Source organism: Cryptomeria japonica, chromosome 2 (assembly GCF_030272615.1).
Source record: "Cryptomeria japonica chromosome 2, Sugi_1.0, whole genome shotgun sequence".
NCBI lineage: Eukaryota > Viridiplantae > Streptophyta > Pinopsida > Cupressales > Cupressaceae > Cryptomeria > Cryptomeria japonica.
In genome coordinates, this window is record NC_081406.1 from 139,712,570 (window position 1) to 139,856,748 (window position 144,179).

Sequence of the window (144,179 nt, forward strand, 5' to 3'; positions counted from 1 at the left end):
TTCATACCAACACTATGTCTCCCCATAAACCCGTTTGATCAAATTTATTTGATTAATTGTAGGGTATAACCCCTACCGGCTAGGAGCCTTCTGTATTTATAGAGCTAAAAGTGTCGAATGTATGACCACATGAGTGGATGCCCTTACTAGCACCTTTTTGTTTTAGAAGCCTAAATCCTTCTAGTTGTTGGGGCAAGAGGTCGGACCTCTGGTAGCAGCCCACACACATACGGTTCTTAGTAGAGATACAAATTTCACCACGAGGAGTTTTCATGGGGACTAATACTTGGCTGCCCCAAGAAGTGAGTGTCGAGGGTGGAGCTAGTGGGGTCAAGCATCTAAGTATCCACTTTGAATAGCATAGCCTCAGGGGAAACTCCATGTGGGATCAACAACTATTGTCTTGGCTAGCCATAAGAATTGTGCTTGACTTATTTTAAACACTAAAACATTCAAGACCAAACATCAAAACAATGTGTCTTTTGTGTCTTCAAGTGTATGCAAAACATTTTTACATCAAACAACACACTTTTCTTTGAGTCATTTTGAGTCTAAACACTTGCAAGCCTTGATTCCTCATCAACACTGTGTCTTCTTGTCATGAAAAATAGTCAAACATTCAGATTTGGTCACAACAAGCAACTTCACAGATTGAAAAAAAATTGCACAAAGTTTCCAGAAATGCATCTATGAAGGGCAGAAACATGTCTGTGTTCTCTTGAGCAACATTGCACTTACAACATCTCAGAAATGCGTCTGTGTCTGACAGAACCACATCTGTGTCATTTAAGTGCATCTGTGTTTGACAGAATAGTGTCTGTGTCATTTAAATGTGTTTGTGAAGTATACAGGCACGTCTGTGTTTAGGATTGAAAATTTTCATAATCCAGCAAACAAGGAACAGTTAGTTTTAGACTTATTGAGCTTCCTAGGTATCTCTCTGGGTTTTTCATCTAGCATTCAACCTGTCTTTGGGTCTCACAAAGTCCATCAATGCTTTACACCTTACATTACATTCACATTTGTCTAAACTTGAGTCAAAAGGTCACTTGCTTGTCCTCATCTTACTTTGTCAACACATTACATACAACAACATTTTGCTAAGTGGTCCCTCATCAAGGTCTATCACCTTTGGGTCTCATTTCATCTTACTTAGAGTCAAGGTCAACTTACCTCATCAAGAGAAACTATCATCTCTTTGGAAGCCACACCTACTCTACTACATACATACTTGATCTTACACTTTGGACATTGCAAGTAAACTATAGATTCATTTACATTCCATCCAACTCTTGGTCTTCCATACTCTTTCCATTTTCATCTAGTCTCACACATCTTGGTCAATACCTAGTTCATGGTTGAAACCTGTTCCCAAAATCTAGAAGAGAAGCTAAAGAGGTTCAAGAGTCCACAAACATGAGTTCCTATGAGTATGAAAATGATATCTTTTTCAATTCTGATCATAACACATTACCTGACATGGATGCCTATAGAAACATTCCAAATGTTGAGAACATGGACACTATAAACAACAATGATACACACAATGACAATATGGACAACTTTTCCATACATTCAGCAAAAGTGGAAGACACCATTATGGATCCCCATTTCAATAGATTGGTTGAGGAAATAATGAAGAGAGATAGACAATATTTCTTACAAGTGATGGCACATAGTGGAGCCAAGATTCCTCATGATTTTGACATGTCTCAAATAATGGAAAATCGACCTTTGCAACAATCTCACTCTAACATGGATCAAAGGAGGCCTAATAGTGGAGGAAATAGAAGACCAATATGGTGCCTGATTCACCATCATCTTTGTTTCAAAAACCTGAGGTCCCATACACACATGGTCAAGCATATGATACTCACCTTCGCAGACCATTATGGAAGTCATATGCAAAAAAATATGCTCAATCAAATACCAATGCTAAGGATCAACCACCAAGGCAACTGGATATTCAAAGGCACGCTCAAAATTTGGACACAAGGAAACCCCACGTCAAATTTAGGGGAAACACACTAGAACAAACTCATGACATGCCTATAGAGTATGGTATACATGGACAAAGTAGATATTCCATTCCTCACCATGACTCTATACCAAGTGGTCCTTATACGCATACGCAACATCATTATAGACCTCCTCCATATGAACATGTGTATGATCAATACCATCCATATATGCAACATTCTCTTCCACCCGGTGGTTCAGGCATGGGATATGATCCAAGAAGTCAATCTCCACCTGAGAACAATTTGGAGAAGAATATTAAGGACTTACAAAATAAAATGGAGGACATAAATACACCGAAGCCAACTTACACAATCAAAGACATATGTCCCTATCCATTCAACAAAAGCATTCCATTGCCTCCATTTCCTACACACTTTGTGATGCCTAAGTTTGATAAATATAGAGGCAAAGGGGATCCTAAGGCACACATAAGATAGTTTTCATAGCTTGCATTGAGGCAGCAGCAGAAGAGACATATTTGATTAGATTATTCCCACAGAGCTTAGGTGATCAAGCTATGGAATGGTTCTCCCAACTTCCACCCACTATTAAGTCATGGGGTGACTTAGCTGAGGCATTTATACAACATTTCTCATACAACATAGAGACAGACATATCAATTACTACCTTGTGCAACACCAAGCAAAAGGATGGAGAATCTTTTTCATCATTTGTACAAAGATGGAGGATTCTAGCCAGCAGATGCTCTTGTAAAATTCCACAGAAACAAATGGTAGAGATGTTCACTCAGAATGTTAACAAAGACATTGGTTATGACCTAAGAAAAGCTTGTTTATCCACCTTCAAAGACGTCATTGAAAAAGGCTTAGCAATAGAGAAACTCCTAATTGAACAAGGAGTCATTAAGATATTCAAGGAAAACAAAGATGACTTTAAAGGAAAAGACAAGCCAATATTTTGGAATAAAAACAAAAACACAGTCAATGATGGTGCTATGGATGCTAATATAGTGTGACCTAAAATCATTTTTTCTATATCAAGCTCTACAAACAATCAGGTGAATACTCAAACAACTTCCAAGTCACGAAGGAAGTACACTCCATTGGGAGAACCACTTGAATCAGTTTTCAAAAAGCTAGTGGCAAACAAAATCATAACAATTCCAGATTTGCCTCCATATGAGCCAAAGGTTAAACCAAATTGGTGGAATGATGATGAGTATTTTGAATTTCATAAGAGCAAAGGACATAAAATAGGAAATTGCCATCGACTGAAGAACATCATACAAGATCTTATTGATAGAGGTGACATTGAGATTGAAGGACACTCATCCAATCAAGAACATGAGATATTTAAGGAACCATTCCCAAAGCATGACAAGGGAAAAGCTATTTCCATAGATGACCATACCAACTATACCAGAGCATCCTATAACTATGATTCAACTATCAATCACATTTCAATGGGCAATTATGTCTCTACCATTATCATCAAGGACAAAATGCCTAAGAATTCTACCCATAGACCTAAGATTGTCCTAAAAGGCATTGGATCTTCTTTTGAACCTACCTTTGAATGTAATGTTACAACTCACCGAGGTAAATTCACCTTGCAAGGTGCTCCAGCTAAAAACACCACTTCTTCATCAACCAAACCTAAGTATGACCTTGTAGAACAGTTAGGGAAGACACTCACGCTTATCTCAATCCTTGAGCTCTTACACATATCCCTCGCACATAAAGCTATTCTTGACAAAATCTTGAGAGGCACTACTATCCCAACTGATCTGCACATGGACCAGTTTCAAGCCATGGTGGGATACCTTTCCATTCCACACTCCCTTACATTCATAGAAGTCGATGACACCTCTGTAAGTCAGCCACATAATGCACCATTACACATTGAATCCTTCATACATAAACATCGAATAAAACGAGTCCTGATAGATGGAGGAGAAGGTCTAAACATTTGCACATTGAGCACTATTAAACAATTGGGATATTTTGATAAAGCTGTGAATTCTACAAACAAAATTACCAACAAGGCATATGATGATGAAGAGCGTTCATCCAAAGGCACATTCACCTTGCCTTTCAGAGTTGGGCCAGTTACAAAGGATGTGGTTTGTCAAGTCCTAGACCTAGATCTCACATACAATATATTACTAGGACTTCATTGGATTCATGAAATGAGGACAGTCCCATCTACATATCACCAATGCATTAAGTTTCCTCACAACAGAGTTGAAATAATAGTTAATGATGATCCTAATCCATACATATACTGCAATAACTTGAGACCGAAAACTGAGATGATCATTCCAAGTAATAGGGAAGCTATCCCTTCTTCTATATACATTGATCCTGAATCATTAAAACCTTCAACATCAAAATAAGGTGAGCTTAAAGGGAAATTTCAAGACAAGGGCATGGCTGAATACACTTTGAATCAAACCATGTGCTTACAACAAGTTATGAGTTCACCAAAAGAATATGGAAGACCACATCCTAATAAGTAGGTATCTATCATTATACTCAAATGGGACCCTACCATCTTTCAAAAATGGGGTGAACTGGAAGAAGAAGACTTATACAACATGCTTTACAAAGACCTTGAAAACGATACACAAGATCACATCAGCATACCATGTGAAAAGTATGGCAAAGGATTCAAGATCCTACAAAAATTTGGGTATGATGGAAAAAGTCCTCTTGGCTTAAGGAAGGAAGGCATCATTGAACCTTTACAACCTGAATTGACATTCAAAAAGGAATGCTTGAAAGGACTTGGTTTCATGACTTCCAAGGTAAACACTCAAAAAATAGGAGAAGCATTACAAATCAAAGCTGCCAAAATTCAACAAGAGAATCGCTATTCCACAGAATCCAATGAATGGGAATGGGATTTAGACAAATCCTCCAGTGACTATGAACTCACCGAGACATTTAGAGAACCAGGTGAACCCATAGAAGAAGAGGAATTTTATAGAAAATTCAAAGTTGGTCAAGAAACAACCCTTGAGGACCCCATACAGTCCTTGCCTTTAGGTTCTAGGTTGAAATCACATAGAATGAGAACACCTGTCCCAGAATGCGCTACTAGTGATGATAATTTGGATTCGTTCATGATCAAGATAGATGAGGAGAGTGCCAATGAGGACCTCGATGACTAACTTGACATACTTGAATATAACTGCATTTTCACTCTTAGCCCCGCTAACTTTGAAGACATCAAAGGCCTTCCCCTTGTTCACCACCAACTCATTGACTAGGATCTACACAGTTTGATACATTCCAAAATGATGAAGCCTTTATTGATTATCTAGGAATACGAGATGATCTTCCCCTTGGGGACCATAAGGCAGGATACACTATAGAACTCAACAGCGTGGCATATTTTGGTGAGGGTGTCGGGCCTTCTAGTCACAAAAACATAAAAATAAAAACAAATCAAGGGTCTTATGGTGAAAACCACGTTGTGGCACTATCTGACCCCAAAAAAGTAAAAAGAAAGGACGTATCTGAGGGCAAAAACCTCTTTGAGGCACTCGAGGATGGAAGGCTCGACATTCTCCCAGCATCCTATGAAAAAAAATCATCTATGTTGGTAGAGGAAACCATCAAAACAAACATTGGTACAGAAGAAAGTCTACATAACATATTCCTGGCACAATCTCTGATGGAGATAGAAAGATCAAAGTTCATAAGTTTCTTCATAGAGCGACAAATCAATTTTTCATGGTCATACGCTGATATGCCTGTATTGGATTTGGATTTGGTAATGCATCATTTGATAGTTAAACTGGGGGCAAAACTTGTGAAACAGAAATTAAGAAAGATGCATCCACAAGTGGCATTATTAGTCAAGGCAAAGCTTGAAAAATTATTGGATGTTGGATTCATATGCCCAATTGATTATCCTAAATGGAACTCCAACTTAGTGCCTATTAGTAAACTAGATCGTAGCATCAGGATATGCACAGACTTCAGAGAAATCAACAAAGCTTGTCCTAAGGATGACTTCCCATTACCAAACATAGATTTGATTGTAGATCTCACAGCAGGTCATGAAATGTTATCTTTGATGGATGGATTCTCTGGTTATAATCAAATAAAAATCACATCTGAGGATCAGCACAAAAACAACATTCACTTGTCCTTGGGGAGCTTTCTATTGGAATGTCATGCCCTTTGGGTTAAAAAATGCAGACGCTACATATCAAATAGCCATTACTACTATCTTTCATGATCTCATGCATGTTACTGTGGAAGATTATGTTGACGACCTCTTGGGAAAATCAGTAGACAGAGATACACATTTAGACATACTTTCAGTCGTCTTTGAACGATTGGAAAAATACAAAGTAAGATTAAACCCCAAGAAATGTGTCTTTGGAGTAACCTCTGGGAAGCTCTTGGGATTCATTGTATCAAAAAGAGGAATCAAAGCCGATCCAGCAAAAGTCAAGGCCATCCTAGAGATGCAACCACCATGAAATATCAGTCAACTTTGATCTTTGCAAGGGAGACTCCAGTCCATACGAAGATTCATAGCACAACTTGTAGATAAGTGTAATCCTTTTCAGCACTTGCTACATAAAAACATCAAATTCAAATGGGATGATAACTGTCAATAGGCTTTCCAAATACTCAAAGATTATCTTCTAAATCCTCTAGTTTTGATGCCACCAGTTCCAGATCAACCTCTATTACTATACATATCAGCTACTTCAACGGCACTGTGGGCACTCTTAGCACAACAGGTTGTTGAGGGCAAAGAAAAGGTAGTCTACTACATCAATTGCACATTGGTGGGATATGAGCTAAATTACACACCAATTGAGCATGCATGTCTCACTGTGGTCTTTGCTTCACAGAAATTATGACATTACATGCTAACTCATAAAACTAAGTTGGTTGCAAGGATCAATCCATTGAAATACCTTCTCAATAAAGAAACACTTACGGGGCGACTAGCCAAATGGGTGATGCTCCTGAGTGAATTTGACATCGAGTATGTGGATAGAAAAGAAATAAAAGGACAAACTATTTTAGATCAATTAGCAGATGCTCCCATGTTAGATGATGTTCCTCTAATTTCAGAATTTCCAGATGAATCCATTTTAACAGTGTCGCATGCAAAGCCTTGGCAACTATACTTTGACGGCTCATACACACAGCATGGGGAAGGAACCGGCATCCTCTTCATAACTCCTCGAGGGGATTCTATACCAAAATCATATCGATTATCATTTCCCTACACTAATAACATAACGGAATATGAGGCATTAACAACTAGATTATGGATTGCAGTTCAGTGGAAGATCCAGGAACTTCATGTTTTTGGGGACTCTCAACTTGTAATTTGTCAAGCAACTAATGACTACCAAAAAAAGGACGAGAAATTAATGCCCTATAAAAGAATGGTGGATGACTTGAAACAACATTTCATGAAGATAGACTTTGAGCAGATACCAAGAGAGCAGAATCGAGCCACGGATGCCATGGCTAAAATTGCTTCACTAATTGATCTACCACCGAATGAGACCTGCTATGAGTTCTTGGTGGATAACCTTTTGGTTCCCTCATATGAAATCACTCCTACCGAGATGATATGTATTGTCGGTCCTAAGTCCTAGTTATATGGTGCCATTTTTGCATACCTTCGTGACAATATCTTACCTCCTGACCTATCCAATAACCAACGTCGCACTTTTATTCGCCAATCTTCTTGATATGTCATTTTAGTCGATATCCTATACCGTTGAGGTCTATATGGCACTCTTCTTAGATGTTTAGAAGGGGATGAAGCATGGATTGCATTACGTGAAGTTCATGAAGGGATATGTGGTCCACATTCTAGTGGTCCTACCTTAGCTAAGAAACTCATTTGGACTGGATATTACTGGCCCAATATGGAAAAAGACTCATATCAGTTTGTCAAGAAATGTAAGCAGTGTCAAATTCATGGAGACCTCATTCATGCACTAGCACAAGAACTTCAACCAATTGCGACTCCTTGGCCCTTTTATCAGTGGGTACTCGATCTCATAGGCAAGATTCACCCTCCTTCTTCCAACGGTCATAAGTTCATCATCACTACCATAGAGTATTTCACAAAATGGATCAAAGTGGTGCCTCTTACACAAGTCACTAGAAAACAAATTGCTACATTCATTCTCAACCATATCATTTGTCGATACGGTATTCCTATTTCCATCATTACCGATAACGGGCATCCCTTCAAAAATTAGGATGTTCATGAACTCTGTGACCGCTTCCATATTACCCATCATTTTTCCACACCTTATTATCCCCAAGGTAATGGTCAAGCTGAGGCGTCTAATAAAACAATCCTTAAAATCCTGAAAAAGACAGTCGATGACGCTGGCCGCAATTGGCATATCCAACTTAATCTCGCACTTTGGGCTTACCGCACAAGCGTTTGAACACCTACAGGAGCTAAACCCTATTCACTTGTCTATGGCACTGAAGCTATCTTGCCTATTGAGGTCGAGTTACCCTCTTTACGAGTCTCTTTGCAAAACATTATCAGTGATGAAGACTACAGGGTCTCTCGCTTACAAGAACTTGAACTATTGGATGAACAAAAACAAATTGCTTTAAACCATCTCAAGGCTTACCAACAACGAATGAGTCATAGGTACAATCATAAAGTCAAGCCTCGTACATTTGAGGTGGGTGACTTAGTTCTCAAAGAAAATCCTAAAAAATCAGCAAGACAGAGAGAAGAAGGGCAAGTTTGAACCAAACTGGCTTGGTTCTTACATCATCACAACAACATATGGATCTGGTGCATATCAGCTCTCAACCATAGAGGGTGAACCTTTGGAGGATCCTATCAACAACATGCACCTTCATAGGTTTTACACATAGCTCTTCAGAGTATCCCAGTTCAAAAATACAAAAAAAAAAAATCATAAAACATAAAAATCGTTACTTGGTGAAAACCTGGCAAACAAGCACCTTGTGACAACAAAAAAAATTGAAAAAATCAAAAAAGAAAGAAAAAAATATTTCGTCCAACGGTCAAAACCACTTCGGTGGCACCCTGGGAAAGTACCATGGTGAAAACTGGGTCACTAGTGCCATGTGTAGAGACATTACTACTCCCTCCTTCAGGATTCCACCTCATCCTTTCACTTTTGCACACACTCACAACCTCTTCATTCATAATAAACTTTACACATTCCCATCATGGCTTGTTATTGATCTACCCAAGATTGTTTAGCCATTCATAATAAACATTCTTTTTCATCCCTTTCCATCCATAATAAATCAGCTCCTATCTGTGGCTAAGGAAAATCCTACGTCTAGTGATGGGTGTGGAACTGAGATCATCACACATTTTAAGGAGTACAGTTTCTTCTAGTTTTCTTCAGCCTATCCACGCACAATCTACAATAAAGCAACATTTGCATCACTAGTCCGCAATAAAGTTTCATCTTCTTTGTAATAAAGTATCAGTTGCATGGATTCAGTCAGTTTCAGATGAGACACATCAGCAACAATGGGCTTCAACAAATCAAATCTTTTAATAGACTCAGACAACATATGGTTCAGTGCTATCTATCCTTTTTGTGAAAGTAAACATTGTGACCACAATCAAATAAGACTTATACAAGTGATAAGAGACACTAAAATTGAGGACTATAGTGGATGTTGGTGTCGAGTCTTGGTTTTCTTTTGATTTTATCTTTTGGTGACATATCTTTTAGCTTTTCCAGGATGTCTCAAACTAGAGATTTTATCTCCAGGATGTCTTTGACTAGAAAGGCGAGGATGGGGTATCGTCACCTATTTTTCTTTTGTTGTTTGTGGATTGTCTCTTAAGTAATGCTATGACTTGTCCAAAGATATGAGGACATTGTGAGTCTAGTGTGAACTGGGGCATTCCTTGTTTGAGACTATCTTATCTCCATGCAAACAGGTACAATGACTTTCTAGGTCGAACATATGTCTTGATTGTCATAACCTATTTTGCCATAATAAAGCTCAATGATGATAATGCATAAAAAGCTCTTTCACTTTCATATATTTTGTCTTCCATCCCCCAATCTTGATGGATTTCCATCATCCTTCCTAAGTCTATGTAGCCTACTATCACATGACTAAGTATAATGACATGCCAAAAATATTTGTATTTCATGTAGTTGCACCTGCATTACCACATATAAGCATTTCATACATACATATAGATATCACAATTGCATCACATCCTGCACACAACACATATTAGCACATTTTATATTCACACTATCATATTCATAAGCATTTCATACATTCACAATTGCATATACATAACATATTAAAAACATAAAATAACAAAAATATTGCATTGCATCATATACATATTTGCATCCATATCATAAGCATCACATAGAAACATACATCATAAAAACATCTCATCACATAGGTACACATGCATATAGCTTCCAAAAACATGAATCATCTCATATATATATAATCAAAAGTGTCATAATACAATGATTTCAAAATCATATGGCTACAAATCACCCGAAGGTGTCTACATCATCATACAAAAATGGTACAAAACTGATACATAGGGAGCCCTCTAAGGATATGATGAACTCCCTCCCTCGGAGCTGCTGGCCTCGATGGAGTCTGAGCCCTGGAAGGACTCACCCCAGGATCATCTCTCCTGTCCCCTCTATCTGGTGGTGGTGGAGGACCCATGACCCCACCACCAGATGCTTGTCTCCTGTGACTCCCCCCAGTGGTCGTCATTGTCCGCAATGGTCTATCGAAGCTCTTCGCCCACTACTCTAATGGCACTACCCCGTAGTATAGGTCTTGCTAATGACCTATCTCCTCCCTTGCCCGTAGAACATAGGCATATCCAGTTCTTGTGTCCTCTATCACCTACCTCTCAGCCCTCAGTGTTGTCTCAGCCTTAGTGTAACGATGGATAGCCTAATCTCGCTCCCGCTCAGTGTCCTTGAGTTGTCTCCTGAGTCAATCCCTCTCCCTCTCCAGCTCCTGGATCTCATCTGCCTATCCTTGGTAGATCTCCCTTAGCTCAAATAGCTCAACCTCCTCCTCCTCGGCCCCCTATACCTGTGCCTGTACCTATGGCACTACCTGTGGCTACCCCTATATTGGTGGTTGTATCTGTTCCTGTACCTATGGCTACTCATGTGGCTACCCCTGCCTCTGCCCCTGTACTTGTCCCTGCACCTATCTGGGACCCTATGCTGCTAGCACCTGTAATGGCAACCCACCGCAACCTCTCACCACCAAAACCTATCTCTCCTCTCCACCCTCTCTCCACGGAGCCACCCTCCTCTCTCCTATTGCACCCCGCCTCCTCTATCGACCTCTACCTCCACCATCTCCATAATCATCCTCATCCCCTTCACCATCTCCATCTATCAGCTCTCTTGGATCTGTCAGGCATGGAAATGGATGCTCTTGTAAGGCCTTCCCCAAACCAAGCTTTGATTAACTTAGTTGACCATGTTTGACCCTATTAATAAATGCTATATAATACAATAGAATGGACTGTGTTAGACAGATGGATTGGTGAGAAAATAAATTGAACCAAGTTATAGAGTTATTTCACCTTGTGGTGTACATTTTGATGTATTATGAATTGAAATCCTAAAAGATCCACTGATTGGATAATCTTGATCTAACGTATGTCGCTATATCTGGATTTAGAACTTATAGAATTCCATGATTTGGCTAACATTGATGTATGATTGATGCTTCATTAATATGCTTTATGATATAGATCTCTATATGATTCTAAAATAGGTTAAATTTGAGATGATGAATGTCATTATTGGAATTGCAGGACTCTACTATGATGATAGAAATAGGATGTATGTTTTATGTATGGATCAAAATTATGAGGATTATGATAATTGATTATGTGGATTTATTTGGATATAAGATATATTGATTTGTTCAAATGTAAATTATATGTAGAGTGTTTGATGTGTATTATTATGCATGTGTTTTACATTATATGAGGGTATTTGAAATTACTAATGTGTAATTGAGATGCGCAGGAAAATTATCCATGTGACCATGGAAATATTATAAAGAACCAAACCTAGACCTATGTGCGTTCTCAAAACTAGGGTTTGTCTATTTGGAGAGACAACACCCCGTTTGTATCGTATTTTATTCATGAAAGTGATTGTTGCATGAATGTTAAATTGAATTTTGTTTATTTGTGCAAATCCAACAAGAGACAAGATTTCATGTATAATTTTGTAAAAGTATTTTCTTTGTGTCACTTGACACATGTTTTGATTTATGTTTGAGTTTTTAAATTTGTCTCTTGGAGGGAGTTGTTTAACTATATCTTTTTCAATTAATTAAATATGATTCCATAAATGCCTTGGGTAAAGAATCTTTGGAATGGTCAACTTAAGTCTGACCCGAAAACTAACTTAAGATGGGTTTAAAAAGGGTTAAATGGACACCTAGGGGTAGTTTAATAGGGTTTCCTAAAGCCCATAAGGTATACCTAAAGGTTAGGAGTAATTTTAGGCATGTACCAACTCTCATGTGACCTTTTTGACACCTTAAAAAGTGACTTTTCTAAGTTGTGCGAAAATTGAAATTAGAAGGATCATCTAAGTTGTAAACTTTCCTTTTGGCTGTGAGATCCCTTTCCCATTTTTCTCCTACCTTTCCTTTCCAGTTTTAGAAACTTGTGAGAACTCTCACTAGGGCCTTCTTAAGAAAGAATGAGAGATTTTGTGGGTAATCACCCACTCTCCATTTTTGGAGACAAAGAATTTTGAAAGGAAAAAGATAGATTTGGAATTAAGAATTTGGCTAAGTGTAGAAAGGAAAGACTTGTGGAATTGGGCTGCTCATCCTCAACAAAACTAGCATACCTTTGGGTAGTTGAAGGTTGGTTCTACCTTTCTTGTAATGTTTTCATAAGGCATGTTGTATTGAAAGAATTGCTTGTGTAAAAGGCTTATTTCCTTGCATATTTCCCTTGGAAAAATATTTGGTATTTTATGTTTTACTTTTGTTTAGCATTTTATGTGCTTGGGAGTAATCAAGGCCTCCTACTCTTGGGAGAGAGGATGGTCTTGTGGGTGGTAGAAGTGACAACCCTCGAATGAGAGGCTCTTGTAATGAGAGTGATCACAAGGGATTTTATGTGACCCATGTTGCATGGCTTGTTTATGCATTGGGGGTCATAAGGAGGGAAATAAGGCATGAATGCCTTGGGGGGCATAAGGAATGTGGGGTTGTTATACTTATGATGTATTTGGTTTTCCATGAGGTGGCTATTAGTCTTACCATACTTGCAATCTCCTCAGGGTACTTGGTCCACTACCACCCTTGAAAAGACATCACAAATGTGTGGTGCAGTGTAGCCAGGTTGGGATTGTGTTTGAGATTGTGTTTTCCCTTGTCTTTTGTGTTTGCATGTGTGTTACCCGTCTAGGGCTTGGTTCTCCGAGCTCGGGGGTGGCTACCAGTTAGCCTAGGCTGGGAGGTGAGCACTCCATGGTCATAGCTTTGATTTAAAATGCAGGTTGTCGGAAGAAAAGAACAGGACAAGTGGAAGGTTGCAGAAGTTATTTGTTGCAGGAAATTATTTGTAAATGTAATTATTATTTGAAAAAAGTTCTCATTTATTAGAAATGAGAGACCCATTGTAAAGTGACAATAGTGTCTTTGAAATACATTTTAAAAAGTTGTACTATTTTATTATGCTATTTATTGCAGTAAAGAAATGAGTGTTCCTAAATTAGTTTTTTTCCAAAGTTTAGAAGAAAATTTTATCTGATGTATTTATGATCAATTGAATAGGCAAGCAATTTCCTTCATTCTTATGTATTTAAAATGAAATAAAATAGGGAAGGAATAAATTAGAAATGCATGCATATGGTAGGCTGAAAATAAATCATTTAATTATATTTTTTTTGTAAATGCAGTATAGTACAATATAGTTTTGGAAATTATCTTTTTCATGTATTGCAGAAATTAAAATCTAAGGTAGATAGCTTATCTAGTCTATATAAAAATATACTTTTACAATTGTATAAAATTATTTTAAATCTGTCATTTACTTTATGCAGAAGATAAATCTAAGGTTTTATTTAATGAACTACATATTTAATTAGTTGCTAAATTAAGTTCACTTGATTCTGTTAATTACACTTTTTGTGGATAGAAAATTCTAAAGTTAAAAGAATAGCCTATTTTTTTTATATTTGCTGGATAAGTTATCTAAATCTGTCATTTAAATAATTGGAGAAAATAAATTTGGTGGACAAGTTATTTAAATATGTCATTTAAATAATTGTAGAAAATAAATAGTCTATCTCTGATTTGATAAATAAAATACAACAAAAAAAAAAACACATTGTTTAAATTCAGATTATAACAGTATATTTTGGCATAGTAGAGAATAAAATTACTTTATCGAGATTTTTGCAAATTGTATATATATATATATATATATATATATATACATATATATATATATATATATATATACATATATATATATATATATGTATACATATATATATATATATATGTATATGTATATATATATATATATATATATATGTATATATATATATATATATATGTATATATATATATATATATATATGTATGTATATGTATATGTATATGTATATATATATATGTATATATATATATATATATATATATGTATATGTATATGTATATGTATATATATATATATATATATATATATATATATGTATATGTATATGTATATGTATATATATATATATGTACATATATACGTATATGTATATATACGTATATGTATATATACGTATATATGTACATATATATATATACATATATATATATATATATATTTAAATTATATACTAAATAAAATAATAATAATAATAATAAATAAAAAGATAATAAAAAACCAGGGTTTCGGGGGGCCGAACCCCACTGTGTGTGCACACAGTGAGCGGCTCGTGGGCCGCCACTGTGTGAACACACAGTGGGTCGACGCCTCGTGCCACCACTGTGTGGGCACATAGTGGGCGGCGCCCGCGCACCACTGTGTGGTCGCACAGTGGCAGCGCCCGACACCCCCACCGCCTCAACAAAAAAAGAAATCGCCACCGCATCTGCCATGTCCGCCCTGCAAAAAAAAAAAAAGATAAAACCCTAGCCCGGGTAGGGCTAGGGTAGAAATAAAAGAAATGAGTTTTTAAAAATAAATATAAAAGGACTCTTTTATAATAAAGAAATTAGGGTTTTCATTTTGTTAAAATATAATGAAGTGTATATATATATATATACACTCACATGTATATTCATAAGAATGTAATACATGTATGTTTTTTATACATAGGGTGTTAAAATTTTGAAGGAAAGATCAAAATGGAGTAAGGATATTTAACTAGGTGGTTATAATGTTTTAATAAATTTTATGAGTATGGAGATACATATATATAGAGATATTTTTTTTAAATTATATATTTATGAAGTTGATATTTAATTTAAATTAAATGGATTGAGAAACTTTACATTAAAAATTTATGAAGTAATATTTAATTTAAATAAAATATTTGAGGTGTTTTAAATTAAGCTAAATATTTGCAAAATTAAATATTTAAGATGTATTAAATTAATCGTTAGGGAATTTAAATTTTGTAGTAAATTATTTGACTATAGGGATTAAATTTTAGCCCACCTAGACGTAGGTGTATGTGATCAAACTTATAGAAGAATATTCATTTGCAAATATAATCGACCCTTTTGTTGATTTAGTGTAATCTTCTATTTAATTATTGTTAAGTAAAATAAAGACACTTATAAAACTAAGTGCTAGGACTAGTTAATTAGAACCTAAGAACAATGAATGGATATTGGAGATTAATCTTTTCTCTATGTTAATTAATTAATTTAATTATTGGTTGAGAGTGATGCGACAATAAAACTATTCAATTTCACATTTAATTTTAAATTATTCTTGTTTACTTGAGTTAGTGGATAGAGTTAACTCTCACATAGTTAAGACAAAATATGTTAGTGCATTTCATATTTTGTGATTTAATGTTTTAAGTTGTGATTTTAAAAAAAAATTTATCCCGTTCGTGCCCAAAAATTTGGGCATGACATTTTGGTGTCAGAGCCCTAGGTTCAAACACTGGTGAACATGGGCTACATTCATAACTTAGTTGAAGACAAACTATGGCTTGAAGTATAACACCTAGGTGGAAAACTTGCAAAAATAACAAAGTGAAACATAAGTGAAAATTCTTGTAAATCAATAGATCAACATATAACAATTCAAGGGGTTCCAAGGGTCACTAGAAGCCCTGAAATTTGAACTTATTAGTCATAAGTTTTATGGCATAATAAAAACCCCAAGGGCTGCGAAACTTTAAATTATTACTTATATGAAGTATTTTTCAGTGTTTAATAACGAAAATTAGATCTTTTGTACTTATGAGGTTACCATTTAATTGGAACTTAAACACAATAATTGCCCTAATCAAATCAAGTACGAGGAGTTAAATACTACAATAAAATACATCTGATGGTAACTAAAAGAATGTCATCCATCGAGATATGTTCATGACAATGGCAAGTCAAGCAAGATAGTTATACCTAAGATAAAGGTAGTAAACAAGATAAATAAGATCGAGACAGTTCAAGTTAAGTTTTTTTTTAAAAAGCTATGTGAAATTATGATGGTTAAAAAGATCAAGGCCACCATTGGAGACATAAAGGAAGAAGAGTTAAAAGGAACTCTTGCAAATCTCAGATAGAAGCATCAACCTATCCTAATGACTAGGTACCTTAAAGAATGTGGTTATGCTAGATTTCTTATTAAGAGCATTTGTTAGACAATGTTTGTAGCAATACAGTGAAGCTAGAGTTGGATAACCCTGAAGGTAAGAACTAAACTAATGAGTGGCAATCCCCTTGGTTAGAAAACCCTAGTGATACTATAGGTGAGTAAAATATGGATAAAGGAGGCATGAACTTCTTGGGTGAAAACACGTAATTGCAATAAACCCTAAGTTCATCCGTGGTTATATAATTGGGGGAAACAAGCAAGTAAAACCTCAACTAATTTCTTTACGGGAAGATAATCTTGGAGAAATTAAATAATGGGAGAGAGAGAGAGTAGAACTGATTTAGGAATCGTACAAAAATCCCCATTGAAGTGCAAGGAGTGTAAGAGAATTAGGATCTTATAATCTAGGGATGAGTAACCAATATTCGTTCAGAAAACTAAGAAGAAAAGTGCAACCCAATCATGGTTAGTCACTAGGTACAAGACAGTCTGTAACACAATTTAACTACTAGGCACAATCAAAGAAGTTTTGCAAATTATGGCACTCAAATGTAAAAGTATGCAAAAAACATTAAGTATGGATGAAGCAACATGCGGATGGAAATAGCTTATGGAAATATAGTATAACAATAATATAATACCAAAGTTTTAATGAGAATTAGTTAGCAGTGTAAAATATTTTATGAGAACATTGATAAGGAGCCGAATTTTGTGGTTAGTCAAGGGAGAACTTGGAAAGTTATGGGAGTCTTAAGACGTTGGTAATTATTGGAACACTTTTAAGTTATACCGTAATTAGGTAACAAGATATTATGATGATAAGGTGGCTTTTTGTGGATTGAAGGAAATTGAAGGTTGTGATATGCCGGAAATGGGCTAGTAAGTAAATATAAATAAGTAATACGGAACGAGATAACTTCCCTTTTACTAAATTTTAATTAAAAGGATGGGTGTTGGTCACTTTTCGAGTGCACACCCCCTTGATTTCATAAGTTGCATAAATGAAGTAGGAGAGAATAAGTCCACTCTCTGAGTTGTTTGAAATAGGTCATGAAATGTGTGGGTAGGAATTGTTGTCAACCATTATCGATCTTACTTGACAATAATTCCACCCCAAATGTGTTAGTATTTTGACAACAAGCTCCTACCTAATGAAGGCAAGTGAATGTTAGAGGTGAAAATATAAGGAGCTATCATAAGGTGCTAAGAAAACAAATGATGTCCCTAGTACAATTATATGATTACATTATACAAATCCTAAGTGGTTCTAAGTAAACAAGCATCAATTTTGTACCAAACTATCAACCGTGTGTGTAAGATCACATGGAAGTGTCGATACTCAAGCTACCACGTAACATTGAATCAAGGTTAAGAATATTAAGATAATTAATAGAAGCCATATTAATTAAGTTAATAAGGAAGGATGTATTAACAGGATGGAGGAAACTGGATATTTATTAAATAATTGATATTGAACCAAGTAACTTTATAAATGTCTATTTGGTAGAAGATGATCTAATTAAGTACTATTAAACGCAACTGTAATGAAAGGGACTTTTGAGTGAAATTATTATTGCCCTTATAAAATTTATCCGATCCGCTTGATAATAGGAGTTATCAAAATTGTTATTTTCTTAATCCTATTGCCTAGGAGTTCTATCGAGACCTAAGGTTTCGTTGGATCAACTTGTTAAGCTTTAACCTCTAATTAAGCATAGATTGCGTATAATTAAGTGTTCAAAAAAAAAATTAGTGCAAGAGGAATGGATGGAGAATGGTAGAGTTAGTGCAAGCACCTGTTAGAATATAATTAAGGATGTTAATAACCCTAAATAGATAGTGGATTATATTATAAAGTGTTGCTTGAAATAGTAAGCACGTGAAGGTTAAAATAGAACATGATTTATAAAAAAATGAATGCAATCTCTTGCGTATAAGAATTTAATTCATAAATCAATAAAGGATTATAAAGAATCTAAGAACCTTAAGAGTCTAACAATCACTTCCTAACACACTCAGGACATGTGATCTGGGGTGAGGTGTTGTGGTTACTCCCTAGGGTATGACCAGTATGGTCATCTTGTTTCGAGTTTTTCTTCGTCAGTATTTTCAACTTTCTTTGAAAAGTATATTGTGACCTAGGGGCTAGTACTTTCTTTTATTTATTTTATTTTTTAGTTTATATGAAGAGAGGACCACTAAATTTATGTTTCTTTTTTATTGGAACTATGGCACTTGCCATGTTTCTAGTTTTAATATCTTTCAATTGCCTACATTTTTCTTCTTTTGAGGGGACTTGGTAAAAGTAATTTTTTATTTATTTTTGACCTTTTAAAGTGTCAAGTGGTCATTTTTATGGTTGATATAGCTAGCCCTAGTGATGTAATTTGTGTAATATCTATCATGTTCGTTGAACCACTGATAGTGTGTCAAGGGAGGTTACCGCAAGGAGTGAAATTAGGCACAAAGAATTAACAAAGGATATATTTTATCAAATCAAGATAAAGGAAGGAAGATCCTCCTAAATAAAATTAATTGAGAATAGCCTGAAAGAGGAAAATTTATAACAATAGTGTGATCTAGACCTAATGAATTGCGAAAGTAATGATTGTCGACTGGTAAATTAGCATGTGTATGGAGATGATTGCATGGATGATATCTAAAATAAGTATTAATAATATCATCACTCCCTTAGAATGAGATTGTTATGTACCTTAATGTTTGGGAATTGTGAATAATGTACACTATGAAACTTGAACCTTGGTGCCTAGAAATATAAAAACATTTTAATCCTTAGTGGTAGAAAACTACCCTATATAGGGGCGGATTTGAAGGACCTAAATTTGATTATGCCTTGTTATCTAAAAAGAAAAGTTGGAAGAAATTATGCACCTAGGACAGGTTAGCAAATATTTTATTAACACCCTAATGAGGTGCCTTGATGTAGAATAAGTAGATTCATTTGGGCTGATGACAATTTTCTTAAGTAACATGCTTGGACAAGAATACAATAGGATAAACATGCTTTTAAACAAATTCTAAACAAAGTAGGACTCCTAGAAATTCAATATGTGTAACCTTGATTGTGGAAGTTCATGTGTGTTATTGATATAGTTTGGATGGTGCATTAATGTAAGTTGTTGGAAGATAGAACCTTGTAAACACCTACCCGAGATTTAAGGGAAATGTAATAAAAATACTAAGAATTTAACATTGTGCAGATAGTAAGTTAATTACAAAAAACAAGTTGATTTTGCTATTTCAACCTTCTAGTAAGCAAGATAAGATTTTGAGTAACTCTTTGAAATTGTGGGAAATGTTATGTCCCTACATCGTAATTCTACTCATGTGACTTTCAGGATTAAGTCGAACTCTAGGGGAGGAGGATGTAACGCCTTCCCCAAACCAAGCTTTGATTAACTTAGTTGACCATGTTTGACCCTACTAGTAAATGCTATATAATACAATAGAATGGACTGTGTTAGACAGATGGATTGGTGAGAAAAGAAATTGAACCAAGTTATAGAGTTATTTCACCTTGTGGTGTACATTTTGATGTATTATGAATTGAAATCCTAAAAGATCCACTGATTGGATAATCTTGATCTAACGTATGTCAGCTATATCTGGATTTAGAACTTATAGGATTCCATGATTTGGATAACATTGATGTATCATTGATGCTTCATTTATATGCTTTATGATATCAAACTCTATATGATTCTAGAATAGCATAAATTTGAGATGATGAATGTCATTATTGGATTTGTAGGACTCTACTATGATGATAGAAATAGGATGTATGTTTTATAAATGGATCAAGATTATGAGGATTATGATAATTGATTATGTGGATTTATTTGGATATAAGATATATTGATTTGTTCAAATGTAAATTGTATGCAGAGTGTTTGATGTGTATTCTTATGCATGTGTTTTACATTATATGAGGGTATTTGAAATTACTAATGTGTAATTGAGATGCGCAGGAAAATTATCCATGTGACCATGGAAATATTATGGAGAACCAAACCTAGACCTGTGTGCGTTCGTAAAACCAGGGTTTGTCTATTTGGAGAGACAACACCCTGTTTGTATTGTATTTTATTCGTGAAAGTGATTTTGAATTTTGTTTATTTGTGCAAATCCAACAAGAGACAAGATTTCATGTATAATTTTGTAAAAGTATTTTCTTTGTGTCACTTGACACATGTTTTGATTTATGTTTGAGTTTTTAAATTTGTCTCTTGGAGGGAGTTGTTTAACTATAGCTTTTTCAATTAATTTAATATGATTCCATAAATGCCTTGGGTAAAGAATCTTTGAGATGGTCAACTTAAGTTTGACCCGAATATTAACTTCAGATGGGTTTAAAAAGGGTTAAATGGACACCAAGGGGTAGTTTAATAGGGTTTCCTAAAGCCCATAAGGTATACCTAAAGGTTAGGAGTAATTTTAGGCATGTACCAACTCTCATGTGACCTTTTTGACACCTTAAAAAGTGAATTTTCTAAGTTGTGCGAAAATTGAAATTAGAAGGATCATCTAAGTTGTAAACTTTCCTTTTGGCTGTGAGATCCCTTTCCCATTTTTCTCCTACCTTTCCTTTTCAGTTTTAGAAACTTGTGAGAACTCTCACTAGGGCCTTCTTAAGCAAGAATGAGAGATTTTGTGGGTAATCACCCACTCTCCATTTTTGGAGACAAAGAATTTTGAAAGGAAAAAGATAGATTTGGAATTAAGAATTTGGCTAAGTGTAGAAAGGAAAGACTTGTGGAATTGGGCTGCTCATCCTCAACAAAACTAGCATACCTTTGGGCAGTTGAAGGTTGGTTCTACCTTTCTTGTAATGATTTCATATTGCATGTTGTATTGAAAGAATTACTTGTGTAAAAGGCTTGTTTCCTTGCATATTTCCCTTGGAAAAATATTTGGTGTTTTATGTTTTACTTTTGTTTGGCATTTTATGTGCTTGGGAGTAATCAAGGCCTCCTACTCTTGGGAGAGAGGATGGTCTTGTGGGTGGTAGAAGTGACAGCCCTCGAGTGAGAGGCTCTCGTAATGAGAGTGATCACAAGGGATTTTATGTCACCCTTGCTGCATGGCTTGTTTATGCATTGGGGGTCATAAGGAGGGAAATAAGGCATGAATACCTTGGGGAGCATAAGGAATGTGGGGTTGTTATACTTATGATGTATTTGGTTTGCCATGAGGTGGCTATTATTCTTACCATACTTGCAGTCTCCTCAGGGTACTTGGTCCACTACCACCCTTGAAAAGACATCACAAATGTGTGGTGAAGTGTAACCGGGTTGGGATTGTATTTGAGATTGTGTTTTCCCTTGTCTTTTGTGTTTGCATGTGTGTTACTCGTCTAGGGCTTGGTTCTTCGAGCTCGGGGGTGGCTACCAGTTAGCCTAGGCTGGGAGGTGAGCACTCCATAGTCATAGCTTTGATTTAAAATGCAGGTTGTCAGAAGAAAAGAATAGGACAAGTGGAAGGTTGTAGGAGTTATTTGTTACAAGAAATTATTTGTAAATGTAATTATTATTTGAAAAAAGTCCTCATTTATTAGAAATGAGAGACCCATTGTAAAGTGACAATAGTGTCTTTGAAATACGTTTTAAAAAGTTGTACTATTTTATTATGCTATTTATTGCAGTAAAGAAATGAGTGTTCCTAAATTAATTTTTTCCAAAGTTCAAAAGAAAATTTTATTTGATGTATTTATGATAAATTGAATAGGCAAGGAATTTACTTCATTCTTATGTATTTAAAATAAAATAAAATAGGGAAGGAATAAATTAGAAATGCATGCATATGGTAGGGTGAAAATAAATCATTTAATTCTATTTTTTTGTAAATGCAGTATAGTACAATATAGTTTTGGAAATTATCTCTTTCATGTATTGCAGAAATTAAAATCTAAGGTAGATAGCTTATCTAGTCTATATAAAAATATACTTTTACAGTTGTATAAAATTATTTTAAATCTGTCATTTACTTTATGTAGAAGATAAATCTAAGGTTTTATTTAATGAACTACATATTTAATTAGTTGTTGAATTAAGTTCACTTGATTCTGTTAATTACACTTTTTGTAGATAGAAAATTCTAAAGTTAAAAGAACAGCCCATTTTTTTTATATTTGCTGGATAAGTTATCTAAATCTGTCATTTAAATAATTGGAGAAAATAAATTTGGTGGACAAGTTATTTAAATATGTCATTTAAATAATTGTAGAAAATAAATAGTCTATCTCTGATTTGATAAATAAAATACAACAAAAAAAAACACATTGTTTAAATTCATATTATAATAGTATATTTTGGCATAGTAGAGAATAAAATTACTTTATCACGATTTTTGCAAGTTGATTATAATTATATATATATAAATTATATACTAAATAAAAAAAAATATTAATATTAAATAAAATAATAATAAAAAAACCAGGGTTTTGGGAGGGCGAACCCCACTGTGTGTGCACACAATGGGTGGCGTCGAAGTGCCACCACTGTGTGGACACACAGTGGGCCGGCACCCCGTGCCACCACTGTGTGGTCGCACAGTGGCGACGCCCGACACCCCCACCGCCTCAAAAAAAAAAGAAATCATCGCCGCATCTGCCAGGTCTGCCCTGCCAAAAAAAAAACCCTAGCCTGGGTAGGGCTAGGGTAGAAATAAAAGAAATGAGTTTTTAAAAATAAATATAAAAGGACTCTTTTATAATAAAGAAATTAGGGTTTTCATTTTGTGAAAATATATTAAAGTGTATATATATATACTCACATGTATATTCATAAAAATATAATATACATATGTTTTTATAAATAGGGTGTTAAAATTTTGAAGGAAAGATCAAAATGGAGTAAGGATATTTAACTAGGTGGTTATAATGTTTTAATAAATTTTATGAGTATGGAGATACATATATATAGAGATGTTTTTTTAAATTATATATTAATGAAGTTGATATTTAATTTAAATTAAATGGATTGAGAAGCTTTAGATTAAAAATTTATGAAGTAATATTTAATTTAAATAAAATATTTGAGGTGTTTTAAATTAAGCTAAATATTTGCAAAATTAAATATTTAAGATGTATTAAATTAATCGTTAGGGAATTTAAATTTTGTAGTAAATTATTTGACTATAGGGATTAAATTTTAGCCCACCTAGACGTAGGTGTATGTGATCAAACTTATAGAAGAATATTCATTTGCGAATATAATCGACCCTTTTGTTGATTTAGTGTAATCTTCTATTTAATTATTGTTAAGTAAAATAAAGACACTTATAAAACTAAGTGCTAGGACTAGTTAATTAAATCCTAAGAACAATGAATGGATATTGGAGATTAATATTTTCTCTACATTAATTAATTAATTTAATTATTGGTTGAGAGCGATGCGACAATAAAACTATTCAATTTCGCATTTAATTTTAAATTATTCTTGTTTACTTGAGTTAGTGGATAGAGTTAATTCTCACATAGTTAAGACAAAATATGTTAGTGCATTTCATATTTTTTGATTTAAGGTTTTAAGTTGTGATTTAAAAAAAAAATTATCCCGTTCGTGCCCAAAAGTTTGGGCATGACAGCTCTGCCCAATATGCAGTATGCTCTGCATCTATCCCTACATCCTCAATCTTAGGCCACATATCCCAAGGCATGGGCACCATCTCTACCATCTGCATCACTACCTAATCATATGATAACAACAGCTCAAAGTGTGCCTGATCCCTGACTGTCCAAGCATACATCCCAGAACCTTGTGGCATCCATTGAATCCTGCCAAACTACCTGCATACCCTGTCAACCAACTGCCTCTCCAGTACATAGGGCATCCGCCCAATCAGATATCTGCTTCTGAAAGTGTATGGCAAATCCACCACGTCATCCTCCCACTGCTCACACTCTTGGTACGACCTCCATATCACAGTGTCAACCTCATCAAGGACTCGACGCCAGTGCTCTAACTTGCCAATCTGTGGTTGTGATGTAATCATATCATACAAGTGCACAAAACTGTGCCCATGACCCCTGCCTCTGAAGTGTATCGGTCGTGTCACTGGCAGATGCTCATATGCCCACATCTGTAGAAATGTAACTCCGCAGCCCAATCCTACGGATCCATGATATACTAACTGATGAAGCTCATAATACAAGTGTGCCAACACACACAGTCCCCAGGCATATCTGTTGTGTTGTGTAACCAGTGTCTCCAAGGTGCTCCCCCAGCCCACAGCCAACCCTCGTGTCACCCTATCTGGACACAAGAACCCACTGATCACTCCTCCTAGCACTATTGGTAGCGTCAGTCCTGTCACTGTCATGGTGTCCCAGGCGACATGTCCTGCCCTCATCTCTAATCTCGGATCCTAAAACACTCATCTCAACGTATCCCTGTCTCCATCTTGATCATAGGGAATCAACTCCCCATCGATCGGTATCCTCAGAATCCTATACCCATCCTCTAAGGTGACTATCATCTCACCCATCGACAAATGGAATGTGCATGTCTCAGAGTGCCATCTCTCAGCTAAAGCAGTTAGCAAACCCATGTTCGCCCAAAACTTAGGTACATACAGAATATATCTCAAACCCATAGCCTCAATAGCGGCTCTGTCCTCAAATGTCAGCTCCAGTCGTAACCTTTGCGTCGACGGGAATCTCTCTCGTGACTCCAGCATAGGCAAATACTCCTACAGTCAAGCAAATCAACTGTGTCAGTCAAAGTGGCATTCACTGCTCATCACAAAATGTTGCTTATTATCCTAAGTTCTTATGATACTATCCTAGTGACATTCACTGTTCATCACAAAGTGTTGCTTCTATCCTAGTGACACTCACTGTTCATCACAAAGTGTTGCTATTTATCCTAGTGGTACTCCCTGTTCATCACAAAGTACTACGTTTTTTGCACTCCCTGTTCATCACAAAGTGTTGTTATTTTAGTACTCTCTATTCATCACAAAGTACTATGTCTTGGTACTCCCTATTCATCACAAAGTGCCTCGATTTATCCTATCCTAGGGCCTCTACTTGAGTGTATCCTCTTGAGTAGTTTCCTAATTGGCAACATATGTTCTATCACAGAATTGTCAATCCTAGCCCTATCTGCTATCATAGTCTTCCCTAGAGGACCTGCCTGAGTGTATCCTCTCAGTAGCTTATCCAATCGATAGCGTATGTTCATCACAGAATTGCCGATTTGCCCTAGAAGACATAAATGCACATTTTTGACACAAATGCACCTTCATGTCATAAACGCGCTTACATACTGCATAAATGCCTTTGCTCTGCACAGATGCACCTGAAATACATAGATGCGCCTGCTTTTCATAGATGTGCCCACATTGCACAAACACGCCTGCACAACGCAGATGCACTCGCATTTTGCATAGATGCCTTTTCTTGCACAGACGCCCCTGGCACAAATATAGACACGCCTCGCCAACCTAGACGTGCCTAGCACCAATGCAGACGTGCCTCAGTGTTTTTGACATTTTTTGACATTACCTAAAAGCGCATTTATTGCGCTACCTAGCATGCATTAATGACAACAATTAATGCAAAAAAGTACAAGGAGGTTTTAGGGTACTTACCGGCTCTCCTGCATCTGCTGGCCTCTGAAATCGGCGAATGCAATCGAATCACTGAACCAATGCCATCGCTGCTGACTATTGCTGCTCTATTCTCTCTCTGCACTCTAATCTCTTCGATGTGTGGATGACAATGAGGATGTATTCCCCTCGTGGTCTATCTTATAGACTACCCTAGCCCAGGCCCTTGCCCTAGCCCTAGCCTTCGTCTCCCAAGTCAGTCCTCTTTATCTCATGACTCTGTCACTTGATCCTATCTAGCTAGTCCATTCTAGCCCTTTCTTTCTTATCGAGAGATTATTTGTGATCTTTTCAGACATTTTCATCCAATCTCTCAAGGGGGCATATCATTTCCATCTTGGGGCAACTTTGTATCAGTTCATATTATCTTCTTTGAAACAACGCGACAAGCTGCATTGTCTCAAAGAGGGGCAAAATGTAGATACCTAAAATTGTCCAGTCTAATTAAATAAATATCTTTATCTATTTAATTATTTTTAGCCTAATTTTTCTATTAATTAAATAAATCTTTATTTATTTAATTAATTCATTTATCCTCTTCTAGCCTTATTTCTCATTTAAATAAATACATTTATTTATTTAAATTATCCTTTTCTTAAATTAAATAAATACTTTTATTTATTTAATTGATCTCACTTCTTCTATTAATTAAATAAATCTTTATTTATTTAATTAATTCATTAACCTTTTCTACCTATGACACATGTCATTCATCTCTTAATTCATACACTACCTACCCTTTCATTATTTTCTTATTTCCTCTACCTACCCTCTAATCATAGCCAACTATTTATCTTTTATAGCTCTCAATCTTATCCATCCATTTCATATAGTGTCTTCTATATAAGGAGATGCTTCCTTCATTATCAACCCCTGCTTACGACTGGACTACTTTATGCTTTTGAACTTTCATATGTGATCCTACTTGTAACCACATTTTCGTTCTTTGTTGAGCTCTTGTGCACACATAAAATCTGAGAGCAAATATATCAAGCAAGATTAAAGGAGATAGGAAAAATGGAGATCCAAACCCTATTGGACATGTGATGGTATAATCTTTGTGATTTCATTTGATTTGCATCATCTTAGGTAATCTTCATATGTTATGGTGGATCTTTGTTGTTGTTAGGCTAGGGTTTTGTGGTTGAATTCATTTAGTCTTTCAATATTATTGTGTATCCATTTTCACCGTAAACACCATCAAATAGAAAACACAAATCATTTGTGTCACATGAGACATCACAAAATGAAGGCTTTTTAATTATACATTCATTGCATCCAACTAATTGATCATTCTCTTCTTTCAGTTTTAATGTTTCTATCTTCTGTAAAAGAAAAAATTATTCTAGCCTCTTTATCTTGTCTTCGAAATCATCAAATAAATCCGCTCTTTCCTCTAATTCTTCATTTTGAATTTTAACTTTCTCAAATTCTTATTCAAGATTATCAATTTCGCATAAAAAATCATATTTATCTTTTTGTTTCTTATAAATTACATTTATGTTCATTAATTCTTCTTCTAGTTATTTTTTTGTTTTGAACCCTTTTAAAAACTTTTCCTATTGAAATAAACGATTTTAACTTACCTTCTTTGCACACCTAACAATAATTCAACTACAGTGATGTAGATCACTTTCTTTCTTGACGATGAATGATGGCTTCACATGTCTCTCCTTCCACTTTTTCTACAATATTTATAGGTAGTCTCTTTTTTTCTTTGATTAATAAGAAGTTGAAGCCGTTACTTTTGACTGGAGCTATGAACCAATGAGATCATAATGAGGGACCCCATTGCCATGGATATATTTGCCCTGCTGAAATATTAACACCTTATCTCTCCAATCATCATCTCTCCAACGAAAACTCAAACCTTATTACTCCAATCCTCCTTTGACACCTTATCTCTCCAGCTTGGGGGCTCCTTATCTCTCTGGAAACCTTATCACTCCAATAGGAACTCCTTATAACTCCATTCAATAGCACTTCCCTCTGTTCACTCACCTACATTATGCCTCACGTTGATTACAGTGTTGGACTGCTAGTGTTGCACCTACTGCCGACAAGAATATGACATGGAACCAGTCATAGCTAGTTCAAGATAGCATAGAGGTGAGGTGTGATGAACAATAAATTGAAGATATAATAGATTTTCATCTCCAATGGGATAGATTTTAAATACAATCAATCAGCTTTTAATCGAATCTAAACACACAAGTTGATAAATAACAACTAATTATAGTAAATTATTATTTTGTAACTATTGTAATAATCCAATATAAATAACTTCCATTTTTTATCAATGTGTTTTAATTATACTCCATATTAGGATCCTTCTTCATCATAATTCTCATAGCTAAATAATTTATTAATCAAAATTTAATTTCATAAATATCATCACAATTATTCTATTTTCAAATGAAGTAATTATTTAATCTAAATTGATCTAAACTTATTTGTGTGCTTTGGTTTATTTACCATCACTTAATATAAAAAAATGATATTTTTCCTTAGAAGAGTATAACTATATTGATGATGTAACTAAAAAACAATTCAAAATAGAAGTTCTATTTCATTTCTAGCTTGAGCTTAATACAATATATTTATTTAATATTCCTCATACAATAGAGGCTACATATTCTTAAAACATACATATGAATGGAATACGAATCATATTGGAAAAGGTTCAATCATGGTTTTGATGATATGATTCTTTGTATCTTTGCTAGCAACACTAAATCCATCTCTCTCTCTTTATAGAGAAGTTGTAAACCTCAGGATAGTGCATAAGCACAATCTTTGCTAATGGGTGGAACATTATCAGGTTTCAAATATTCCCAATTTAACTCTTTGAGGAGTTCATCACATAAGGCCGTGAGATCATTTATAGCCTCTTTCTTAGTAGATCTAGGGAGGTCTCTCATATAACAAGTTATACAAGATACTGTTTCTCCACGATCACCTTCAACCTTTCAAATAGAAATCACAAAACATTAGTTTAGTTACCATTACACTTATTTAAGAAAAATAAAATAAATGCATATTGTATTAAATATTTTATATCATACCTCAAAGGTTCTTGTATCACCTTTAACTCTAAGTGTTAAGCGTAAAAGTTCATCAAACTTTGAAGGATAATCAATTTCTGGTAAGATGTTTTCTAGAAGAATTGCATCTACTGCTAATACAGGTTGTAAAGTCACTACACGTGAGCCACCACTAACTTTTCCATTCTCTAAATACTCTTGCAAAGTTGGTACATAACCTTCAACAAGCCACTTTGCTTCTTGCATATATGAATCAATATAAACTTCCCACTATAATTGTAATGTTCAATAAAGTTCATGTTATTAGTAGTCACATCAATATATTTAATTAAAAAAATGATAATTTTATGCTAAAATAGAAACATTTGTTTTAACCTTTAAATGTTGCAATTTAACTTAAAATAGATTTTTAAATTATAAAATAGATTTTTAATATAAACTTCTTGATATTGTGTCAATAGATAGCATTTACTATTTAAAAAATAACAACATACAATTTGAAGCTTACTGTTCAATTCACTACAAAATAATAAGCTTTAGTGAAATTAATATAAATAAAAATAAATAAAATGTTTAAAATATCTATAAAATACTATATATATATATATATATATATATTAATGAAACATAATCTTAATAAAATTAAAAAGCTTTTCAAAATCCTTTTATGTTAACGTCTTCAATAACTTGAAATCTAAGATTTGAAATCTTCTCAAGCTTCTTTGTCTACTTTTTCTTAACCTCTGATGAATATTATAACCAACCCTCTTTATATTTTGCAAATGTATATATATACCATTTCACAAAACATAATTTCATAAAATTAAAAAGCTTTCTAAAAAAATTTTATGTTAACATCTTCAATAAATATCTTGAAACCTATATATGAAATCTTCTCAAGCTTCTTTATCTACTTTTCTTATCTTTTAATGAATAATATAAACAAATCTCTCTATAAGTCAAAAGTTATGAATAATTGTTTTCATATATATGACATATTTCTTAATTATCATAACATTATTTATATTTCCTTTGGACAAATGCCCTCAATATTCTAAATTCTTACACTCATAAACACCCTAAGCCTTCTTTACCTATTTAAGTGTTCTCGGATCCTTATTAAAGATCTCTTTCATTCTTCCTTAAATAAATTGAATAAAGTCACCAAATATTATATAAGGGCTCCAAATGTTTAGGAAAAGATAAACTTATGTGAGTGTTACTATAAATTTTAAAAGAGAAAATAAAAGGAGAGATGAAAAAGTGGATTTATATCACGTTTGTAACATAGTCAAATGTATCTCGGCCTTGAGTGATTTGGGCTTCTCTAAACATGTCCTTCACCCCATCATAGAAGGCTATATATGCAATTTTCATATACTCTGGTAGCCCCTCTGTGGCCAATGGATCCCATCTGTCAACAAACCCAAAACATCATGCATGAGAAGTGCATAACTTCTTGCTTGATATGAATATTAAATTATTATAAATCATTACTTTTTAATGGCTCCAATGAAGAGTTGGAGCTCCTCATAAGTTCCATATGTGTCATAGATGTCATCCAGATATGTTACAAGTGCAGATAACTTTGCAAAGCTGATTCTGAATGCATAATACTTTGGCTCAATCACACCACCAACTGCCCAAAAGTAGTATTCAACGTGTCTATGTTGAGCAAATTCCATTTTTGACAAACCTGATTCTACCCACCACCTACATATACACAAAATCAACCCATTATAGTTGTTCCCAATGCTTAGTTGCAAACTACTTGTGATAATTTTCTGCAACATGCAAATGTATCACCTTGAAAGGATCTGAAGCTCTCGTTGTTGCATGCACTGCATCATATTGAAGTCCAACTTTGCTAGCTCTAAAAAATTTGTGTTACTCAAATGAGGCATTCTGCATGTATCAAATATCACAAAGTATGAAATCTAATTAGATCTTGCACATTTCTTTGTTGAACCAGATATTTCGTTCATCCATTTTAAGACGTCTTAAAATAGAGGCCAATTAAAACTAAAGGAATCATTTATTTGAAGAAATTATCTTTTTGGGTATCAAGGACAAGTTATTATGTTAAACCCTTTTAATTAAGAGTTAAAGATTGAATAATATTCATTTTGTCAAAGTCACTCTAAACATGATCTCAATCTCATCTCTTACAATATAAGGATTTTGAACTCAATAACTTTACCAACAGACCAAAAACTCATCTATGGCTTATTTTGATTTGCTATAAATTACTGAGTAACTATTGTAGATAATTCAAAATTCAGATTAAAAAACACAAACATCTTTATTTGTAATGCTCTTGAGATATATAAAGATAATCATACATATGATTTTTAAGTTACGCTATAGAATTTTAAAAAAATTAAAAATTACATGATTACCCTTTTATGGTCTTTTCAGCCCATGAATTATCCTCTCCATATATCTCTATATAATGTCTTGCTTCCAATCTTGGCACATTAGTGTGTCATCCATACTCCAAATTGAATTCTATCTGTTCATAAGAAAAAACTATCAAGATATATCTCTATTGATATATATGATATACAAAAAAATATGCATTTCTAATAATTATATTTTAGTTTTGTTGTCACCTCTCTTGAAAGATTGGAATCATCAATATTTTGTAGAGCTTGTTCTAAATATTGAGTAAAAAATGATTTAGCTTCATCCATAACCTTCTCTTTTGGAAATGCAATGAGTGATGCTCGAAATAGATTTATAATACTTTTTATTTCTTCTTGTGATTCACTGCTAGACTTCAAGAATTGTCCATCTTTACTCTTGAAGTTTTCCAACACATCTTACCAAAGAATAATAGAGTAATTACCAAAGAATAATAGAGTAATTAGTGAATGGGACTACAAGAATGTAGCTAGCTTAAAAAAGATTGGGAAAGTAATCATATAATCGTATAAATGGGAAAGTATTATTAATTGCCTTCCCAATAACTCCATGGGGATTGTTAATCCACAAACTCGGCAAAAGTACAAAGCCCCTTTTGATATGACAATTCTAGATTGACATTACAAATATGGAAATGAAAAAATGTATAAGCATAGAGATAGATTAGATTTTCATTTATCTTTCTCATGTGATAAGAAAAGAGGTAGCTTACTGATAACTTATTTATTATTAATTAAAGTCCTTTTGGAAAGCATTACTTAAAAATGATTTTTTTTGTCTTGCTCCTTTGGGTCCTAGATTCCTTCTGGTGTTTGTGTTCGTGTTTATGAATAGTAGGAGAGTTGTCATGGGGGCACAAGGAAATAACCCTTTCTTCATGGTTATGAAAGGAAAGGATGAGGAGTTGTTGTCCCAATTTATAATAGTTGGAGGGATGGGAAAGTCTTGAAGTTGGTGAGTAGAATCTGATTTTTAATAACTATAATTTTATCAACCTAGACACATTAGATACTACTTTGTGGTCAGATTGAGAAAAACATATTTAGATCATATTTTTTTGTTTTATAAAGATCATATTTTGTGAAATGGTTTATATATAGTATTGTGTATATATTTAATATTTTATTTCTTTTTTCTTTTATTAATTTATTAGAGCTTATTATTTTGTAGTGAATTGAATAATTAGAATTCAATTGTATGTTGTATTTTTTAAAATTAGTGAATGTTATCTATTGGTATGATATCTAGAGATTCATGTTAAACTTATATTTTATAATTTGAAATTAGATTATGATATTGTTACCAAAATTCAATTGTGTATCTTTGGGTCAAACTCATTGAACCATGATTCATGAGTTGTGGTTCATAAGAACCCATCTCTCATGATAATGAATGGTACATTTAACACTCGTTGCATCTTGGTGATGCTCACAAAGGTAAAGAATTGTTCCTTCCTGGGAGGTCACACCTCCTAGTAAGAGGATCATATCCCTGACATCCACAACCATCATCCTTAAAAATTATGAGTAAAGATGCTCACTCCTCTCCTTAAATTATGCTACCTATGATGATATTTCACCATCCATTAGTAATATTTCTCACTCTTTTGTGGATGGAACATCAATGAATATATTTTCTCCTCTTGCAAAGTCTCTTCTACTCATGAAGATATATTGGTACAAGAGGTGGATATCAACATTTTTTTACATTCTTCTTATAACACATGTCCTGATAATGGATTGGGTTTTCATGGAGTAACATCTAAAAGTGCCTCCCTCATCATGGAAGTGCAACGATCAATAAAGATCTACATTCTTCTAAAAGAATTGATTCATCACCTTATTTCAAATTTAATTCAAAAGATAGTTACACTTATCACTTCGGAGTATATAGTATTATTGTCTCTCCTAATTTGGACACATATTATCACCATAGTTTTAAAATTATTTCAATGCAAGGGTATAGTGGACAAGGTTTTGTATGTAGAGAGAAATGAATGAAGGTCCATATAAAGAACACCCCACATTTTTCTAGTGGTTGGGATTTCCACATTCTCATTTGGATAACACCATTGAATCTCCTCTTTAATTGCTATCTAACCTTTCTTTCCAAGAGAAAATATTGCTAATTGTTCATTCTTTTTTATAGAGTTAGAGTGAGTCTGGTTGAGGCTTCTTCAAGCCCACTTGATTACTCTTCCTCCTTCAAGAGATAAGATATTTCCTAAAGATAATCAAACAAATATGTCTTCTTTTTGTACATATGACTAAATGCTTTCCCACTCCACTAGGAAATATCAAGCCTTAAAGAGGTAAACATGACAACTTATTGATTCTAATGTGTCTGTGTTGAGAAAATTCCAATTTTTTCAAACAAGATTTTGCTCACTACTCAATAATAACACTCAATTTTGTGTTTGAGAATAAGAAAAGATCATATGTTTGCTTGAGAATAACACAAATAATATAGATTTTAATAATGATATAAATTAATAACTTGGAGTATTTCTTAAAAAATATATTGTTTTTTGAATAGGAATATTATTGTGAGAATTCTAATTATATCAGTGGGTGATTTCTTTTATAATTATAAGAGTTATTTTAAAAATATGAATGTTAAAAAATAATAATAATATTTAGCTCTAAATTTAATGATGGTTATTTCTAATAAAAAGAATTGATTTTTTAAAGAGTATTGTAAAGTTAACATCTTAATAAATTTTTAAAATTTGCTATATTTATTTTAAATGACCTTTCTCTTTACATAATAGATTATAAAAGTGTGGACATATTTAATTGTAATGGTATTATAAATATATAGAACCATACATACTATTAAATTATGTTCTACATAAAAGCTAGAAAAGTTTTAAAAGTATATGATTACACTTTTATAGTCTTTTTGGCCTATGAATTGTCCTCTCCATATGTCTCTATATAGTGACTTCCTTCCAACCTTTTCAAATTAGTTTGTCATCCATATTCTAAATTGAACTATGTTTTTTCATTAAATAGAAAGAACTACCAAGGTACATCTCTATTGATATATATGATATACAAAAATATGCAGTGCTAATTACTCTATTTAAGTTTAGTTGTAACTTCTCTGGGATGAATAGAATTATCATCATTTTCTAGAGGTTCTTTTAAATATAGAGTGGAAAAGGGTTTAACTTCGTCCATAACCTTCTCCCTTGAGAATGCAACAAGTGACACTCGAAATAAATCTATAATTTTTTATTTTCCTTTCGTGATTGATTACTAGAGTTCAACAATTCCTTTTCTTTATCTTTAAAGCACTTTGACACATCTTTCCATTAAAGAAAGAATAATATAGTAATTAGTAAATGAAACTATAAGAATGTAGCTAGTATAAAATAGATTAGATGATTACACTTCTAACCTTTAACAAAAATGAACTAAATACATACAATGTAAGCAGTGCAAGAACACATTATCGTAAATATAGTAAACTATCTATTTAGAATAAACAAGAGAATAAACATTGTAGATATGAAATTTTACAAATAAAAACCCAAAATAGTGGCATTAGATCAAAATTTTGTTGTTGTTTGAATACACAATTAAATTTAAGTTCCAACTTATATCTTCTCCATTCATATAAGCTTAATATAGATCTTATTGTTTGAAAATATATATATATACCAACCTATAGACATAATGAAGAGTTTCTTTTATTTCCTCTTGAAAATATCATTCAATACCAAGACGATCAACATTATCTACCATGGAGAGGCATTGGAAGAGTTCATCTCCACTTTCTATTGTCAACAGTGCATTGAACATCTCTTTAACTTCCCTAACATATGGTGGACCCTATCATCCAACATCAAGGTGAGGGAAGAAACAAAAACAACAAAGAGACTTAAAAATAGTAGGAATATGACAATTACTTCTACCGAATTTGGTTGATGGTTGGGTGGATGGATTGTTGTGTTGATAGTGAAATTCATCGGTTTATTTTGAAGAAAGTTTTAATATGATTAACTATCAATAAGTGGCACATTTGTGTATTCATTTTGACTCACAATATGATACTTTTTTACTATCACTTTTGTATCCACTTTGACTTTTTTAAGTACAGTTTCATATATTCATCGTTTACATCATATATTTGTATACTTTCACAACCACAAATTTATTCATTTCTTTCAAACCTACACATTTCTATCTTTGTTGAATCCTTAAAGAGTAATGATCACTGTCCATATCTCATTTGATCATTCTCATTATCTATATCTCATTCTATTTGATCATTCTCATTGTCCATATCTCATTTGATCATTTTCATTGTCCATATCTCATTCTATTTGATCATTCTCATTGTCCATATCTCATTTCCAAACAAAAAATTATTCAATAATGCTAAGGTTCAATCTTGAGGGATTAAGATTTAACCCATATCGAATTTTTAGATTATACTAAGTTTAAGACATTGATTAGACTATGAACACTAGACTTTGTATAGAATCAACAATTAATTCTTTGTCATCCTTCCTGAAACTAAGTGCATCCATCCTACCATTTGATTATTGTATTTACTACTCATCTATCAACACCTAGCTTAGGTACATACTTAAATACAACTTAATTGTAGGGTTATTGTTTACATTTATTTAATTAGTCTAGATTTATGAAAATGAGATTATATTCCATTATATTTTTAATGAACCTATGTAAGACAAAAACCCTTGGGCTTCTCATAGGGTTTATTCTTTTTTTCTTATTAATGATTAAAATCTAAAGGAGACAGAAAATATGAAGAAATATTTTGAAGGGAGAATTGTTAGATTGGAAAAGAGCTACAAGAAGATTAATGATACTCTAATTACATTGGTCAGCTTTAGCTACAAGGTTACCAAGTTCAGTGCTGAAAATGTTAGAGTTATGACAAAGAAGTTTGAAAGAGCTCAAGAAACCGAATCTTTCTTCATTTCTATTGATGTTGTTGAGAAAGGCAAGCAGGCTACTCAGGAGGAGGGTAAAGCCCCTTGTACCTGTACTAGAGCAAGCAACAAGAAGATGATGAGCCAAGTAGCACAAAATGTAAAATCTAAACTTTTTGTCAGTTTTTAGATAATTTTAAATCTTATTAGGATTATAATGTTCTTTGTTAATGCCTCATACCTATAAATATAGTTTTAAGGTTTTAGATTCATTATGTCACTTTTATTTTTCTCTCACTCTAAATAACTTTGGTGTTGACTTTAGAAATGTAGAGGCATCAATCAACTTTTGGTCAGGTTGTGTTTTATTTGTTTAGATTTGTTGTCTTACTTCTCAATTTTGGTTTGCTAAGTTGCCTAAATTTGGGGGATTTATATTTGACAAAGGAGGATCAAGGATTCCTTACCTCCAATCATCTTATTTTTTCAGAATCAATTTAGGCAAATTCAATCATGGAAATTGGTGGAACAACGATGAGATCTAAAAGAACAATTTAAGTCAAGGATTTTTTGGTTTTCTTGCTAGAAGAATAGATCAGAGGGAGATAGAGGGACCAATCAAAGGAGTGAGGAAAAAATATCAGAAACAATAGAGAGAGAAAAGAGGGTTGAATAGGTGCTTGGGACCAGAAGAAAAATGTGTAACATTCGACACTATGTGGAACTAGGCAAAAGTAGTGTAAAGAGTTAGAGACATTGAGCATGATTGATCTTTTGCAAGGATCAAATAGGAGTGGAAAGAAGAAATAAAAATGGAGGCAAATAATGGGAGAAGTTTCGATCAAGTCACATATGACCAAGATTTGCAGTTGATGTCTAAAACAATTTTGTCTCATATTTAGAAATAACAATATGTCGATTCAAATTATTTTGGTTGTAGAATTTGTTGATCCGCAGTTAATTAAATGTTGTTGATTAAGGAACAAATAGGTTTTGAAGGGACCTGAAACCCTTTTATATAGAACTATTACAAAATCTTGCTAAAATATTTTGCCATTTTAAAAAAGAAGCCAAAACTCAACAAAAGACCAATAACAAATCAAAAACCACAAAAATGACAGCAAGAAGGAAATCCTTGTTCAATTTTTTTAGGGCCTCCACGGCCTCAACTTCCAATTATGTCATGTTGAGTGCAATATTCTTTCACTCTTGTATTTCTTGATTAGGAGATTTCTTCTTCGGGTGGGTCTGGTTCTCTTGAAAGGCCTGGTAGTACCCTCTTGTTTCTTCTTTATGGAGTCCACATCAAGTATAGTCCCTTCCTAATGGAGGTTTGAATTTTTCCTACCATTGTATTTATGCTTTCAGCTGAATTCTTCACCACATTGTGACTGTAGGTAACCAAAGAGATAAGATTATCATTACCTTTCTGGTTTTTCTTTCCAAATGTTTCAATCTACCTTCATACTCTTTCTTAAGTTTCTCCTCCAAATTTGAGATTTTGTTGTCATAATATTTCTTAAGATCATTCATTGTGCTTAGTGTCTTCTACACATAATCAACAATTGATTTCCTCTACTCCACAAACCATTGTTTAGCTCCTTGGTTGTCCTCTTTTCTCATCACTGCTTGAAGTTTAAAATTAATCTTCTTTATTTCATGGAATGCCCATTTGAATATTCTAAAATTTTCCATGGAAGAATCACGAGCGATGGCTAGAACATCATCAAGGTTTTCTCTGTCTAGACTTAGATAAGGAGAATTGGCATTGAGATAATTGGGAAAGGGGGTTCTATCATTCCTGTTAGGGAGAGGTTCTAACTTGCCTGGAATAGAATTATGGGAAGGTAAGGACTCTGAGTTTGAAATAGAAATAGGGGATGCTCTACTCCTTTTAGCTCATTGGCCTTCTCGACTAAGAGTCGGTGTCCTCCATCTTTGTATTCCACTCATCCTCATTAGAGGAGAGGCTAACATGGTCGTCATCCTCAAAATCATGTGATGGGTCAGGATCTCTAAATGATGGGGAAGGAAGGGATTTAATTTTTTCGTTAATCAAGAATAACATACCCCCATGAAAGACAGTTTTTTTCTTGCTCTTCCTATGATCTTTGATGTTAGCATTGATAGAGACAAGTAAGGAGAATGGAAATGATAATTTCACCTTATTCCTAAAATGGTTTATCAAGATGAAATGATGCCCAAAAGCCCTAGTATATCTGCAATCTAGGGTAATATACTTCATAAAAACAAAAAGAACAGAGAGCCATAGATTTTACCCATATCATAGATGCTTTTGTACACTTAAATAAGTTAATGAAATGCTAGTTTGTGTTACTATGTTAAATTACTGAGATTCTTGTCATATCTTTCTATCTATTAGGTTTGATTTTGAAGTTCCTGGACCACTATTAAGAAGAGAAATAGTTTGCATCTTTTTTTGTTGGTATGAGATTCAACTTGCATTAGTTTGGTATCAAAGCTACAAGATTTGGGAATTGGAGAAGTTGGAAGGTGTCTCTAGGAAACTCTAGAAGGAGTTATTTGCAAAAGAGGGGTCTATAACTATAGACATTAGAGAAGGAGGCACAAAATATTGCTTGACATTGTCAGAAGAAGATGAATTTGAAAAGAAGGGTGAATTGGGTCATGAGGAATCCTGTAATAATCCCATTTTGTGAGGATTATTGGGATGAAGTAAAGAAAAGAAATCCCTTTGAGAAATTGGAAGTGATTCCAAGTACAATGGATGTGTTGGAGGAGTGTTTTCCTAATATTGTTGTAACTACAGAACTTAAGAAAATAAATTAAAGGTAATGAATTTGCAGTATAGCCATGTCTCTTGTAAGGTATTATAAAAGCAACTGAAGATGAGGAGATAAGTAAGCTAGTTGATAAGTGGATAATTAATTGAGCAAGATTTGATAAATGAGTCTTAACCCTTATGCTAGAGGAGAATGGAGAATGTGCAGATATTCTAGAGATATTACTCAAATTTCTATCAAATATAAGCTTTCTATTGCAAGCATTGATGGTTTGATGAGTTGTTTGATTTAGCTAGCATGTGTTGTTGTAGTTGCATCAAGTCAAAGAGGATTGTTATTTCATGGCATTTAGGCTATTAGTATTAGATTTGAGTGCCTAATGGATCTAAATGTGGATGCTTTTGATTTGAAGGAGGCATATGAAGTGTACAATATTTCTCTCAACAAAAATTGAGGATTTTTTATTAATTCTATGTGGTAAGAAGGTAGTTGCTTATGCATACCTTCAAAGAGAGAGACCCTCCTAATAGAAAACTATTATGTCATTCCATTGATAACCTCATGTGCAGAAGAACATGATTGTTTTTATCTCTAGGGGATCTTGATGCAAGGGCATCGATCAACTTTTAGTCCACATATTTTATTAGTTCAAATGTGTGGTCTTAGTTCTCAATTTTGGTTTGATAAGCTGCCTAAATTTGGGGATTTGTATTTGAAGGAGGAGGATTGAGGATTCCTTACTTCTAATCATATTATTTTGTCAAAATAAATTTGGGTAGATTCAGTTATGGGTGTTGAGAAACCAATGAAACATGGGAGTTGAAAGAACAATTTTAGATAGGGAGTTTATGGTTGTCTTGTTGGAAGAACTGGTCAGTGGAAAGATAGAGGGATCGGTCGAAGGAATGAGGAAAAAATTATCAAAAGAGACAAATTGAAGAAAAAGAGGTTCAAATGGGTGATTGGGGTTAGAATAAAAATATGTATCATTGGATGTTGTGTGAAATTAGGTAGAAGTAGTGTAAATAGTTAGGGATGTTGAGCATGATTGATCTATTGCAAGGATTAGACAAGAGTAGAAAGAAGAAATGAAAATAGAGATAGACAATGGAGGCAATTTTGCTTGAGTCATGTGATTGAGACTTGTAGCTAATGTTTGAAAATAATTGTCTCATATTGTAGAAATAATAAAATATTCATTCAAATTGTTTGGGTTGTAGACTTTGTCACTTAACCATTAATGAAATATTAGTTTGTGTTTATTAAATAATTGAGGTTCATGTCACATATTTCTATGTTTTGGGTTTGAGTTTAAAGCTCCTATCGCTATTGAAGAGTAGAAACAGTTTGTAATGTTTGTTTGGTTTGGGATTTGACTTGCATCATTTAGGGATTCATTTTTTTAGATATTATAGCTCACTAGTTTATCTAACTTTTAAATCTAAGAGTTATATGCTTTGTTATTCTTATATCTATAACTCATTTATTGATTTGCTTATGTTACAAGCTACTTCAAATCTTTTTTTTTATTGCATATTGTATGGATGGTACTATTACTATTCACATAAACACTATTAACAATCATATTGTTAGAACTTAAAATCTTCTCGTAAGGATAACATCATTGGTTGCAGCCATAAATTATAAATAATTTGATGTTGTTCAAAGTTATACATTGAAAGTGTGCAACACATAAAAAGAAATGAAATAATTCTCAATGATCTCGAATCAATAAACTTATGAAGATGTACACATATGCAGTGCAAATAAGAGTTATCTTCCACCTAAAAAATTAGCATGCAACTCCACGCAAGCACTAAGAGACCTATTTAAGCTTATCACTAGAAATGGAAATATCTCATAGATAAGAGATATCCATGAGAAAGAAAAAAAATTCCTATGAAATAGTATTCTGCACTAACACCCCACCTTAAGATTAGCTTAGGTGGGAATAAATGAATTGGGTCATATCAACTAGGCTTGATGAGATACCCAAGTGTAAAACAATCTCCGGTAAAGTAAAAAAATAAAGAAAACCTTTTGGACAAAATTATGATGTAGGAGCATCTGAGTAGTTCATCTAGTTGGAGTAGTTAGCAATGGAGTTGCCTGGAAATTGTTGTGTTTCTTCATGTTTATTAATTTAGAGTTGCAGATTTGGATCTAGCATATGGAGATCATTGTCATAAACATATTCGCGATTCATGGCAATCGGCTTTGATTCTGGTTAGATATCAATTTCGGTATGGTCTGGTGTTGGTGTGTTCTTACCAGTTAGTCTTGTGGTGTGTGGAGTGAAGAATAATTGGGTTGTGGATGGTTTATGTGACTTGTAAATCATATGGGAGTGTTGTTTTGGACCTGGCCGATGTTCATGGAGGTTTGTGTGAAGTTATAACCATTATTGGAGATGTTCTTAGTGATTAGGCCGACATGGTAGTGTTCTCCCATTTCATTATGAACTGGTGGACCTTTGGCCGATTTGATTTAGTTGTTGAGGCTTGCAAATAGTATAAAGAGGAATTTTGGAGATTGATTTGGAGGATAGAGGTCCAGAAAAGATAAGAATTGAGAAAGATGTAGATTCTGGAGTATTGCGGTGTTCTAATCCAATGGACTAAGGTTCAGCAGAGTGTTACCGGAGATAGATTTGTTAAGCATGTGATATGCGGATAATAGATTTGAGTTGTTTGAATGATTTTGTGATTTTGTGCTATGAATAGAATGTATAAAGGCTGAGGGAATATGTAATTCATCAAAATAATATAAGGATTGAGCTTTGAGGTTGGGTTTTTCCCTTTGAGGGTTTTCCCTAGGTATATCTTGTGTTGAATGATCTTGTTTTCTTTGTTATTTCATGGTGTTTTTGTTATAGGATGCAAGGTGAGGTTGTCCTTCATTGGATCTCCCTACCTTGACTACATCAAGTGGTATCAGAGCGGGTTATGAACCTATTGATGGAGGAAGAGATGGTTGTGAACTGATTGGATGAAAAGAACTTGAGGTAGCTTCAAGACTTGTTCAGATTGTGCCGAACGTTGAGGAAGTGCAAGGATTGCAAGAAGACCGCTGAACATAGGAGCATGAACTTGAGGCAGTTGACAAGTTGACTTGAACAGATCGTCGAATGGAGGTAGGTTGCAAGGTTGTCTGATAGATCATCGAGGAGAGACAACTAGAACTTGTAGTTAGACCACCGAACTTGAGGTAGTTGTAAGTATGTGTGAATAGATCGCCAAAGCATATTTGATGTAGCACTGGTTGTGGCATGTTGTAGATCAAGTGATGGAACTCGCTTTTCAATTAACCCCGAGAGTTTGATATAGGAGCATCTGAGTAGTTCATCCGATTGGAGAAGTTAGCAGTGCAGTTGCTTGGAGATTGTTGTGTTTCTTCATGTTTATGAATTTAGAGTTGCAAATTTGGATTTAGCATCTGGAGCTCGTTGTCTTAAACATATTTGAGATTCATGGAATTTGGATTTTATTCCAGTGAGATATTGATTCTGGTATTGGTCTGGTGTTGGTGTGTTCTTATCAGTTGGTCTTGTAGTTTGTGGAGCAAAGAAGAATTGGGTTGAGGATGGTTTTCATGACTTGTGGATCATATGGGAGTATTGTTTTGGACCTGGCTGATGTCTATGGAGGTCCGCACAAATTTCTAAGCATTATTAGAGATGTTCTTGGAGATTTGGCCAACATGTTAGTGTGCTCACATTTCATTATGAAATGGTGGATCTTTGACCAACTTGATTTAATTGTTGAGGCTTGTGGATAGTATAGAGAGGAATTTTGGAGATTGATTTGGTGGGACAAAGGTCCATGAAAGATAAGAATCAGGAAAGATGTAGATTATGGAGGATTGCGGTGTTTTGGTTCAGTGGACTGAGGTTTGGATCAGCAAAGCATTTTTGGAGATACAGTTGTTAAGCAGATGATCTGTGAATCATAGATGAGTTGTTTGAATGATTTTGTGATTTTGGGCTATGACTAGCATGTGTAAAGCCTGAGGGCATATGTAATTCATCAAAATAATATAAGGATTGAGCTTTGAGGATGGTTTTTTCCCTTTGAGGGTTTTCCCAAGGTATATCTTGTGTTGAATGATCTTGTTTTCTTTATTATTTCATGGTGTTTGTGTTATAGGCTGGAAGGTGGGGTTGTCCTTCATTGGATCTTCCTACCTTGACTGCATCAAATTCCCTTCAAAAGAGAGAAAAATATTTATGGAAAAGACACAACATAAGAAGCACCCAAAGAAGAGTCTCTCTAAAAAAAATAAAAGAACAAAACCACTTATCAGGAAAAGGTGCGCCTCCCCCTCCCCATCCAATAAGAGAAAAGAAGAAGATGCAAGTTCAATCAATATAGTGTCTCCAAAAATGTTGATAGTTTCCTAGCATTAAATTTTTTAAATGATTCAATCTCATTTAACAACATTCCTCCTCTTAGGAAGAAATAAAATCATAGAAGTATACAAATTGTTTTAAAATTATTAAAAATAATATGATAGAAAAAAAGAAAGAAAAAGCATGAATTTTCCAGAAAAAAATCATCTACCATTACCATGTGAGCTTCTCTATGCCACACTAATGAAGATTATAAGTTAGAATATGTTAAAAATAAATGTATAATACAATCCAAAGATGAACATAGCTCCTCCAATTGTTTCTCAAAATTATCCACACTCATGTCAAACTATAATAATTGGTCATTAGGGAAATGGACCAAAGGATCTAAATGACTCCCCATAAATTTTAAAGAAGTGTAACTCCATAATAACTAACATCAAAGAGGAAATTAATTTCCTTAATAGTACCCTCCAAAACTATGGTTTGTCACTCAAAAATATTTGGTAAAGGATCATCTCATAAATAAATAAGACTAGTTACATCCTACTAAAATAAATTGAAATCTAAAGATGAAGGAGATGGGAGTTTAACATAAGTCTCATGTGTTGAATACACTTGGATACTAAGAGGGGGAATGAATTAGTAATTAGTAAAAATATTAACCCTTTAATTCAAATTCAAAACCCTTGAACAAATTAGCAACAATGAAGATAAATCAATGACACCAATGCACAAGAGAACACTAGATTTACATGGAAAACCCCAAAAGGTAAAAACCATGATGAGCGTTAATCCACATTATATGAACAAGTAAAAAAAATTTAAGGCTCACTACCTAAAGAAGTACACCACTCCCAAAAGGACTTGTTGAAGAAGCTAACTACCTCCAAGAAAGATACAAAGGACCAACTAAAAGATTCACTATCTTAGAGCTGGATAAAAAGAATATTTGAATTTCAAAGTATAATCCTTCAACTCATAGCTTCCAACACTCTCCTTAGAATGTAGGCACTTTTAACATGCTACCTCAATAAACCATTAAAACATTCAGCTCCAAAAGTTTCAGCCACACTTTTATCTCCTCATATTCACATATTAAAGCATCCACATCAATACATACTCTTGAAAGTAATTTTATCTTCTATATATATATCCTTAACAAGATCTCAAAAACTCCAATCAGGCTAGCCAGAGAAAAAGACAAGGAATGACCTCAACAAGTCAACCTCAAAAACAATTTGGAGTGAAAGAAGTCCAAGCCAAGAAATAGACAGGACCTAAAACAAGTTATGACATATTTTCATGTAGCCCAAGCATAAAACACTATGGCACTCATCGTCCCAAGTTAGTAGCAAGGTAACATGTCAATGAAAAATGTAGCACATAACCAACTGGCCCAAAAACATAATATCCAAATGAAGCTCAAACCAAGACATAGTAGGGCCCAAATACAACTTAGCACAACCTCCAATTCTAACACATACCCCAAACTGCATAGCATAACCAATAGAATAAGCTCAGTCTACCAAACAACAAAAAAACACCCTAAAAAATAACTCTAGACATAATGCAACACCAAAAAGATAAACCATTGTCATGCAAACCACATAGAAAAATTCCATGAACATCCAACTACATTCCCAAATACTTCTTTCAGACTATCATGTTGAAACTAGCTAGCACAACCAAATAGGTAAATAGAGTTTGTCATACCTAGAAGGCCAAAAAATGTGATCATGAAATAGATCATCATCAAACATACTTGTGGTACACCACATCACCTAAAATTTAGATTGAGACACTACATAGACATTATAAGGATGTCCATAAATTTACAAGAGTAGAAACATCAATGCTTAAAAATGTGGAGTATTTTCCCAACCAATCCTCACAAACAACTGTATCAACTTAAGTTTCATCTCAAAGAAATTACCTGCAAACTCATTAGTCCATCATGCAAATATAACTCAAGCTTCAACCAATGAAACAACATGAAATAAAAACAAAAAAAAATATTATACCTTCATTATTTATGTCTCATTGTGTCCTAACCCCATTGTTCTTGGTTGCAGATAATTTTGCTCTCAGACAAGCACTGGTAGCTTCCAAGATGGCAAGTGTGGAATGGACTAATAGATAATATGATAAAGAAAAACTAATGCTATGATAATTATTTATTCTAAATTACTCAAAAACTCTAAAAATTCTAAACAAGTGAATTCACAGATGCAAAGATAAAGGCTCCTGATTGACTATGAGATTAGCTATTAGTTCCAAAAATGGCTTAGGAGACCTCTATTTATAGATTTTTTAGTGTATAAGCTTAGGTGGTAGAGATCAACAGACATGATTAAATCTTTCTTTTTGGATGGATATGAAATAAGAGGTTGAGATGTGAGAGATAAAGATGGAAGATGTTCCTCCTACACGTACAGGATGGAGGAAAAGATGGAAGGAGAAGCCAAGTGTCTGAATGCTCACCTTGACTGAGGAGAAGACTTGAGAGAATATAGGATAGTTGGAGAAGATTTAGGGATAAGAGGACAAGTGGACTCAACTCCCTCCAAAGATGTAGGAAGGTTGGAGAAAATATAGGGAAGTTGAGAAATGTGTGTACATACACATTATTTGATTTATGATTTGGAAGATGGAGATAAATTATGTATTAATATTTAAATCTTTAGTCACATGATTGATGAGTTGGAAAAAGAAGTGATGTGGAGATGAGGTGAGTTGGAAAAGGAGATTAAATAATTAAGAAATTATTCAATTGATGAGACTATAGGATAGTGAATAGAAGTTAATTAAATATTAGATATATAATTAATTGGGTTAAAAGAAAGGGATACAATGAATTAATTAATTAAATGTTTCAACTCAATTAATTAATAGAAGAATATGAAATGAATTAAATAAATTAATCTTTTCAAATTAACTATTTATTAGAAGAATAATTACTAAAATTTATTTAATTGCTCATAGCCAATTTTCTATGCATACATTTTGTCCCTCTTTGAAATGATGTTGAGACAATATTGTTTCAAAGATTAAATCAAGTCTCGATATTTCCTTTGACGAAGATGAAAATCCTGATTGTGTGCCCCCTTAGGAGATTGATTGTGAATTTTTTGGAAAATTTGATTGAGTGATTAATCTCATGATAATTCAATTAAATTTCTACAACTTTAGTTGATGAAAATGTTCGCTCTTTGATTACTTTGATATTCTCCATGATTTGATGATTGATAGAGTTTGATTGACCTCATGATTGATGAGGATCAATGATATAAACTTGAAGCTTTGATGATCTGATAGGATAGAGTTTGATTGACTTCATGATTGATGAACATCAATGATCTAAACTCAAGATTGGATAGACTAGATGCCTAACCTTATGATGAATGAGCGTCACTTGTAGTACCCCTGCCCTAATCAATTTCTAATCTTAGTTTTATCTTAGTTAGTTTATCATAATATAATGATTATAGTCAGATGTTTGAGTTAATGCATAGCTATTGATGTGGTTTTCACACTAGTTGTATGCAAGTTGTTCAGTGTTCCTATTTTGTGGTATTAATATCGAGCTAATGCTTTCATTAAGTTTATATATGTATGCATGTATGACTCTTAGTTGCACGAGATTTCAGGTACAATGCCGCATGAGTGCGAGGTTCATCTTCACCTGGATTTGCAGGTTTGAGTGTACCTCTTTAATCCTTAGAATTGGATTAGGTGGTCGTAAGACCCTAGTTGACCATAGTCATTCTCAAGTGAGCATTGTTAGTCATTGTCGGTATTCCCCTTTTGGTTGGGTTTGTGAGTCGTCAGTCTGGTTGACTTTCTTGGTTTGCGTGTTTGGTGTGTATGGTTAAATTGATTAATTAGTCCGTAGTATTTAATATGATTAAATATGTGGTTGTGCATTAAAGATTAATGGACTAAATTAATCGGGATTTCATTATGCGATTATCGTTGATATTGGATTGCTCGTCTTAAATTGGGAGCAAGTTCAATTAAATGGTTGATTTTGAATATTAAGTGTATTATGTTTATGCCTATGAAAAGAAAGATTTAATTTTAATTGAAATAGAATTAATTTAATCTTTTGGCATTTTTGAAATAGAAAGGTTAAATTTCAGTTAATTGAGAAAATCAATTTTTAATTTGAAAGGCAAGTTTAATTTGTTGATATAGTTTAAAAGAATCATTTTTGGGAATTATTTTAAATAAAAATTTTAATTCCAAAAAAATGAAATTTTGGTCAACTCTTCCTTATAACCTAGACTTTTTGGAAATTTTGGGGGGATTGATATTTTTGGAAAAATGTTTGTTGAAAAAATATTTTTGGATGAAAATTTGGGGGTTTTGGAGGAGGAGAGATCTCTTGAGCCTGCAGGTTGGGCTCCTCACTAAATCTTTTCCAGGATTGCTATAAGAGGTAAGATTCTAGTTTATATTTTGGTTCTTTGCTTATCAGAAATTGTTTTGGATTTTGAAGAAATCTGTTTGTGGAGATTAAAAATAAATAAAAATCTCAACTATTGGGGAAAAATGATATAGTTGTGATTGTAATTCCAATCCAATCTCTTCTTGTTCTATTTCCATTTCAATTCTAGATTATGGTTGCTCTGGTTGTTTTTTTCAAAATTCAAAGATAAACTTGAGATTGGTTGTTCTTCAATGAAATTTGTTAAAATTCTAAGTTAATGCTTTCAAATTCAAGTTTTTATCAGAGATATCTACCTGTTGGTTGATATATGAATGTTAATCAATCTTTTTTAGCCAATATGTTGTTGGTTTTGGAGAAATTTTCCCCTTTCCTGATCTGGGTATTTTTAAAAAAAGATTGCAAATGGGTGAATAAAAATAAAAATAAAAAATTATTTATTTCAGTCTCTGTGAGACTGTGTTTGTTTGTTTTTCTGTGTATGAATTTTACTAACAACAAATTTAAAAAAAAAAAAAAAAGATTAAATGATTGTTAGGGAGCTGCGTATCCCATTGGGATAGCAGCGTACCCCAAGGGGTGTTGTGTGCTTCCCTTTGGGAACAGCAGCGCTCCCTTTGGGGAATGTTGCGTGCTCCCTTGGGAAGCAGCGCTTCCCCTTTGGGGGCTGCGTGAGCTTCCCATGGGGACCACGTGGGGTCCATGTGGAAACCCTCCCCCCTTTTTTTTTAATTTGTATTTTTTTTTAGTAAAAAATAAATAAATTAATTAATAAATAAATTTATTAGTTTAAAAGTCCTCTTTTTTATATAAAGTGATTAATCAATTATTAATTAATATTAATATATATTTATTAGTGGGAATAAATGTATATATGCTGATGAATATTTAATTAGATTATTATGCAAGATTTAATACTGATTGTGTATATTTTGGGAAGATGAAATATTGTTATATTGGAAAAAATTTTGAGATAAAACATACTTTATTCAAGAATATATATTGTTTGAAGATTTTAATGATATAGGCCATCTGGAAATGTTAGAAATGAATATTTAACCCTTGGACATTATGAATTTAAATGATGTACTTTTGGAAATTTAATTAAGTATCATTTGGGAAAATTGTTTAGTTACTGATATTCTCATTTAGTAAAATGAATGGTTAATTTATATTTTTCCTCTATTTGAGAAATAGACAATGGTACTATTGCAAATTGTGATATTGTATTCACCTTGCAATGATGATTTCCTGCTAGTGTATTTTTGGAAACATAGATCATGTAGAAAACTTGATCGACTTTTAATGTTTAGATCAATTCGGAAAAGATTGCATTTGCTGAATGTTACCTATGCAAGTTTAATTTTTGTATTCGCTTTTGCTTATGTAATGGCAAGTCGTGCTTTGTTTGATAGGTCCCTATCATATGGATTGATTTGGGGAGCTTGTTTCAGTCCTCGGTTCCGAGTTGACTGTTGTTTTGTTGTGGTGTCGTATTTGGTCATATTCTCTATGTGGGTGTCGAATGATGATTCGTGGTCGACCTTAGTCGGTCAGGTCTCTAGTTAGAGTACCGTCTGTCAATGCACCTCGTATGAAGTCATGTTTGACCAAGTGGTGGATTTCTCTATTTGAACTCCGATCGTCTGACCATGTGTATTCCTTGTTTTTTTTGAGTTCGTCTGAATATAGTCTAGTGTCGTATGGGAAAGTGGCTTTCGATTGGGGGCCGCGCCTAAAGTGGCTGTTGGGTAACCCATCGAAAGTGAGTCTAATAAGTGATAACCTATCAGTAGATTAGGATGTAATCTCTAAGTAAGATAAATGTGCCTCACACATGGGATGAGTGCTAACATAGACCCGACATGTTGTGAGAAGGCCTGTAATGGCAATCCATCATCCTTGTCTTCACGAGAGGATGTGTGGGTCCACATGAGGCTTGGATGGGCCGGAGGCTCGGATTAGGTTGCCAGGGTAACCCAATGTATGGGGTCGGGACCTATGAAGACCTGCCATGGTAACCATACCAGGTTGTGTGATGACACTTGTCCCTACGTTCGCTAGTGTGTTGTCATTTTTGTCCTGTTAGGAGCCCGTTTGTGGGTCGCCCTATTGTCTTTACCCTTGTGAGTACTCAGTTTCATGTTAGACCTTGGGTGGTGATGACTCAGTTTTGTGGATGCTCCAATGGACCTTTGTACTAGCTTTGATTATGTTCAACTGGATCCTTTTCTTTTTAGGGATCGTTTATGTATTAATTGATCGATGTGGTCATTTTTATATTGTTTATGTTTCGCCTTGATGGCAGGATTGTATTCCTAACTTTATTAATTATCAGAGGGGTCTTGCAGTTGAGCAGACCCAGAGATGTAGCCCTTTAGGGGTGAACTCCGAGATCATTATGGTGTTATGTGATGTTATTCTCTTATGTTTCCCTTATTCAACTTTATCATGTATGAATAGCTTATGTTAGAATGTATAAGTGGATAAGATGGAATCAACTTTAAATGCTTATATGCAGTTCTTTCTTGAATGCCATTTTGATCAAATGCATAAGTGGTTTAGATGAGATTTATCATAGATGCATGTATGCAATCATCTTTTAAATGCAATAAATTGGAATATGAAAGAATGTAACTTAGAGTAATGGAATATATTCAGTTGTTGTTAAGGAAATTAAGTATTCTTGGAAAGATCTCATATGTTTATGATGAAATTCTAGTGTGTTAGAATATTAGATGTATGGCTTGTATTTTTATGAAAAGCTTGAATGAAGATTATGAAAAGATCTTAATGGATGAATCTTTGCTTGTGATTTATATTTCCATCTTCTGAAAGAAATTATCCTGATTAAGAATTATCTCATTATTAAGATAATCAGCTTATTGGATTAATTGTGTGAGTTAAGTGAATTGTGAAATTTAAGTAATCTCATTGGGAAACTCTTTAGGTGTTAGTTGATGTCTTCCGCTATGTAATCTGAATCTTTAATATCTTGTTGTATCTTAATGTGGTGTAACTTTTAAAAAAAAAAAAAAATTATTGCACTCTATTCTTGTGTTTTGGCTTATCCCTTCGGGGTTTCCTGGTGGGGCATTTCATCACTAATATGTGGTCAAAGAGATTGATATAAATCTCAAATGAGCATAGATGATAGTTGATTGATTGATCAAAGTGATTGATTGGATCAAGAACTAGTCACATTTTGTTGATATCATGTTGCAGGAGGATCTAGATGTATTGATTCATCCAGGGGGGAGTAGGAGGATCAGTGAGGCCTACAACATCTGAAAAGAGTGGTGCTCTTCGTCCTAGTTGACATATTGATATGAGACATTGATTTGTATCATGGGACATTGTATTTTATTGATTATTTCTTTGATATCATTGTATACTTGGATTGTTTATTGTTTATGATGATATGCAAACATGGACTCTATATGATGCTTATGATTCATGATTGAGTATACATGTTACTATGATGATGATGACCTATATGACATATATGCAGTGATTTCATGGATGATGCTATGATGATGTTCCTTTCCTTTATGTGTTATGATGATCTATATGCCTTGATGAAATGATGATGATCTTGATGATGTGATGATAGAATGATGTGATGATGTTTATGATTTAATTGATCTATATGATGATGAAAATGATTCTATCTATGACTTGTACGATTTATATGATGATGATGTTGTTTCTATAATGCAATGATTTAAATGATTAAATGCAATTATATATATGGAAATGCTTATAATGATGACGTATACTAATCAATGTTTATTTATATTCCTTGATGTATATGCATATAATGATGAAATGATGAAACAATATTATTGAAATACATTTGATTTTAATTTTTTTTTTAATGTAATATGATGGTTGTGGATGAAAATGCTTATAATGATTAGATGATGAAATATGAATAATGATGATGTAATAATATGGTTAATGATTCTAAATGTACAAATGCAATTAAATTAACTTAATGGATAAATGATTCTAAAAAAACCAATGATAACTAGATGCGAAGATGATAATGATAAATGAATCTAATGCAACCAATAATGATATGATTAATGCAAATGACACTAATACAATCCTAATGCAATCTAACATGATCAATGCAAAATGTTTTTGCTTGTCCAAATATACTCAATATTTATTTCAACCGTTGATCTCGAATGAAATGGGATGAAATTATTATAATGTAGCTGACAATGAATGCTTATAATGCAGATGATAATGAACTAATCCAAAATAATATAACTTAAATGATATTGCCATTCCTCGCATGCTTTCTTGTAACAGTGCTTGATTTCATCATTGACCTTTAAATGTCGTAAGAAAATACAAGAAACTTCACATAAGGATTCAAGCTGACTTGAGTGCTTCTTACATGGATTTTGATATAGCAAGTTAATACAAGCAACTTGATATAATGAATCAAGTTGACCCGAGTATTTCTTGCAGAACAGACAAGGATTATCCCTTTTCATGCATGACTCGGAACATCCTCCTTGATGTTTTGTCTATCATATCCTTAGACGAGTACATACATTACTAAGAGATAAACCATAGACAACAAACAAAGAAAATAAGCACGCCCCATCATAGCTCATCTAGTCATGGACATCATCGAGTTGCATAGGGTACATGATCAGAAAAAATCAAGATATAAACATTGAATCATGTATGTCACACATATATTCTCATGGTCATTAACTGATATAATCATATTGATGAATGATAATTGATAATCCTTCATTACTTGCTGGTTGAATCCTTGTATTCTGAGTTTCACAATTATGTTGTTACAAATGTCTTGATCTTTGTTGCCTCGTTGTTTGTCATCTGTTTCAAAATCCTAGGTGTTGTTTGGTTTTTCTAAGTTTTTGAATGTTTTTGGATTTTTCTAAGCTTTTAAAGATGCCCTTAGAAAAAGGTTTTAGGATTTTTCCCCCAGTGGAAATAATCTTTATGATGGATGTACAAAGGATGATCCAAACCATGGTGGGATAAAATGTTGATATGATTGATTATGATAAAATCCAAGACAGTGACTATGATAAGTATGTCCAAGATTTATAATTGTTGATAAGATGCATATTTCCTACTAATGGTTCAAAGCAATGGATGTGAAAGATGAAATGAATATGCGAGGATAGATGGATGCAACAGGATGGATAGATGAGCTAGGATGGATGGATGGGAAAAGTGATCTCATAGATGGATGAACTTGTTACTACTTACTAAGTTGCCATTATTCTTATGTTCAAAGTTATTCTAGCTAGTTACTACTACCAAATTATTCTGTCGGTATGCAAAGAACAGTCGGTTATAGATGAAACTAGTCTTAGAGCCTAGTATACACCGAGTTGTCTACCGAGTAACACTCTATGTCTACCGAGCAGAAAGAATGATATACCGAGTGAACACACACCGAGTGAAACGTGTTACTAGATTCATTGAACCTAGACATATATGGGAAACATGTTACAAAGATCGAGGAACAAGTAACCGTTATCACATTGGAAATTACACTTAAAGATTGTGTATGATTTTAAGGTCATCTAACCAATGAAATATTTGTGTATGGTTATTCATTCGAGAAATCATGTTTGTAAGATTGAAGCATGAGCCAGATCATCGACATAAGAGATCTATTTATACAGCATGAGTTAAGGATTAAACATATGTGTGTGCATGTGTGTATGAAGCAAGGCTTGTACGAAAAAGGAAAATCATGAGAAATCATAGAGTGTTATGACTATTACAGTTGATAGAGAAACACAGAGGTCACCGAGAAGGATTTCAGAGAACAGTCAAGGAATAGAGTAAACAAAAGGGTTTACCGAGTTAATCTATGGATTACTGAGGTATGCTATAAGCAAGGTAATCTCATTTTGAGCACATAGAATTTGCTATAACATTCCAGATGTAAAGTTGCGGATATTTTGTAAATATTTTGATTGTAATATTTTAAGTTGTAAGAGAAACCTCTAATAGGGTAAGAGACTCTAACTAAGTCTATAAATTGTAAAGCCTCTAACCAGGTGCAACATTTAGAATAAGTGTTGTAAAATCCTTTAGCAAGGTAGATCTAACAGATCTTGATACTCCTAACAGGGTAAGCTATCAGAAATAACTAAACATGTAGCTCTAACCAAGCAACCTTTATTATTGCAGTAGTGAAGTTGTGGGTGCCATCCCCACCGCAATTTTTCTCTCTAAACAAGAGTTTCTACGTAACCAAAATATATGTGTTATGGACTGAATCATGTATGATTGTTATTTATTTGTTTTAGCTTTATGTTATGTTACAACAGTTTTTGGTTTATGCATAACTGTGAAGATATTGTTGATAAAAGGATTTGAAGTACTGATTCACCCCTCCCCTCTCAGTACATTAGCTTTCCATATTGGGCCTAGCAATTGGTATCAAAACGAGAATCTTAGAAAAGGGTTTAAATGCCTGAAGACAAAGATCTTATCAATGGAAGGCTATAAACAATCTCAGAGAATTGTGTATCTACAAGAAGAGTTGGATCATGCTAATCAAGTGATTGCAGACATGCAAAGACAAATGCAAAAATCTCTAAAAGTTAGAAGAAGATTGTCTGATGATTTGCAGGACTCTCAAGAGCTGGTGGAACAAATTGAAACGTCATCTGAGAATAGTATATCTGAAGAGACTGAAGAAATGATTGGAGTATTGAAAGAAAAGAACAAAGCACTGGCTAATCAACTAAAAGCAATGAAAAGAGAACATGAACATTTCAGCACACAGATGACTGAAAAATCTTGATGCATTGAGGACATCCGAGGATAAAGTAAGAGATCTAGAAAGAGAGAAACAACAACTTGAAGCATTAGTACCTGAAAAGAATAATGAAAACATAAGGTTGATTGGGATTCAACAAAATCTATCAGATCAACTAGGTTATGCACATCATGAAGCAAATCTGAAAGATGATGAGAATCAAGCATTGAAACTTGAAGTATCAAGGTTTGTTAGGTCCTGGAGATAACTGAGAGGGGGGGGTGAATCAATTGTCAAATAAATTCAAACCAAAAACTTATTAACCAACTTAATGCTTAATACCGGTAAACCAATTAAGTATGTCGGTAGACAATGTTAACAGTAAATTGCTATACCGGTAAGGATTAATGCATGAAACATAAACATAAAGTCATCCACAACACATGACACCAATATTTGTACATAGAAACCCTGTAAGGGGAAAAACCATGGTGGGCAACCTTACCCACAATCAGATGATACTACTGCAGATAGTAAGTGTACATAAATGGGGTCTGGACATGCAGAAAGGCCAATAGCCTAGAGCTCACTGCTCAATCACAAAATGGGAATCACACTAACTACAGTTGGATGGTTAAATCCAATAAGAATGTACTACACAAAATAGCATCTTCATATGTTGGATTCAGTACCGGTGTAATGTTGATATGCTTCTACAAAAACCTAACTTCACCTTCAAATGATGTCTTCGTGTATATCCCTACTTGATCTCGCATATACCTTCACTTAATTCTTTTTCGCATTCCACACTTGATCTTACAAATAAGATCTTACATTTATACCATACCCTAAGACCAATTTAAGTAGGTCAGCTCTACAAGATATTACAATAAAAACATTTTACAAACAATATAATATCCGATGCAATAACCGATTAAACATGTCGGCATAATGCATTTACAACAATAATAAATCATCTCCATGGCGTGCCATGCTGATCTAGAAAAGATAAACCTGCCGGTGTAACCCTAAATAACCTAGACCTATTTGCCTGTAAAAGCAAATATGCAAATATGAATATACCAATGATTAATTCTTCAAAACAAAGTGTCCACACAATGTCTTCGATATTTCCAAGTGTCTTCCATATCATTCCAGGTACTGGTGAACAATATATCCTGCCGGTGAACCATATACCAGTAATTGTTGCACAGTTTACTTGCTTGCCAGTGAATGTTGCTGGATCTTCAGAGTATGTGTTGACATCAATGAAAAAACCATACCAAAATACCAACAAGGTTGACCAATGAACTTGAGATAGAGAAGAAATCCAAGGAAACATTGAAGAAGAGTTATGAAGCATCAAAGATGTTGGATGAACAATTGAACACAAGAAGACCCAACAAAGATGCAGGACTCGATTACAAAGGAAAAGACTCTACCGAGAAGGGAATCCACACTACCGAGAGAGGAGAATCATCAAAGCAAGCTGGAAACAAGAAGCACATCAAAAGAAAGAAGCCCATTTGCAACTACTGTGGAAATCAAGGTCATACTGCTAACATGTGCCAATTCAGAAAAGGTAAGCAATAGAATGTCACTAAGTCTAATGGTTATTGTTACAATTGCAATAAATATGGTCACACATTTGACCAATGTAGGATTGTAAGAAGGAAAAATTCAAAGGGTTTTGTAAAAATTGTAATAGATATGGACATAGTACCGAGAAGTGTTGGTTTAAGCAAAAGAACTATATGTGGTATGCACACCGAGAAAATACTAGAGGCTACCGAACTCACACAAATCCTTATTGACAATATTCTACAGTACCATGGGATTACAATACAAGGATATGGTGTGAATGTTGTGGAAGATATGGACACATAAGTGCCAACTTTTTTATAAGGTTTGGAATGAACAACCGAAGATCATGGAAAAATCATGGTATGGCTTGTTTTCATTGTCACGAAGTTGGACACTTGGTTGGAGATTGCAGAGATCAACCTAGAGGAGACACTGAAGAAATAAAAGACAAATTACAGATGATTTGGAGAAAGAAGGAAATTATGTCAAATCTAGAAATCACCTTACCTACCGAGTTAGGTGTACCTATTCCAAATTAATTAGTAAAGGTATGAAGGGACTGCATTCTCTCAAGGTTCAATCTTAACAGTTCCTATTTTATTATGTACTTAATTCAAAATCTGCATAGCTAAGATGTATTAGTAAGTTTGAAATTCTATCAAAGTATTTTGGAGCACTATACAGGAAGCTTGTCAAGTCGGTAATTGAAGGAAATCTGACTACTTGGTTAAAGCACAAAAAGGAAAGAAGGTTTAGTGGAACCGAGTGCATTTAATGTTTTTGACCTAACCTGCACGGAGCCCGATAAGGTATATTGTGTAAAAGCATTTACGTGGTCATTTTTACACTTACCAAGTTTTCAAGAGAATAGAGCAAAGTGATTCAAAGGTGATCAAACCTCCTCCGAAGCAAAATTCAAGGTATTTGCATCAATCTCAACGCATTGTTAAGCTAGTTTACCGATCATATCAAGTGTGATTATCTATTTTACATTTTCTAAGTGTGAAGCATCTGCCGTTTGAAATTCTTCAAACCCTAAGGATCTTTTGTTTGTACTTATCCAAAATCTGCAATGGCACCTAAGATCCAAGATCCTATTGTTGTTAAGAATGTTGAAAAGCCCTCACTAAAATATTCTCTAACTCCCAAAGTAGCATCTAAACCGGATGACAAAACTGCATTTTCACTCATTCCGGATAGAGTTTTATTAGTCGAGGATGTGAGATTCTTCACCAAATGTCAAGTTGAAGAACTAGGTCATGTTGAAATCAAAGACACTTATGATGAACTGTGTACCGATGGAAAATTGGATAGCAAGTATGAGCACATTAAGATCAAGGGATTGACTAAAGCCCTAACCTATCCTCGTGTCTTCAAACCCAAATGGGTCAAGTTTGTTCTGAGCAGAGTTCACAATGATTTCATGTGGTTAGAGGAGCAACCATTCAAAATTACCAAGGAAATCATTCATTTGATCACCAGTTACCCTATTTATGATCCTGCCCGAGCTCAAAAAATGATATCACAGAAGGAATTGATTAGTTTAACTGGAGTGGAATCTGATTCTAGAGGATTGAAATTGAACAATGTGACAGATGCAGAACTAAAATTTTCTATTAGAGTAATAGGTTATTGTTTCTTCCAATCAGCAAGGGAAAACAATGTACCTTGTGCAGCAGTCGACTTAGCATACAAAATTGTGAAAAAGGGAATGAAAATTGATCTTTGTGAAGTATTGTTGAAAAATCTGTTTGAGAATCTGAACACCATAAGGAAGCCGAAGAAGAACAACTTGGCCAATACACTGAAGTTTGGATCACTGTTAGTATGCATGTTTTTCTATTTTGAAAAATTCTTTCCATCAATCGGTAAAGTAGTTTGGGAGCTACACCAACCAATCACCCATCAAATCAATGACTTCATCAAGAAGCTAGGTGATAATTTTAATGATATTATGGATGACTATTTCAGTAAGTTTCAAGAAAAGATGCATAACAGGCATAAAATTCCACCCCATCTAGTGGGAAAATACAAGGATGACATTTGTTTTGAAGTAGACACTGACTACTGTTATGTGAATGTTGTGGAACCAAGAACTCAATCTTTGCCACCTATGGGTTATGAGATTGATTTTGACATCACACAACAACAAATAGATGCTTTTCTTACATTACAAAGGCATGCCACTGAGCTAAGGTATGGAACATATGAAGAAGTGAAGGAAAAAGTAAAGATGAGCATTGTAGTACCAAAAGCTACAAGGAAGGCAACAAAAATGATCAAGACATTAATAGAGAAATTTGGAGAAGGTTCTTCCTCCACACCTATCAAGGGCACTCTAGTCATCACCGAGGAGGAATCTGAACCCCAAGAGGCTGCTATAACACTGAGCACCCAATTGCCCAAAGGGAAATTTTTGAAGAGGAAGAAACAGGACACATCAAAGGCATCACCAACTCCCTCAGTGAAGCACCCAAACACAAGATCATCTGTAGTGTCACTGAGTAAGAAACCAAAGAATGTTATTGTTCCTAAGGTAACAAAAACTTACAAGAAATCTACTCGAAGACTCATTTTGACTAAAGAGTCCAATGACACAGAATCTAAAGATGCTAACAAATTTCAGATTGTTAAGAGTATGAAGGACAATGTACATAGTGTTGAAATTTTTTGTGCAAATCTAAAGCAATATGGTGGATTTGGATCATTCAGATATGTTAAGTATGAATCTAGATCTGATGATGAAAAGAGAAAAATTGAAGAAGTTGTCATCTGCACACTTCTAAAATTTTGATTGGTCCCATTGGAAGTATCTAACTCTCTTCCAAAAGAATTGTATTTGCATATTGATAATAGGTGGAAATATGCAATGGACTCAGAAAAGTAGATTAGAGAAAGAAGTCTGGTACATCTCTTTCTAGACATGTCAGTAGATGAGATCAAAGAACATCTGATAAACTGCCACACAAAATTCCTAGTCAAGCAAAGAGCCTTGAAATTGATGAATAGCCTTTACTTGGATGTAGAGAATGAGACCAAAGAAAAATGGCAGGAAATATTTCGAATCAAGAATGCTGGTGAGCAAGCTGAAGTTGAAATAGTTGATGTCATTGAGCAAGACCCTACTGACACCATACAAGTTGATGAGGATATCATAGATACCGAGGTACCTGAACAGGAAATGATAGAAGGGAATGCATATACCAAACTGGTATCGAGTGAGTCAGTTTTGGAGCAAGTTTAGCCCTATCCTCCGATCACTCAATCTGTTGCAACCGAGGCCCCTCAGGATACTGAACAAGGTGCAGAGGTTCACAAGTCTACAAAAGGAGAAGGTACTCCTTAGGCCACTAGGGAACAGACCTCTCAGGATCCTTCTAGCACTGAAAAATATTGCAACCAAGACAAGAAGCACAGAGGCACCAATGGACACTACAGAGGCTAAAGAAACTGAAAAAAGTGTTGCCTCTACCGAGCAACCTACCGAGAGTCAACAAACCTCTCAAGCCCTTGTCTTAGTTCCAATTGTGAAAGGTAAAGAAAAGAAAATGAAAAAGCATAGTTTCAAAATAGATTTGTCAAAACCAATAGTGTTGCCGAATATTGATATCTCCAAATTAAAAGGACAAGCACTCATTGAATTCGGTGAACTATGCAAAGCCAAAGCCGAACAAGAAAAACAAATGGCTATTCAAAAGAAAAATAAAGTACTTCAAAAGGTGAAAGCACTCTTAACCAATATGCTACCTGAAGCTACAGTGTCAACAGATGTAGCCATCCATATTTAACTAGATGAACTCCTTAATCAGATATAGACATCTGGAGTAGATGCATCTGAATATTTGAGCAAGTTAAAAGACAAAGAGCTCACTACTAAAATGATAGAAGAGGTACAGAAAGTTATTGCTATTGGAAAAGTTAAACTTGTCAAATTTATTGCTAAGTTGACCCCTCTACTCAAGCACATTCTTTATTTATTTCAGAAACTCTGTACATTTTCTCTATTCACTAAGGACATTAAAAATAAAACTGAACCAATTGAAAAAAAGATCACCGATCTCTCAAATAAGTTGACCACAGAGCCAAATTTTGTTCAAAATTTTTATACAAAGTTACAAAAGCTCATGGCTCAACAAATGGAACTTAGGAATGAAGAACACAAAATAAGGATGGACATTATGACTCTGCAAACCTTATCCATTCCACACTTGTCTTCCATCCAAGAATAGATCAACCAAGCCACCTATTTATCTACTACACAAGAGGGAAGCACATTAGACGGTTTAATTTCACTATTAGCTGACATTCAAGCACAGAATTCCTTAATGGACAGTGTCAAGGATGCCCTCTCTGTCGCTCTCACTGATGCACAGACAAAGTACAAATCCATTTTTGACTAGTTGCCACCACTGAATGGTAACTAAGTTTTGATGTTTGTCAAAAAGGGGGAGTGAGTATCATATCAACATATACAAGGGAATGTAGTATATAGGGGGAGCATATACTGAACAGAAACAGAGTATTCAAATGCAGAATCAATTTTGACAGGAAATAGAGAATTGAGCAGTGAGCCGAGTAGTTATCACAAACCATTGATCATCGAGCATGCAAAAATCAGAGTTATGTATAGTATATTGATAAGGGGAGTATATCTGAAATATACTATTTCATTGACAAATGTATATACTGACAATTTAGTCAAATTTTGCAGGTATATAGATTTTTGAGGTATAACTTTGAAAGGAGTTTTGGCAAACATCTCAACTAATGTCAAAAGGGGAGATTGTTACTACTTACTAAGTTTCCATTAGTCTTATGTTCAAATTTATTCTAGTGGGTTACTAATACCAAATTATTCAGTCAGTATGCACAGAACAGTCGATTATAGATGAAACTAGTCTCAGAGCCTAGTATACACCGAGTTGTCTACCAAGTAACACTCTATGTCTACCGAGCAGCAAGAATGATATACCAAGTGAACACACACCAAGTGAAATGTGTTACCAGATTCATTGAACCTGGACATATATGGGAAACATGTTACAAAGATCGAGGAACAAGTAACCGTTATCACATTAGAAATTGCACTTAAAGATTGTGTATGATTTTAAGGTCATCTAACCAATGAAATATTTTTGTATGGCTATTCAGTCGAGAAATCATGTTTGTAAGATTGAAGCATGAACCAGATCACTGACATAAGAGATCTATTTATACAACATTAGTTAAGGATTAAACATATGTGTGTGCATGTGTGTATGAAGCAAGGCTTGTACAAAAAAGGAAAATCATGAGAAATCACATAGTGTTATGACTATTATAGCTGACAGAGAAACACAGAGGTCACCAAGAAGGATTTCAGAGAATAGTCAAGGAATAGAGTAAACAGAAGGGTTTACCGAGTTAATCTATAGATTACCGAGGTATGCTATAAGCAAGGTAATCTCATTTTGAGCACATAGAATCTGCTATAACATTCCAGATGTAAAGTTGTAGAAATTTTATAAAGATTTTGATTGTAATATTTTAAGTTGTAAGAGAAACCTCTAATAGGGAAGAGACTCTAACTAAGTCTATAAATTGTAAAGCCTCTAACCAAGTGTAGCATTTAGAATAAGTGTTGTAAAATCCTTTAGCAAGGTAGATCTAACAGATCTTGATACTCCTAATAGGGTAAGCTATTAGAAATAGCTAAACATGTAGCTCTAACCGAGCAACCTTTATTATTGCAGTAGTGAAGTTGTGGGTGCCATCCCCGCCTCAGTTTTTCTCTCTAACCAAGAGTTTCTACGTAACCAAAATATATGTGTTATGGAGTGAATCATGTATGATTGTTATTTATTTGTTTTAGCTTTATATTATGTTACAACAGTTTTTGGTTTATGCATAACTGTGAAGATATTGTTAATAAAAGGATTTGAAGTACTGATTCACCCCTCCCTTCTCAGTACATTAGCTTTCCATATTGGGCCTAACATAACCCACTTTTAGATAGTGCATGTTTACTAGGTTTTCACCATCTAAATTTATTGCATTTTTTCCATATTTGTTTTTTTTAACTGTTTTCGATGTTTTACACTTTTTTGTGTTTTCTATGTTTTTTTAGGGATTTTTGTTGCTTTTCTGATTATGAGGCTTTTCTACTTTTTTAATATTTTTTTCGTATTTTTTGCTGATACTTTTAAGCATAGAATTTCTTTAAATGCATAGTGTTGATAGGCTCATCAAACCAATCACCTTCTGGTGTAGATAATTTGTATGCTCCTCAACCATATGTTGCTACCACAACAAAGGGACCCAACCAGTTTGGATCAAATTTACCTTTCTTTTCTTGATCTTGTTGATTTCACAGATTTTCCCTTAGAAATATATCTCCAATTTGAAAAATGTGTGGCTTAACTTTGTAGTTGTAAATTCTTTCCATCCTCTATTGGTATGCTTTCAAATGATGTGAAGCATTTTGGCAACATTCTTGAACCAGCTCAAGTTCTTGAAGGCTAGAGACTCGTTGTTCTTCCTCTGGGATAAGACCTTCCAAGGACACTCATAGAGAAGGTATCTCTACTTCCACTAGTAATATGGTTTTTGATCCATAGACTAGACAATATGGAGAACTTTTCCCCTATTGGTGTGTGAATACTTGTTCAATATACCCATAGAGTAGGATTTAGCTGAATATGCTAGTCTTTACCACCTTCATTGACTGTCTTCTTCAGGATCATTAGGATTATTTTATTTGATGCCTTAGCTTGACCATTTCCCTGTGGGTAATATGGTGTAGAAAATCTATGTTGGATATGGAATCGCTCACATAGTTCCTTCACGTCTTGATTCTTAAATGGCCTCCCATTATTAGTGATGATGATCATAGGGACTCCATAGCGACAGATTATGTAGTTCAAGATGAATGATGATATTTTCTTTCTTGTCACCTTTGTCAAAGGTACTACTTCAATACATTTAGTGAAATACTCAGTAGCAGTCAAAATGAACTTATGTCCATTAGAAGATGAAGGATTTATCTTACCCACTAGATCAAGGCCCCATTAAGAAAATGGTTATGATCCTACCATAGGATGCAATTCTTGTGCTAGCGAGTAGATGAGGTTCCCATGGATCTGACATTGTTTGTATTTTTTGGCATATGTAAATGAATCTCTCTCCATAGTAGGCCAATAATAACCCAATCGAATAAGTTTCTTATCCAACATTAAACCACTAGAGTGTGTGCCACAAATACCTACGTGGACTTCATTAAGAAATTTCTCAAATTCCTCTTGTTTGAAATATCTTAGTGGAGTGTTGTCTAGACCTCATCTATATAAGGTATCAGCAATGATAGTATAGCACAATGACTGATGAATAAAATTTCTTTTCTCATTGCGGGTTAGGTCAGGGGGAAGGATATTATATTTTAAATATCAATAAATTTGGATATATAAGGATTGATCTATTCTGGATATGTGGAAAATCATGTGGGTATTCTGGGATTCAATAGTAGAATGCAAGATAACTTCCACCAGGAATTCGTAACATTGTTGATTCTCTTGATTCTGCAAAAGAGATGCTATTGTAGCCATTGCATCTATCATTTTGTTCTCATTTCTTGGGATCTGAGTGAATGATATTTCTTCAAAGTGTTCTTTAAAATATTCAACCAGTTGTTTGTAGGGCATCATCTTGTCATCCTTGGTTTGCTAATCATCATTTATTTGGTTAATTATGAGTTGTGAATCTCCATAAACATGTAATTCCTTGATGTTACATTCAATGGCCATTTTGATCCCAATGACCAATGCCTCATACTCTGTAGTGTTGTTTGTGCATGGAAATCAAAATCTGTATCATTTTGAAATTATGTGACCTTGAGGTGTGATGAACAAGATTCCAGCACCTGATCCATGTTGTTTATAGGAGCCATAAAAGTATAACTCCCAAAAAATTTTGTTAACTATCAAAATATTTGCATCAGGAAATTGGGTGTGCAATGGTGTATCATCTTGCAAGGGTACTTTATCCAATTGATCAGCAATGACATGTCCTTCAATATCTTTTTGATCAATATACTCCATATAAAACTCACTTAGTATCATGACCCAGTTAGCCAATTTTCCTGTCAAAGTTGGCTTTCTTAGCAAATACTTCAATGCATCTATTTTTGCTATCAATTTCACAAAATTAGTCAACATATAGTGTCGCAATTTTTGAGTTGCAAATACAACTATGAGGCATGTCTTCTCAACTGATGTATAGTTTAATTCATATCCTACAAGTGTTCTGCTAATGTAACATATTTCTCTTTCTTTTCCTTCTTCATCATGTTGTGATAAGAGAGCTCCTACTGATACATTTGTTGCTAAGATGTAAAGAAACAATGGTTTCCCTTTGATCAGTGATACCAATACTAGAGGATTCGCTAGATATTCCTTAATTTGCATAAAAGCTTCCTCATATTTATGATCCCATTTGAATGGAACATTCTTGTGTAATAGGTGAGTGAAGGGATTGTAGAACAAAAGATGCCACTGAGAGGGGGGTGAATCAGTGGTTTCCAAACTTAAGTCTTTTTATCTTAAATGTGATTACTGGTTAACATATCTAACACAAAGTGATTATACTAGTGAGGTAGGGGAAGACATCAAGGTGCAAGAACACACAAATACACATCACATAATACCGAATGTATGAGGAAAACCCAACATGGGAAAAACCTTGGTGCGAAATGTTGCTGGAGTCTACTGCTCCAATCCAGCCTCACAATAAACACTGATTACAAAGTTTAGGGAACCAACCCAAGGATCACCAACCCCTGATTTTAGGGCACCAACCCAAGGAGAACCAACCCCTATTTTAGGGCACCAACCCAAGGAGTACCAACCCCTTATTTAGGGCACCAACCCAAGGAGCACCAACCCCTACATCGAGCACCAACTCAGTGATCACAATAACATATATCAAAACAATAGTAATAACCTTGTTACAAAATAGCTTTGTAACTCTCACACATATCTCTTCACTAGTTCACATATATTTGGTTCTTTTCTCACCTTCTTTGGCTCTTCCTCTACTCTGTATCTGTCAGTTCTCTGCCCTCTTCTCACTCTCTCTCTGCTCTCCATTGCTTGTTGTTGCTGCCTTACCGGTTCATACTCCACCTCTTCTCTACCAATTTACTATTCTCTCTGATCACTACCATTTCTTAGCTTACCAGTCAATCCTTTCTTTGATCTTGCCTTGTCGGATCTTCACCGACACACCCACTGCACTGCAACACCTTCTGTTGCCTTCCTGCAGGTTCTAGCACCACCAATTCACTTGACTGCAACACACTTTGCAGCTTACTGGTCACTCTAACTTTACTAGTTAAACTTCTACTAAACCCTCTCGCTGGCTACACCTCCAACACTCAGTCACTATGATCTTCGATGAACTCTCTGACTAGTTGGCTCTCCGCTACACTTTCACTATCTATTCTTCAACATCCAACTTGTAGAATCAATCAAATATGATCTCTGGTCTGCATATTTATATGTGAACTTTCCTGCCATAATCTACATTCAAACTTCACATGTCTAGGGTTTCTTCATTGACCATGAGGCATACTAGATCCAATCAGATCTTGTCCCAAATATTAACCACCTGCAATAGATCACTCAACTCCACCAATCCCATTGCATCCATAACATGTTTGCTATATTTAGCAAACACGGCATGTTTGTCGGTTTGCACTTGTCAACCACAATGAAGCAATCACGCAGTTAGCTTCACTTACCTTGATCAGCACCCAGATACACTGCATCGATCATGATGCCAACAAATTAGATCTTTGTCCTCTGATCTATCTCGAGCCGCATCCTTCTACTCTCGACCCTTGATTTACGCTATCGATATTAATGTCAACCAATCACCAATTACCTCACAAGACAATGAACAGTCCATTTTTATGACACCTGGACTCCACGTGGTGTCTTTGTCGACATGCACCTTAGCTCAATCATTGTGTTAGTTTAGACTTTATCACCGACCATAACACACAACCAATGTTCATCTACCAGTTCACTAACCTTGTCAGTTATACCCTAACCAGTGAATCTTCAATCCTACACTTTGCTCTCTTAACGGTTGACATACTTACCTGTAACCACCTTGATGACACCATGTCATCAATCTTCAATAGTCTCCATCTATCTGCATCTGCATTCTAGTTGTACTCTTTGTCTGTAGTTGCTCAACCTTGCCTTCTTCTTCATCAACGTATACATCATCTCAACCGGTTTGTCAAAGTGACAAACCCATCACTTCTTTATTCTTCCTTCTCTGTCCCGGCAGCTCAACTTTCCAACTCAAGTTGATCAGATACACATCTTTGGTTTCACACACCTAAGGCATCCTTGTGTTTCACTGGTTCATCCAGTGTGAGCCTTCAATCACCTGCCTTCTACTTTTCTATCTTATCTCAGAGGGTTATGATTCATTCCATGCATATTGCGAGATAATCTCAGAATTACCACTTACCGGTGGAAGTGGATCCTTGTCACCTACTAACCAATGACTGTTGGGAACTAGTTTTCATTACATTATGCTCAGTCTGCTTCCATTGTTACACCAATATGACTTCCTTGTTTGAGAAGACACAACTTCAACTAGGCACATATGATCTGGTTGAGAACACTCCCTATCTATCTTCTCTTCATCCGTTGACATTATCTGAATTTGGTGGGAGTCATATTTATTGACAACCAACTGCTTACTGGTTTTGCACTTCTTCATTATCTCACCCTGCTTGCTCACTAGTCATATGATTTTTGGTTGACAACAATGCACTACCAACATATCACTTACCGGTTGTCATACCATACCGGTCTCCAATACTTATGTCTTCAACACAAGCCAACACTAACTTGTGTACCAGTGACTTAAATGACTACAATGTTGGTTGACATCCTCTTCTTTTGGGTGACAAGCTATACCGGTAACCTGCAATACTATAGATTCTCTCTCTCCCTTTGACAACAATGGAAAAGGGTACTGATAGAGCTTTCTACCGGTTGCTTCTCCTCCTTTGACCATTTCACTTTGCATCCTCTCAACCAACAATATTGGAGATAGAGGGCTCTGACACCAACTAATACTAATTGCTCTGCTACCAAATGTATATACCAATCTAATATCAATTGTAGAGAAGTCTATCAGTGAATTCTACTTACCTGTCAGTTAGACTGCATCATCTCCCCTTTGATATGCAAAAATTTATTCTGACTCCAATTTGTTGATACCAAGTGTTGAATCTGACACTGATACCAATTTTATATCACTTTTATATTCTTAGATACCAAATGTATATTCTCCCCTTGTGCAGGTAACTCTTCCTCTTTGCAGACAACTCTCTCGGTGGTCCAGTTGAAATTTCTATTAAGTACAAATTGAGTCAACATTGAAAGACCTCACAAACATAGAGTGATGAGCACATTCCAAAGTCTCAATCATACTTGTATAGCCATAGGCACTTTCTCTCCCCTTATGTCCAACATGTTTGATACCAATCAAAAAATATGGATGTGAACTCCCCCTAAGCCATAGATCTCAGGTCTTCATTGCTTGGCACATTCTGAAACAGAGCTCCAATCTGCACCTTATACCAGTTGAGTTGAGTGAATAAGTGATTTAATGATGATCTTCCATCTCCATGACATCTATCATAGCTTATGACATGATCTTATATCAACACAATGCCATACCACATCACTATCATGCCAAATATCATACCGATAGGATAAAAAATATGCATACATATATGATCTCCTATTGGGACAGCACATGTCATTCAAGTCTTTTCCAATATCACCTCAATCCAGGCTACCAGAGTTACTGCAATGATCCCGAAATACATTGCCTTACATAACCTGCAATACCAGTACATATCCATACCAGTCAATATACATATCGGTTTACTATTTTATACCGAATCAACATCTCCACTGGAGAACTTTCATCTATTCTCATTCCTCTTGTGTCAAGTGCCTTTGATTCCAATTATAATTTGAACCATCCACTAACACATGTGGCAGTAATCCATCTCTCTTATGTTGGTGTGTAGCCAGGGCACTAATTACACATAATGCCATCTCATCTTCTTCCTTATACCGATAGAATCTTGTACTTTCATTTTTCCTTTTCACTAAGAGGGTGAAGGTATGATCAATAAGTAACTCCCCCTAAGGTCCTACATCTCTTTTAATCCTTAGGAGATATCACCTATGCATTGAATGCATAGTGTCGATCCATGGTTCTACTCTCTTGCTTCTTCCTCCATACCTATTTGATCTCCCTTTTCTCATTTTTCAATCTTTGGAGTAGGTCTTACCTTCTTTTGATGATGGATCCTTGCTCTACCATATTTTGCAGCATGACCAGAAGCATTGCTCTAGAAGATAACTTTGTTCATACCATTCATATGAATGGAGGACCTTCTATCAAACTAGTTTGACCATTTTCTTTTGATCATGTTGTTGTAGTCATCAACTAGAACCGATGGATCTCTTGATCTTGCAGGAACACTTCTCCTTTGGTTCCATGTAGGTCTTTGACTCCCATATGCTTGATACCCACTTTCATATTAAGCATGATTGCTATACCGGTTGCCATATGACTGTAAGTTCTTCTTTCTGCAATCATGATTTCTATGGCCAAATGCATTACATCTTTGATGGGCAAGATAGTTATTCCTAGGAAAAGCATATTGTCTATTCCTAGACCTCATGTTGCATTCATTCACCCTATGGCCATAATCTTTGCAAGACAAATAGTAACCGGAGAAGGAGGGCATATTACATACAAATTTATTCTACCAAACATGAGGGAATCTTACCGGTTTGGCTTCTCCATTTATACTTCTCTGGGGATTGTTATTGGGAACAACAACATATCTTTGTCTTCCACCAGTAGAAGGTCTTCTAGGTTGTCTTCTAATGTTCTTGTTTCTGGTGAAGTTGACATCTCTCAACTTTCCTTTCCCTTTAGGATTAGCATGTTTTCCTTGCAGCACCAGTCTTCTTTAGCTTCATGCCCTCACCAGTTGTAGTTAGGTCAACCTTCCTACTTGGAGCATTTCGGACAGTGAAGGTATGTCCTTTGTTATCTCCACTTGAGGAGACAAACTAAATGTCTTTGTGGGAGACATTCTTGTTGGTGGAGGATTCATTGGCAGCAAGACCTAATCCTCCAGTATCCTTGGAGTTTTTTTGTTTCTTCAACATTTTGTCCAAGGCATCAATGATGCCATCAAACCGGATTCTTACCTTGAGCTCATTTTGGCACTTCTCAAGGTCTTTCCAAATATTCTCCACTTCAAGCTCCAACTCCAAACATCTACTCACTTTAGCATCAAAGCCTGATTTCAATTCACCAGTCATTTCCTTTACCTCTTCTAGTTGAGTTGTTAATATGCAGATGTTATCATTTGACTCTTCAAGGCATGTTCTCAATCGGCTGCATTCTTCATGAAATGACTCTTTGTAATTCTTAAATTCATTTCTAACATTTTTTAGCTCATCTAGGGCACTTACCAACTCTCTTTCAAGATCAACTTGAGCTTCATCATCTTCTTCATCTTCACCATCATTGCCAAACACATCTTGCTGGTAGGATTGATCTGCATGATCACTTTCTGATGTGTGCATCTCATCTTCTGACTCTTGAGCCATGAAGAGATGTGTTTCCTCTTCATCATCTCCACTATTGCTACTAACTGATCTATCTTCATCTGCAGAATCATGTGTTACATTTCTCTTCTTCTTCTCACAAACCGGTTCTGCAGTGGTAGGATCATTTCCATAGAGCTTCTTCAATCTGTCCCATAGGGTTTTTGTCGATTTGCATCTATCCACCTGTGAGGAAACATCACCAAAAATCCCATTGAGCATATCCTTCATTGCTTCATCATTGCACATAGATCTTCTTTAAGCTTCAAGACCAGTGGGAGGACTGACCGGTCCAAAGAGACCATTTACAACTAACATCGAGACATCATAGCATAATGAGGACATGTAGATTTCCATTCTACAACTCCAAATATAATAGTTTGACCCATTAAACACCGATGTAGGGATTGACTCAAAATTGATCATTATGTTCAGACTCCAGAATCTACCCAAGCTAGAGAAAGCTTATCTAATCGGGAACCTAGGCTCTGATACCAATTGTAAAACACAAGATGCCACTGAGAGGAGGGGTGAATCAATGGTTTCCAAACTTAAGGCTTTTTTAACTTAAATGTGATTACCAGTAACATATCAAACAAAAAGTTATTATACCGGTGAGGTAGGGGAAGACATCAATATGCAAGCACACACAAATACACATAACATAACACCAGATGTATGAGGAAAACACAACATGGGAAAAACCTCGGTGATAAATGTTGTTGAGTCTACTGCTCCAATCTAGCCTCACAATAAACACTAATTACAAAGTTTAGGGCACAAACCCAAGGAGAACCAAACCCTAATTTTAGGGCTCTAGCCCATGGAGTACCAACCCAAGGATCACCAACCCCTAATTTAGGGAACCAACCCAAGAAGCACCAACCCTTGCATCGAGCACCAACTCGGTGATCACAATAACATATATCAGAAAAATAGTAATAACCTTGTTACAAAAGAGCTTTGTAACTCTCACACATATCTCTTCACTGGTTCACCTCTATTCTATTTTCTATCAATTCTCTACTCACCTTTAGTGGGTCTTCCTCTACTCTATCTATGTCGGTTCTTTCCTCTTTTATCTCTCTCTCTCTCTCTCTCTCTCTCTCTCTCTCTCTCTCTCTCTCTCTCTCTCTCTCTCTCTCTCTCTCTCTCTCTCTCTCTCTCTCTCTCTCTCTCTCTCTCTCTCTCTCTCTCTCTTTTCTCTTCTTTGCTTCTTGTTTTTGTTGCCTTACCAGTTTAGACTCCACCTCTTCTCGGTCGATTTACTATTCTCTCTGATCACTACCGATTCTCAACTTACCATTCAAGCCTTGCTTTGATCTTGCCTTTCTAGATCTTCACTGACACTCACACTACACTGCAACACCTTCTTTTGCCTTCCTACAGGTTCTAGCACCACCGGTTCACTTGACTGTAACACACTTTTCAGCTTACCGATCACTCTAACCTTACCAATTAAACCTCTGCTAAACCCTCTTGCCAATTTCACCTCCAACACTTAGTCAATATGATCTTTGATTAACTCTCTGACTAGTTGGCTCTCTATTGTACTTTCACTCTCTATTCTTCAACATCCCGCCTACAGCATCAATTAAATATGATCTCTGGTATGCATATTTATATGTGAACTTTCCCGCCATGACCGACATTCAAACTTCACATGTCTAGGGTTTCTTCATCAACCATGAGACATACAAGATCCAATCAGATCTTGTCCCAGAGATTTACCACCTGCAATAGATCACTCAACTTCGCCAATCTCATTGCATCTAGAACATGTTTTCTTTATTTAGTAAACATGACATGTTTATCGGTCTGCACTTGTCAACCACAATGAAGCGATCACGTAGTTAGCTTCGCCTACCCCGATCAGCAACTAGACACACTGCATCGATCATGATGCAAAAAATCAAATCTCTATCCTTTGATTTCTCTCGAGTCACATCCTTCTACTCTCGACTTGTTATTTACTCCATCAACATTAATGTTGACCAATCACCAACTACCTCACCGACAATGCATAGTCCATTTGTTTGACACTTGGACTCCATGTGTCATCTTTGTTGCAATGCACCTCAACTCAGTCACCATGTCAATTTAAACTCTATCATCAACCACAACACACAACCGATGTTCATCTACCGGTTCACTAACCCTGTTGTTTATACCCTAACTGGTCAACCTTCAAGCCTTCTCTTTTCTCGCTTACCGGTTGACATACTTCCCGGTAACCACCTTGATGACACCATGTCATCAATATTCAATAGTCTCCATCTATCTGCATCTACATTCTGATTGCACTCTCTACCTACAGATGCTCAACCTTGCCTTCTTCTTCATCAGCTAGACATCATCTCAACCGGTTTGTCAAAGTGACAAACCCATCACTTCTTTACTCTTCCTTCTTTGTCCCTGTAGCTCAACTTGCCAACTCAAGTTGATCAGATGCACATCTCTAAATTCACATATGTGAGGTATCCTTGTGTTTCACCGGTTCATTCGGTGTGATCCTTCAATCACCCGCCTTTTACTTTTTTGTCTTATCTCAAAGGGTTATGATGCATTCCATGCATATTGGGAGATAAGCTCAAAATTACCACTTGTCGGTGGAAGTGGATCCTTATCACCTATTGACCAATGACTAGTGGGAACCAATTGTCATTACATTGTGCTTAGTCTACTTTCGGTGTTACACTAATATGAATTCCCTATTTGAGCAGACACAACTTCAACCAAACACATATGATATGGTTGAGCATACTCCCTGTCAGTATTCTCTTCATCCGATGACATCATTATAATCTGGTGGGAGTCCTACTGATTGACATCCAATTGGTTACCGGTTCTACACTTCTTCATTAGCTCACCTTTCTTGCTCACTGGTCATATGCTTCTCGGTTGACAACAATGCACTACCAGCATATCACTTACCGGTTGTCATACCATACCAGTCTCCAATACTTATGTCTTCAATAGAAGCCAACACTAACTTGTGTACCGGTAACTCCAATGACCACAATGTTGGTTGACATCCTCTTCTTACCGGTGACAAGCAATACCGGTAACCTGCAATACTAGTTGACATTAATGACATCATTACTGGTTGACATCAATGACAACTCAATGCCAATTGGGATGGCATCTATTGGCCACTTGAGAAACGAATCTCCTAATTGATTGCAATCTCCCTTGTAGATAATGCAATTGACTTATGTTCTTAGGTGACTCCATCTCCATGATAGCTTTAACTTTTTCAGGGTTTACTTCAATTCCACGAGCTAATATAATGTACCCAAGAAGTTTTCCAGAGGTAACTCCAAATGCACATTTCTTTGGGTTCAATATTAGCTGATATTGTTCAAGCCTATCAAAGATCTTTCCCACGATATTCAAATTTTCTTTCCTTGTATGAGATTGTTCAAGTATGTCATCTACATAATCTTCCATAAATGTATACATCATGTCATGGAAAAAATTTGTCATGGTCGTCTGATAAGTTGTTCTTGCATTTTTAAGCCCAAATGGCATGACATTCAAGCAGTAAGTACCCCATGCACAAGTGAATGTTGTCTTCTCTTGATCTTCAAGGGTGATTATTATTTTATTGTACCCCAAGAATCCATCCATTAAGGAAAACATCTCATGACTTGTTGATAAGTCTACAATTATATCAATGTTGTCTAGTGGGAAATCATCTTTGGGACATGCTTTGTTCAAATCTGTGAAGTCAGTGCAAACTCTTATTCTTTTATCTGTCTTCGACATTGGCACAACGATTGAGACCCACTCTAGATAAGTAATAGGTCCTATGAAACCCACATATAATAGTTTATTTAGCTTTGTTTTGACAAGGAGAGAGATATATGGATGCATCTTCCTTATCTTTTTCTTAACCGGTTTTCCTTTTTGATCTATATTGAGATGGTGCATGATAAGATCTGGATCAAGTCCTAGCATGTCTACATAGGACCAAGCAAAATTTATCTGCCTTTGTTTGAAGAATTCTATGTAGTCTTTCCTTTCTTCATCTGATAATAATGCAGCAAAATGAAGGACCTTGGGATCCTTTGGTGTGCCAATGTTTATTGCTTATGTTGGCTCTATCAATATATCATATCTCTCCTAAAAATATGCAAGGAGGGTGTCAAAATTTCCATCTTTCGGCACCTCAAGGAGGTTTTTACTATCAAATACGTCCTTTATTGTTTCTCTTGATTGATCTAGTGTTGGCATGAAATGGTTTTCAGCACTAGTTTTTCTCCTTGTTTTATTTCAATTTTGTGACTAGAAAGTTTGGCACTCTCCTGATTGCAAGAAGCATTACTCAATTCACTAGTAGAAGATATCTTAGGTATGATTGGTTCAATGATATTAAGATATATGGCTAATTCACGATCATTGGAAAAGACATCCAATTCAAGGTTTTCTAGGTTATCCCAATCAATCAGTTCTAGAAGAAGTAGGGGTAGGTCATAGTCATCATCATCATTGGGTATTTCAAGGTTCATGACATAATAATCATAGTTTTGTGTAGAGTAGGTAATGTCATAAATAGAACTCTCTTTAGGATAATCTCCCCCAAACACTCTCGAATTAGTTCTAATGAAATCAGGATGGTTATTTTGTGATTCACTCTCGAGTGACTCATCATCTAATGTTTATCCCTCAAACGAATAGATTATATCAACACATACATCTTTGATACTACAAGTTCCCTCTGGGTCAATTTCATGAGATTCACTTGTGGCTTGAAGTTGATATACTTGTGCATATGACATTGATGATTCTATCATTATTTTCTTTGATAGTTTTTGCCTTCTCTCAAACTCAACTTATTTTGGACTATTAGTCATTCCTACTTGACTTTATATTAGTTCTTCTATAGTTCTTCTATACCTTGGTATCTCTTGTTGAATGTTTGATATAGATCTGATATTCTATTGATCTTATGATGATTGATTAGTGATTGTTTGTGTTTCCTATGGTGTGACTTCTTGATCTTTCTCATTCTCTTTTGTTTGTTGTCTTGCATATGCCTCTTTTCTCTTAATCCTGATTTCTTCTTGCCTTCTTTCCATCTCTATTATTTTCTTTGTGAAAAGTGTGTCTTCACTCAAGTACCAGCAGTTTGTTCCTCATCATTTTCTTCACTTGATACATTGGATAATGGATCTAGACCCCATTCATATCTATTTGAATCTATTTCTGAATTATTGTCTAGAATCACATCACTATATATGATAGGGATATTATATGATGAGAATAGTTCTTTGATTTTTGTCATTTCTTCTTTCATTTTTTTTGGAGTATCTTGATCAAGATCCATGTTTTCTTGTACTCTTTGGACTTGTTTGTAAGATTCTTCTTCTCTTTTGATAGAAAGATCTTCCTGTTGTGTCTCATATTCTTCTTGTTTCTGTTTGTTGTCTACTATTTTTGTTGCTTGATGTAGCCTTTCTTGCCATGATTCTTCTTTAGGGATTGCTTTCTTTCTCCACTTTGGATGTTGATAATTGTGTTGATTTTGTTTTGATTTAGAATACCCGAGTCTTAATTTATCTTCCTTAGATTGTGTGTGAGGACAAATGGGTTCTAAAATACCTTCTTGATGCTTGCGAATTGATCCATTTCCATCATATCCCATCATTTGCATGATTTTGTAACTATTTCCATATTGCTCTAAGGGAATACTGACTTCTACAACTATTGCTATAGTTTCATTTTCATCTTTGTACAACCAACTAAGAATGTCCTTGTCTTCAGTTTCCTCTTAAAGTGTTCCACCTCTAACAAATACTCCATCAAACATTTGGACTGATTTATGTTGGATCCATGGTTGAGTATTTGTAGGTTTTCCATAGGACTTAGGTGAAAGTGGTAAAGAGTACTTTCTCATTCCTTCATCATTCAATTTGAGCTTTTTCTCAAAGTTCTACCATAAAATTGCTTGAGTTTCCTTGGTGGGATAAACTACTTCTCTATTATGTGGAACTCTTGTATCTTGTGTTGGTTTTATATTATTGTAATATTGGCTGGAGTCTATTGTTATAGTGATTTTTCTTGTCCATTATAAGGAAACTTAACACACTAATGGTATGTAGAAGGAACTTCTTGCATGTCATGAATCCATGGTCTTCCCAAGAGAATTTTATAAGATAGATTCAAATCTAGAACTTGGCACAATGTATCTCTTTCCACTGGTCCTATTTTGATTGGCAACACCACAATCCCTTTACAAGAACGTTGTTCTTCATCAGAGGCCTTGATAGTTATTTTTTTCTTTGGATCTACTACATTCTCTAAATATCCCAAAGCCTTTATTAAACTTAATGCACAAATGTTCAAGCCAGCTCCACCATCTATGACTACGTGTTTGACACGGGTTGTATGAATGGTGACTTCAATATGTAGAGGAGCATTATGAGGGTGTTGTAAGGATGTATCATCATTTTTAGAAAAGGATAAGAAATGAGGGGCTATGAGGTGTCCCACCATATTTTGGAATTAATCCACATCCAAGTCTTTTGATATTGTTGTTTCTACTAGAGCTTTTTCCAATATTTCCTTATGCATAGGTGAAACTTTTAGGAGCTCCAAAATTGATATTTGAGTGGGTATATTTTTTAATTGTTCCCCTAATTTTTATTGTCGTGAAGTGGATGTTGATTCATTTTTAATACTTGGAAATGTAACCTTCACTTTGCTTCTTGTAATGACGTTGATTGGTTCTAAAGGTGTTTTGTCTTTGACAATGATGACATTGACCACATCATCATATGTGTAAGTGTAGTTTACCTTGGCTTTTCCCTTGTCATCTTTTGAGTTGGATTGTTCACTTTTTTTATAATTTGGGAGTGGAGTTTTGAATGCTAGATGTGATTCATTCATTTTATGACCATCCATAGTGATAGTTCCATTATCAATTAAGTCTTGAATAAGGTGCTTTAATCTTTGACAATCATTGGTTTGGTGTCCTTTGTTTCGATGATAGTTGCAAAAATGATTGTCATTCCACCAAATCGGCTTGACTTGAGGCTCATAATTTCTTGCTTCTGGTAAGGTAATCAATTTATTTGCAAGAAGAGTCTTCAAAGCTGATTCAAATGTTTCCCCAATGTTTGTGAATTTCCTATGGGGATTGGAGAAGAAATACTTAGGTTCACTGTTCTCTTGATTGTTGTTGTTTGGCACTTGACTTATAAGTTGAATATTGGTTGTTTTTTTGTAGCATTGTTATCATCATCTCCTCCATTGGTAATGTTCCTATTCTTTGACTAGAATTTAGGTTTGTTGTTGTTATTGTTACCATTGTTGTTGTTGTGATTGTTGTTATAGGAACTGTTGTACTTTTAACTGTCCCTTTTTACCATCACATCCTCTATCCTTAGACCATTTTCAATCATTTAAACAAAAGAAGGAGGACATTGCAATTTGAGATGACAACTCATTTTATTGGTAAGGTTGTCAATGAATATGTACATTTTCTCTTGATCTAGTACATCTCTTGGATATCTATTGAACAATCATCTCCATCATTGTAAAAAGACCATGAAAGTTTCACCATTCCTTTACTTGATATTGCATAGATCTAGCATTGTTATCTCATTTCTTATGTTGTATGAGTATTGTGAGATAAATTTGTTCACAAGTTCTTCAAAAGATTTAAATCCAGACGGTAATCTTGAGAACCATTCCATTGATTGTCCGCTAAAGCTTCTAGGAAATAGACACATTAGGTAAGTTTCATCATGTGAAAACTATATACTCATGGTGCAAAATTCCCTAATGTGATCTTGAGGATCAGATTTCCCATCATATTTATCATATTTAGGGATTTCACAATGTCATGGGAATGGAATCATGTTTAAACTTTTGTCAAAAGGATATGGACAAATATCCTCCAATGAATATTTCTTGGAACTTGTTCCATTCTGTATATCTTGTATTTGTTGTTGCAAGGTTTGCATTTGTTGAGTAAGAGTTAACAAAGGATTATCAACATGGGTTCTCCTTTCATCTTCATAAGTTCTTCTGTCACTATGCTCTCTTCTTGTTTCATCTTGGTTCCTTGCATCATCATGGTCTCTTCTTGTTCTATATCCTCTTGTTTCCTCATGATTTACTCAATTTACATCATCAACATTGGGATCATCAATGTTTTGATTATTACTTGTTCACACATCTTGTTTCAAACTTTCCACGTTAAAATCTTGTGGCAATTTAGCTCCTGAATTTGCCAACATTAGAATGCACTTTTGCTTTTGTTTTTCCAATAATTTTTCCATTAGTTTGTAATTCCTCATGAGACTAGTGGATAAGATGTAATTCTGCATTATGATTGATTTTAGTACTTAGATTGATGATGTGATGATTAATTGTGCATTCCTAACTACCGATTGTTTTATATGATTGCATTGGTGTTGCAAATGAGTATATGGTCACATTAGAATTATTGGGAAAAGTAATTGGACCATGTTATGGAATCATTTTACCTTGCAGTGTACATTTTGATGCATTATGGATTTAGCTTCTATATGGTCCATTGATTGGATAACATTGATATCATGTATATCGCTTATTTCTGAATTTGTAGTACTTCATTATGATGTTAGAAAAGATAGATGCATGCCTTATGAATGATTTAATTTCATGATGATTATGATGATGCCATTTAGTAAATTACTTCATGTGGATTCTATTGGATAATTGATAATTTAATTGTTATGATGTAAGGTGCATGCAAAGTGTCTGGTTTGTATTCTTTTCATGTATTGATATTGCATATGATTATTTGAGATTACTAATGTGCAAAGTAAGATGTGCAGAAAAACTAATCCATGTGACTATGGAAACTATTTGGAGAATCAAGCTAACCCTATGTGCGTCTGTGAAGCCAAGGGTTGTCTATTTGGAAAGACAACACCTCATGTGTTATGTGTTATATTTGTAAATGTGAATGCTTGAATGTTTGTTTAATTTGTATTTATTAAATTTGTTAATTCCAAAAAGGGACATGCCATTTGTGTTAAAGTATTGTGTATTTTTATGGTGTCACTTGACACTTGTGTCGTGAAGTGAGTTGGAAATGACATGTCCCTTGGAGGGAATTTGTATAACCAATGCATTATTCAAAATATCTTAGTGTGGTCCCAATAGAGTCTTGGTTAGAGAGCCAATATTATGGTCAACTCAAGTTTGACCCATAGGTAAACTTTGGGTGAGTTTCTGGAAGGTCAAACAAACTCCTAAGGTTATGTTTAGGGCATTTTTGAAGGCCCATATGTTACACCTATGGGTAAAGGTCAATTTTAGCCATGTGACCACTCACATGTGACTGTCAAGCCACCTCAAAAGTGATTTTTCCAAGATGGACGAAAATTCAACTTTTGAGGATTTCTCCTTGGTTAGACAACCTTCCATTAGAGTGATAGTTGCTCTTCCCCACTTTCTCGTACCTTTTTTAGTTTCCATTCTTAGAAACCATGTAAGAGGTTGGGAAGACCAACCTATGAGATCTCACATCCTTTCCAAGGAAGTTGGAAAATGTGAGAGGAGCCTACTTAGGGAAGGGATTCAAACTTAGAATTTTGATCACCCACTCCCCAATCTTGGAGACTTAGAATTGTTGTTGGAAATTAGGATTTAGAAGATGTATTTTAAGTTTTGGCAAGAAAAGACTAGTGGATTGGGCATCTCTCCTTCAACCATTCCTCATACCATTTGTAGGATCAAAGATTGGTAGTGTTCTTCCATGCATTATGAATACCATTGTTATTGTGAAAGAAAAATTGTTGTGTATTTAGCTTTTGTTTTTTATGTGATATGTGAAGTTGAATGTTGAAGTTATTTCTTTGTATTTGTTTTTGTAAGTTGTATGATTATATGTGTTATGGGTGTTTCAAGGCCATACTCACCCTTGGGAGGGTAGAGTAGCCTTGGGGGTGAAGGGTTATTTGACACCCTATGAGTGTAGAGACTCTCTTCTTGGAAGAGAGAGATACACAAGGGTTATGGGACCCTTGCTGCATTATTTTTATGCATATGCATAAGGGGGTCGTAAGGGGAGATATGGGATTGTAAGCCATAGGGGACATAAGGTTTGTTTTGGGTCAAGTATGTGACCTTGAGATGGTTGTATTTTGGTAGCCTTGTGAAGGCGTTTGTTCCTCTTTATTGCAGATCTCCTCTAGGTGCTTGGTCCACCTTCACCCCACAAAGCTAGTCACTTAGTGACAATGTAAATCCTTGGGTTGAGAGTTTATTTTTGTTTAAGGTTTTCTTGCATGTGCGGTTGAGTTTGTTTGTAATCCCGTTTAGCCTTGGTTCTCCTAGCTCGCGGGTGGCTTCTTGTAAGCCTAGGTTGGGAGGTGAGCCTCCATGGTCACAACCTACAAGTGTTATTTGCAGGTTCACATTCAAGTTAAAAGGGTGGAAATGAGCCAGATCTCCTAAAGTGGTGTCTAAAGATGTTGAAACTGCACCCCTTGTTATCTACCTATCTAAATCTTCTTGTTGTATTTAGCCTCTTCATTAAAAATATAAAGAAGGAAAGGTTCATATATATCTCCTTGTGAACAATGTATTTCTGGAAAAGAAAGAAAGATACATTTACTTGTTGTTTTATTCATTATTCATTTGATTGAAATCAAAACAGCATTCAATATAATACTTCTATTTCTGCTACTGAAAAGGGGCATTATGATTGTTGGTTTATTAAATTTCTCAATGATTGGAAAAAAGCTAAACATACATGATTATGAAAGTTAGTTTCAGATTTTAAAAAAAGAATGGGAAATATTTATGTTTTATACATTCATTGTCATCTCATTTTAATTATTGTTTTTTGATTAAGAAGGAAAGAATAGAATATAGTTGCAGAAAATAAATCTCATATTTTAAATAGTGTTTATTCTTTGTTGCATAATGATATATTTCTAGTAAAAAAAAAAGAGTCAATTTTGTTGAGATGAATTAGGATTCTGGAAATAAAAAGAGCTTCAGATTGAGTTCATGTGTTTTTTTGTTTTTTTTTCTATAAAGACATAATGTTGGTCAAAAGAAAAGTATCATTTTTCTTAATAAACTAAAGTGTTGTTAATAAACTAGTTCTTAAAGATTCTGCAGTGAATATATTTCTGAGAGTATTATTTTCCTTTGACTTATATATATCCATAAATACATAACTTGTAATTTATCTCAATGCTATTATAAAACTTCATTCTGGGAGTAAAAGTTTATTGTAGCATTCTATTAATCTCTACATTTAGTAAATCTGGAAAATTTACAGTGAGTCTTGAGAATACAATTATTTTAACTTATTCATCTCTACATAATTATATATAAATAAATATATATAACTAATAATAAAAAAATACATTACATGTAAATAAACATAATGTTGTTGTAGCATGCTATGTTAGACACAATGCACCACTGAGAGGGGGAGGGGATGAATCAGTGGTTCTCAAAACTTTTTCCTTAAGATATCCTTTGTGAGTAGCACCAGTTTGCGAATCAAGCACAATGCAGACTTACTAGTTAGTAATGAGACTAACTCAAATACACACACACACACATAAGGAGACATCACATAACACCAGCATATACGAGGAAAACCCAAGATGGGAAGAACCTCGATCAACAATGTTGCTGGAGTCTACTGCTCCAATCCAACCTCACTGGGAAAAACATAGTTACAAAGTTTAGGGAACCAACCCCTACCTGATTTATGGGCTACAACCCAAAGGAGCACCAACCCAAGGAGATACAACCCCTGCACTAAGCTACAACTCAGTGTTCACAATATAAACTTCAAATACATAAGTAGTTATCTTGTTACAAGTGAATCTTGCAACCTTTTCAAATGCCTTACTCTGCCAGTGAGATACTTTATCTGCTACAACGACTCACTCTTTTGTTGTTCTTCACCTACTACTCCTTTGTTGGATCTCCTCCATAAACTTTCTGCAATCTACCGGTATTATCCTCTACTGATTCTTCTCTCCAACTGGTTGAATGCTTCAACCAAGTTTTCTCTCAATTCTACTCTCTTCATAGAAGCTCATTGAGAACTTAGTTGATTTGTTCTTACTTGCAGAAGTCTTCAACTTTGCAATCACACCATATTCTTACTCTCTTCAACAGCAACAAATAATTTATTTTTCCTTTTTACTTATAGCCCAGATTTCCCACCAAAAGCCAATTCAAAATCCAGGCGGTTAGGGTTTCCTCACCATCCTCGAGGAAAATCAAATCCAATCAAATCTTGCATGATCTGATCTTTCTAACATCTAAATGTACATCTATGCCATAGTCGCATCTCCTCGATCACGCCTTTCATTCCTGGCAATTTTATTTTTACCCTCATAGCTAATCCTTCGGTCAATCACAAAAGATCTATCGAGTTGTTTCCTTCATCGCCTTGATCTTCTCAATTTCTCTTAGTTGGCTCGTAGTTGTCTTCCAGACCTCGAGCCTCAAACCCCTGCAATCACTCTGCAACAAGTCCCGTGATTTGTGTGATCTTTCATTAAAGTTGACCAACCCTGCAGCAACCCTGTCGATTTACATTATATCTTTATCCAAACTCGGGTTTGCCATGTTGACTATTTGCCAGCTTGGCACTTCAAGTTGGTCCAAGTAGGATCACCGACCAACCACCCTAACGGTTTCTTATTTCTAGTTTTCTAACCCTTCCAATCTAAACCATTTTACCAATTACCTTTTCATATCTGCTCTCATCTTGAACCGTCAATGGAACTCTCAAACTGGTCTCCAGACTGGTAAGTCCTAAGTATGTGCATTCCCACCATGGGGAGGTCTTCTACAATTGCACCTTGCTTATATAACTAGTTGGCTTACATACCGGTTACCACTCCTGATAGAACCATGTCATCATTCTTTCTCAAGGCTCCATCTTCTTTCAGTCATGTAAGGTTCCTCTGTTTGCATCTACTCAGCCTTGCCTTTTCCTTGATTAGCTTTGACCATATGATAACCAGTTTGTCAAGATGACAAACACTTCATACTTCCTTTAAATTGGCATCATACCTTCTCTTTTGGTTTGATGCATAACCCTGATCTCATGCACTTAGGGTATTCCTTCAATTCATCAGTAGATTCGGTGTAATCCTTCAAGTGTTTGCCTTTACCTCTTCACTCTTATCTCTCAAACTGTGATGCACTCAATGCATAATAGGAGATAAGCTCCACTTGCTAGGTGAGGTAACACCTTGTCTTCTGCATCTTGGAATGCTCTTCATGTGGTCTGATGTGAGCACATTTACTGTCAGTCATTGTTTCGCATAATGACTACTTCTTCACCCAGTGGGAGTCCTACTATTCTACAACCTTACAGCATACTGGTTCATTCTGCTCTTCCAGTGTTGAAGTGATTCAGAAAACATTTTGCCTCTTCATCACAAGCAACCGCTCAAAACACTTCTCCATCTCATCACACAAGTCAGGTGCTAACTTGTGTACAGATGACCTCTGAGATCATCTTCTTTACCTTTATCAGTGTTCAACAACACAAGGTGATATCCAAGCTATCACATATTATACTCCTTCATATCAGTGTTGCACATACATCTCATCTACTGATGTTTATCTCATACTGGTTGACATCAATGACAACACAATGCCAACATGCTAATCTGGAAAAATATTTATAAAAAAAAAGATATACTATTGTTGTTATTAAACATCATTCTGGATATGACACAGTGAAAGAAAAAGAAAAAAAAAATATCTATCTATATATATGCATCATTTAATAAAATATTGTAATAGTTTTTTCTATTTGAGAAATAGATATATGTTTTCTTTTGTTTATACATCTATATTTTTATAGAAACTGAAATATGAAAAAAATTAAAAAAATTAAAAATGTATTGAAGCTTGGAGATGGGGGAGTCGAGTGCTCTATCCCACCCCGCCTCTTTGAGGGTAGCCATAGTGGAGGCGCAACCGCCACTGTGGGTTAACCACAGTGGATGGCTCAGCCGCCACTGTGGTTAAACCACAGTGGATGGTTTGGCTGCCACTATGGCTAACCACAGTGGATGGCTCGGCCTCCACTCCTCCTCTCTGTCATCTTGCAAACCCTCAACCATCATGGCAAATTTTCCCTGCAACAAAATAATAAACCCTAACTTAGTTAGGGATATAAAGAAAAGAATAGATAAGTTTAGTGTATATTAAAATAAAAAGGGGAAACCCTAGATAGTGCTAACCTACATGACTTTTAAATATAATTTAAAAGTGTGGTTTCTTTTTGCAAAATTTGAAATAAAGTTATAGGGGGAAAATGCCTAGCTCAAATGAAGGATTTTTATAATGTTAAATGTGTATACATATAAATACATATTGGAAATGTTGATGATTATATAAATCCTTAAGGGGAGGGTATTTTAAATAAAGATGATTAGTTTAATTATAGAAATTCTATTGTATGTGACTATTTGAAAACTTTAAGGGGAAATAAGCTTCCATTAAAGTAAGATATATTTAATAGGATATATTATTAACGAATTGATTATTACAATGTCATTTGGACCTTTATATTCAATCACCCAATTAATTAATATTAATACAATGAATTTATAATTATTTAAATATTATAGGAAAATAATATTAACCTTTAATGTAATTAAAATTGAAGAATTTATTGGGAAAATTAATTAAGATCAAAGTTAAAGTAAATTTATTGGAATAGTTTTAATCAACTTAAATTGACTATGGTAATTAACAGTAAAAATATCAGAGATTAAAATATAATTTATTAGGAATTATATTTAAGAGAAAATTAAATGGCTTTCAATGCATGAAATATAGAGTGTGTATATAATAATATCAAGTAATTTAATAAATTTGTTTCATTAAAAGGTAATTGTTTTAAATTAAAATGATTAAACCTATTTAGGGGTGGTCTCTCTAGTTAATCCTTAAGGACTACCCCTTATCGAGGGACGTTGGTGAATTAACCTAGGGGTGGTTTTTACCCCATTTGGTTAATGTATGCTCATGATACCCCTCGATTTTAATTGATTTAATCCGGTTACCGTTGCGATTAGTTCAAACTAGATAACGTGTGTGTTTCACTTAATGAAACATAGTGAGCAAGATTATCTCAACTTTACGTATTCACTTGATATTATGCCTTCTACAAAAATTTTGTTGTTGTGTTTTTGCCCAAAAGTTTGGGCATGACAACCTCTCAAAGTCATAAAGGTAACTATCACTTCCAGCTGACATTTTACTGCCCAAACAGAAAATTCTAGAAAAACTAATCATATATCAATGAAGTACACTGAGCCACCTTTCCAACGATTGTAAAATGTCAAAAAACTGACATCATACGCCCATGTTATGGTCTGTGAAAGAAAACACCCAATTAGACTAAAAATGCAAGCCTTGGACCAAAAATTTTCTTGCCAATATGCCATAAAATATTTTTCAAAAATTCCCCATATGCCAATAAAATAATATTTTTTATTTTTACTAGGTGGGGCCCACTGACCGGGCCCACCTACCATATAAATTGGCATATAAATAAAACATGGCATATAAAAATTTATTCGCAGCATTTAAAAATTTGTATTTAAAAAACTTCAAAAAACAAATTTTCATTTTCATTTTTTTAAACGAACAGAAATTATTTTGTTTGTTGTTTTAACATAACCCCTGAAGGGGACCCACCGCCTACCATCATGGCACGATGGTCAGTAATTGGTGGCCCTTGGGTGCACCAGGTCTTCCACCGCCCACTATGGAGGCCAACAACCCTCTAAGGGTTGCCAGTATTGTGGGGTAGGAGGGTCTGTGGACCCCCCTCCCCACTCTTTAATAAAAAAAATTTTAAGTTTAGGATTTTTCAAAAAAATTGCCTTATGCCTTTATTTTTTTAACTTTTTTTTTTCAATTTTTAAAAATAAGCTGATGAGTTTTCAATATGCAAGGTATTTTTTACTATTTTTTGGACACCTCTATGGTACGATCATACAACCATACTATTAAAAAAAATTTGCATCTCAGTTCAACATCACCAAAATAGGTTGAATTTTATATCAAAATTTGTCTCCTGACCTCTCTAATCACAATCATTGGGTCCATTTTGTCCCATGGGGTCAAATCTGAAACTTCACCCCCAAAACCCCCAAAATGCAAATCCATAGAAAACCCAATTTGAGACAAATTTCTATAAAACCACATCTGCAACAAATGCCCACAAATATGCATCCCACAACTTGCATCAAACCATCATACCTTGTCCTACCTTTCATTCTAACATGCATTCATAGATTCAACCTAGGATTATAACACCATAAAACTATAGCTCTGAGACCACTTGAAAGGAAACTTGCAACAAACTTTATGACAATTTCCACATAACCCAATTTACATTTTAACAAAATAAACTCATATAATCCACATGCAAAGAGTAGACATCATACCCATCAAATGTGACACAAGATATACCATAGGAAAACCCTCATGAGGGAAAATCCCAACCTCCAAAACCATCATCCACCATGTATTATCAACAATGCAACCATTACAATACAACTATGGAAAGCCTTCAAAATGAGCCATCCAACAAGCACTCCATGTGGCCAAGCATGTAACCACACATCCCATGCCATGCTTCATTCCTTCACAAATGCTAACCTGGCTAACCCAAACAACTACCCTTATGGTGATTTTATATACATAAGCTCCCACAAAACCACCAAGTGGTATTACAACAAAACCATGTGGTAAATAACCCCACCTACCCTCAGTTACTATTGGGTACTTTATTTGATTTATTTCCCCAATAATAATATTTACAATAAAATATACTATAATAATCCAAATGTTACAATACAACTCATCAAGTGGTCCCAAGAATATTCTTACGGAATCTCTACATCTTGCACGTCCATCTAGGTGCTCCTAGGTGCAACAATAATAATAAAATAATACATTAAATGTCCATGGGAAATCCATAATAAATAGAATATTACAATTATGAACATTTTTATGCAAGGTGTACAACATTTATTTTCCCAACATGTGTGCCATAAAGAGATTGACTTCTCTTTCATCCTCACTGTAGCACTCTTCAAAGACACTTTCTTCATCAGAGGCATCATCTTCAAATGTGTAAAGGTTGTTTGTTCTCTTAAAATTTCTTCTCCTTGGCTTGTAAGTATTCTTCATCTTCTCTTTACCAAAGGCCTTCATATTTTGCTTCTTATCTTCATCCTTCTCTCCATAGGGACATTTAGATGCAAAGTGTTCAATCTTCCCACAATTGAAACATTTGAAAGGAAGCTTACCTTTGTATTTGTCTGATCCTTTCTTGATCTTCCTTACAAAATTTGCTACAACTGTATCAAATTCATCTTCTTCTTCATGAGCAACTTCTTCCTTTCCATTCTTGGTTGTGTTGAAGCCAACCTCTCTCTCTTTGACATTTCTCCATCGATTGTTCTCATCTCATAAGATGATAGGGATCCAAACAATTCATCCATAGAGAATCTTGATAGATCCTTGGCTTCTTCAATAGCAAAGACTTTGGCATCATACTTTGGAGTGAGAGATCTAAGCACCTTTTTAATAATGACTTCATCTGCAACATCTTCTCCAAGTCCTCTTATAGCATTAACTGTTTCATCTACCCTTTGCAAATAATCAGCAATCTTTTCTTCTTCTTTCATCCTAAGGTTCTCTAATTATGCTCTCAAGTTTTGCAGTTATTCTTCCTTGACTTTGGTATCTCCCTCATATATTCTTTGTAATTTGTCCCATGTTTCTTTGGCTGACTTGCAGTGCAAAACCTTTACAAATTCAATGTCAGATAATCCACTAAGAATAGCATGTTTTTCTTTGGCATTATTCTCATATTCTTTCTTGGCATTAGGTTCAGTGGGAGGAGTGGCAGGAACTGTATATCCATTCTTTACTGACATCCAAACATCATATCCAAGGGAAGACAAGTGTGTCTTCATTCTTCTACTCCAAAAGGCATAGTTTTTGTCATCAAACAAGGGGACCTTGGTAGAGGAGGAATCATTTACAGCCATTGTGTTCACAAGATAGGATCTACCCAAGCTAGAGAAAGCTTTTACTCTAAGGGAACCTAGGGCTCTGATACCAATTGAAGAACACAAGTGATCACTGAGATGGGGGTGAATTAGTGATATTTTAAAATTTAAAATGAAAGTGTGCAAATGTAAATGGATTAAAAACATACACACACAAAAAGACAAATCATATAACACAAGGATATACAAGGAAAACTCAATGTGGGAAAAACCTCGATGAGAAAATTTGTTGGAGTCTACTGCTCCAATCCAACCTCACAATAAAATTACTGATTACAATAAATTCTTGGGCACCAACCCAAGCAGCACCATCCCCTGAAAATTTAGAGTACCTACTCAAGGAGCACCTACCCCTGCTCTGAGCACCCACTTAGAGAATTACAATGACTGAATAATAAATTTAATAACAATGAGACACCTTGTTACAAATGATTTTTGTAACCCTTTCAAACCGATTGGCATGTACTCACTACTGCTATGAAATATTGTCCCTTGAATGTCTCTCCTATGCTTTATGGTCTCTACTACTGATCACAATCCTCTAACCAATATCTTCTACCTTTTATTCTCTTTTTTGTCTCTGCTAAACTATCCCTTTTCTCTTTGCTACAACTTGTTTTCTTTTGAATGCCTTTTTCACTTACTTGTTCTACCTTTTTGGTTAACGAATTTGTCCTTCGCTAAAGTTAATATACCACCACTCTATTTCCCCTTAAAGAACAAAAATATTAACCAAATAGTTGGGTAAACTTGTGAAAGTTTCCCTCTGAATTTTTTTGAGGTACAGCTCCCTCTTTGGATTTTCCATGAATGAAAGAAAGAAAATAATTATGCATATACTTTTAACCAGAAAGTACGAAAGGCATTTTCACATCTACACATCACTATGTTGTAAATGCAAAATTTTATTTTTTAAAAATCAATTTCTAAAATGACAAAGTTCACAGACTTTGTTGTATTTTGCACTTTTCATTCAACAAAACTTTCAGACTTAATTTCGTCGCAAGCACATAATATTCCATCAGAAATAAAAGACTATTTCAGCAGAAATGAACTCCAACAAAAATCCAATTCCTTCATCAAACACACAAATTTGAATCTTCCAAAATAACCATTTCCATTCATTCACAGATAAATGAGTATTTATGTTTGAAACATTAGATAATGTAGGACAAAATATATCAAGTCTGAAAGCTAACAAAAACTTGTATCTTCACATAGTCTTTTACATATAAATAGCCACACATCGGCTAACTGGATTTTAGGGAACAGAGAGTTACATGACTTTTCCCCTGAGTAAAGATTCAATTCTAACAATATAACCAAAAAACTAACTTTTTAAAACTATCCTATAATTCATCACAAAACATTTTCAAAGGTCGACACGGCCGAGATTGTAGCTACAAGGTGGGATCTTTGGGCTGGTTTTGCATTGTGTTGAAGACATGTTTCCACTCCAAATGAGTAGCTGAGAAGTTTTGTATAACAACAAAGTTTGGGATTCCGATATGTGCTATCCTTTGGTGCCACATCTCCTTATCTCTCCAAACCTGGGCCACGATATCTACATGATTTCCCAAGTGTCCTATGCACAGGAAAAGAAGGGATTGAATCTTTGCCACCATTGAGAAGTTGTTTGTTGTTAAAGCCTTTGTTTCCCTCACATAGTTAATTTTTTCTTCAAACAATTGAGTAATGACTTCTAAACTTTCTATGGTTTTTCCATCCTCTTTCAGGCATTTAATCCCTATACACTTCAAATAATTTTGCATAGATAGAACAAGTTGAGATAACTCATCTCGAAGTTTAGTAGATTCACTGCATCCCTGTTCTACTACAGAATTTTGCCACTCAATATTTTTCTAGCTCACATAGAGAATGTTATCATCCAAGCCCTGTACTGATTTTTTCGATAGAAATTTCATGATTCCATATTTTTGTACATCAACCATTTGAGCTACCACAGCTCTCCATTTCATTTCCTCTTTCTTCCAATTGGCAATTTCTTTTTCAAGCTCTTTTATTACAGTTATGGCATTCTCATACACCTTGCTCATATTTTTTAAATATTTTGTGTCAGAATATGTGATCCCATCCAACCATTCTAGGAAAATTTTAGTCACCATTTTACTCTTGTGAATGTGTCCTAGAAGCTTTTGATTAAAAGGTGACTTAGGATCAAATGACATAGGCAGCTATGAAATCCGTTGAGCATTAGGATTATGAATGGCATCTATATATTCTACCATATGCCTCAGTGTTTCTTTGAGATTCTGCTTATCCTTCTCATCTTTGCATGTCCTGTTAATTATTCTTTTAGTGGAGGCCTCCAAATGGTTTACATCTGCCACACATGATCCAATACCAAAATTAACCTTTTCAACATTGAAATCTTTTGCTAATGGTTTCTCTACTTCCTTATCTGAAACGGGACGTTTTAGCTCAGTAGTCCAACTACCTATATCCTGATTAAAATCAATTTTGAAAACCATCTTCAGCCTTTTAGATTTCAGAGTTTTACCCAAGCATTTGCTAACCATGTATTCAATAGGAAACGAGATAGGAACCATATTCCTTTTCTTGCTACTAAGAGCAGTGTCCAACCAATGGCGAGTACTAGAACCTGCTTCTTTATTTGCTTGAGGTTTCTCAATACTTACATTAGCTAAGATCAATGCACCTTCAGTGCCCTCCTCTTCTTTTCCAGGTTCTTCAACATCTCCAACTTCCAAGGTGGGTATCTTGATATTTAGTTCTATCATTTTATCCTCAGCTTCTAGATACCCTTCAGAATCGACCACCACTGTACCTTCTGGCAACTTTTTGTCCTTATTCTTGGTTCTTGACCTGGTAACACGAGATGTAAGCTGACTAACAAGGGACTTCTTCGAACCTTTGATAGTATTTGCCTCAAGCTTAACCTTGGTACCACCTGCATCACAAGTTTTAGTAGACTTATTAGATGAAACTTTTTGAATAGGAGAATCTTTGATAACAATTTTTCCCAGTCTATGTTTTCACAGCCACTACTCAATTCTACAGATAATAGGGAAAGTCCTCATATGAATCTGATCTTATTCCTTCTTATCCCACTCTATCTTAGGAATTGGGGAGCCCTGTACTTATCCTACATATTTGTTAGTGAACAGATTGTCCTCTCACTCAACTTCTCTTAATTTACTCTATGCCCAATATTATGAAGAGAACAGAATCATTCACTACAGTTGAGAAAGTATTAATTTTACTTTAACTTCCTCTCTGAATTTTCTACAGGTACAGCTCCCTCATCTGATTTGCAATGAATTCAGTTTTTACAATTACACTTTTTCTCGAAAGTGCATAAGGTTCTCTCAACTACTCCTAGGTAGTGAGGTAATTACAAAATACAACTCGAAAATGAAAAGATTCACACACATATAATCAACAAAATCTATTTTAAAGAGTGAATTTTCTGCTAGATTTTCAACATATATCAAAACAGGAAATAGATGAACTTACGACTAACCAACAGCAATAAGGAACTTTCGAATCACTGAATTACCTCCACAAAGTGATAATAATTCAACACCCAGAACACAAAGTTTCAAAGCATAACTCGAAATTTTTCATATATGTATATCCAACTTCAATGCACAAAGTCTTTGGAAGCTAAAACATGCATATACTATCCTTGATCACTGTTCTTCAGAAAAATCTATCTTAAAGCTATATCTAATCTGCTATTCTTTCTTCCCTATTGCTAATTATCAAAAACGTTCCATGCCCCAGCCTTTATAGTTTTTTTTTTTTAAATCCCGAAGGGCCTCCCTTAAAACCCAGCCCTATCGGGTTAATACAAGAAACCGTTATGAAACTAGAAAGCAGTTATCAAAAAGATAGAATGCTAGCAGGTGACGATTCAGTTTCCACTATATTCGCCGGCTTCCTCCTCATCTCTGATGGTTTGGCGTACCAGCTTCCAGCTCCGGAAAGTAGACATGAATTCCTACGTGGCATGTGAGTGTGGGTTCTTTAAACTCATCAGCCAGGCTCTACATGCGTCCTTCTGCCACCTATACTCCTTCATCTTTAGGCTCTGACGTGGCATTAGTTTCTCATTGAGGTGCAACATGGATTCTCTACCTGCCAACGAAGTTAAATCATTGACCTTTGGCGTTTCTTTGTCCCTAATCCGTTCAACTGCTTCGGTGAAACTTTTGGTTAACACTTCAATCTCCATGCTGCCTTCATCCAATTGTAAGATGCCTGTGGGGTTAACAATCTTCATGTCTTTAACCAACTCCTTATGCATGTCTGTGATTTGATTCTCAACGCCTTGGACCTCTTTGATGGCCTCTTTGTAGATGGACTCCTTCCAGCTCATATTACTTTTCAGGATAAATAATATGCACGGGTCCACGGCTTTCATGGGGTTTTCACCTAAGAATTTGAGAACTCCAAACTTTTCAACCTCTGTTACTCGGGAAACTATGGTTTGGCACCGTGACAATTCTGTCTCCCATACTGGTATCAAAGTTTGAATTTCCCCGAGCAATGCCTCACCCTCGGAATAGATACTAGTAACTTCGGAAATAAATTTATTCCCTTGATCTAATATGCTATTTACCCAACTAACCACAGCGTCAGACAGCAATTTTCCCCTCTGCATCTGTTTCATCAATTGCTGGCTTTCGGCAGAATTTGGATCGAATGGCTGAGGCATCTGGATTATTGGGTCAGGTCCCAAATTAATCAGTGAATTGATGTATGCGGCCATCATCACCACCATTGCTTTCAATTCTTTCTTCTCTCTGGAATCTTTTTCTGATTGCGTGAGCATGTGGTCAGCAGAAAATTTAAAGAAATTATTACCAGTATTCCTATTAAGGGCACCCAGTTCAATAGAAGTGACTTTGAATCCTTCCTCATCAATTTCCCCTGACTCCCTTTTCTGTTTATAAGTAGCCACCTCCGCTATGATTTTCCTCGTCACTGGATCTTTAGTGAGACAAGCATCCGTTTTCATTTTCTTTGTTTTAGACCCTCTAGCCGCATACCTAGTGACAATATCTTTTACTAGCGTGGCCACTGGTTGCAAACTCCGCTTCTTATTGATTGAATTTGACAACCATAAAGGAACAGTGGGAGTAGTTGATATCATCTGAGTATCTTTAGTCGGAGTCAAGAAATTGGGTTGATCTGTCTTTGGTGTTTCAATGAATTGGACTTCATCGTCTGCTCCATCTGGGAAAGCGAACTTGTCACTTGAATCCTGCTCTGGTGATGTCATTTTCTGCTTCTGGGAACTAGGCTGCTTCAAAGCTTTGTTCCTGGAATGGGATCTCATCCTAGAAGCCGTGACTTGTGATCGGGAAGGAGACTTTATTTTCTTATATGAAGCCAGTGCATCACCTGCAACATGAGAAAGTGGAATGTCAGATTGAAGCGGTTTCGAGAGAGAAATCACCTTAGGAGAAGACTCATTGATGTTTCCATTTCTTTTCCTTTGCAGCCAATCATCCGTATAAGTTAATATGGATCTGGCTCTCAAATTAATATCATCATCTTCCTCCTTGCTCCAATCAACTGTCAAGGATTTTGCTTCGTTTGATCCTTCCCATCCGGGTTCAACTAAAAATGAACCATCTTCGACGATTCCTTGTGTTTTGAACTTCAATTTGAAAGAGCTAATTTGCTGCAAGGTGAGTCTAGAATGATCCTTTTTCAAGACTTCTTCTTCATTTTCATAGTCTTCCCATAGATCTTCTAGCTGCGGAGCAACTGATGAGTTGATTTCAAGGCCGAGGGTTAGAGCTATATATCCCTTACTATCGAAGTTTCTCCTGCTGCAGTAGAACCCAAGATTGAATCCCAGCAAATTGCTTCCGATGATGGAAGCGTTATTCATGTTATTATAGACCAAAGAGCGCAACTTAATAGGGAAAACCGTCTCCCATTTCTCCTGAGGGAGATTATCCTTAATAACAACAGAAAGTTGCCTGCACAATTCGGCTAAAATGAAACAATCAAGGGCATATCGAGGCAACCTCACAGGTTCTTCCTCAAACCCTCTGACTCTCAAATATGTGAACCTAGGAAACTGAGTAAAAGAACTCCCATAATGTTGAACCAGCCTCAGCGATTCAAGAGAGAGTCGTGGCATCTGAACACCTTCTAGAGCCGAATAAATGTTTTCAAACAATACATCATGCACCTTACGGAAATCCTCTAGAACTCTGTCTATTTGCAACAACGGACAATATTGGAAGATGGTCATTTCCTCATTCCATACCTCATGCGGAAGAGCGGTGAGATCACACATGTAGGAAATACAGTAAGTCAAATATGAGGCCATACAAAAATCTTCTCCAGACTCTTTGGTGCGTTTGAGCTGGCTTCTCAGGGAAGTGGCAATAATCTCCGCCCAATCCATCCATTGTTCACCCTTTAAGATAATTTCAATGTACCTATACATCCATTCTTCGAACAAACATACATCAGCTGAACCCTTCACCCTGTGTAATAATACCACCAGGTCGTGTATGTGGGGTTTCATGTGGCTTCTAGTAATGACCTTGGGGAGTCTAGACCCACCTCCATAGTTAACCTTGGTCCATTTCCTGGCAAGGGTGTTTCGGTACACACTAGGGTTTTCCCGATACTCAGCTTCAGCTTGAATGGGTGACAAAGCGGCAAAGGTACTTGCTGTTAATTTCAAAACAGAAGAAATGGTTTCCCTGGAGACAGGAAGTATGGTATTACCATTTTTGCTTACTATGCTCTTGCTTCTTACATCATAATGGTCAATGCAAAGTTGTAGGAGTTCAGGATTTACGAAGGCGGGGGGAAACGCAGTAGCTTCAATTAACCCGCTCGTTAATATTTCCATACATCCCTTAACTTCTTCCGTATTCGCAAGAAAATTTGCTTGAAGACTTTCCACATTTACCCCTTCTAAATTGATATCACAAATCACTGGTCTTTTACATTCAAGGCTAGAAACATTACCGAGAATATGCATAACCGACTTCATTCTCAACTTAAACAAGCAAGACCTCTTTTAGACAAACCTTTGAAAATAACAGTTTTGCAAAACAGAACAAAGATTACTAAACTCTCACCTGTTTTCCGTTGAAAAGCAAATAATCTTCTCTAGCTTCCCTAACTGCTCCTTCTCTCTGAAATCAGACCTCCTTTCCTTTTTCCTTTTTCTTTTTTTTTTTTTTTGGATAACTTACCAGGCAACTGAATGAAAATTTATCACAGGGAAACCTTATACATGGGAAGATCGGATAATGATAGTTCATCACCTCACATCAGGATTGACATGCTCGAGGCGTCGATGCATAAATGCCTCGATTAATGATTTACCCTTTCGCATGAGTTAATAATAATTGATTTCATGCAGTATCCAGTCATTCCTAAAATGAAGGTCTACTCACACTCATAATAATGATGCCCTTTCCCTTGAAAAAGAAATAAAATCTTTTGATCTGACATGCTGATGGGACCATTGATTGCTTGAGAGAAAGGCAGCGCATCGTACTCCAAAAATAAACTCCCGCCGTCAACACTTGTCAAGAACCACTTTGAATAAGCTTGAACCGAGCTTTGAAACGGTTCAAAGTATTTCAAAGAAGACTGCCGCGATAAAAGATACTTCCTGCCAAAGAAAGAGTGTTAGTGTGAAAAATTTGGTAGAACCACTTTGAACTACTTCGAACCGAGGTTTGAAATGATTCGAAGCGATTCAAAAGGGAGGGGAGGAATGACCGTGGAAGCTTGCGACCTTGACCAACTTCTTCAAAGGACGATAGACACTTAGATGATGAAGGGGAGGCCTCGAATAAGATAGGCAGGGTTTTTAAAGGGGAACCCTTGAATAATATGGCGACTCTAAACACAACTAACAATATTGTGGATCAATCAAATTTTCTCCATCATCCTCAATTCTCGTAATATTCATTCTGAGATGAAAATAAATAATCTGGTCTACTATGAACCTGGAAAATGTTCTTCATCTTACTTCAAATTCATCTCCGCAATCTTCCCAGAAATATTTGAGTTGTGAAACATATGAGAAACTCTCTTTAAGAGCTAAGTGTGCCTGACCATAACCTTTGCTATCAAAATTTGGTCGAGCAGCATAGTGTTGAAGGTTAAGCTTCTTGAAATCAACCTCTAAGTTCAAGGCATCGAAAATAGAGTGACAAATATAATAACCCCAGCTCAACTGGGAAAAATATGCCTGAATCTTGTCTAGCCAGAGTTTTCTTGTCAATATGAGCAAGTTGCCTGCACAATTCAATTAGCACAAAGCGATCAAGGGCAAACCTTGGCAATTTAAATGATTCTCCTTTGAACCCTCCAACCCTGATATAGGTGAACAAAGGATATTGAATGAAATAGCTTCCCTATGTACTCGCTAGCTGCATTGTCTCATTAGATAACCACTTGTTCACATTTCCTCACAATTCATAAACCTGCCTCCCTGCAAATACATCATGAACTCTTCTCAAATCCTCATGACATTTCTATAACTGGAGGTGCGGGTGGTAATCATAAATTTTCATCCCATCAAACCATTTTGTATGATGCAGTCTTGGCCAAGGTCTAACACATACCAAAAAGTAAAACAGGTATGAAGACATGTAAAAATTCTTGTTTTCGAGACAATTACTTAGCCCCTCATGCAATCTCTCAGCAATTAATTCCACCTAATCTATATATCTCTTCTCATCCAATATGACTTGGATGTAAAAATACATCAAGTCTTCCCAATAAAATGTCTATTGACTTCCTTTTACTTTATGCAAAAAGATGACAATATCCCTCACTTCTTTAATCAAATTCTCTCTAGTGAAGGGCTTAGGCAATCCGGAACCACCCTTCTAGAATTTCAGGAGCCAATTTCTGGCTATAACACTTATGTACTGGGTTTTCTTTTTGATAAAAACCCATATGAGGTAGTTATTGTTCAATCTTCATATGGCTATTTAGTGGGAATTTTAAAGACCGCCATAATGGTTTCCCTATTCACATTCAATAGGATGCCCCCATTTGCATTTTTGATGCATCTATGTTCAGGGTCATACTTGTTCATGTACCCAAGTACTAACTCAGGGCACTGTATGGCAGAAGGGAAAATTGAAGCTTCTATTAACCCACTGTCAAAAATTCTTCCCATCATGGATGAACTAGAGGGATTTCTTTCTTTCTCAAAAAAATCATCTAAATTTGTGTGAGCTAGGGATGTATCCCTAAATTCTAGAAGAGAACAACCTAGACCAGATTCTAGCCCTGGTTTTGGTGGAATGGGTCTCATTTTTAGAACCAAAACAGGCAGCAATAACACCCACTACAGTTACTACAACAAAATTAATGGTTTCTTCCTTCAAAAATGACAGAGATGGTGAAGATTTTCAACTCACCTTTCATACAATTGTGTGTCTGCTAATTCTGAGAAAAGTACCTCCAGCACCGAACCTCTGTCTTTCTTAATTAATCTATTTCATGAAGATACAAATTGTTTTGTACAAAAGAAAATGATACAAATGGCTAAAAATTTGGTTTCATGATTACCACAACTCTTTCACTCATGTTGAGTGCCGGCAGAGATGACACTTCTGACACCCACTTTTATTACATAACACTTTGCGTGATGTCTTATCAAAAAAATGATTACCACCTTGTGAAAAATCTTTTCAAATAAATCATCGGGATTCATGGAATATTCCTTGTATGATATTGGTATTTTCTCTTTCTCAACTTCCACTGTGCAAATTGCCCATTTTAAATGTAGAATGGCTGAACCATTGAACCAATAAACTCATGAACCAAGGAAGGTTTAGTGGTTCAAGTTCACTCCCCACTCGAGCTTTCTGCACAAGTTAAGCTTGCCAAAACCAAGACATAGTATAGATATAAAGACACATTGAACTATTGAACCAATGAACTAATGAACTAAATTTTGGGCTCAAACAAAAAGGTTCAAAGACACGAACATTTAAACATAAAGATGTGTTGGCTGAGACAAACCAACTACGCTAAAATTGACAGACACATTATCAATGCATGAATATTCCAATACAAGATAAACTAATGAATACCAAAAATAGGGGGTAACATACCTATTTATTGTACCTTATCTTTGTTAGCCTTTCCTTCTTAATTCTCTAATTTCTTCTCTCAGCTACTACTTTCAGTTTCCCCTAATCTCCTCTTCACCTTCTATTTTTTTTTTTCCGCACACAAAATTTTCTGAGATGTTATTGACTGCTCAGGTGTTGTGTTATGTGCACCTACGTAAAAATGCTTTTTTGTGCCATCCTTAATTTTCTCTATTCTACAATCTCTATCTTTTTTTTTACTCTTCAACAACTGCACTTAACTCCTAGCAACACTTAGTGTAATCTACATATAGCCAGATTTTCCCTCCAAACAGATATTATTGAAAAAATTGTTCCAACTATTAAAATAATATTTCAAATATCTTCTTCAAACCGGTAGCAGCCAAAATTAAATTCCATCTTACTTCTTTCAACAACCTCTGCAATCCTTTTTTTCTACCTTCTATCTTGAGCACACACCCAGATCTTCATGCATCAAGTTTTCCCTCTCAAAAGGAATTTTAAAAATAAATCTGCTTGAGCTACAAAAAACATTTGCCTTGTCTCATCATTTCAGCTTACTAGTTGTCCTCATTAAATGCAACCTTCTTTGTTTACTTAGCAATCTATGTAGTTTGGTTTCTCTTTTGTACACAAACTCCATTCTGGCAATGATCAACCAAATGCGGCACTAATTAGCATTTAATTCTTTCCTTGTTCATTGTGTGGGATGAAAAATAGTCTCCTTTGATACACGTGCTTTGGCTTCATATACCTGTCAAATATCTTGTCCACAAGGCATTCACATGTCCCTTAGCCACATGGTGGAAGGTGGGACCTATTAACAAATCCTTTTGTTCACAATAAATCCACGTGTGGAAGAAATCCACATTGGATTCACGGGCTGCACTAATATGTTCCGCAGGTCGACTAACCTGCGTACTATGCACTTTCACAGTTTTGCAAAACACCTTAGTTCAGTGCATAAACCTTACTGCAAAATAGAGAAAATCAGAAACCTATGTGTTATACACTTTCGTTATTTTGCAGATGTCTTGGTCAGCATGAAAAGTTGCCCAACAAAATAGCGATGGCAATAACCTGACGTATTATGTGCATTTCCTATCTCTTGTCACTATTTCGCAATGGCTTTATTTTTCCTAAAAAATTTCCCTATGAACTGGTGATGATGACAACCTTGTATGTTATGTGCATTACTATCACTTGTCACTAAATGTGATAGCGATAACACAATGTGTTATGTGCACATACTTTCTCATGTCGGAATTTCATTGAAACCATTTGTGAATACCAAGAGTTCACTACAAAATAGCGATAGCAATAACACAATGTGTTATATGCATATCGACTGCAACAAAGTGTGACTAGTTGTACACGTCATGTTAGTCAACCTACAACCATACTTTATCTGAATCAGACCATCTCGCCCAATGCTTTCACCACACTTTGACCTATGTCTCCTTTGTCCATTTTCACTTACTCCATGCTTTCCTTTTGTATCCCCTGTGTGACAAACATGATGTGTTATACATTTATTAAATTGCACTTGCTCTTTGTGTTGCTCTATGTGGCACTTATCATCTCTACATCTTTGTCCTATTAATGTTGACATCAATGACGATCTAATGCCAACATTCTAGACCAAATAACGTGATCCAAACAAGATAACTCAACCGAACACACCGAACCGTAGAACCAATGAATATACCGAACACAAACAGGAATATATCCGGACCAGAATCCATTCGGACAACCAAGTTTGAAATGAATGACAACATAATGACAACCATACAAGCTCATGTTTCCAACAAAAATATATTGATATATATTATTTATTGTATGCACATACTAAACCCTGATCTATGGGTCCCTTATGTGCTCTTGTTTGTATGTGAGTATCACCTTGACTTGCTTATGTTTGGGGTAGTATCACTATTGTGTTGTGCTTATCTTTCAATGTATACTACCTTAAAGTAATTTCTTCTAATTTTCATACATAATCACTTTATGGTGGGGGCATACATTCAACTATGCATTTTACTTTGTGCACACCACAATATTGGTATGCACACTTTGAACACACAACATGAATTTTATTATGCCTTTGTACCACCCTATTGTAGTATCCTATCAAGATTACCTAAAAATAGAGAGTTTTTCTTGGCCTTGTAATCTTCATTGGGATGAAGCTCACCTAGCATAATACAACTTGCTTTCTATTTGAGAGCTTCACTTATGCATGAGTCACCTAGCATAATACAACTTTCTAGCCTTGTGACTCCTTGTGGATAGGGATCCTAGTAGGTGTCTGAGGATTTTACTAGTCTTAGAAGTCATGCTCTATGTGTTTGTAACATGACTCCTAGTAAGAATTCAAAGATATTACTAGCCCAAAATTTCATGCCTTCTTGATACGGTTCCTAGTAAGCTTGTGAGGATCTTACTAGCCTTAGATAGCATACCCTTTTCTCTTTTGCCTTCTCCATGTATGTTACTAATAGCGATCATATTTCTCACTTTTCACTTTTCTTCTATCTTAATATTCTAGATTGATAATTTCCTAATTCTTGGGGTTGTTGTGTCTCTTTGATGTCTTCATGAAAGGATATTTTTCTTCTATGTACTTTATCGATAGTATGAGTATAAGTTCATATTTGCACTAAAATAGGCTCTAAATATAGTGTAGTAAATTCTAGACCTTTGCAATTTCACATTTAGTTTGGACCCACTTTGGTGTTTGTGCCTATTGTGTACCTAATTCATGTGTGATTTTGCTCAATTTTGGGACTAATTCTAGTAACTTGATGTATTCCCCTATTCACAACCTTTTTCAAGCCTAAACTACTAGGACTAGGGCACTTAGTTCCCCTATTGTGAACTAGGGAACCCAATGCCCCTTTCCAAGCAGTTCGACCCCAAATTTTGAATTATGAATGTTGGCTTGTAAGTAGAAAGAAACTACCCTTCAATGTCAATCTACCCCAAAAATTAAATCCAAAAAGGTGTTACAACTTGCATATAAATACAACTCCCTCTCTTATTCAAACTACCAAGTAAATTCAAGTCCTTTTATGAGCATTCAATCAAGGCAATTGATTATAAATCTGCAATCAAGAAGTCAAGGATTCAATTCTACAAAATGAAAAAAAAAAGAACAAAATGGTTTTTTGCTAGAAAACATTCTTACTATTTCTTTTCTTTTAGTTTTCCAATGTGAATTTGAAAATCAATAGAATTCTTATTCTATAAATGAATTATAGATGTATATAAATATATTTACATTTTTTGTAGTATGTTTAGAATAAAAGATATAATCTGTTATAATCAACATAAGTTTTTTCTATTATATATTACCTTTTTCCTAGTCTATATTTACATTTAGAATAATTGAAAAATAGAATGTATTAAAAATAAATAACTTATTTCTAATATAAATTTATACTATAAGCTAAAATAAATTTACACTATAAAAAGGTAAAAACCTCTACATAATTGAAAAACTTTCTGTGTTATTCTTGGGTCCGAGGGTTTTTTTAAAATGGGTGAATTCCAAAGAAATGAAAACAAACATAAATCTTGGCAACAATTCTTTTTATATCCACCTTTTTTTCGGGAAGATCTTTACGCAATTGCTCATGGTCATCATTTAGATAGATTTGGTTCCTCCGAACCAACGGAAATTTTAGTTTCTAATTTTTTGAGTTTTCTAACTGTAAAACGTTCAATTCATCGGATGTGTAAACAAACTAATTCCATTAGTTTATTCGGGAATTTCGATCCAAATAAATTAATTGAATGCAATAAGAATTTTTCTTCTAAATCAATACTAGAAGATTTTACAATTGTCTTGGAAGTTTTGTTCGCAATGCGATCAAAACATTTCATAGAAGGAATGATTGGGTGGAATAGTCTCTAATCCATCCATTGCCTATTTCCTCTTGTGGAGGATAAGTTACTGCATTCCAATTATATATCAGATATACAAGTGCCCTACTCAATTCATCCGAAAATTTTGGTTTGAATTTTTTATCATTGGATTCGAGATTCTTCTTCTTTGCATTTATTACAATCCATTCTCCATGAATGGAAAAATAGTTTTAGTCGAGAAAATTTGCAGAAAGCTCTTATTACACATATAGAAAATACAAGGTTCTCCTTGTTCCTTTGGAATTCTTATGTGTATGAATGCGAATCATTTTTAATTCCTCTTATTAAATGATTTTTTAATTCACAATCATTGTTATATGGATATTTTCCTGATCGAACTCATTTTGATAAAAGGATCAAAGATATTGTTATATTTCCTCGTAAAATTTCAACAAAAAAGGTCTGGTTGTTGAAGGATTCTTTCATCCATTATGTGAGATATGGAGAAATATCCCTTATGGCTCTAAAGGGTATGCACCTTCAAGTGAAAAAATGTAGATATCATATGTTTCATTTTTGGCAATACTATTTTCATCTTTGGTTTCAACCGTATAGGATATGCAGTCTTCAATTATCCAAGACTTGTTTTTCTTTTTTAGGTTATTTTATGGATGTTAAAATGAAACCTCTCATGGTTAGGGCCAAAATGCTAGATGATTTATTCATTATTGATCTCATTATCAATGAATTAAACCCAATAGCTCTAATTAGATCAATTCTTTCCTTTTTGGCTAAAGAAAAGTTTTGTGACATCTTGGGGTGGCCAATTAGTAAATTGTCTTGGACCAGTCTATTAGATGATGATATCCTTGATCGATTCGATCGAATTTGGATAAATATTTTTCATTACTATAGTGGATCAATCAATCAAGATGGTTTATATCATATAAAATACATACTTCTACTTTCATGTGCTAAAACTTTGGCTTGTAAATATAAAAGTACGATACGTGTAGTTCGGGAATAGTTAGGTTTGGAACTCTTTACAAAATTATTTTCAAAAGAAAATTTCATTTCTTCATCCTTTTCAAAAACTCATTCACAGAGAGAACTAATTTGGAATTTAGAAATCAGCCAGATAAATCCCCTGGCTAATTTCTGGCAAAAGATGTAGAATAAACAAATAGAAAACTGATTTGACCAATGAAATGCTTATTGAGCAGTTGCCAAGATCAATTTATGATCCTATAGCTCTTTTCCACATGGAAATTCCACCAAATGATTAGTAAATTACTACATGGAGAAAGTCATGTGCAATGAAAATTGCAAGCACGGTTTGGGGAGAGATTTCTTGCTCTTATAAAAATAAAGAGAGGATAATCCACTCCATCTGATGAGCTCTAGGTTCAAGTCTCGGGCAACCTAGAGTATTAGATTATAGTACCTAAAGGTATTTTTACTTATGATCCAATCCAATTCATGTTATTCATTGCTCTTAATAAGAAAGAGAGGCAGCATCCCACTATTCGGGAATCATCTGAGAAATGATAAGGTTTTTCTTACCTAGTTTTCTCCAATAACATTTAACTTCAAGGTAATAAATACTATTATTTATTACCTTGAATCATAAAGAAAGAAGGAATGCTCATAGAGCGCATTAATAGTGGTATTAATACCTATGGATATTATACTATTCAAAAGTATTTCAATATATGTGCATATAGTTTATGGAGGAAGATACCATGAATTTCTATAGTATAGTATTCATAAAGATGTCAAAATAAATATTGGTTGACATATAGATATGAATCATATTATACTGTTGAATAACAAGCCTTATGTGTATTCTTGGGAGCTTCTAATGATTAAATAAACCAAGTTATAACCATGACTGCAATTTTAGAAAGATGCAAAAGCGCAAGACTATGGAATCATTTTTGTGATTGGATCACTAGCACTAAAAACCATCTTTACATTGGATGGTTCGGTGTCTTGATGATTCCTACCCTATTGACTGCAACCTTTGTATTCATTATTGCTTTCATTGCAGCTCCTCCTGTGGACATTGATGGTATTCGTGAACTTGTTTCTGGTTCTCTTCTTTATGGAATATTATTTTCGGTGCTATTATTCCTACCTTTGCAGCTATTGGTCTATATTTCTATCTCATCTGGGAAGAAGCTTCTTTTGATGAATGGCTATACAATAGTGGTCCCTATGAGCTAATCATTCTACACTTCCTACTTTGTGTAGCCTTCTATATGGTTCGTGAGTGGGAGCTTAGCTTTCGTCTAGGTATGCATCCTTGGATTGGTGTTGTATATTTAGCTCCAGTAGCAGCAGCTACTGTTGTTTTCTTGATTTACCCTATTGGTCAAGGAAGTTTCTCTGATGGTATGCCTCTAGGAATCTCTGGTACTTTCAATTTCATGATCGTATTCCAGGCTGAACACAATATTCTTATGCATCCATTTCACATGTTAGGTGTAGCTGGTGTATTCGGTGGCTCTCTATTTAATGCTATGCATGGTTCCTTGGTAACTTCGAGTTTGATCAAGAAAACTACCAAAAATGAGTTTGCTAATGCAGGTTACAAATTTGGTGAGGAAGAATAAACCTACATTATTGTAGTTACTCGCGGTTATTTCGGCCCATTGATCTTCCAATATGCTAGTTTCAACAATCCTTATTATCTACATTTCTTTTTAGTTGCTTGGCCAGTAGTAGGTATCTGGTTTACTACTTTGGGCATTAGCACTATGGCTTTCAACTTAAATGGATTCAATTTCAACCAATCTGTTGTTGACAGTCAAGGTTGTGTAATTAACACTTGGGTCGATATCATTAATCGTGCTAACCTTGGTATGGAAGTGATGCACAAGTGTAACGCTCACAACTTCCCTCTGGTTCTAGTTGTTGTTGAAGCTAATTCTATAGATGGCTAACTACTCATTCCGATGAATTGTTAGTGTCTTTCAATCCTTGAAAAGAAAAAAAGAAAGCAATACCAAAACCGAAAGGTTTGGTACTATTTTTTCTGTCTAATTTTTCTGTCATAAAACTAAAAAGTTATTGTGAGCAGAGCACAATAACTGTTTATTGTGCATCCAGTAGGAATTGAACCCGCAATTTCCCAATTATGAGTTGGGTGCTTTAACCATTCAACCATGGATGCATAATAATAATAAGTATCGGCTTAGATCTTAAATTGGATACCCAAAACTATTATTTTCAACAAACAAATAAATAAATGTAATAAACTTGTTTGAGAGTTGTATTGAAGGTTATTTATCTTGCAATGCATCACTTTGATGTCTGGTCAAAGCTTGCCAACAGAACTGAAGAGTTCATAACTAACTAATAATATATTAGTTTCATTATTAGTTTATTTTTGGGGCTTAGAACCATTCTTCTTGAAATGGAATGACCGCAGACAGAGACTGTCAATTAGTTTGAGGTAGATGTAGCTAAGTGGTTCCAAGACAGTGGATTGTGAATCCACCATGCACGGGTTCGATCCTCATCATTCGCTCAGTAAAAGAAAATCGATTGGGCTCAATTCATTATGATTTTCTATCATGAATCAAATGATGAGTGGTTGACGATACATTATGTTATATATATATATATATATAACAAATGTTATGTATGTATGTTGCTATATACATATAACAAAATATAAGAAGAAAATAGAGATATTTGAAAAAAGAACAAATTGAATTGATGGGAGAATTGGGATCTTTCCAAAACTATTTCCTTGGTTTTCCATTGATTCATTAAAATAACCATACATGACATCACATATAACATAACAAAAGAACTCATTTGCAGGCAGTAACCAAATCGAATCCCAAACTTATCTTCTCCTCTTAACATTTTCCATGCAATCAATTGGTTTTTTCATTCTATTATTTGAATAAAGAGAACTAAGTCTTAATTAGCAGGGAGTTCCACCCGCTTTAAATTAATGAATAAAATTGCATTGATCTGGGAATGGAGGAAGTGTCTTTTGCTTGGCTTCCTCCATTTACTCAGGAGAGAATGAGGTTTAAGATGTGAGGGAGCTAAAAAAAAAACAATGTCAAACAATGTAACATGCTACAATTATATGAATAAGGCAAAGTTCAACTCAAAATTAGATCAAATGAATCACAAGTTTGGAAGATAAAAAACAATTAAAAAGGAGATGAAAAGATGAAAATGGTAGTTTATGGAAAAGGCGAAATTGGTAAATCAACCACTAGTTGTAATATTTCAATTGACTTAGCTAGACATGGTGAAAAAGTGTTACAAATTGGATGTGATCCCAAACATGATAGTACTTGTACTCTGACCAGATTTTTGATACCTGCAATTATAGATACTTTGTAGTCCAAAGATTATCATTATGAAGATATTTGATCTAAAGATGTCATTCATAAAGGTTATGGAGGGGTAGATTGTGTGGAAGCTGGGGGGCCACCTACAAGAGCTGGATGCGGGGAATATGTGGTAGGAGAGACTGTGAAAATGTTAAGAGAATTAAATGCATTTTATGAATATGATATAATATTATTTGATGTATTGGGCGACATGATTTGTGGAGGTTTTTCTGCTCCGTTGAACTATGCAGATTATTGTGTCATTATTACAGATAATGGATTTGATGCATTATTTGCATCTAATCGTATTACGACTTCTATTAGGGAAAAAGCTCGTACATATCCACTGCGAGTAGCATGTTTGGTTGGAAATCATATATCTAAAAGAGATCTTATCAATAAATATGTAGAAGCATGTCCAATGCCCGTAATAGAAGTGTTACCTCTTATTGAAGATATTTGAGTTTCGAGAGTCAAGGGCAAAACCTTATTTGAAATGGTTGGATCCAAACCATCTCTTAACTATGTATGTGAATATTATATGGACATATCAGATTAAATATTGTCCCAACCAGAAGGTATTGTGCCAAAGGAGATTCCAGATCGGGAATTATTCAGTTTGCTCTCTGACCTTTATCTCAATCCTATTGATGAGGGGAAACATAAAAATAATAAGGAAAATTTACTTGGATTTACGATGATTTAATCAACATAGTTATAATCATTTATGTCAATGAAAATTGATGAAACTCTCATTGTCGAATGTGAGACAGGTAATTATCATACTTTTTGTCCAATTAGATGTGTATCTTGGTTATATCAAAATATTGAAGATAGTTTATTTTTAGTTGTGGGTACAAAGACATGCGATTATTTTCTACAAAATGAACTTGGAGTAATGATTTTTGCAGAATCTCGCTATGCAATGGCAAAATTGGAAGAAGGAGATATCTCAGCTCAATTGAATGATTATGAAGGATTAAAAAAACTTTTTATTCAAATAAGAAAAGATAGAGAACCCAGTGTGATCATATGGATAGGTACTTGTACTACAGAGATAATCAAAATGGATTTGGAAGGTATGGCACCCAAGCTAGAATGGGAAATTGGAATCCCAATTCTAGTGGTAAGAGTGAATGGACTCAATTATGCTTTTACTCAAGGAGAAGATATTGTGTTAGCTATGATGGCACATCCTTGTCCTGAACCGGAATTCTCTATTCGTGAACGAAAAGAAACTATACAAAAAAAATTCACTTTTCATTCTAGAAAAAAAGAGGAATTGGTCGAATATCCAAATCACCCCTCGTTAGTTCTTTTTGGATCTTTGTCGTCCAATGTGGCTTCTCAACTAAATATAGAATTAAAACATTAATCCATCAAGGTATTAGGTTGGTTACCTGCTCAAAAATACATCGATCTTCCATCATTAGGTGATGGAGTTTATGTTTGTGGTGTTACCCATTTTTTAGTCAGACAGCAACAACTTTGATAAGACGCAAAAAATGTCAATTAATTGAAGCTCCTTTTCCTATCGGTCCAGACATAATGTGTGCTTGGATTGAAAAGATTTGTCCTGTATTTGGTATTGAACTCCAAGGTTTGGAGGAAAGGGAGGAATGGATATGGGAAATTTTAAAGGATTATCTTGATTTGGTACGTGGTAAATCTGTCTTTTTCATGGGAGATAATCTCCTAGAAGTATCTCTAGAAAGATTCTTAATAAGATGTGGAATGATTGTTCATGAAATTGACATTCCATATATGGATAAACGATATCAAGCTCCTGAATTATCACTTTTACAAGATGCATGTATCAAAATGTGTGTACCAATACCATGAATTATGGAGAAACCAGATAATTTGAATCAAATACGACGTATATGCGAATTACAACCCGATTTAGCTATCACAGGAACGGCTCATGCTAACCCACGAGAAGCAAGAGGAATTAGTACTAAATGGTCAGTTGAATTTACTTTTTCTCAAATTCATGGGTTTTCCAGTGCAAGAGATGTACTTGAATTGGTTACCCGACCTCTACGGTGTCAGAAAAATTTAGAACACTTGGGTCCAACCACTTTGGTCAAAAAATAATAATTTGAAATTCCAATAATTTCAAATATCAACATATACAAAATTTTGTGAAATAAAGATCCAAATTGATTCAAATTCATATCATTTTGAATGTTATTTGTGGATGTGAGCCACAGCTAATATTGATTTATTTTTACAAGAGATCCCAAAAATGATTTCTATAATCATTTCAAATCTCCCCATGCTTATATGAGAGATATCAGGGTCATTTCTCTCATTTCTAATGTGTGTTACACCACCAATGAACATGACAACATTATTTATTTTATGTATTAGATGGACTTAGACAAATGTAGAAGTACAAGCATGAGATTAGAAAAAATGGATATCAAAACTATATTTTCCATAAATAAGTGGAATTATTCACTGCGAGTAATAGTAATTAATTTTATTATTTTCATATATATATATATATATATATATATTCTATTTTTTTACATGTATAACCTATGTAGATAGATAGACATATATCGATACATATAGATCTATGTCTACGTGCATAAACTCTTTTCATACTAGGATTTCATTCTTTTTTTCTTTTTTTTGTATGTGTTCTCTGTTCTAATCCCATCTTGATACTTTGTATCACATCTCAAACACAAATCGAAAAAGATTTTATGGTTATGACTAATATAATCTAATAAAAACTTAAACTGTTACAGGAGCTTTCCTTTTTGTACATGAGATGAGTGTGGTAAAAAATTATTGCCATATGAATAAAACTATGTTATTCATCGTATATTCATTCAAGAATATAGGAGAATACGAATGGATAATAATTTGCTTGCAGCCAGAGTGCTATTTTATTCAAAATATCTTAGAATAGAAGATATATTTTTCTTTTTTTTGCACTTAATGAGAATCTTGTATTTCATAAAAATCAGGTGCAATATAGTCTTTGCGTAAAGGCCACCCAATCCAACTTTCTAGCATCAATATGCGTTTTAGACATGGATAACTTTCATTAAATATTCCCAACGTATCATAAGATTCCCACTCCTAAAACTTAGCACCTTTCCAAATACGTAGAACAGACGGGATTCTAGGATCTTCCCTTGGGATAAATACTTGTATACACACCTCTTCGAGTTGATCTGCATTGTTGTTTATTTTTGTAAGATGATATAAACTAGCTAAGGAACCCCTTGGTGCTACATCATAAGCACACTAAGAATGAAGATAATTAAAACCATAAACATATAGAGCAATGACTATAGAAACCCAATCCTCGGCTTTGATCTGTAATGTTTTTGTGCCTTGGTAATCAAAACCCAAAGCTCTATGAGCTAACTTATGCTTGGATAACCAAGAAAATAATCGACCTTGCATTTGATTACTATTTATTGTCAAAGTATCTGTATAAGGATTTGACATTTCTAATGGAAATTTCAAAATTTATTTTTCATTTCCCGCTCGTTACTTTTTACTAACGATTATTCATTCACCAGCAACCTCTCGTATTTTCTTCAAATTTTTCAAATGGTATGATATCTCTAAAATGGGTTCAGATGTTTTGGGAGTTATCTCTAAAGTTGATTCAAACCAAGATTCATAAGATTGATGAAAAAACTTCTCCTCCTTATTTTCAATAAGAATACTAGACCCAAAATGAAACCTATGTTTTCTAGTGAAATACCTCTTTCCTTGTTGAAATTCGTTTCTATCTTCAGATATTTCTTGAGCTATTTTTTCACAAAGTTTTATTATAGCATCTATAATAGGTTCTGGTTTAGGAGGGCAACCCGGCAAATAGATATCCACAACAATTAACTTATCTACTCTGTGAACGGTACTACAAGAATATGTACTAAACATTCCTCCTATAATAGTACAGGCTCCCATAATAATTACATATTTTGGTTCAGGCATTTGTTCATATAATCTCACTAAAGGAGTCATTTTCATGGTCACAGTTTCGGCTGTTATAAGTAAGTCGGCTTGCCTAGGACAGGATCTTGGTACCAAACCGTAATGATCAAAGTCAAATTGCAAACATATTAATGAAGCAAATTTGATAAAACAACTAGTACCATAAAGGAGCGGCCATAGACTAGAGAGTCTCGCCCAATTGGACAAATCATTTAGAGTAGTGGAAATCACTGAATTTGAAGTTGTCTGATCAAGCAAAGATGATTCTATAGGATTTATCGCCGGCTTTAGATTTAGATAATTTTCTACTCGCCTTTTATTATTCTAAAATTTGGGAGTTAAGAGCATTCCAATGCTCCTTTTCTCCATGCATAAACTAAACCAACAATTAAGATAATCATGAAAATAAAAGCTTCTATAAATGTAAATAGACCCAAAATGTCAAAACTCATGGCCCACGGATAGAGAAAGACCGTTTCCACATCAAAAGCAACGAAAACTAAAGCAAACATATAATAACAACTTCTAAATTGGATCCGGGTATCTCCTATTGGCTTTATACCTGATTCATAACTAGTGGCTTTCTTCGCCCCTTTACTTATTGGAGCCAAACTTCTTGAAATTGAGAATGCCAGAATCGGAATAAGACTGGATATGGATAAATATATCCAAAAAGCATCATATTTAGAAAATAGAAACTTAAATAGATTCATGTTTAAATAGATCAAATTCTTCTATTTATTGTAAATTTAGTAATCGCTTCTCTCCCCTCCCGAATGATTCATTATCATTTATTATATTAATTCAATGTTTCGTTTGTGACTTAACACAGAAATTCATAAAAGGATATTATGTATTTAATACATTTTAAATAATTGGTTCTAAAAGAACCCGTGCAGTTTGGCAGACTTCATGTTGGTTCGTGTTCTAATGTGTGACTATGTAAGGGAACTTTATTTATTTAAATAAGGGGTCTTTCAAGGTCGTTGTTTATAATGATGTGAGATGTGCTAGCAAGTTCAACTTTATCTATTTGTTCCATATTCAAGATTTTTAGATATTAAAAATAAAATATTGAGGGATAATTAAAATGAATTTGAAAAATAAAGTTCACAAAACTAAATGACCTAGTTAAATATATTATTCAAATACTTAATATATAATGTATTTGACAAACCTAAACTATCTAGTATAATATAATATTCGAAATAGGGAAATAATTATTTCTTTTTTTTATTGTCTACCTTGATGGTGAAATAACAGACACGTGAGACCAAAATAGTCTCATCTTAGTAGACACGCGCCAAAAAATGGCCCGTATACCCCGCATACCCCATGTATCTCACATGTGCTTTCTAAAAGAATAGCACAGACATGTTGATACGCAGAGCAGTAGTACCTATGTCCACCTTATAGACACGTATATTTCCTCACCTTCTCAATGAGGATAGAATAGCTCTATATTATTCCCCCAAGCAGAGAGGTATATTGCCCGCCATGCAGGCCAACAAGAGAATACGTGCTCTATAAAATACCATCTGATATGCACGAGGTAAACACCTAGCACATGTTACTGTTGAGTGTGGAGGTTCAAGCCCTCCTCAAGGCACACATATTGGAATAAAATGTTCAAGGGAAATCAAATGGATACTATGTCTTTCTAGCAAATTGGAAAAAAACAATGGAGTTTGGTTATATATCGATTATAATCGATAGGTACCGATCGAACCGTGCAACCTATGAAATATTTCATAAAAAAAATTATTATGTGCCCATATTCCGACACGATTTCCGATCTATTGTTCTGTATAATAGAGATATTGGGGAATAAGACTCTGAGTCACAGTCGAAAGAATATTATTTTTTATAATTCTAAATTCTTTTTTGCTTTTCATTCATATTTCCTCTTTACTTTTTCTTCAAAAAATTATCTTTTGTGTTTTGCATTTAAACAAAAAAAAACAAGATGCTTTATTTTAATTTGAAATTAGCATCGAATCATAGGGACAATATGAGAGAGAAAGAATAGAAGATTTTTCTAATTGTATAGGGCTATATTTTAGAAAACTACCATAGACCAAAGCTACTCTTGATTCTGATATATTTTGTTCATTAATCACTCCCAATTCTTTCATTTCCTTGTAAAGATCATTCCCTTCATGGGTATGTTCTCCTACTCCACCAAATACCGAAACACCTCCATGAGCCTTAGCAATGTTGTTGATTAATTCTATAATTAACACTATGGCTGAATATTTCTGAGATGTAAATAAACAAGATGTACTCCTATTCATTGACAATATCTTTCGCTTTATCCAAGTAGGATCAGAGGTATCCGCATTATTAGGTAGAATGCCTTCTTCAGTGGGTTATCAGCCAACTCTTAGCACAGAAATGGGTTCTTTACAAGAGAGAATAAATTCTACCAAAGAAGGATCTATAACCTCCATTCAAGTAGTTTATGTACATGTAGATGACTTGACTGATCTCGCTCCTGCTACAACATTTGCACATTTAGATGCTACTACTATACTATCGAGAGGATTAGCTACCAAGGGGATCTATCCAGTGGTAGATCCGTTAGATTCCATGTCAACTATGCTCCAACCTTCGATCATAGGAAAAGAACATTATGAAACTGTGCAAGGAGTTAAACAAACTTTGCAACGTTATAAGGAACTTCAAGATATTATAGCTATCCTTGGATTAGACAAATTATTAGAAGATGATCATTTAATCGTTGCAAGAGCAAGAAAAATTGAACGGTTTTTGTCACAACCCTTTTTGTAGCAAAGGTATTCACTAGTTCCTCAGGTAAATATGTTAGTCTACTAGAGACAATTAGAGGTTTTCAAATGATCCTTTCCGAAGAATTAGATGGTCTACCCGAATGGTCTTTTTATTTGGTGGGTAACATTAATGAAGCTACCGCAAAGGCTATGAAAAGAAACAAAATGAACCTAAGCCTTCATATAATCACTCTCAATCAAGTTGTTTGGGCTTCAGAAGTTCAAGAAATAATACTAACTACTAATAATGGTCAAATGGGTGTATTACCCAACCATACTGCAATTGTAACAGCTTTGGATATAGGAGTCATGAAGATACGACTCAATGCTCAATGGTCCACTATGGCTTTGATGGGTGGTTTTGCCAAGATAGACAATAATGAAATCACATTATCAATAAATAATGTAGAAAGAGGTATTGATATTGATCTTCAAGAGGCTCAGGAAAGTTTTAGAATAGCTAAAGTTGATCGTGTGTGAGTTGAAGGCAAGAGACAAGCAATCGAGGCTGATGTGGCTCTCAAAAGAGCTAGAACACGACTAGAGGTTGTTGATGCTCTTTTGTTGAGATAAATAGATATTAATCTATGAAATTGGAAGTAAATGGATAACGATCATAAAGAAGTATTCAACTTGCCTGAGCCAGTAACTAGGCACATTTCCACCTATGTCCATACGGTCTGCTATTGCAATTTTTTTCTCATTTTTTGTTTCGCCTAAAATGAAGAAATCTATATTTACTTCTATATAAAATTAGAATTGTGGAAAGGTCCTTAGGTCAATCGAAATAAGAAATTGGGTTTCATCATACATACATAACATGATACAATATCACTTGAAAGAAAAGCATTTTTGACAATAAAGGCTACAAAATGACTATTTTGTATTACAAATTTTTTTGTAATACAAAAGTGATTCTTTATGTTTGGCACCCAGGTCGAGTAGACCTCATTCTTGTAAGAGCTATTAACCAATAAATCATAGGGAGGGACTTATTTATGTCACCAAAAATAGAGACTAAAGCAAGTGTCGAATTCAAAGCGGGTGTTAAAGATTAAAAATTAACTTATTATACTCTCGAATATCATACCAAAGATATTGATATCTTAGTAGCATTTCGAGTCACTCCTCAACCTGGAGTACCCTCCGAAGAAGAGGGAGTAGCAGTAGTCGCCAAATCTTCCACTGGTACGTGGATGACTATTTGGACCAATGGACTTACCAGTCTTGATCGTTACAATGGGCGATGCTATGATATTGAACCCATTCCTAGAGAGGAAAATCAATTTATTGCCTGTGTAGCTTACCCTTTAGATCTTTTTGAAGAAGTTTTTATTACTAACCTGTTCACTTCTATTGTAGGTAATGTATTTGGATTCAAAGACTTACGGGCTCTACATCTGGAAGATTTAGAAATTCCTTCTGCTTATTCAAAAATTTTCCAAGGCCCACCACATGGTATTCAAGTAGAAAGAGATAAATTAAAAAAATATGGTCATCCTGTGTTGGGATGTACTATAAAACTAAAATTGGGTCTATTTGCCAAGAATTGTGGTAGAGCAGTTTATGAATGTCTTTGTGGTGGACTTGATTTTACCGAGGATGATGAAAAAGTGAATTCCCAACCATTTATGTGTTGGAGAGTTTGTTTCTTCTTTGTTGAAAAAGCAATTTATAAAGCTCAGACTGAGAAGGGTGAGATTAAGGGACATTAACAGAATGCTACTGTAGGTACATGTGAAGAAATGATGAAAAGAGTAGTATTCGCCAAAGAATTGGGAGTTCCTATAGTCATGCATGACTATCTGACTGGAGGTTTTATGGCAAATACTTTGTTAGCTCATTATTGTCGAGAAAATGACCTACTTCTTCACATTCACCACGGAATGCATGAAATTATTGACAGACAAAGATATCATGGTATGCACTTCTGTGTACTGGCTAAAGCATTATGTATGTATGGTGGAGATCATATTCACTCTAGTGCTTTAGTAGGTAAACTTGAAGGAGAACGAGAAGTCACTTTGGGTTTTGTTGATTTATTATGTGATGATTTTATTGAAAAAGACCGAAGTCATGGTATTTATTTCACTCAAGATTGGGTCTCTATGTCGAGTGTTCTGCCTGTAGCTTCAGGAGGTATTCACATTTGGCATATGCCTGCTCTAACCGAGATCTTTGAGGATGATTCTGTATTAGATTTTGGTGGAGGGACTTTGGGGCACCCTTGGAGAAATGCACCTGGTGCAATGGCTAATCGAGTCACTTTAGAAGCTTGTGTACATGCTCGTAATTAAGGATGTGATCTTGCGCATGAAGGTAATGAAGTGATCCGCGAAGCTACTAAATGGAGCCCTGGACTAGCTATCGCTTGTGAAGTATGGAAAGAAATCAAATTTGAATTTGATACGATTGATCGCTTGTAATCTGATAGTTCTGATTTTAAATGTTTAGTACAGATGCCAAGCTAATAAGATGAGAGGGGGAGGGTGAATCATACAAACTTAATCTTCCATAAAAACAACAGATTCAACCTTGGTAACATATACTTCAGTAATATAACCAAAACTGCCAAACATGCAAACTCAAAAGCATATAAACATCATAACACTCATAACACCAAATTTAATGTGGAAACCCAAATAGGGAAAAACCATTGTGGGATTTCGGACCCACTAAGAAATATACTCTTCTAGAGTATGCTTGGTTAAAAGAAAATCAAGTTAAAGATTACAAACACATTGCTAGATGTGACCTGTTTAAGGGATTTCCCTCATATCTGTTAGGATCTTCACCTTGTTAGAAGTGACCTTGTTAAAGGATTTCAAACACTCAATCAGAATGTCACCTTGCTAGAGGGTTTTACAAATAAGACTTATAAGTCCACTCGGTTAAGAGATTTTCTGTCACTTTACAAGATAACAGTAATAAAAATCTATCTGCAACTTCACATCTAAAATGGTAAAGCAGATTCTTATTTGCTCAATACAATAGGACTAATCTTGTCCATCTGTTGGGCTCTATACTCTATTATTTAAACAAGTTTTCAAGCTTATATGCTTGGTAATCACTATGTAGCATCCCTATGCATACACTTGCCCGCATACATTTTTTACCAACAGTTCCTTATTTATAAACAATTTGCCAACCACTTAATCTCCTTGATCACATTTCCCATGATCAATCATAGCCATCAGATCTTCAAACTTTGACCAGGTTCAATGTATCCTTCGATCTAAAAATGTTTTACCCCACCTTGGAACTTGCATACATTTCTTGGAACTTGTGCTAGGGTATTGTTGTTCAATCTAAGTTGTAGATCTTCCTGTCGATTTTTCTTTGCCATAGATTCTTTAACAAACTTCATTCATGGCATACCAATCATTTAATCATAGCCAACTCATCAACCTCCTTCATTAAATAATGCTTTTATTCATTCAATGCATTTTGTTATTACTCGGTTACAACTCATTAAATACTAAACTTCACTTGGTAGACATACAGCCTTGATTAACTGATAGCGATAACCTTAGGGTTTACCGACTAGGTTCCTTAGGGTTTACCGACTAGGTTCTTTGCTTGGTAACATAGTATAGTATTAACCTTACAATCAATAACATATGTATGATATCAAAACAATCTAAACATCATGATCTCATCATTGTCTAACTCGATAATAGTTGCCCATTGAATAACTTATTCCTCCCCTTATTCATCATATTCTTTCTGTGTCTTTTACCGACATCTTTATACTCATCAAATCATACTTCTCAAGATATGGCAACATCATATTGAATTAGAAAATCAATTTCTTGACATCAATAACAAAATAATAATATTAAGACAATAAACATCCTTAATCAGTTATATCCATAATCATCAACAACCTTCTCAATATCCTTATTGAAATGCCAACAATCTCTCCTTGTTTGTTATAATGCCAAATGCCAACAATCTCCCCCTTTGGCATTGATGACAAAACCAATTGATTTGACTTAATTGATTCGGATTGTTGTGAGATTCTGAAATGCTGAAATGCTCTCCCCCTGTCATCAGAATTCTCTCCATACATTAGTCTTCTCCTCTTTTCTTTAGTCTTCTCCTCTTTTCTTTAGTCTTCTCTCCTTTTCTTCAGTCTTCTCCCCCTTTGACAACAATGCCAGAAAGTAAAGAACTAAAACATAATTTCTTCCTATATGAAGTGATTTCCTGTTGTTATGTGTCAACTTAGTCTCGGTCAGAGCATTTATGTCTTCAATTCTTGTTCCCTATATTGTTTCTTGCACACCTTTAGAAAACATCCTAAAGTATGTAAATCAGCATCAACTTCTAAAAGATATTCTGTAGAGTCATTGAATTGATGCTTTCACCAAACTCGGTCAGTGAGTAGAAGATAGGGGTAAGACCCCTAACTTACTTCTGAGATACTCAAAAGTGTCCCTTGGCAGTGGCTTGGTGAAGATATCTGCTATTTCTTCCTTTGTGCTAACATACTCCAACACCACTTTCTTCTCTTGAGCTTCTTATCTAAGATAATGATATTTGATAGAGATGTGCTTTGTCTTAGAGTGCATAATAGGATTCTTTGAAATGTAAATGGCACTAGTATTGTCACAAAATATAGTTACTAGTTCGGTAACTTTCTCATTTATATCTTCCAATAGTTGTTTGATCCATGCTATGTTGGTACAATTCAATGTTGCAGCAACATATTCAGCTTCTGTTGTTGATTGTGAAACACATCCTTGTTTCTTGCTAAGCCAACTCACTAGTCTTTCTCCTAAAAAGAAAGCTCCTCCACTTGTGCTTTTCTTGTCATCAATGTTGCTTGCCCAATCAGCATCAGTATAAACTTTTAAATCAAAGTCATTTCCTTTCTGATATACTAAGCCATAATCCTTAGTGCCTTTCAAGTATCTGAAAATTCTTTTGATTGTTATCATGTGTGTTTCCTTGGGATCTGCAGAGAATCTTGCAACTATACCTACTGCATGTGCTATGTCTAGCCTATTGTGAACAAAATATTGCAACTTTCCAATCATGGATTGGTAAAGTGTCTCATCAACATATGCAAATTCATCATTATTTGATAGTTTACAGTTTGTAGTCATAGGAGTACTTACTGGTTTTGAATCCTCCATTCCAAATTTCTTCAAGATTTCCTTTATGTACTTGGATTGAGTAATGAAAATCTCATTTTTCATTTGCAGTATCTGTAAACCTATAAAATACTTTATCTCACTGATTAATGACATCTCAAATTCTTTGCTCATTTCATTTCCAAAGTTCTTGCATAAAGAGTCATTTCCACAAAAGATAATATCATCAACAAATATGATTGAGATCGGTATTCGATTTTCATCATTCTTCATGTACATATTGTTGTTTTCACTTGTCCTTATAAAACCAATCTTGATTAGATAAGAGTGCAATCTTTCATACCATGCTCTAGGTGCTTATTTCAGACCATATAAAGCTTTGTTCAATTTACATACCTGATCTTTATTCTTGTCTTCAACAAATCCTTCAGGTTCTTCAATAAAAACTTCTTCTTTTAATATACCATTCAGAAATGTAGATTTGACATCCATTTGATATACCTTGAAATTTTTGAAAGCATCATATGCCAACAATGTTCTTACTCCTTCAAGTCTAACCATAGGTGTAAAATTTTCACCATAATCAATTCCTTCTTCTTGAGCATAACCTTTGCAAACTTGTCTTGCTTTATTTCGAATGACCTCACCATTTTCATTCAGCTTGTTCCTGAAAAATCCACTTTGTACCAATTACATTTTTGTCCTTCGGTCTTGGGACCAGTGTCCATGTGTCATTCTTCTTGATTTGATCAATCTCTTCTGTCATAGCATTTATCCAATCTTCACTGTTAAATGCCTCTTTCACTATTCTCGGTTCAAATTCAAATATCAAACATGTGTTATGTCTCAGTTTGTTCCTTGTCATTACTAGATCATCCTTACCTCCTATAATCTGACTTGATGCATGATGTCTTATGACATACTTGGCTAATACAGGCTTGGTAGGCTCTATATGATCTTCTTCATCACTCGGTAACTGAATATTTTCTCCATTTCCTTCTGTAGTTTTCTCGGTAGGACTTGTCAGTTGAACATAGACAAATTCATCATAATCTTTTAGTTCTTTGGAATTTCCTTCATCATTTCTTTCTGCAAATTCATCAATTTTCACATTTGCACTTTCTACTATTTTGTTAGATGATTTGATTAGACATTTAAATGCTTTACTTCTAGAAGAATAACCTAGAAATGTTCCTTCTTCACTTTTCTGATCAAACTTACCATTTCTATCATCTTTGTGTACATAGCATCTACTTCCAAAGATTTTAAAATAACTTACATTAGGTTTCTTGTCATACCAGATTTCATATGGTGTCTTCAAAGTTCCTTTCTTCAGTTGTACTCGGTTTAGGGTGTAAACTATTGTGCTTATTGCTTCTCTCCAAAATGTTTGTGGCACTTTCTTTTCAATCATCGGGGTTCTGGCACAATCCACAATAGATATGTTTCTTCTCTCAGCAATTCCATTTTGTTGTGGAGTTCTCGGTGCAGAGACTTGTCTTTTTATACCATTATCATTGTAGAATAAGTTGAACTCATCAGATGTGAATTCTCCTCCTCTATCTGATCTAAGACATTTCAGTTGTCTTCTTGTTTCATTTTCAACTCTTGCCTTGTACCATTTAAACATTTGAAAAGCTTCTTATTTTTCTTTTAAAAACATAATTGACATCATCCTTGACTAATCATCCACAAATAATATGAAATATTTATCACCATAATAACTTTAAACTTTCATAGGACCACAAAGATCAGTGTGCACAAGATCTAAAATTCCCTTAGAAGTGTAAGACTTACTTGTAAAGCTTGATCTTGTCATTTTACCCATCTGGCATCCTCAGCACATAGCGTTCTCAAATTTCTCAAGACTCGGTAGACCTCTTACTCAGTGCTTCTTACTTATTTTGATCAGATTATCAAAATTTACATGACAAAACCTTTTATGCCATAACCAAGTATCATCTATCTGTGCATACAAACATTTATTCTGAGTTGAGTCAAGGTGAAATGTGTTACCTTTTGTTTGTGTCCCGGTAGCAGCTAAATTTCCATTCTTGTCATGAACTTTGACAATTCCTTTCTGAAATTCTATTCGGTATCCTATATTGTTTAGCTGTGCTACACTCATAAAATTGTATTTCAAACCTTCAACCCAATAAACATCATTGCATCTTGCATTTTCAAGAAGTTTTATGGATCCTTTACCTTTTACCGGACATGGTGCATCATTACCAAATCTTACATAGCCTCCATCATAGTCTTCTAACATAACAAACTTGTGTTTATCACCTGTCATGTGATGTGAGCATCCACTATCTATGATCCCAGAATCATTAGTATTTATGTGAGATATTAAGGCTTTTTCTTCATACCTTTCTTCATCTGATCCATCTTTAATAGCCACATAAACTACTTCCTCTGTATCAGTTTCATCTGATTTATCATCATTGGATTCCTCATCGGCTATTAAGCATAACTTTCTATCTCTTCTTTTTGAAGTCTCAGTGTCCTCTATAATGATTATCTTTCTTTCTATCATCTCGGTAATCTCTCTTCTCAGTCGAATCTATGTCAGGATAGTTAGAAGCCATATGTCCTATCTTATCACAATTGAAACATTTCAAAGGTAGTTTTCCTTTATGCTTGCCTTTGCCTCTCAGTAACCTTCTGGCTAAAAGTGCTTCAAACTCTTCTTGTTTTCTGATTTCCTCATATAGTTTGTGTACTTCCTCCATGTTCTTATGAAATCTTTCACTTGCTCCACTGTGATCCCCTTTAGTGTACTTACTCATTCTATCATTGTAATCATCAGATTCACCAATATGAAAAGAACTAAATGCAGATTCAACTTTATTTACCGAAGACCCACTGTTATCAAAATTACTTAACTCAAATGCATGTAGCTTACCAATAGTAGCATCTAAAGAAACTGGCATATTGGGTACAGACCTTAGTTCATTGATTGTAGAGACTCGGATTGCATTCGCCGGTAGAAGGGTTCTTAACAACTTACTTGTTATATCCTTTTCTTCAATAGTTCCACCTACTCCTTTGATTTGATTGACAATCTCCTTTAGTCTTGTACTATACTGGGTTATGTTCTCACCTTCATTCATCCTCATAGATTCAAGTTGTCCTCTTAGACTATCCACTTTTGCTCTTTGAACATGTTCATCTCCACCATACACAGATATGAGCTTGTCCCACATTGCCTTTGCATCATTGCATCCTTCTAGATCATTAAACTTTGAATCGGTTAATGCAGATGTTATTTCAATCATTGCTTTAATATGTTCTTGCTTTGCCTTTATCTCTTCCATTGTCAATGGATAGGTGCTCGGTGTGATGAAATCATTCTCCAAATAATATACAACATATTCTCCAACTCCTAATAGGTGTAGCTTCATCCTTTTCTGCCATGTAGAGAAACTTGACTTGTTTAGCTTCGGTGCATCCCTCTTATACATCTTTGGATCTTTGCCTCAAGTACCTTTAAACTTTTTCTTCCGAAGTCCAAAGTTCTGATACCAATTGTTACTAAACTTCACTCAGTAAACATACCACCTTCATTAACCGATAGCGATAACCTTAGGGTTTACCGACTAGGTTCCTTAGGGTTTACCGACTAGGTTCTTTGGGGTTTACCGACTAGGTTCTTTGCTCGGTAACATAGTATAGTATTAACCTTAAAATCAATAACATATGTATGATATCAAAACAATCTAAACATCATGATCTCATCATTGTCTAACTCGGTAATATTTGCCGATTGAATAACTTATTCCTCCCCTTATTCATCATATTCTTTCTGTGTCTTTTACCAACATCTTTATACTCATCAAATCATACTTCTCAAGATATGGCAACATCATACTGAATTAGAAAATCAATTTCTTGACATCAATGACAAAATAATAATATTAAGACAATAAACATCCTTAATCAGTTATATCCATAATCATCAACAACCTTCTCAATATCCTTATTGAAATGCTAACAATCTCTCCTTGTCTGTTATAATGCCAAATGCCAACATAATCGAGTGAATTTCATTTGTTTGGTCCCTTAATCAAATCAAACTGGGCTCAATATTTTCTTTTAAGATTGAGCTGAATACCAAATGTAGAGGAATAGATAATTCCTAGAGGAAAGAAATTTACCTCTTACCTACTAATATAGAAATATATTTTTTGGATTATTCGATGGGGTCGGTGGATCACTACATCCAGGCCCAAGGAGAAAGGGCCTTCAATCTCTTCTAGCCACGTGCTCAAAGGAGGTTCAAAATTTGTTATCTTTAACAAATTCAATCCCGATCAAATCTCTTCTAATCTATATAAAAGCTCATTTTGAATTGGCTTTGTCCGGAGCTTTAATAAAAAAATATCTACAATAGCATACTACGTAAGAATAGATATTTTATTAAGTCGATTGTTCATTATTTTTCATGAATCATCGTGAATTTGTTGGACAGATCAGAAAGAACCTGTTGGAGACTTCCTTTTCTCTTTTTTGATCAGAAGCGGAATTTGATTCAAGGAATCAAATGTATATGAAATACATTATATATATATATGTATATATATATATATATATATAATAGTATTCTATTTGAACAAATAAATGAATTACAATGATAAGATCGAATTAATTCTCGATTAAGTCGAGTGAGTCAGATGGATAAAAAAAAAAAAATTGAAAAAGAAAAAAAATGGAATAAAAAAGAAGCAAAATTTGTATTTTATCTGTTAAAAGTTGTACATTAACAATATGTAGAAAAAGTATAGGAAAATGTGTGAGGAAAACAAAAAACAAGGATTCTGAATATATCGAAACAACCCCCATAGAAAACGGATACAATTCAGAACATTTTAAGCATTTATGGTTTTTGTGCCAGAATTGTGAGACCCTTATATATAAGAAATCTATGGTAGGGGTCGACACTCCTTGGGTGCCTCTTTCCACGTCACTTTATTCAATCTAGTCATGCTTACATGGTACTCTATGACCAAATAAAACATGCCCTCGAATGGTAAAACTTCCGCCATGTGAAGAACGACCTGCATCAATTCGGCAGACAATTGGACGACCACATTGTGCATAGAGTCAAAATTAAAGTTGGGGCTCTAATGGAGATCCTAGAAATAGACAATGTTGACCCCTGTGTGCCAATTTCACAATCTATGGAAAGGGAATGGGCTACAGATAGGGTTCCAGACCTCAACGTACCAGTGCAGGATGAAGCCATGGGATGGACTACCCCATCTATGCCAGCCTTTGATGCACCTGTAACTCAGACCTAGGAAGACACCGCCATGGTTGAGTAAAATTATTCTGACTTTGTTTTTTGCTAATCAAAATATGCTCTTTTTTTATGGGTGGAAAATCTTACGGCAACCGGTATGACCCAAAAAATTTGACTACACCTTGCTTTCTGATGTTGGCTCTTGCGTTTATTTCCAGTGGTATACTAGAACCTGTAGAGGAATCATCCTCTTAGCTTGTCGGCTAGCACTACTATTGGAGACTTTTCTTTTTTATGAACCGGTCATGAAGACAACAGACCAGTATCAAAGTATTGGTACAACATAACCAGAAACCGGTTGTGGCATCTCCTCAGTGTTTTGACAACTAGATTCCCGCTTCTCAGTCTCCACGGCAATCGATTGTGAGGTTTGGTTTTTATGGTTTCCTCTGGTCCCATCCCGACCAGTTACTCCAATTTTGGCCCCTAAGAGGCTCATTCTATGGGCAGAACCTATCTATCTCTCTGGATTCGAGGGGCTTCTTCTCATAGCCCCTTTTCCTTTTTACATTGTATATGAGCAAGGATATAGGGTTTTCTTCCTGATTCTTTCCCTATTGAGCTATTGAATCAGTTTTCTTATCTATATATATATATATATATATATATATATATATATATATCAGTGGCTTGCCACTTTTTCCAAAAAAAAAAGGTGTTTGTGCAGAATGTGGAGCAACTCTACAAATGACTAGTTTAGAGCGAATTGAACTATTAATTGATAATGGCACTTGGCATCCTATGAACACGAATTTATCTAGTATAGATGTTTTAGAGAAAAAACATACGACATTTGACATCAAAATGGTTTGAAAGGTCTCAAATTTATTGCACAAATTAATTTCTAGCAAATATTTTTACAAAGAATTTTTTAAAATTAAATATTACAATAAAGCATTGAGAATATTAGTAGCATACAACAATACACTTGTTAATATCCTTAAGGTTGCACTAGAATCAAAATTCATAAAATATTTGAATTTAGATTCAAAAGAAACTATTAAGATACTACAAGATATTATTCATACGGGGTTGAAAACAGTTCAATTTGTACTTTTTGAAATATGTCAAAAAAAAAATTTAAAATGAATTATATAGGTTTGCGCTTTTAAATAAAGCATTTGAAAATGAGAAAATTTCTAGCTTGCTTGCTCAAAATTTGGAAGATAGGAGGGATGACGAGTTTGAAATCATTTCTATAGAATTCTAGAAAATGGCGCTTAAACTTCAAAAATTCCTCGGTTTAAAATTACTATTTAAATTAAATATACAATTAGCCGACATAAAAGAACAATTACTATCACAAGATAAGTTCTTGAAAGTAGTGGTGACAAGCTTAGTGAAAAGAGAACTTTATTTTCTGGAAGACAAAAGAAAAACAAAGAAAATAAAAAAAATATATTTCTTTTTTATCCAGGAACTGACCCAGAGATAGATTACTTTTTATGGCTGCGAACAAATATGGCGATCTATTTGATGGAAAGATATCTAGCTTTGAAACAATTTAAATATTGGTTTAGAAATCGTTATTGTGGTTTACTGAAAGAAGAAGAATTTCCTCGGTTTGGTTATGATATTCTAATAGAATACATTAAAAAAACAAGATCGCTATGAATGTTATAATATGATAGATCATATCATGCAAGATGATCTACACTATAGTACAAATTGTGTTGAGTTATTTCACCAAATAAATCTCTTGTTCCATCACAAGAACAATGAAAAAGATTATGACAATAATTTTTTATCGTATACTGAAAATACTAAGGGAATTTATTTCTATTTACTAGAGATAATGAAACAGTTTTCTACATTAACACTAGATTGCAAAGATAAATTTCCTAAGAAAAAAGGAAGAGATCCTAAAGATACTGAAGATATTGAAGATATTGAAGATATTGATGAGGAGGATATTGAAGAAGAATATCCTTTAACTTATGACTCTTTAACTAAAGAAGAAAAAGAATATGTTAACACTAACATGGAACTAATTAAGAGTACACTTAATCTAGGAAAGGAATAATTTATAGCAACAGAAGAACAATCTTATCAAGATTATAACACTTCCTATAAAAAAGAAACAGGTTTACCCGACGTTACTCAAACAGGCGTAGGTGAAATAAATGGTATTCTTGTTGCACTCGAAGTTATGGATTTTTAGTTCATGGGAGGCAATATGGGCTTGGTAGTGGGTGAAAAAATAACCCATTTAATATAGTTTGCTACTGAGAATTTTCTTCCATTAATTCTCGTATGTGCTTCTGGCGGAGCGCGCATGCAAGAAGGAAGTTTTAGCTTAATGCAAATGAATAAAATAGTTGTTGTGTTGCATACATATCAAAAGGAGAAAAATTTACTATATATTTTAGTTCTTACATCTCCAACAACCAGTGCAGTCACTGCTAGTTTTCGGTATGTTGGCTAATGTCACGATTGTTGAGCCTAATGCATACATTGGATTTGTAGGTAAAAGAGTTATTGAATAGACATTAAACCAGATAGTAGATGATGAAGATCAAATATCTAATTCTTTATTTAATTTTGGAATTTTTGATAGCATGGTTCCACAAGTTCTTTTAAAAATTGTTCTAAGCGAGACAATTGAAATATACATGTATAGTGATTGAAAGGTCGAAATAATTCATTCTATTTTAAGATTCCCAAAAATAAGTCCTGAGGCCTTAAGAATTATTTTTTGGGGGATCAAAATAACAGAAAGTTTTTCAATTATATAGAGGTTTTTACCTTTTTATAGTATAAATTTATATTAGTTTATAGTATAAATTTATACTAGAAATAATTTATTTATCTATAATACATTCTATTTTTCTATTATTCTAAACGTAAATATATACTAGGAAAAAGGTAATATATAATAGAAAAAACTTATGTTGATTATAACAGATTATATCTTTTATTCTAAACGTACTACCAAAAATGTAAATGTATTTATATACATCTATAATTCATTTATAGAATAATAATTCTATCAATTTTCAAATTCACATTGGAAAACTAAAAGAAAAGAAATAGTAAGAATGTTTTCTATCATAAAAACCATTTTCTTCTTTTTTTCATTTTGTATCAAATAGGAATAGTGTGGTAAAGGTAATTTACTTATTACGTTGTAAAGTGAGATCAAAAAAATAGCATAGAAAAGGTTTTTAGTGGGCTTTCCTCCGAGCTTTGTGAAGGCCCCATATCTGCATTTTTTCTAACAAAAAATCGTTTAAATCCATTTTTAAGAGAAAAATGACCAAAAAAAAATGTTTTTTTTTTGTTTTTGGCTTCTATAAATGCGAAAGAGTGAAAAGGAGAGTAGTTGAGCATGGACGTAGAAAATGTGTCGAAAGTGCCCTATCAAGGGCCCGAAGAGGAGGAAGCAAACTGGGTCGAATTATATCACCGATTTTTTGGGGAGATATATTTTCCTAGCTAGACCACTCGAAAAACAATCAACTGATCAAATCATGAAAAGTATGATTTATTTAAATCAAGAAGATCAAACAAAGAATTTAATTTTTTTTCTTCACTATCGAGGTGGAGAAATGTTACAGGGAGTTGTTGTTTACGATACTATGCAATACGTAACAAGGGATGTATTTACAATAGGTATCGAGTTAAATGCTTCAATGGGAGTTTTCCTTGTACACAGGGGGACGTTTACTAAACGAGTAATGACCCAAAACACTTCAATTATGATCCACCAACCTCATATGTCTCCTTATGATCGTTGTGCCACTTCAATAGAATCAAGCTTCGATTCAGAGTATCTGGGCCTTTTGCGGTCGATGTTGTGCAAACTTATTTAAGAAGAACAAAGCAAGATTTTGTTCTTCTTAAAAGCAATATCAATCCATGTGTTCATCCATGATGAAGGCATGCATAACATATTAAAAGCAATACCAATCCTTGTGTGATACTTCAATCTAAGGGTTTCACATCTAAAGTAACATTTTTTAATTTGCACTTTCATCATTGTTTTGGCATTATGTCCTTTTGAGGACAAGCTCTCTCTTTCATCAACCATTGTTGTAGTGGAGGTGGTAATACCAACATGGGGTTTGACTTAGAAAATTCCCTATATAATACAACACTTTTCCCCCATTTTTATGTCCACAAGTTCACATCTAATGATAAAGAGTATTACAAGTACATAGAGAAGATGACAATAGATAGTCCTATATTTTGAATAGATGAGGAACACCTGGACTAGGACATCCTCACCTGGACTAGGACACCCTCCAACCTTGTTTGACACTTTTTGGTCTAATTTCGAAGAGACAAACCTATGGGACCTCTTTACTATGAATCTTGTAACAAGGGTAAATGAATCCTTATCAAGGACACAAAACTAGTGAAAGGGGAGGAATAGATCTTTTTCTAAGGATATCTACCTCCATAACAAAAGAAGATCTTCAAATGAAGATACCATCTCCAATTCTAAAAGGGGAAGGATAACCTTACAATTAATACACACCCTCCCAAGAGATATGAGAGAGGATTCTTGATGAAAGATGCATAATTTCAATACTAAGGAGATATATTTACAAAATATATACACTTTCAAGAAAGGAAGAGGCCCTAATCAAGGATGCACACCTCCAAGAAAGGAGGAAATCCTCATGAAAGAAATACAATTCTATGAAAGGAAGGAAATATCTATAGAAGATACATCTCAACATAGGTAAATTGGATCCTTATAAAAGAAACATGTTTTTAAACTACTCTTGCCCCCCACTATATAGACAAGATTAATTATACCATATGCTATTATATTTCTACCCAAGTATGATTGTACATGAAAATGTGACACCAAGAATGAAAATGAGCCCCCAGTAGGTAAGATATAAATTGTACATATTGAGGAGCAACATAATAGACAAAAAATCTATCCAAATATATGAGAAATTGAACTTATAAAAAGTTTAATGTCTTGTTTTATAGGAATGATACCATTTCAAATGAGTTTGTAATTTCTCTCTTGAAGGTTCTATAATTGGTAGTGGTATGACCATATATACGATGATAAGAAAAAAAGAAATATATATGGTCACCTTGTCTAGTTTTGTATTCTTTTAAAGGTGGACGACTGATCAAATAGTCTCTTAGGAATCTTAACCACACTTGGTCTTCTCTAGGTAAAGGAAATTGGTTAGGTACTATGCCAATATGTGAAGGAAATTGTTTTTGTGTGTTGGGAGGTAATAAAGGATGGGGTGTAAGGAAAGGAGAAGTGGGAAATATAATGCCTTCTCTATGATAGTGAGGCATGGGTTCTATAGGGACCTTAATTTCTTGTTCCATACATCCAAGAACTTGTGCATTATATCCTTGTTTAGAAAGCATGTTAAAATGAACATTATAATGTGTATGCAACTCTAATGGGGAAGGACTTTCATCATAAACCTCATTGAAATCAGTTATGTAAGAATGTTTTAAATGGCTAAAAGGATGAATAGATGAATAAGAATTGAACCTTGTAGGAGTATGCACATATTTATTACCATTATTCATTCCCATTTAGGAGATAGGGGAGTCCTCTTTTGTTATATTGTTCTTATGAGTATCACCATTGTTTTCATATTGCAATGTCTTGTCTTGTCTTGTCTTAATGTAATATTAGGTGACACAAAATTAAGGAACTGAATAACATAATGTTGCATTGAAATGTCTTGATAAATAAGGTAGCATCTAGGAGATAAATAGGCATCTATGTCCATCAATTTGTTGAGATTTGCATTATCAATGTTTAAAGCATGCTCGTTTTGCATCGATGTATCCTTATGAGTGTGGTAAATTATAGGAGATTAAACATCATTATTATTAAATGCTTCATCTTTAGGAGAGATCATTGAGAGAAGTGTTAACAGTATCCTTTTATTGCATCATAAATTTCTCATGAATAAGAGAAGATTTGGGAGAGGGACAAGCATGGTCATCAAGGATTCATCTCTTGAAGGAAGAACACTAGAATGGATAGAAGGTAAAGTGTTATTAGGGAAAGTGGTAACCATGCCAACCTTTTGTGTCAAAATTTTCTCATGGTTAGGAGATGGATGAAGTGATAGAAGGGAAACTAGGCTACTATCACATGTATAAAATATCTTCATTGTAAAACTAGAAAAGTGATCAACTAATTAAGCACATAATGATATATTCATGAAACAATCTTGGTTTATACACCAAAGTGATATGAGATAACAACTATGTGATTAATGAAGCAATATGAAATAGCAATGTTGTGATTTAATTAATGAATGCAAGTACATAAGAAAGAGGATTCAAAAATAATTGCAAGCATGAACCATGTAAATGCACATATAAATTAGATATGTACATGCAAATTAGAAGTTATGTAGAACATCGGATTTTCCAAAATGATATGTATGGAAATAAGATCCTAGGCCTATGAAAGTAAACTAAGATCTCAAATGTCCATATCATAACACTTGAACATGAAGAGGTTCAACTGCAATCCTAACAAGAGAGTTTAACACTTTGATTTTGTTCCTTTGTTGAAATGGATTTGAGATTGTGAAGTGTATGTGAATGAGCTAGGTTAAATGATAGGAATCTAATAACTTAGAAGTAACAATGAAATGTAGAACTGTAAATTAACATAGTAGCTCTAATCTAGAAAGAGAGTGCAGAAAGGAACAAGTGACAGAAATATGATCCTAAATATGCCACAAATATCCTGGGGGAACCCCAATCATGGGTTGTTTGTACCAATAGAAAGTTTCAAATTCACAATGAGGAGGTCTTGTAGGTCTATCTCTCCAAGATTTTCAAAAAAACTACTAGACACGGTTGGAGGGAACCCCTTTCCAAGTGTTTTTGCATGACCAAAATATTGGACTATCACTATCTTCTCTACCCTCCTTTAACCTCCTCCATTGTTGGATCTAAAGTTGTACACACCAAAATGGGGGAATATTGTTGTGCTATATTGGGGTTTGTCTAGGTCAAACCTTGTGTTACCACCTCCATAACATTTATGATTGATATAAAAGAGACCTTATCCTTAGTAGTACAAAGGCTAAATGATAATGAAATGTTAAAATAATAATGTTAATACCTAAGGAAATGAAATGGTGATGATGCAGTTCTCTTTAGACAATTCCTTCAGGTGTTAATGTAATAACATGGTAACAAAAACATAAAAACATGAAATCATACTTGAATGTAGGTAGTTGTAGCTTGCTTATCAATGTGATAAATGCTCATATCTGAAGTGCTTTCTTGATAATGTTAGATCAATTAGAATATAGCTTGTAACTTATGAATAATAAAAGATGTACTTTATATAGGGCTCACAAGGTATTTCCAAACCTAGGCTAATAACTAACAGTCAGATAAAAAGATTGGGACTAGATCATGAATGATGAATGTTGACACTCATGCTTAAATGTGGGTCCCTTTTAGAGGAACTAGGGCACTAGGCACCCTAATCCACTTTAAAGGGGACAACAAAAGGGGTGGTAGTGCATCGGGATCCATGTAATATGCTACCTTGTTTTGCCTTTGATTTTTTTTTTTGTTTTTTTTTTTTTGTTTGCAATGTGTTTATAGAAGTAGAAAATATACAATATATGTGTTTGACAATAATGATATTCGAGAAATGAAATAACTCAAAAACCCACAATATTTAAGAAACTAAATAAGTTGAAATAACTCTAAATTCATTTTAAATTTATAGATACAATATCTCATCGAAATAAGAGCAACCCAATTCGTGAATTATATTAGGAAGTCATCACAAACATGTCCAAAAAATATGATTGACTTTGATAATCTTATGTACTTGCAGCTAGCTCATAATGTCTCAAAAATGGATGCTACAATCAAATTTGAGCTCTATTGCTAATAAAATTAAAACATAGTGCAACAATAACCCTAGACACCACTCCCAAGCCAAACCAACAATGCCAAACCATAATTGCAAGCTCTAGAAAACCTAATGCCACCCCAAAATGTATGGCTAGCTAAAAGAAAGGTATGACCAGCCAGGGAGGTCACAACAACAAACAATATCTTCAAAAACCTCCTTCAATCGGCCTGCACGAGTCTAATATGCAATTATCTTTTTTCCAAAATGAATATAAAACTCCACAAATAGGATATGAAACCACCAAGAAATCCTCCAAATTGGATCTTTCACCAATGTGGAAGATGTCACTTGTAAGGGATTCATCCACACAAACCCTTGGAAGAATCAACTCCAACAATAAAAAGAAATATCAAATATCAAATTCAACATACCAAATGAGCTCTCCATCACCCTTTTTTATAATCATTTTAGGGAACTTTCCAGAAACTCCCTTTTAAAAATCACTTTATTAATTTATTGTCTTTTAACTCCAAAAGTTGTTTAAGTTACTTTTAAAACATTTCTAGCACTTAAATTCACTTTTAAGCATCCCATCATATAAAACTTTCCATTCTCTTTCCAATGAGATATAACACCAAGGTGATTGATAAATAAATTTAAATAAAAAGATAACCTTAGTGAAAATAATTAAATTTAGCACAATAATACACCCAATTAGCAACAATGGTCGAAATGCATTGGAATTGAAAATCGACTATGTAGGAGTAATCCTGATGATGAAATATGATAAACAAAACCAACTAGGTGACTTATTAAAAATAGATGCTCCCTCCAAGAATCTTGGAGCCCAAAACAAAAGCTAAAAATAACATTTGAAAGCATCGTATGACTCCTCTAAACCACTTGAGATCATCAGTAATGTCAAATTGCCCCTCTAAACAAGTTGACATAAACCTAGAAAGTCAACAACAATTAGCATTGCTAGAGAACCTAAAAATGGGGACATTACAATAGTGCAAAAAACTCTTAGTATGGATTGTCTACTTGTTTTAAAGATGGAGTTCCTTATGAACCCCTTTGCCTACTATGGGCAGCTAATTGTAATGCCACTTTTCTCCAATTGTACATTGTGTGCCCCTTTTCCCATGCACATAGCTCACCAAACCACCTCCTTCCTTGAGTGATTTGCATGTCTTGTTCAAGTATTGCATGAGTTTATTACATAACCTTTTAAATGGTGGTTTCCAAACCATCATATTCTCTCACAAAAAAATCCTTTTAAAATAAATAATTATTCCTCCCTTTTTAAAAGATTTTTTATAAATATCCTTTATTAATCAAACGACCATAATATCCTTTAATTTTTATCTCCCTTTTTATATTCTGAAGGGTTATTTCATATCTTTCTCTTGTCTTGGGAAAAGTCACATAACAATTAACATTAAGCATTAGCGAATATGGTTGGATATTTTACTTCTATATCTACTTAGTTGATAAATGTATGATGTCTTTTGACTTAGTAACCTACAAAATGTTATATACTTAGAAGTAGGACATTGTTTGATATTATTAATGTGATTTAATTCTTGCCTAATAAATAAAGTGTTTCTTACTAACACATTGGTTGATTTATAAGTTTGAATTGGTTTATGCATGATAACTCAATGATGAATGAATAGTACCAAACCGGTACTGAGAGGGGGGGTGAATCAGTACAGACAAAATACTATCCTAAACTAGTTCAACGATAATTACTCCAAATAACTGGCAAACAGTGACACCGGTTTGAAACAGAGTGCAACCGGTAAAACCCGGAACAATTAAAACAATCATAAACCAGTTACCCACTTAGCTTTCCACTCAACTCAAAACTACACTACCATTTCACCCTTATGCAAGAACAGGTAATCTATCATCATATCTTCACAACAGCCAGTTCAACATGTTTTATTGACAGGCATAAAACACAGAACCATCATATGCTTAACAAGCAATAACAAAGCATCACAAGATAAAAGTATCACACATGACACACATATTTTTCATGTGGAAACCCAACTGGGAAAAACCACGGTGGGGATGAATACCCACAAGCTATTTTTGAACTCTTTGGAAGTCCGCTATGTTAAGAGCCTTGTCTGGTTAAAGACATTACAAAATGTTATGCTAGGAACCGATCTTGTTAAAGATCTCTCGGTTAAGGGATGGCTACAATACCCAGTTAAGGGTTAAACCCTGTTAAGGGTACCTTGTTAGAGGATTTCAAGAACTCAATAGCTAAAGGATTTCCAGAGCTCTCTAGCTTTCCAGATCTCAATAACTTCGAGTTACCCTATTAAGGGATTTACAACAAGCCGCTTAAGGCTACCCTATTAGGGGATTTTCCCACTGTTGAGGTGGTTAGAAATCAACAGGTATTACAATGATCTAGTAACAGCACTCAATGCCAATGCAGATCTGCTTAAGCTCCTCTTCACCTTCTACACTTACATTCTGCAGGTATCACTTCTCTCCTCTGGTCTGGCAAGAATTGCGTATCCCTTCCCTTGGATACTCACACACAACTTTTTTACCAACCTGTTCTGAAAGAATCACAACATTGACCTTATAGGACAACAGACAGGTCGGTAGCATAAACCCTAAACCCTAGACCTATTAGGTTAAGGAATTCAAACAGTTCAATCCTGATCGTTGATCATACTGTATTGAATGCAACAGATCTTGAATAAATCTCAATACATTCTCCATCATTCATAATCCACCAATTTCATGGCGGTTGATAATCCATCACGCGTTTTCACCATTTACAAACTTCACACATTCCCGAGGTAGATAGGGATAGTCTTCTTCATGCAAGATCCTTCACACCCACAAGGCTGACGTGGCAACATGATCTGTTCTTTGTTATACTACTAACTCATCACACAAATATCACCGATTGAGTCACACAGGCTTGAGGTACTCCAACCGGAAATCCTAAAGTGGAAACTACCTACCAACCGGTAGTCATACAATGCTTCCATGTGTCGGTTCCCATGACTACATGTCGGTTCACCTTGAACAAATATACTGCTTTACTTTGGCATATATACCAGTTCTCACATATGTTGGTTCTCTCTTCATATCACATATTGACATCAATGACAACATACAATATCATTATGTCCTCATACTGGTTCACATAATGCCAACAATCTCCCCCTTTGGCATTGATGGCAATATACAAAGACATCTCTCTGCGTCGCATCTTTTCCCCCAATTTTTGCAGATATCTTCTCCGCTTTACATCTTCTCCCCCTTTGACAACAATGCCAAAGTGGAGGCACAAGTTTCCCTGTTCCATTATGCTGCTCCCCCTGAGGAGTAGCATCCTTCAACACATCAATCCTAAACAAAGATTTTGACTATGCAATACATGACTGATGTGGAGCATATACCTTTAGTTCGCCTCTTGAAGGGGCAGTACCCCTAATTCACCTCTTAAGTGTGTAAATGTAGTCTTTGGGAGAGGCTTGGTGAATATGTCTACTAACTGCTCCTTATTGACCACATGCTCCAGTGCAATCTCTTTGTTCTGAACCTTTTCCCTCAAGAAATGAGACTTAAGCTCAAAGTGCTTGGTTCTAGAATGTAAAAGCAGATTCTTTGAAATATTGATAGCACTTGTATTATCACAGAATATACTTACCGGTTCAGATACAAGGATTTTGAAGCCATTTAATACATGCTTCATCCAGATTGTTTGAGTGCAGTTCATGAAAGCTGCAACATACTCCGCTTCTGTTGTAGACTGAGAGATACAACTCTGCTTCTTACTCATCCATGAGACTAGTCTACCACTGAGAGAGAATGCACCACCGGTTGTGCTTTTCCGGTCATCCACATTACTAGCCCAATTAGCATCTGTGAACACTTTCAAGTTGAAGTCCTTGCTATATGGATACCACAATCCATAGTCAACAGTTCCCTTCAGATGCCTAAGAATCCTCTTGACTGCAACCAAGTGGGATTCTCTTGGACTTTTCTGGAACCTTGCAGTAATGCCAACTGCATGTGCGATATCCGATCTGCTATGCACTACATAATGCAACTTACCAATCATTGATCGGTATTCCTTCTCATCAACCAATGCAAAATCATCCTCTTTTGATAATTTGCAACTGGTCACCGTCGGTGTACCAACCAGTTTGCTATCTTCCATGCCAAAGGTCTTCAACACCTCTTTGACATACTTGGACTGAGTGATAAATATTCCATCCGTCATCTGTTGGATCTGTAGTCCAATGAAGAACTTAATCTCCCCTATGAGTGACATCTCAAACTCTTCCTTCATCTCATTAGCAAACTCATGACTCATCTTATCATCTCCACCAAAGATAATGTCATCAACAAATACCTCACAGATCAGGATCTGATCTCCTTTAGACTTCAAGTAGATATTGCTATCTTCACTTGTTCTCTCAAATCCAATCTTCACAAGATGGGAATGAAGGCACTCATACCATGCCCTAGGTGCATTTTTTAAACCATATAAGGCTTTATGTAGCCTACATACCATGTCACTATCTTCAGATAGGGCAAACCCATCTAGTTGCTCAATATACACCTCCTCTTCAAGTACACCATTTAGGAATGCATATTTTACATCCATTTGATATACTTTGAAGCCTTTAAAAGCTGCATATGCAAGAAGCATATGAACTCCTTCCAATCTGGCTACAGGAGCAAAGGTTTCTCCATAATCTTCTCCTTCTTCTTGAACATATCCTTTGCACACCAATTTGGCTTTGTTCCTAATCACGGTGCCATCCTCATTCAGCTTGTTTCTGAACACCCATTTGGTGCCAATGACATTTTTATGCTCCGATCTGGGTACCAAGCACCATGTACCATTTTTCTCTATCTAGTCAAGTTCCTCTTCCATTGCCTTGATCCATTCTTCATCTTTATGAGCCTCTTTGAGTGATTTAGGCTCAAATTCAGAGATCATACATGAGTTTTCTCTGATCTTTCTTCTTGTAAGGATTCCTGCATCCTTATCTCCTATGATCTTCTTAGGATCATGATTCAGCTTAACATACCGAGGAATAGTCTTGACTGGTTCTTCTTGTTTTTCCTCTTCATCCTCATCTTCATCAGTATCAGCATTCACTGGTTCAGGAACACTGTTATTGGTACTTGGTTGACTAACAACGGTTCCCAGAAGGTTGCAACCGGCTCATTTACAGCTTGCTCAATGTCGGTTTCCTCCGGTTTCTCAGAGGTTTCATCAACTCTCACATTGATGCTTTCAATAATTCTCTAAATCCTATTGTTGAAACACTTGAGAGCTATACTCTTGGTGGAATATCCTAAGAATATTCCCTCATCACATTTTGCATCAAATTTGCTCCGGTGTTCACTCCTCTTGATGTAACATTTGCTACCAAACACTCTAAAGTAGCTAACCATGGGTGTCTTACTGGTCCAATACTCATATGGAGTTTTATCCTTACCTTTCTTGATGAGTACCCGGTTCATTATGTAGACTGCAGTGCTAATCACTTCTCTCCAAAAGGTGTGAGCTACCTTTCCTTGAATCAACATGGTTCTAGCTGCTTCAACCACAATCCGGTTATTCCTCTCTGCTAGGCCATTTTGTTGTGGAGTCTGGGGGCAAATAATTGCCTCTTGATGCCAAATTCTTCACAATACTTGTTGAATTTCCTGGAAGTGAATTCCCCTCCTTGATCAGTTCTGAGACACCTGATCCTTTTACCGCTTTCCTTCTCCACTAATGCTCTGAAATCTTTGAACTTCACAAAGGCTTCAGACTTGTCTTTCAAGAATGTGACCCACATCATTCTTGAGCAGTCATCAGTGAGAATCATGAAGTACCTATCACCCTGCACACTTCTAGTTTTCATAGGACTACACAAATCAGTATGCACAAGATCAAGCAAGTTGTCAGCAGTGAAATATTTACCTTTAAAGATTGAGGAAGACATTTTCCCCAATCGACACTCTCTACACAAGGTATTATCCGGTTTGCTTAGCACCGGCAACCCTCTAACTACCTTGATCTTACTAGCCTTCACTGTAGGTCCTAGAGACAACTGAGAGGTGGGGGGTGAATCAGCTGTCTAATAAATTCAAACCAAAAACTTATTAACCAACTTAATGCTTAATATCGGTAAATCAGTTAAGTATGCCGGTAGACAATGTTAACAGTAAATTGCTATACCGGTAAGAATTAATGCATGAAACATAAGCACAAAGTCATCCACAACACATGACACCAATATCTGTATGTGGAAACCCTATAAGGGGAAAAACCACGGTGGGAAACCTTACCCACAATCAGATGATACTACTGTAGATAGTAAGTGTACAAGAGGGGTCTGCACATGCAAAAAGGCCAACAGCCTAGAGCTCACTGCTCAATCACAAATGGGAGTCACACTGACTACAGTTGGATGGTTAAATCCAATAAGAATGTACTGCACAAAATAGCATCTTCATATGCTGGATTCAGTACTGGTGTAATGTTGATATGCTTCTACAAAAACCTAACTTCACCTTCAAATGACGTCCTCGTGTATGCCTCTGCTTTATCTCACATATACCTTTACTTAAATCTTTTTCGCATTCCACACTTGATCTTACAAATAAGATCTTACATTTATATCATACCCTAAGACCAATTTTAGTAGGTCGACTCTACAAGATATTACAATAAAAATATTTTACAAACAATACAATATCCGATGCAATAACCGATTGAACATGTTGGCTTAATGCATTTACAACAATAATAAATCATCTCCATAGCATGCCATGTTGATCTGGAAAAGATAAACCTATCGGTGTAACCCTAGATAACCTGGACCTATTTGCTAGTAAAAGCAAATATGCAAATAAGAATATACCAATGATTATTATTTCAAAATAAAGTGTCCACATGATGTCTTCGACATTACCAAGTGTCTTCCATGTCATTCCAAGTACCGGTGAACATTATATCCTGCCGGTTAATCATATACCGGTAACTGTTGCACAGTTTATTGTTTGCCAATGAATGTTGTTGGATCTCCAAAGTAGGTGTATTTAGTAGGTGTTGACATCAATGACAAAACCATACCAAAATTCCAACAATCTCCCCCTTTGGCATTGATGGCAACACAAGAAGGAAAAACCATCAAAGTGCCAAAACAGTAATGCCAAGTATAAAACCAACAATCTCCTCAGAGTGACAATCTCTCCCCCTGGAAGCAACATGAGTTATTTTATGTTATCCTATACCAATTTTCACCATGGATATCTCTCCTCAATTGATAATGTGTTTTTCCATATATCTCTCCCCCTTTGACATCAAATGTCAAAGCTATAAATTTTAAGTCCATACAAAAATACCAACTACTCCCCCTGAGAAGTAGCTTCCTCAACAAATACCGGAATAAAAGATTTGTCCATTTAATTTTGTCGGTTGATGACAATCATCAACTATCTAAGTCTCTACCGGTGGAGGTATGACTTCGAGCTGATCTCTGAGATACTCAAAAGTTTCCTTAGGCAAAGGTTTTGTGAAAATATCTGCAAGTTGTTCTTTAGTATTCACATAAACCAGTTTTATCTTCTTTTCTTCAACTTTTTCCCTTAGAAAATTCAGTTTGATAGAAACATGTTTTGTTTTAGAATGTAATACTGGATTCTTAGATATATCAATTGCTACAGTGTTATCACAATATATAGTAATAGGTTCCTTGCATTCTACCTTAATGTCTTTCAACATTTGCTTAAGCCAAAGTACCTGTGTACAGTTTGTTGCTGCTGCAATATATTCTAATTCTTTTGTTGATAAAGATGTACAACTCTATTTCTTACTTAACCAAGAAACTAATCTCTTTCCAAGAAAGAATGCTCCTCCAATGGTGCTTTTTCTATCATCCACATCTCCTACCCAATTTGCATCTGTGTATGCATATAGATCAAAATTTTCATCTTTAGGATACCATAATCCAAGATTTGTTGTGCCTTGTAAGTACCAGAAAATCTTTTTTACTGCTGATTCATGATTTTCCCTAGGATTACTCTGAAATCTAGAAACTATACACACTGCATTCATAATATTAGGTCTGGTTTGTGTCAAATATAGTAAACCTCCTATCATAGATTTGTATCTAGTTGGATTAACAGGTGTAGATTCATCCCTTTGAGATAATTTGTCATTTGTAGTCATAGGTGTGCTTACCGGTTTAGAGTTTTCCATCCCAAATTTCTTAAGTAGTTCTTTCAAGTACTTAGATTGACTCAAAAATATGCCTTTATCAGTCTGTAAAATCTGCAATCCTAAAAAGAATTTTATTTCTCCGATCATAGACATTTCAACTTCTTGCTGCATTTCAAGAGAAAATTCTTTGCACAATTCATTTTCTCCTCCAAAGATTATATCATCAACAAATACTTCCATAATCAAGATGTCATCATTAGTTACTTTGTAATATAAATTGTTATCTGCATTTCCTTTAGTAAAACCAATCTTTAAAAGATACTTATCCAATCTTGCATACCAAGCTCTTGGAGCTTGTTTTAATCCATATAGAGCTTTTCTTAATCTGCAAACCATATCATTGTCATCTATCAAGGAAAATCCATCAGGTTGTTCAATATAGACTTCCTCTTCAAGATCTCCATTCAAAAATGCACATTTAATATCCATTTGATAAACTTTGTAATCCTTGTGAGCTGCAAAAGCCAAGAATAATCTAACTGTCTCAATTCTGGCTACCGATGCAAAGGTTTCATTGTAATCAACTCCTTCTTTCTGAGAATATCCCTTACACACTAGTCTTGCTTTATTTCTGACAACCTTACCATCTTCATTGAGTTTGTTTCTAAATACCCATTTGGTTCCAATTATATTTTTATTTTTAGGCCAAGGAACTAATGTCCAAGTATTATTTTTCTCAATTTGTCCTAATTCTTCTTCCATAGCTTTAATCCAAAATTTATCTTCACATGCCTCATTGACAAATAATGGTACAATTTGAGAAATAAGACATACCTCTTCATTTGCCAATCTTCCTCTTGTCATGACTCCTTTAAATTTGCTTCCAATTATCTGATCTTCAGAATGATTCAGTCTTACATACCGGGGTGTCTTAGTCTGTTGGTGTTCTTCAATTACTACGGAATCCTCTGATGATACCGAAGTAACTGGATCATCATTCTGTACCGGTGGATTTATTATAGGTTCATTTGTCAAAACTTTTGTTCCCGGTTCAGAGTCTATATACCTTGAAGTTCCTCTGAATTGTTCATCAATCTTTACATTTGTACTCTCAACAATTTTCTGTAATCTTTTATTAAAACATCTATATGTTTTACTCTTAGATGAATAACCAAGAAATATTCCTTCATCACTTCTAGGATCAAACTTGCCAATATACTCATCTCTTCTAATATAACATTTACTTCCAAAAATTCTGAAATACTTAAGAGTAGGAGTATTACCAAACCATAGTTCATGAGGGGTCTTACCGGTTTCACCTTTGATGTGAACTTTGTTGAATGTATAGACAGTAGTACTTACTGCCTCTCTCTAGTATACATGTGGTAGATTTGCTTCTGATAACATACTTCTTGCTGCATCCAAAATAGTTCTGTTTTTTCTTTCAACAACTCCATTCTGTTGTGGTGTCCGAGGTGCTGATAACTGTCTTTTGATTCCATTTACTTCACAAAATGTATTAAATTCTTTAGATGTGAATTCTCCTCCTTGATCTAATCTTAAACATTTAATTTTCTTACCAGTTTCATTTTCAACCATTGCTTTGAATAGTTTGAACTTCCCAAGTGCTTTTGATTTTTCTCTGAGAAAAGTAACCCAACACATTCTAGAATAATCATCAATAATTAGCATGAAATATCTATCACCCCTTAAGCTTTTAGTTCTAGCTAGACCACATAAATCAGTGTGAATTAAATCAAGGGCATTATTGGATTTTTCTGGAATACTTTTGAAACTAGCTCTAACTTGTTTTCCAAATTGACATTCCTTGCAAATTGTATTCTGAGGTTTCACAATTTTAGGTAGATCTCTAACTGCCTTAGAAGTACTGATTTTTACCATGCAATTAAAATTTACATGGCATAGTCTTTTATGCCATAGCCAACTTTCATCTACATGTGCAATTAAGCATGCCTTTTCACTGTTATTCAAATGAAAGATATTACCTCTAGCCTGATTACCGGTTGCAATTTCCAAACCAGTTCTATTCATGATTTTGCATTTTCCATTTTTAAATTGTAACTGAAAACCTTTCTCAACTAATTGACCAACACTTAAAAGATTATGTTTTAATCCTTCAACATAGTAGACATTGTCAGTGTTATGTTTACCATCAAGAGATATGGAACCCTTACCTTTGATTGAACAAGCTTTGTCATCTCCGAATCTTACTAAACCACCATTGTATTCTTGAAAGTTCAAGAATTTACCTTTGTCTCCAGTCATGTGATGTGAGCATCCTGAGTCAATAATTCATTCATCCTTTGATTCAACTTTAGCTGCTAGGGCTTGTTCTACCGGTTGAGCAATAGGTACCGGTTGATCTTTTGTTATAGCAACAAAGACCCATCCATTGTCTGTTGGATCCTCATCAGAATCATCAGTCACACCTTCATCAGCAATGTAACAAGATTTATCTTTATTTTTGTGAGACATGGACCAGCTCTGATACCATGTGAGATTTTGCGAAGATCAAGAGGCAATGGAAAGAACAAATAAGAGAGAACAAAATAGATGATAGAAATAAACTATATTCTATCAAGATGAAAAATATGATCAACTAGATCATTAAGCATTAGATATAATGAATATGAGTCTGTTTAAATAGGCAAGGCTATATGGATATGGGAGCACACAAACATGACATGTGGCTCAATAAGAAACAAAGGTAGGTAGGAAATAGGTGTGGGTAGGTAGGAGAAATAATATAATAGTCCACATGAGGTGGATCACCCACTGAATGTGGAGTGTAACAATAAGATCACACCATAAAAGGTGGAAATTCTCCTACACACACTATCCCAATGTGGTACAAACACCCAAGTGTCTCATACCCAAACTACTATGAAATGCATTTCCTAAGTAAACTTAAGTAAGTGTAATAATATCCATGATGAATAATTATTTACACCAACACCCCCCATTAAGTGCAACTTAGGGGAATGCACTTAAGTCTACAATGCAACTAAGCAATGCAAGATGGGTCCCGGCTACGAGGCCATGTTAGGTACCCATGTACAAATGCAAATGCATGCAAACCAATGCAATGAAATCTCTCACAAAGCGGGGAAAGAGAGAAAAACCCAATGGGAAAAAACCCTCCCCCAAAAGAGAGATGAAAAACATACAAGAGAGCTCTCATAGAAGAATGTGAGGAACAAAACCCCATGTGAGGAAAACGTCCCCCCCATATGAGAGAAGAAGAGAAGCTAGGAATCCCCCCGTCAATGCGGAATCTGCACCAATGATAGAAGCTCGATGTATGAAGAAACTGTTCCATGAATGTCAAACAACATTCCTCCCCTTAGGAAGAAACAAAACCAAAGGTGTATCCATGAACTCTCCCCAATCATGAAGGGAAGATGTATGAAAAAAACTCATGATGAAAGGAATCTTTGAAAACTGCTCAAGTGTCCCCATGTCGATGCTAAAAGATACCCCCTCCAAAGGTGGTAAACTGTACCACACTGCTGAAAAAGGCACTCCAAGATCTAGTGGAGATGGATGTAGAACATGTCCCAAAGACTCACATGTCTCCTCAAAAAATAAAGAGACCTCCTCCAACTGTTGTACATAAGTATCCACAATCATGTCAACCTCGAAAGAATGATCATGTAAAGAATGAACAAGAGGGTCAGAGTGTTCCCTCGCAACAATCGAAGAAGGATCATCTTCATCAAAGAGAAGATGAATGTCATCAATGATGTCTCCCAAATCTGCAATGTAGGATTCCACAAACAAACTTGCAATGTCTGTCAAGTAATCATCCCATGAATCTGAAGCTGGAAGACAATGAATATCCTACTGCACTAAATCACATGAAGGCAAAACTGTCGCACTATCTGCATCATCAGGTGCAATAGGTGATGTGATATCAATATGAGGAGATGAAATACAAGACTCAAGAATGGGTTCACATGTGAGAATCCCCATGTTCAAGTGTCCAAAGTTCTCCTCAAAATATGTACCATCACAAGAAGTGTGATCATCATGTGTAGAATCATCAAATGTGAAATCATCATCATCATCAACAAAATCTGAAAAGGAGTATAATCG

The 144,179-nt window shown here is 34.8% G+C and overlaps 5 pseudogenes; 4 read left to right on the plus strand and 1 right to left on the minus strand.

Moving 5' to 3' along the window:
* Positions 1-29,106: 29,106 nt before the first annotated feature.
* On the minus strand, positions 29,107-90,581 carry LOC131073193 (alpha pinene synthase, chloroplastic-like; annotated as a pseudogene).
* A 13,806-nt stretch (positions 90,582-104,387) lies between these two features.
* LOC131073221 (photosystem II protein D1-like) lies at positions 104,388-105,445 on the plus strand (annotated as a pseudogene).
* Positions 105,446-106,694: 1,249 nt separating this feature from the next.
* Positions 106,695-107,567, plus strand: LOC131073182 (light-independent protochlorophyllide reductase iron-sulfur ATP-binding protein-like; annotated as a pseudogene).
* Positions 107,568-113,071: 5,504 nt separating this feature from the next.
* On the plus strand, positions 113,072-114,189 carry LOC131073192 (ATP synthase subunit beta, chloroplastic-like; annotated as a pseudogene).
* Positions 114,190-114,614: 425 nt separating this feature from the next.
* On the plus strand, positions 114,615-116,042 carry LOC131073220 (ribulose bisphosphate carboxylase large chain-like; annotated as a pseudogene).
* Positions 116,043-144,179: the final 28,137 nt, after the last annotated feature.